The sequence below is a fragment of the Lagopus leucura genome, unplaced genomic scaffold (assembly GCF_019238085.1).
Source record: "Lagopus leucura isolate 7727_CA_CO unplaced genomic scaffold, USGS_WTPT01 Super-Scaffold_100157, whole genome shotgun sequence".
In the NCBI taxonomy this organism is placed as follows: domain Eukaryota; kingdom Metazoa; phylum Chordata; class Aves; order Galliformes; family Phasianidae; genus Lagopus; species Lagopus leucura.
Genome location: NW_024962334.1, coordinates 17,203,195 through 17,347,373, shown reverse-complemented (window position 1 = coordinate 17,347,373; position 144,179 = coordinate 17,203,195). Strand labels below are relative to the sequence as shown.

Here is a 144,179-nt window from a genome sequence, read left to right as displayed (position 1 = left end):
CGGACATTTAAGTGGCAGGAGTGCCACCTGGTGGTTAAGCACAAAAACAATTCAGGTTGTGCATATTGCCTTCAAAACTTCTGGCTGACGGGTGTCAGCTTCTGCCTTTTGTGTTAAAAAGTAATTAGAAGGATCATTTCCAACATTCACAGAATGTTGTAAGTACAAAAATACTTAAATCCGAGACATCAGTGCGACTTGCTTATCTCTTGTGCCTGGAGTGAAATCATGATACAAATGCTGCACAAATACTTTTCCCAAGGCTTCACAGACGTCACAACCTACTAAAACATACAAATTATCACCATTTTAAGTAAATTCTTAAGTGCAGTGGCCTGTAAATCAAGAAGTAGTCTTGGAACCACGGTACTTTGGAGCATATTCTTGCAACTTTCTTCTGTCCTAAAAACATTTTATTTTTGAATAAAGTGAACTGTGTGCATCTTTTATCTAGGAAATGACAGAACCCAACAAAACAAGACTTAATATTCAGAAATTGTGGTATTACAAACAGAACAGACAACCACAGCCTATTTTATGTTTGCTGCAAGAGTCAAACCACAGCATGAGAGAGAACATACGGATAAATAAGAATCCACTTTGAATTCAAGTTCATTCACACATTACTAACTGTACAGGGGTAAAAAAAAATGTTGTTTTCTTCTGTTTAATTTCACACAATGCACACAAATGCAAATCATTATGTCAGATACCCATTTGATACAGCTACCAAAGCTTTCTGCTCGCATGTTGCACTCACAAGTTATGAATACAACGGCACTTTCCTTACACTCACAGGAGTAAAAACAATTTACCAGCAGAACTGGTTCTGGACCTCATTATTTTCCCCATACTCAGTATACGCTGGGAATATGAGGGCACAAAACCAAGGAGATAGATAGCAAGTTCCATCAAAACTTCAATTCTGTACAGCACCATACAGAACCATGGAGTCCTACTGATTTCTAAATTCATCTCTCAACATTGAAATGCTCTGCCATTTCATGCTGGTATACATACACTAAACATACTGAACTTCTCTGCATAGTGTCTAAGAAATCACTGCTAGATAACTGTTCTAATTTCAGAGTAAAACTCTGTACACATCCTCCGCATATTGATTTGCAGTCAATTACGATCATAGTGCATGTCTTCTAGAGTATGTATCCCAAATAATACTAATAAAATGCTTAACCCTACTGAAAAAAAACAAAATAAAACAAAACTTATGTTGATGTCCCAGAAAATTCTTTTACAAGTTATTAAGACAGACAATTATTGCACGTGTTTCCCACAGCAGCAAGAACTTCCAGGCGGAGCAAAATGACTCTTCCCAAAATTGTCATTCCCATAATTTCCTTATGTTAAAGCAGCAACAGTTCATGATGGATTCATCAGCACTTTACCAGTTCCTTGTTTGTCAAAGGTTCTGCAATGACTTCATCACGCATGAACTGTTCCTAGAGACAGCAAGTAAAGTTTTAGTTTGTTTGGGTTTTGTTTTTCTCTTGGATCTCCTCTTCCTCAGAAAAGCATCAAATAACCATTTTGTTTTCTAGTCTGGGTATAACTGGCACAAAATTCTCTCCCCAAAGATCAAAGAATGGCTTCAGTTGGAAAGGACCCTAAAAGCCCTCCTAGTTCCAACCCTTTGCCTTAAGCAGGGTTGCCAACCACCAGATTAGGCCTCCCAGGGCCCCACCCAACCTGGCCATGCCACCTTCACAGATGGGGCATCCACAGCCTCTCTGGGCACTCTGCGCCACTGCCTCACCATCCCATGAATAACAAATTTCTCCTTGACATCTATCCCGCTTTTATTTTAATGCCATTCCCCCTCATCCTATCGCTATCAGACTGTAAACAGGAATTATTTTTTTTTAAATAAGGTTCCTTTAGGTACTTGATGACCACAATAAGGCCTCCCCACAGCTTTCTCTTCTCCAGGCTGAGCAGGCCCAGCTCCCTCAGCCCATCATCATCATAGCGAGGTGCTCCAGCCTTCTGACCATCCTCAAGACCCTCTTTCAGACTCACTCCAACAGCTCCGCGCCCTTTGCATGCTGGGACCCCCAGGCCTGGATGGAGTACTGCAGATGGAAGCTGCAGCATGCCTCATAACTAACAAAAGCTGTTTGGCCAGGTGACCGCTGCTGGAGTCACGGAGGCTGTTTTGCCTGCATTTAATCCCACAGTGACTCAAAGCCAGCACGTTCTAAAGCTCAGGAACAACAGGAGATGCGGGGGACCAGAAAAACAATTGGGACAGGAGACGGCGCCACGAAAGGAAAGGCCACCAGCTGCCTACCAGCCACGTCTCATCTTTACGAGAGGCTTTTAGAAGCCACCATCGCACCTTTCTCAGGAAATGAGAAGCCCACCCTCGGCCCGCACCCACCTGGTCATAGATGACGCGCAGAATGAGGGAGCAGCTGGGGCAGGTGGCCACGTCCTCTCCATTCTCCAGATCCTCCTGCAAGAGCCCGCCAGACACAGTCACGCACCGGCCCGCACGCCCGACGCCTAACGCCGCCTCCCCCTCATCGCCCCCCGCCGTTACCCGCGTGATGAGGAAGCGGTCCCCGCAGGGACACGGGTAGCTGTACGTCTCCGTCTCCTCATCGTACTCGAAGTCTTCGATCTCCACCTCATCGTGGAACACCGCCATGGCGCTGTCGTACGGCGGGGAACGCGCCGGAAGAGGCGGGGAGGCGCACGCGCGACGGCTTCGCGCGCGCCCCGCCTGCCACGTGACAGAGGCGCTTTCCGTCACGTGACGCGGTGCCGGTAGGGGTCGCGGCGTGAGGGGGGGGAGCGGGCGCTGCGCCTTCTGACCCATTGCCCGCGTGCGACCCCGGGCGGCTGAGGGGACGGGAGCGCGTGGTTCGTGCGCTCCTTCGCTCTGGGTCGGAGGGAAAGCGCTTCGTGGTGACGATCTATGGGATGTGGGCGGGGAGTATCTCTCACCTGGTTTGTAAAAAGGGCTCTGCGCCGCTCCGTTAAGTGTCCCCGCTTCCCCCTCGTTCCGGTCTGCAGCAGTTTGCTCTCCAGTGCGGTGCGGCTAAAGGTCCGTCTCTCCCTTCAGATGCACGGATAGGACTGAGGAACGGAGAGGCCGCGGCGGTAGATGTCACGGTGCGTTAACGCGGGGCTTCTGGCTCTCGGGGTAAGGAGAAGGAGCTCCTCTGTAGGGGAGAGGAGCAAAAGAAGCGCGCATTTCTCTGTGCAGAGCGATGGAAGAAAGGGAGGGTTTGGGGTGGGTGTTGGAGGGGGTATTTCTGTAAGGTGGGGTACGAAGAGGATAGGAAATAAAAGAGCGTCCCATCGGAAGGGGAGCCTGAAGTGCTTGCGCTCAGAGGACGGGAGAACAGGGAGCTGGGAGAGCAGGGAAGTGGGCAGATGGCGTGGGGGGCAGAGGCTGTTCCCATTGCAAAGCCGGGACTCAGGGCTGCGTGTGGCGGAGCGGAACCTGGGCTCCTTAAAGAGATTCTGGAATGCTTTAGTTGCAGCGTACTGATTGCAGGACTGGAAAGTGATTGATGATGCTGTAATCCAGGCCCAGCAGGTGCCCGCACTGGAAGCACTGCTGTGCAAGAATTAATGATTTAAGGCAGTGTCTCTTTGAATGTGTAGGACAGCAGTATTTGTTTCTTGACATGACAGCCATCAAACTGTGATTACCTTTAAAGGACTGTCAACCTGAGGAGCACAATTAAGTTAAACCAAGTACATAAAATAAACAGTCAAGTATCTTTGTATTAGATTTCAAAGTTGGGCCACGTATTTCCCAGCAGATGTCACTATGGTTGGTAGCAGTTCATTGCAGACAGGGTTTTGAAGCATGCAAAATGCTTTAAAAAAGGAAAAATCTTTGCTGTCAGTGCTTGGCTTCTGAAGTGAGGCATTGTACTTTGTGATTCATTTTGTTGTGCGATAGCTTTAGTTATAGTCACAGCTAATAGAATAAGCTGCTTGCATAAAACCATCCCCTTCATTATTTTTTTTTTTTCCTTTTAATTGGTTTAGACTTGGAAGTGTAAACCAGGAGATATAGGTGGATGTAACCAAGATACATTATCTGAAAGACTCTGGATTATGAAGTGTTCTGATAAATCTGAGTAACTCAACGATTTTGAGCATGCAGGGTTTTCAGACTGACTGTGCTGATATTGTTGAACGTGATTGCTTCATTACATTTTCTTCATTACAGTTTGTCTTGCTAACATACTGCAAGAACAGTAATAATGTTATTGTGCCTTCTATACATTCACATGAAGGAAGTACTAAGGTTTGAATAGTCTTTGTGTGCTGTAGCAAAAACTTTTTGAAGTAATTTTGCCCACCATTAGTAGAAGAGTTGTGAATAATTCCATTTTGAAAAGTTGCAAGCTGCTGTGTAATTAAATGCTAAAGAGCTATTGCAAATTATGGATAGCAAATATTTCTTGTGCTTGAAAGTGGGCACTTACAGTACTTACAGTAAATGTGTTCCATTTCTGAGCAGCCTAATTTATGAAAGCTCTGCTTCCCATTTATAAAGATTACAAATGGAACAAATCACTGAGTGACCAGCCAGTGCAGCTGTTGTGAAAGCCTCGACAGTATAGACCTGATTAGTGAAGCAAGCTGGATCATTGCCATTTAAAAGGGTTCAAAATGAATGAAAAACAAAAACAATTTGAGAATAAATTATGTGCTTTAAGAGAATGCAGGAAAAGGGATTTAAATGAAAGTAAATGATTAAGACTGCTTTGGAGAAGCAAGGGACTGCTTTTTAGAACTCATATAATAGTGTGAGATAGGTGAGGATAGTGTGACAGACAGTTATGCTGATCCATTATAGGAAAAACAAAGGCAGTAAGAAATACCTTTTGGCTTACTATAAACAGTTTCCCAAATTTGATAAATTAAGAATACTTTTGACTTGCTTTGAAAATTGTTGGTAGGTTGCTCTGAAAGTAATGCCTCAGTACAAGCTGGGGCTGTAAGGATAGAGTAGAGTAGAGTAGAGTCCTGCCAAAAAGGACCTGGGGGCATTGGTGGATGGTAAGCTGGACGTGAGCCAGCAATGTGCCCTCGCAGCTCAGAAAGCCAGCCATATCCTGGCTGCATCAAAAGCAGCGTGGTCAGCAGGGCGAGGGAGGTGATCCTGCCTCTCTGCTCTGCATCAGTGAGGCCTCGCCTGGAATACTGTGTCCAGATGTAGAGTTTTCAGTACAGAAGAGATGTGGACTTGCTGGAGCCTGTCCAGAGGAGGACCTCAGAAATGATCCATGAACACCTCTCCTATGAGGACAGACTGATAGAGCTGGGGCTGTTCAGCCTGGAGAAGAGAGGACTGGGGAAATCTGAGAGCAGCCTTTCACTATCTGAAGGGGACAATAAGAAGTGGACAGACTCTTTAGCAGGGTCTTTAGCAGGACAAGGGGAAATTGTTTCAAAATAAAGGAGAGGAGATTTAGGTTGGATGTAAGGAAGAAATTTTTTACAATAAGGGTGATGGAGCACTGGAACAGGTTGCCCAGAGAGGTGTTAGAAGTCCCATTTCTGCAGACGTTGAAAGTTAGGCTGGATGGGGCTCTGAGCAACCTCATCTAGCTGTAGGTGTTGCTGTTCATGGCAGGGGAGTGGGTCTGGATAACCTTTAATCATGAATCACCAATGTTGGAAAGGACCTCCAAGATTACAGTCCAACTGTACACCAACCACCAATATTTCTCCACTAAGCCATGTCCCTTAGTACATCTAAATACTTACTGAACACCTCCAGAAATGGTGACTCAACCACATCACTGGGCAGCATGTTCCAGTGCCTAATCACTCCGAGAAGAATTTTTTCCTAATGTCCAACCAGAATCTCCCCTGGTGCAACTTGAGGCCATTCCCTCTACTCCTAGGCAATAGATAACATGGGAGAAGCTGATCCCCACCTCACCACAACCTCTTTTCCTGCACTTGTAGGGAGCAATGAGGTCTCTCATGAGCCTCCTCCAGACTGAACAATCCCAGTTCCCTTAGCCACTCTCCTTAAGTCTTGTGCTCCAGACCCCTCACAGCTTTATTGCCCTTCTCTGAACACGCTCCAGGGCCTCCCTGTCTTTCTTGTAGTGAGGGGCCCAAAACTGAACACAGCACTTGAGGTGTTGCCTCAGCAGCGCTGAGTACACAGGGACGATCACCTCCCTGTTCCTGCTGGCAACTACTTCTGATTCAAGCCAGGATGCCATTGGCCTTCTTTGCCACCAGGGTATGCTGCTGGCTCGTATTCAGCTGAGCAATCAGCCAGCAGCTCCAGGTCTGTTTCTTCCACATAGTCTTCCCGCTGCTCTGCCCCAAGCCTGTAGCATTGCCTGAAGTTGTGGCAAAACTGCTGGACCTGGTGCTTGGTGTGGCTGAACTTCATCCCACTGGCCTCAGCCTGTGCAGATCCCTCTGTAAGGCCTTCCTATCCCCAGGCAGATCGACACTTCCTTCCAGCTTGGCGTCATCTGCAAATGTACTGAGGGTGCACTCAATTCCCTTGTCCAGGTCATCAATAAAGATGTTAAACAGGACAGGCCCCAGTACCAATCCCCAGGGAACACTGGTTGCCAGCTGGATTTAACTCCATTCACCAGCATTCTCTGCCTGGCCCCCCGGTCACTTCTTTACCCAGCCAGGAGTGTACCTGTCCAAGCCACAGGCTGCCAGCTTCTCCAGAAGAACGCTGCATGAAAAGCTGTGCTGAAATCTGAGTAGCCTTTCCCTCATCCACCACGTGGATCACTTGATCATAGAAGGTCAGGTTGGTCAGGTAGGACCTGCTTTTCATGACCCCATGTTGTCTGGGGATCCCCCAGTTGTCTCACACATGCCATGTGATCTCCCTCGAGATTTGTTCCATAACCTTCCCTGGCACCGAGGTCAGGCTGACAGGCCTGTAGTTCCCCTGATCCTCCTTACAATCCTTCTTGTAGATGGGAGTCATGCTGGCAAGCCTCCAATCCTCTGGGACCTCCAGTTGACCAGGAACACTGATAGATGGCGGAAAGCAGCTTGGCAGTCACCTTCACCAGCTCCATCAGCACCCTTGGGTGAATCTCATCTGGTCCCATGGACTTGTGACAGTCCAACTGAAACAATTCTATGATTCTATTAATTTCCATGCAAATGATAACAGATTCAAAGAGCACAATACACTACCTGATAGAGCTAAGTATCATAGTTTTGCTGCTGGTACATTCTGTCACAATCATCCAAGCTATCGGTAAGGTTAATGAACAATACCAGCCTCAGTATCAAACTCAGGGTAGTCTTGGTTACTAGCCAGCAGTCTTGCCTAGTTGTATATAAGAACAAACCATGTCGAACAGTGGGTATTTTATTTAATAAATATTAATGTGGGTTTTTCCAGGAGCTGGTGATTCTAAAGACAGCCTGCTTATCATGGCTCATGTTACCACTTACATGGGCTTTACTATTCCTCACCTACTGAGAAGTGCCTGCAGACTTTGTCCTGCTCATTCTGCGCTGGTGGTGTTGAGGCACTCTGCTTCTTGTTACTGTACAGTGAAAGGGTAAGTTATCCATCTACGAACACTTCTATTTTTTGAAGAGAATGTCATGATAACACTTTGAAATAACAAATGACAAGTTATTACATACGTGTAAATACTTTGTGATCTCCCATTTATATTGCTGCATATAATTCTGATTCAGAACTGTGCCTCCTGGTACGTCTGCTGGATTACACTGACAAATAATTGGATTAATAGAAATTCATATCAGTAAGACACAGTAGTACAGATGTCAAAAAGACAATTTGTTTGCTTCTTGTTGCAGCACGGCACAATCAAAAAGGAAAATGGATCACCTTGAGAGAACAGCAAATAATTTTCGCCAGGAGGTTAGTGGTCTGTTCTTTAGGATGTTACTAAGTTTTCTTTTTGGTGAAAAAATTGGGTAATTGTATTTGATTCACAGGCTTCAGTTTCTCTTCACATGGAGTCTCTTTCACTTTTTTCCCCCTCATTTTTTGTATTTGATGCTGTTGTAAAGTGGTGGATTTTGTGGTCAGTAGAGGGAAAGTAGTGAGGTATAAAAATTATTGTGATTCTGTTTACTTCAAGTTAGACAAGAAATTGAATAGAATTCTGGTTATGTGGACTTTGATAAGCAAACAGAGGCTTTTTCAGAGAATTGGGGCACTTTTTGATTGATTAAACCCCGTCTTTAATTCCCAGAACTTTGGGCAGTGGTGCCTAGTTTTTCTTCATTCTTTATATAGCTTTTCTCAGTGTTAAGAAATTGAAGATGACAGGCCAGTCCTGCCTTTGCCACAGAGCAGAACAAACAGTATGTGCCTCACACTATGCAGCATTAATGGTTGTGTATATTATAAAACAATATATATAGAAGAGATTTAGCACCTGTGGCATAGGTTGTCGGTGGATGAGACAAATATAGGCTCATTGTACCTGTTAGCAAAGCTACTTTGGAAACCATTTGTCTCAGAGCTGTGCTTCAGTAACTCCTGTCCAGCATTAGCACTTCCTTGGGTAGGGGCCAGCAGCCTTTCACATGGGTCTGACTGATGCTAAATTAACTCAGTACATGGACAGAGTGCCTGTAGCAACAGGTGTAGGTGCCCATTTTTGCTTCTGACATGGACAAAAGTCTTGCAGTTTTGCAGCCATGTTTTCATCTTTGATACTTCTGACAGCTTGGCTTGCTAACTTTTTCTGCCCAGAACAAACGTGGGGCAGCTTGAAAATAAAAAGAAAGGTGTTGAGAGCTCTGAGCTGGTACAGACAGCTGCATAAGGTCTGAGATCTGAAGGAAGCCATATGAATGAGGTGGAAGAACTGGGCTGAGTGGATGTCAGCAGGAAGTTCTTCATAGAGAGAGCGGTGAGGTGCTGGAACAGACAGCCCAGAGAAGCTGTGGATGTGGTGTTCAGAGCAGGTTGGATGGAGCCCTGGTCTAGTACCAGATCTGGAGGCTGGAGTCTCTGCCTGTGGCAGGGGGGTTGGAACTTGATGATCTTTGGGATCCCTTCCACCCCAAGCCGTTCAGTGATTCAGTTCTGTGAGAAATTCTCCGCATGTCAGAGGGTTGTTTCTTTTTTTAAGTGCTTGATTTATTCTTTGTTACTTTTTCCCCAACCACTTTAAAATCAGTTTATTTTAAATCCTTTGCTTGGTTTTAAATTCCACATAATCAGCAGTTGGCTTCTCCTAGTCTATATTGCCTTATTTGGCCACTGAAGTCCTTTAGAAAGATGAAAGAATCATAGGTCTGTGTTGCATTAGTGTGCATGCCAAACTGTATCTCCTGTTGAAGACTGGTAACATGAAGGACAAGAACAAGAAAAAGTGCCTGATGCTTTGAAATAAAATGGCAAGGTCCCAAATAGTGTCCTCCCGTCTCACTGCAGTTTTGCTGTGTTTTGGCCATCACACTTGTGATTTTCCAAAAATACTGTCTGAAGGTCTTTGATCACCCTGACAAATCTAACTTTCGTAGTATGCTGATTAAGGATTACATTTCCAGCTCTCTCAGATGTATTGGCCAAACAACAAATTGGGGAGTGCTCAGAAGAGTAAAGAAGGGAAGGAAAAAGATCCAAGCTTAACGTCGATTTCCTGCGCTTTAAGATTCTCCATTAAACCAACCATTTAAGTAATTAATTTGACATTTGTCTTGTTAACAGAGAAAGACTGCTTTTCCCTTTTAATAGTATCTGCTAAAGTGGAAAGGAAATGTTTGCTACTTTATTTTAAATTGGCAAACGTCCTGCTGTTTTGTGGGACAGTAGATGTGTTCAGATGCTGCTTTATGAAGAAATTAATTTCCTGCCATGTGTTTTAAATTAGAGCATAGCTTCTTAAGTTGTTTTCTTTTTTAATTTATTTGATCTTACACAAATGAGAAGTGGTGAAGTTGTGGCGAGTTACTCGTATTTCCTAATGTAGTAAGTGGCATTTGCATTTTTAAGAGTATGTGTATTGGCCTGTTTAGAAAATACATACAGCATTATTTGTAGAAGTAAAAATATAATAATTATCATCCCCTCTCCCATCATCTCCCATCATCAGGCATTTTTATCTTATCATCCATGTTGTACTGATGAGCATCAAAGTGTTTAAATTGCGTGTAATAAAGTGGGAAACTCCTCCCCATGTGATCCTGTAGCTAGATTTGCTTTTTATTTCCTTCCTGCTTTCCTCCCACCCTTCCTTCCTTCCTTCCTCCCACCCTTCCAGTACGGTTTTCCCATCCCCTCCCATCTGGTTGCCAAACAAAACTCTTGTATTAACTAGAAATGAATGCTTGTGTCACAGTTTCCTGTGTTTAGAGATCATATAAATGGTCAAATGGCTACGTGTGTAAATCAGTAACACAAGGCGTTCAATGACATGAAACTAGATACAAATCCAGAGTTCTCCCAGTGACTTCAGTAGCAGCTGAGCTTTTGCATGTTTCCTTTGTCAATTTTCACATCAGAGATTTGTTATTGTTGCTGGGAAGATAAAGGAGCATTTGCTTTGTGCAAACGTGGTGGTCTGTAAGTACAAAACCATTTCTGCATTCACTAACTGGTTCTATTCTTGTTTCTCTACCACAGTGAAAAAATGTTGGTGCTTTAGGTAGTGAAATGGTGCAGGTAATGTGAAGTGCCAGGTATCTCTCTTACAGATTCTGGAGTACTTTTGCTGCAAATACTGTTCACATCATGCAGGTATTTATTTTTCTTTTGTTAGGTAATTTCACAAGCCAAAGTGTGTGGAATCACCAGTGAATCAGAGACAGTTAAGAGACTACGTTTGGCCATCACAAATAAAGATTTTACTTTCAAAGCAGGACAGTGGTAAGACCTTATGATATATAAGAGAAAAATCATTAGCCACAGTGCACTGTAAAAAAGTGTTAATGGCTTCTGATAACTGGGTACTGAAAAATGGTAGTAATTTATATAATAGGATGTTGTTACAGGACAACGGGAAATGGCTTCAAACTAAAAGAGGACAGAGTTAAATTGGATATGAGGAAGAAGTTTTTTGCAGTGAGGGTGAGACACTGGAACAGGTTGCCCAGAGAGGTGGTGGGAGCCCTGTGTACCTGAAAACATCCAAGGCCAGGCTGGACAGAGCTCTGAGCACCCAATCTAGCTGTAGGTGTCCCAGTTCATGGCAGTGGACTTGGACTAGATGACCTCTAAGGGTACCTTCCAACTGAAACAGATCTATGACTCTAAGATATTTTATTATTCATGGCTCAGAGGAGGTGCTGTTATATGGCTAATTTTATTAAATATTCTAATGCTTATTTCTAAAGAGCAAAAGTATTTTTCTTTGGTTACTGTGTGCTACAAGACTTCTTCAATAGTATTTTAGGATGGAATACAATAGAATATTGCAGTTGGAAGGGGCCTATAAAGATCATCAAGTCCAGCTGCCTTTGAAGTACAGTGCACTTTATTCTGCAAGTTCTCTACAGTTTTTATTTACCAGTTGTTGGTTTTTTTCTTTTTACAATAGAGCAGGAACCGCTGATGATGAGGTTTTTAATATTTTCAGTTTAATTTTGTACTTAAAGCAGAATTGCCTGTTGGTTTTTTTTTTTTCCCCCTTGGAAGTTTCCTCTTTGAAAGAAAGGGGGCTGCTAAGCAAGCTTCATATAGAAATACAATCTGCAAACTTGAAAATAAAGTCTAATTGCTGAGCCTCTGAAGGAATTAGTAATTGTTTAAGCAAATGCACAGCTCTACCCCCCCCCCCCGTAGGAACACAGTGGATTTTCATGTTTGTCTTTTCTTACTAGGAAATGCTCCCACTCCATCACTTCCCCCCCCAAAGATTAATTTAAAAATATGAGTAGTTGCTTTTGCATTGGTCATTTAAAAGATTCTTAAACTTTTTCTTGGCTTAGGCCACCTGAAAGCGGTTTTACTGGAATCCAACTGTAGCTGCGAGAGTATTAACAGCATACATTACTCTTACAGTGTTAACATGCTGGCTTTTAAATTTAGAACCAGAACACAAGATGTTGATTGCAATAATTTGTGTTTGTGGAGTAATTTGCTGCAGTTTTTGCACATGTGCTGTGACTCATATTAAAATTCTTGCTTGCCCATACTCAGAAAGTTCATTTACCCTCCAAAAATGCTGTAGCAATTATCATACTGAAAGCGTTAATTATAATTACTCTTTTTCATTTTCTTTTTCTTCTGAAATGTTCTAATGCTATTGTAAGGGATACAACAACTTTTCTATATTTGCAGCTATAAACCGTGGTCATATTTTTTGATGAGTGCTACAAAATACCAGGCCACAGTTTCCTGAGTAGAAAAGGCTCATTTGTTAGAATTTGCTGCAGCAGGATGTTACAGCCAAAGATTGTCACTCATATGCATGTGTATGCATATGAAAGTGTTTTGTTTAGCCAGATTTTCCAGAATCAAAAGTGAATTTGTTTCGCAGGCATGCTGGTAGACGTTGGCCCTTATCTGACTTTAAGTAATAATGAAGACTTGTTGCTGTTATCTAATTTCTTAAAACAAGCACTGAGGTATATGTATGTCATAAATAACTTAGAAGTAGCTTTAAAGTTTTGTTTCTTATCTTCAGCAACTGCTGATAGTTATTCTTTTCTTAAATACTTGGCTTCGGTAGCCCTAAAAAGAGGAAAATGAGAAGCAACCCTAACATCTTCACTGTTCTGCCTCTTTTCGTGCCTTTTCTTTTTGTGAAGTTTTACAATGTGCTTATTTTTTTCCCCTGCAGTTCTTTTTACTTTCATCTGAGGCCTTACCCTCCTTGCACACAGCTGAGACATGCCATCAGAAATATAAACTAGTCCACAAGTTACAGTATACGATGTTCTGAAATCTCTCATCACGATGTCATTGGGAAAGAAGTGCTAACGTAAATAGAGAAGTACACTAGGCATGAAGAATTTCACCCTTATATGTCAGGGAAAACATAACTTGAATGTAAAGTGGTGTTTTACAGCATAAACCTAATTTCTTGTTCTTTTCATTGGTCTGGAGCATAAAGTAATTTTCCACCAGAGGGAGGTAAAGAGCTGCAGTAGCTTCTTGAGTCTTTGATACAGTAACTGCTGCAGCCCAAGAATCGTCCTGTCACGTCTTTGATTCCAACCCTTACAGATGCTGAGCTTTATTGTCAGAGGGGCTGCAGAAACTGAGGATAGCAAAAATACAAAGTGAAATGCCAGGTTTTTTGGATCTGTTGGTCTTCTCAGGTCTTTGCACTTGCAGTGAACTGACAACTGCACTTCTACAAGCCATCAAGTTTATTAGCCTAGACACTCGTATCACCATAGCATTGTGCACTACTCACTTCAAGGGAAAGAGAGGATAGTTTTCTTTGAAGGGTGAAGCTTTGTAGGAAGTGAGCAGGAAAGATTTGTTTTCTTCAAGTAATAAGCCAGTCAAAATGCTGATCTTTTTTTTTTTTTTTTTTTTTTTTTTTTTTAATATGGTCTCCGTGCAGAATACAGCCTTGGTGCTTAAAGAAAATATTTATGCAGTGGAGGCCAGCTACTTCATGTTACATCTCAATTAACTAATACTGAGCTGGCTTAACTACAGTTTGCATTGAGAAATCGTTACAATGTACCTGGCATTGCTTACCAGTGCAGTTGTTCCTTAAGTGGAGCAGCACAATTAATTTTAAACATTAGATTTATTTTGAAGTACATCGATTTTGTTATCTGCTATAGATAATTGATGCTTTTAAGTGTTTTGGCAACACTGAGGAGTTTAAGTGTTAGATTATATACTAACATCAAACTTCTCCTACTACTTGGAGTGTCAAAGCCTTACTTTCATGAAAATACATTGCAGTTCATGCATAGTAATGACTGGCCTTCCATACTCTCCAGTTGCTGGTGTTGCAGAAAGTTAGCTGTGTGTCTAACTGCTCATTGCCAGAAACCGAGGAATTATTTTCTTTAGCTTAAAAGAGATTGTAGTAATTTATTCCCCTTTACTGCCAACTGGAAAAAGACATCTGCCACCAGAGGGCAACGCAGTTCAATAAGTAAAACAGTTCTACTTATTCTAGTAACTATTCGCTAAGGAATTTTTTTACTCTTTTTACTTCAGATATTTCATCTTCCCAAGAAAATAAAGTGTTAATTCAAAAATATATTCCCCAATGTTAGTTTTCCAACCTTTCTTTGTTTGAGAAAAAAGGGAAATAACAAAGCGTAACACAATGGAAAGCACAGCAATGACAGCAGAGTAGCAAGACCCCAGGCTGCAGCAAGTGAGCACTTGCTCAAATGCAACAGCCATGAGCTCAGGAATAAAGGAAGGAAGCTGCTTACCTTTGGAAGGCCCCAGAAAGGCAGGGATCTCGAGAGAGGTGCCCTTGCCTCCACCACCAACCCTTCAGTGAGGTCTGGGAAGAGGTGAATCCTGGCTCCAGCCCTTCCAGTCACTCAGTCACTCTGCTTCCAGCTGAGCTCCCCTGGATTGGCCCTGCCTGCCTTCCAGGTGCTCAGTCACTGACTGAAGCTGTGACTCAACATTTCCACTCCACAAAGGCACTGAAAAGAGTGGGATTTGAACCACTCTGTTAGGCCTTATGATGTTTTATGCTGTGTTTTTACTAAGTAAATCATTTACTCAAACAGTTATAACTCTAATCTGCTGCAAAATGTTGCACCTAATGCTGAAGGCCAAAGAGATTAAAATCCTGACAGTATAGTAATGGTGATGATGTTTCTAGATGACTGTAAGTCAGTGATGTTACTCAAGATTAGGTCAATTTTTTGGAAAAGTTGTGTTCTGGAAGTGAAAATGTTTTTATACAGAACATGTAACTGAAATAAAGCCAGCAGTTTTGTTTTAGTCTTCAAGTAGTACTGTATTCCATGTTTCAATTTTTGTTTCTCACCAATTTTTAGGGTTGATTTCTTTATTCCTGGAGTACCTGTGATTGGGGGATTCTCCATGTGTTCAAGCCCCGGTCTGTTGGAGCGAGAAGGAGTGTTAGAGCTTGCAGTGAAGTACACTGATCATCCTCCTGCTCGCTGGATTCACACTGAGGTAAATGAGATAAACCACCGATTGTGCATTTAGCACATTTTTTCATTTTTGGGGTAGTGGTGTCAGTCTACTTTTTGTATCGACTATGAAGCTCCTCTTGACTTGTTCCATCATTTTTAAATGTTAAAACCTTGAAATAGAATACTGATATGGTAATTCAGTTATTCTGATCTTTAGTCTCAACTTGTGTGTGGTGGGCCTAGTGATATTGCAGTCTCTGAGGGTTCTCACACATTTCAAACTTAATGCATTGAAATCCAGAATTTCTGTAGTATTCTTTTAAGTTTCCAGTATTTTTGTAATACTGATAAAACCTAAGATTTGATTTTTTGCTACGTTAAAAGTAAGGTCTGACAATTTGGCCTCTTGCAGTGTTCATTTGGGTAGCACGCCTCGTTAGTCAGAAGAGTACTATCCACTGCTGATCGTACTTCATCGATGATCTTTCCTGTCAACTTTTGTTCCTTTCACATCCTGTTCTATCATCTGTGCACTTACTCCTTCCTGTCTGGCATTCATGCGTGGCTGCAGAATTTAAATTGATAGATTCTTTCAGGTTTACAGTAATTGACAATATCTGAAGTATCTAGCACTTGAGGCCATCCACAGTATTTCAGGGTGATATGGACTTACCTCCACTGGGACTTAAACCTTTTTGAGATGTATAGAAAGTGTAGCAGGCGTGCCAGCAGAAACACACAATACTTAAAATGCAATGCCCTGTCTTTTGGTGATGCTCTTCAGAGAGAATGAGGGCCTAACTTCATAATTCCCAGTCTCTGGAGGCTGTCTTAAGAATTCTAATGTCACATTCATTTTGCCATTGATGAATTTTCTGGTTGAATTTACAGGAACATCTTTAGTTATGAGCTGAGCTAGTTCAAACATGATGCTGTAGAAAGATCTGTCAGGTGTGTATGGACTAACCTATCTAATCAAAAGTGCATCCTTTTAACTGAGAAAAGAATTAAAACCTGGCAACCTAGAATTTAAGCAGGTTGTACGGTGAAACAAAATCTCAGTTCAAAGGTTACTTATAAAGGAAGTTGGTAAGTCTCAGAGTAAAAGATGCCATGGGAACAGTACAGATTGACTTAGTGTAACTTATTTTCAGAGGTATTCATATTTAACGTGTGGATTGTATGCTTCATTTATCTAAGGCATTTCAGATTAGACGAGATTGTTTTGGTCTAAAGCTGCTTATTTTCACTAAAGATACCACATCCTATGTCCTCCCTCTGCAGCATGAATCTGGAACACTTCTGGATTCATGCTTATTTCTAACAGTGAAATTTAGTGAGAAAGCCTGCACTTTACATTGATAATGGAGAGAGAAATTAGTTTCAGGTTATAAATGCTGACTGCCTTACACGACAGCTGAGTGGTCGTACTTCTATGCAATAATCAGGAAAGACAAGAAACCCTGTTCTCAGAGGTTGTGCTTGCTACTTTAGGAACCCCTTGATTCTGCTCAGTACCTGCTGAGGGCCTCTTTCCTTCTAGAATTGTCACATGTTCAGGCCTTTGCTTACTATACAGTCAATGATGGAAATCCTTTTGTTTCAGTTACTGTTTTACTTCGTTTTTTCCCCTCCTCCTTTTCTTTACCTGCCCTGGATATGGTCTGAATTGAGCTGTGTTTTCTGCTCCTGTTGATTTTGTTAACTTCCAGTGATGTGGGAGAACTCACCCGACTCCTTTGTATTACATTTTCAGCCTCCAACAAGCAGTACTTGGTTACCAAGAGGACAGTGACCCAGATGTTTTACTTACTGTAGTTTAGTTTTCCATATGTCCTTCCCCCTCAAAAAAAAAAAAAAAAAAAAAAAACAAAACCTCCAAACCCGCCACACTTTGTCAAGTTTCTCCTAAGAATCATTTTTTTCTGTCCCAGGAGAGAGGGAGGTTTTCACTCTATTTTTCTTCTGCAATTCCCAAGCTGCAAATGCAGAAGTGGCTCTGCAAGAAATACTCATGTGGATACTTGCTTCACTTCTGGGTGGTTTCTTATTATTTTGGAATGGGACAGAAAAATCTTGTCTGTGCAACTCATTCTGACTTCTGTGTCCTCACAGCAGGGCCTTTTCTGACATGAGTCTGTTCTTGGGTAAAACTGTGATCTTGCATGTTAACCTTGGAGTTTCACATCAAATACTGCTGTTGGAAAACATGAGTCATTCTGCTTTCAGCTCTTTTGGAGGTGGAAAGGGGGACGCGCTGTCCTGCCTTATCAGAAGACTGAAACTTCTGAAAGTAGCAACAGATCTCTAGAGAACACTGTAACAGATGACTTCAGATAACTGCATTTATTTTACAATCCCTTTGTTTTCCCTCATTGGTCAGTAAGAATAAAAACTCACAGTTCAGCACGTCTTGTGACTCTATGATGCAAGAAGAAGACTATTTCAGACTTGTTTTGAGTTTTGAAATTAAATATCTTCTTTTCCATCCTAGTGTACTCTTGACTCAGAAGTGGCTCTGCGAGTGGGAGGTGATTTCTTCTTTGATCCTCAGCCTGGTGACACTCCTGTAAAGCTAGTGCTAATAGCAGGGGGTGTTGGAATTAACCCCTTGTTTTCTATACTGCTGCATGTAGCAGATCTTCATGGATACCAAGAGAGTAAAGGAAACGGATACAAAATGGGAACAGTGAAGTTGTACTACAGTGCAAAAAATACAAATGAACTCTTATTTAAGGTAAACAATAACTAAAAAAAAAAATGAACTCTAATATTCAGCAATCAGTACATGTATCATTTTGTTGCCGGGTCACAGAGAACCCTTCTGTGTAAGATATTGTTCAGACAGGCAAAAGTTACTTTCTGCCTTAAATCCCATCTGTGTTTTCTTATTTACTTATGCACAAATTATGTGCATATGTCAAATTTCAGATGTTGCTGGACATACCTGCTTGCACTGATTTCACTGTAGGCTGACTAGCCCTGCATGGCAGCATTTTCCTATAATCTCATAAGAGCATCATGGTATATCAGACATCATATACACTGTAACACATTTGTCTGTATACGCAGTAGTAGTATGCCAATGCTGTTTACTGTAGTAGGATACCCACATAACTTCAGTACAGATTATGCTGAATTTAAAGACTAGTAAGAGCAATTATATCCGAAGGAAAAACTTTCCAAGCTTATATGGAAGCTTTGTTGATAATACATTATTGGGCACCAGGGTATGAAGGAAGAAGTTTATCAGCAGTTCTTACAAGTCACTTGAGACAGGACTTTGTAAACATTTACTTAGAAGTTTAAGATCAGTTATCACACATTCAGCCATTAAGGGCTACTGATGATGTTTTACGGTCACATTAGCACAGCTTCTGTAAAGAAGCATCCTTAATGATACAGGTTTCTCTGAAGAATTGAGAATTTCTAAGATCAAGGTGCAAGTTGATGATTATTCCAGAAACAGTATAAAGGATCCATTACCCAGAGTTCTGCCTAGAGGATTGAGGAAACAGGATTGCTGGGCTTTGTGTTGTTGGGAGACTGACACACCAGTATCTCCATGAGGAACTCCTAGGTTTTTCTGACGTTCTGGAGGACATATTCCCTGAAGCAGCAGCCTACGTATAGTGCTGTCCTTCGGCTTGTCAGCCTGCTGTACTCAGCGTGGTACTCATTTGGCATGTGCTCTGGTTTCACAGGTATATGCACTGCCTTGAAAATCTTGTTCTCTGAAATAGGAGAAGTACGCAATCTTAAGATTACAAAGTGTACCATATTAACTTGACTACTTCAAGATGCCATTTAGCTCATTTCATGTGGACTGAATGTTGTCCTTTATTGTGGCTGGGGCAGTGGGATAGATGTTTTCCCTTAGGTCTGTACTGCTCAGCCATTTGCTTTAGTTTGTACAGCAGCTTACTAGGCTGCAGAGATCCTGCTGAGCTGTTCACATTCTTCTTCGTCCTTCCTCCTGTCTGTAGCTCTAGGATACTAGAAGACATTACATGGTAGTTTATGTCCCATGAATCATACCTGCCACTTTCTGTCCTTGTCTCTGAGTCACAGAGAGGTAGGTTATAATAGGTGCTGAGAATGACCGCAGCATTATTTAAGCATGTTAAGGCCTGCCTTAACCCGCTTTGGTACACTTTCCAGGTAAGTCTTGGGACATGGGTTGTTTGGAAAGTGCTATGAAATTGTACGTGGTTCCACATGTAGGAGAAAGGAGTTTACAGTTCCATGTGAACCAGTGAAAGTGGGCTGATATTAGAGGTACTTACTAGTGGAACAGTGTACAGCAGTGCCTTATCTGCTGTTCTTTATTCTCCATCTTCTTAGGGAGTCAGAAATAGGTCTGTCTATTGAATAAAATCCATTCAACTTTTCTTTTTTTTGCTAAGTAATCCATAGCAGTCTGTTCAATGCAGTAACTAGTCTGTATGCTACACAGTGAAATGAGCGGATTTACCTGTTCACAGAACAGAAATTATTTCCACAGTACCCATGCCAGCAGTGAAAATCCCAATTAGTACAGAATCCAATCAGTAAACAAGTCCTCATTTCAGAGGACCTACAGCATCTGACTGACAGGGTTTTTGTTTGGTTGTTTTCTTTTCTTTTTAATTATGATGTGAACTGATGCTACTGGGTTTGTGGTGGTAACTATCACAGTTGTGAATTACACCATAGTTGGTTTTACTTGGAGAAGGAGGGAAAGGATCTGATATTCTTACAAGGTAAAGGAGTTGGAACTCAAAGAGTTTGTAAGAAATGGTAAACATATATTGCATGTTTTCCAAATGGAAAACAAATATGGAAATGAAAGGAAAAAGAACACAAAGTTAATGGGGGAAAAAAAAACAAACAGGAAAGGACATACGTAATTCATTCTTAGATCCAAATCTTACAAATTGCAATCTATTGTAAAACAGGAGGAAAGCACTAACAGAGCTAGTAGCATATTCAGATTCCAGGTATAGAAATTCAGCTTACTTGTGCAGATCGGCCCTTTGAAGTCAAACCCACAGAGTACTCAGTGCTGAAATGCAAAAGCTGTGGTACTCACTCATGATCACTGGTGTTCTGGGACAGTATGCAAACATCTGCTTTGATTTAATGGCTTGTGGTATAAGAAAGTATGTTTAACATTACAGAAAAATATTCTTGGTTTGATGAGTGCACTTCCTGGAAAGATCTCATGTCGTTTCCACGTTACCCAGCAGAATTCACCCATCTGTGAAGAACTTCAGCCCCACGTCACAGGTACGCGCAATGGCACTGTGCTCACTTCTCAAGTGCTAAGTCTGATTACCTCCTTGCGGAGGAAGCTGAATACTACTAGTGCTAGTGTACACTTACCTACATAAGTTAGTGTTCTTAAAGATTCAAAAGATTCAAGATGTGAGCTAAACATAAATAATTTCAGTGTGTTTATTATGCTTTGGAGAAAAGTTATACTTGTGTGGTTTTTTGCCCTTCTACTGAAGTGCTTCTGCTAAACTTCATTCTGGTATTCCCCACTGAAATCTTATTCCAGCAACTGGTATTTACTTTGCGTAAGACTGATGAAGGATGAGATGACTGTTTGCAAGAGGCGCTTCATCACATTTCCATTTCTGTTGTATTTGTCTTTGAGATAATTATCTGGCTTTTTCGTCTGAATATGGGATTTTCAGTTGTATGTTAGCCATGGTCAGTGACTAATACCCTATGCATTCCAGCTGGAAGTAGGGCTCTAAATCCCAGGAAAACAAATTGTTCTGTAAGCCTCAAAACTTACCTGTTATCCTTAACTAGGCCTGACACTTGTAGGAAATGAGCACTTGCAGTACCCCTAACTGCTCGCTCTTTTTGAAATTACATGAGTAAGTATTTCTGTTCTCATTTCCTACTTTTTTTTCCTCTTTTTTTTTCTTTTTTTTTTTTTTGTCAGAGGGAAGAATATCTGAAAAGGATCTAGAAAAACATGTGTCCAAGGATACTTTGTGGTACATTTGTGGTCCACCTCCAATGATAGAATCCATTTCCCAACTGCTGTACAACTCCGGTGTTCATAGGAACTGTGTTTTCTTTGAGAAATGGTGGTAATGAACAGAAAATAAACTGATCTTGGTGAATTCTGATGAGATAAAATGTACAGAAGATGGACTTGAATTACTTCGAAGATTTTATTAAACTCTCCTCAATCATGACAATGTTTCTTTAATTTAATGGTAATACAACTGTAACACAGTGCTGCTGCTTTTGAAAAGAAAAGAGATTTTTATATTAAAGCTGTCAACTGTTCTGGTTTGTGGATGGTTTGCCTACTTCTGGGTAGCAGCATATTTTCTTTCGAAGTGCTTGGAAAAAAAAGGCTCTCCAAACCTCACTCTTTGAAGGTGTGACTGGACTTCGGAGTACAAAGCCAACATTTTATTGCCCCACTTTGAAGAAGAACTCATCGTAGAAATGTTCAAAATAATTAGAAAGAAAGGCATGGTGAGAGAATTAGTTAATCATCAAAATAGTTCAGGTCCGTAAGTGGGTAGATTCCCAGTTTATACCTGAAGACTTCAAAAAAGGAATGCCTAAATTAATGAAAACACTAAATAATATAATATTATTTTTGAATGTTAGATATAGTCTCTTCTTTGGTGGCTTTTTTCCTTGAGTTAAATGATGGCCCTCCAGCAGGTAGCATGGCAACTTTTCTCCCTTCAGCATCCCTCCACTTTGCTTTTAGTTCGTGCTGAACCTTGCCACTCCAAACCTTTTCTATCAGTTTCAGAGATTGTAGGATACACAGCCTGTAGGTTTCTGATGCCACATCTGCATTCACCTGTGCCTACAAGCACAGTGAAACAAACTAGGCACCTCCTGGCCCCAGCTTTGAGTGCAGCATAAGAAGAGGATCAGAATGCATGGCAGTTGGTGCAGAAGTTGCAGATGACTGGCTGAAATAGTCCTGGAGGTTTTCAGCACACTGAGTGTCAGAGGGGGAACTCTGCTCTTCCTGCAGCTCAGAACAAACAGAACTTAAGAAAACAAGGCTCTATGTTCCATCCCAAAGAGGTAAGTGGTGAATTATGGATCTTAAAGATTTGTTTCAGGCTTTCAGGGGATGGCACCACATTGAGGGTCTGCCTGTAAGTCTTCATCTCCTGGCAATGGCAGCCCTGTACAGTGGGTCTGGTGCTTCTGTACTATACAACACTGCCCGCGTGGTACAACTGCTTGTCCCCCATCAGTCACTGCAGGCCCAGAGGGAACGTCGCATCACATTCTCTCTGACTGAAATGAGGGGAAAGTGCCTGAATACCCTACTGCAAGGAACAGAATGTAAATAGGACAGTGTGCTTGTCATGAACAATAAAACCAGGGGGCTTTGTCTTCATGAAGATGGTGACTGACAGGTCAGAGCTTGATGTTTGAAGGAAGCAGGGTTCTTTTCTTGGAAAAGTGCAACAAATTGGGCAATGGGTAAGTGCTGGTGCCCTAAAATAAAAACCAGACTGTGTTCCTCTGTGTTTTACAATGTAATGGTAAGAAAATTGTGGTAAGCCTTTGCATGTTGTTTTCCTTATGATCTTTAAACTACTAAGTGTATTATAAAGTGGTTTGCCATTTATTTTCCTTAATGCACATGCTTTCTTTAGCACAAATTGCATCTCTTTCACAAACCACTCCTCAGAGTTATACCAAAATACAGATGTAACAAAAGGCATTTCTAAACCCTTTGCTTCTGTAATCATCTTCGTTGCCTCTAACCTCTTTCTATCATCCCTTGTTACACTCAGACTGAGAGCTATGGAGCAAGGACACATCTCTTTAAGTGTACAGTTTCACCCACTTGTACAAGGATATTACGAACTCCCATGCTCACCACAGCAGCAAAAGATGGAAAAATGAAAAATAAGTAAAGTCACCCCACACCACTCACCTCGGTTGCTGTTAATGAGTTCTTTCTTACCTTGAGTGGTTATGCTGCCATAAGGCACAGAATACCTGAGTTCCATAATGCAGAGTGGCTGTAAATATGAACTTCCCCTAACTGCACAGCCTTTTCTTGTTGATACACAAGAATACTTTGGAAGCATCTTCTTTCTAGAATTTAATGGTCTTGTAGTGAAACTTCAGTTTCACCTTCAAGTCTCTCCTTGGATCTCACTCCACTGTAACTGAAGGCAAAAAAAGCAGGAAAGTAAATTAACCTATATAAACATAGGCTGTACAAATAATTAACTGACTGGGATGCTGTTGAAGGAAACAGAAACCAACCCCTGCTGCTCAGAAGCTGCTGAGCTGGAGAAACATTCTCTTCACACTGTCAAAGCATAGTATTTAATTTTAGGAAATATTTATTCATCTTATATGCTTGGCACCAACTAAGGGAAGATGAAAAAGTAGACCAATATTTACTTATTTTCCAAGAAACACTGGCCTGGGAGTCACCTGTGCTACAGCCTCACTAGACTGAATGTTTTTCCTCCTCCCGTGATGTTTTATCAGTTTACTGTTTGCTCATCAGGTACAACGGATACGAAGTATTCCTGTAGGATCTGCATTCATTAACTGGAAAATAGTGACTATTCAGTTATTACAGTGCTTTAGGTCGTAGAGTGCTTTTAGAGCAAATGAAAGAAAGTGCTTTGAGGGAAAAGCGTTTTCTGCAGCCCTCCAGCGTTTGGTGAGGGAGTGGTGAGCAGCAGCCACCACCCACAGCTCTGCAGCCCCGTTCTGCTGAGTCCTGTGTCAGGACAGCCTTTAACTCCAGAAGCACATCCCTGCTTCCAGTGTGGGACACGGCTCAGCTCCACAGGCGAACTGTAGTGGTGACCAGCACTCCTCGTACCTTTGTGGAATGTTTTTCAGCAAGAAATTAGCACCTGGCTCTTTTTATGCTTTTCAGTTACAGGATAATGAAAATCCTGCATGAAAATGTGATAATGCTTTATTTCTGCCCTATAATTGGCTCCCTGAGGCAAATGTACAGAGTCACGGGAACTACAAAGAGAAAGCACAGTACCAACTGCTCACTGCAGAAACTGAGGCTGATACAGGGGCCAAATTAGGAAAAAAAGAATTCATGACAGTGTTACTTTCTACACAGCTTCATTTCCATGCATATGTTAAAGCAACTCTGCGCTATTATTTCAGTGGTTTTGTTTTGCAGTGCACAGCACAAATTAAAGAAGCTCTGCAAGATGAAGTGCCAGGCACATCTTTGGTGCATTTAGCCTGTGTTACAAGTTCACATAATCTACGAGGATGCCCAAACATTCTGGACTTTCATCCCACCTTGGTTCAACCTCCCTGTCACCACCTCCTGCTGATGGTTTTAATATGAAATCTCTTTTCCATCGTTCCATCCTCTTCTTCATCCACATTCAACCTTTGTATTCCCTAGTTGGCTGAGCCAGTTCCTTTCTTCAAACTCAAACCATCTAATGATTGCCTCCTTCAGTTGACCGCTTGCCCTCAGCAGCAGGCTGCGTAACTCCTGTCAGTAACACACGTGCTCATCCTTCAGAGGCAGCTCTTGTGCCTGGCTGACACCATGAGTCTGGCTGCTCTGAGAAGGGCAGCGTTTATGGTGAGCCCAGTGGAGTGCTGTCTGCCTGTGCTGCAGTGCTTCAGTCACCAGTCAACACCTGGAACACTCCTTAACACAGCTCCTCGCTGAGGTGTGCAGCAATGCATGCTGCTGTCCCCTTCCAAGAGAGGCACAGCAAGAGCAGTTTGCATTCCCACTGGGAGATTCTGCCAGGTTCAGCTTAACACAGCAGCTCTCCACAGAGAGGAAAGAACCTGGCTTCATTCTCTTCCTTCACCTGGGGGTGACAAACTGTTGCAGAGCTGTGGCTGCTCTGAGTTCCTTCAGTTTCTCCCCACTGCTGGGATACTGCCCCTCACTGCTCAGGGAGTTAAGCCTTGGCCTGGCCATCCTCCTCTATTCAGGCTTCAAATACAGTGACGACTGATTACTTTCATTTCCTTGACCACTGTGGTCTTGCTTTTTCAAGCCTGAAGTGGCTGGTAAGGTGAGGTAGAAAACACATGCAGCAGATGCAAAGCCTTCCTGCTGTGGCCACAGGCTGCCTTTGCCAGCACTCCTCACATCTGTGTTGTGTCTGCACAGTGATGGAAGCTCACACTTCTCAAGACAGGGGCGTGGGGATGGTGAGCACACAGCTCCAGACTGCTGAACTGACTGAGAACACGTCAGAGTCCCAGGCTGGAAATAATTACATGACCATTTGAACCGTTTGCCCTTTTTAAACTGAAAAACATGTATTTCTTGTCAAGTCTTCCCAACCTTAAGCCGCTCCAGCAGCTACAGGAATGAATTTCTGTACCAGGCTTTCACTTAGAGCAGAGAGCTTCCTCACGCTCTGCCAGACTGCTGACAGACAACCAAGCAGCCCGCTCTGCAGCACTCAGCAACATGTGCTAAGGCAGTCATCAGCAGCTTCATTTCTTTACCGTGTAGAGACCCTGAGTTCCTCCTTTTGGGGACAAATAATTAGCAGCTGTGCAATTACCACAAATAGGAAACCTCCTCATGAACTTTATTTCTCTTGTTTTGTAAGCAGTTGGGATGCAAACAAGGTCAAATTGCAATCCGATAGACACTTTCTATTCAAAAGTATTTGGCAAGTTCAATCTATTGCAACATTTTTACTAGTAAAATGTTCATTAAATACCATACATTTTTAAACAAGATTAATATAAAGCTAGTCCTTAAGACAGAAACCATCAGTAGAAATATCTTATGCTAATAAAAGTTGCAAACAGCTACTTAGAACTGTCCAGAGCAGAGACCTTGTCTGTATGTGGAACAACTGAAATAACACATTTTTGAGGTTATTGGAACTTCAGCCTACTATGGAGAAACAGAGTGAAATAATTGAAAAATATCACCAGTTACTTACAGTCCTGTGGTTAACCCACCAAATTCAAAATGAATACTCTTCAGTCAGCGAAAAAAAATCCTCCCGTGCCTTGTGTGTATGAAATGGAATGGTTTCAACTTGAGTGCCATTGTCGGATAAATGAATTCGCCAAATGCTATGATTTTTCCCTTCTCTGCAGTGGTCTGCAAGCTGTGTGATTTGCAGGCACAGAAGACGCTTTTAACCATGCCAGGTGTGCATTTGATGCAGGACACAGTTCTTTCACTCTACAGCATTTTGGTTCAAAGACAGGAAAATTATTGGGCACAAACTAGTTGAGGGACAAAGCTCACAAATGGCCAACTGAGCTCTTGTTAAAAATAAAAAAAAAAAAAAAAAACAGAACAAAAAAAAACCAGGGAAGTTCAAAACATATTTCTCACCCTTCTGCCAGCTTGCTTGACCACTTCTAAACAGGGACCAAGGTGGTAAAGAAGAGAGTAACAACTACTTCCTACCTTTTAGGAACACTGAAGTTCTCGAAGAATATATTACACATGTACATTCACTTGTAAGTATTTTAACGTAGCTCCCCCAAACAAAAAATGTTGGTAGCGTAACAGAATTCTGAGAGGTATCAATCCCAAAATACCACTACTTCTTTTAAAAAGCTCTCTATTAAGGTATTTGTACTCTGTAATATCATTTAGTGACATGCGAAGGCCGCTACCCTATTTGCATCAGTTCTTTCCCACAGCATATTTTACAACAATGAGGAAGTGGTGCAAAACGACGTGAGCAGGTCAGATGGTGACATCAAATTCCAATCTTAGTGAAGAGAGCAACTGAAAGAAGCACATCTTACCTGCCTTAATTTGTCCTCTGTTTTCCCTATTTTCTGAAACCCCAGTGAACCATCAATTGGCAAAGAGAACATAAGCTTAACAGAATAGGAAATGTCATTTTATATTGAGATCATCTGCCTTACACAAATTTATCATGAGTTTTTGTTTACTCAGTATGCCTAAAGCAGGTTTATGATTTGCTTATTGCTTGAAGATCTGCAAGAGTTAATAAAATTCAGGAGAAAATGTCATTGGTAACTCTGCTGTTGGAGACAAATATAGATATGGCCGTCTTACCTAAGCTTTCAGATTTCGGCCTGCTTAAGCTCAAAAACCATTTTCATGACACTACAAGCTTAATGACAAACTAGCACATGGCACGAGAACTTCTCCAGCAAAGATACATGGACAAGAAAACATGACAATAAATTCTGACCAAGTGGAATGTTTGCCCCGCACTAGATACAAACCTACTGTGCCATGTCAGTCACAGAAAAGCTCAAGCCTGTTTTCTGTCCCTATTTTTAATTTCAATTGTACCTCTAGAAGATGGCCTTTCCTACTCTGCAGAGTGAACGGAATTTTGCCATTAGAAAGCCTAGGCCCTGTACTTACCTAAAACATCAAGATACTGGCATGCTAAGGAGCAAAGTAAGTGCAATACCAAAGAAACGCTGAACTGAGCAATGGAGTTAGTGAAGATGATGAGCAAGATCTGTTCTTTTCTCGTGGCTAATACAACAACTCACAGAACCCCTGAGCCATTGGCCTTACTCACAAGAAGGCTCCGCGTCCGCTGCTGCACCACCAATCCCCTGGCAGCCATCAGGCCCGGGTGTGCAGTCCTGCCCCGCTGCCTCCTGCTCCTCGCAGCAGTCGGGTGTGCTCTGGTCGGGACAGGTCTGCGCCTTGCTGCCACCGGTGTCACCAGCCTCAGCACTGGCAGGACACGTGCCCTCTAACACCCCGTCACGGAGGGTGCCTCTGCTGTCAGCCCCAGCCGTTTCATTCCCCAAGTCTATGACGCCATCCAGCTGCTGCTCAGGGCCAGGCCCTGATGCGGCCGACAGCTGTGCTGCTAAGTTTCTCGTGTTCTCTGTGACTTCAAATTCTGGCTTCTCTGCCGTCTGCTTCTCCCCAGAACCTAATTTAGTCTTCCTCGATTTCTTCATTGGTTTGTTGTGCACATCTTCTTTGGAGAACCTCCAGTGAAACTACAAATAAAAGACCCAGACATTAAAGCCCACCTGTAACAGTCTCAAGCCAACATCTGCTTTCCTGAGAAGAAATACTTTTTACTTAGTTTTTATTCAAAGCTAGTTTTGGTCAAAAAGACATGAGATGAAGAAACTGCATGACTAAATCAGATGGCTTCAAGATCACTGGAGCCTGCACAGGTGTATCTGTGAGACACAGACAGGAGAGAGTGACGCGCTCTGCTTCTGCTGTGTAACATGCCTGCTGGGCTCCCTTCAAGAAGACATTTCCCCACTGAGGAGCACAGCAGCCTGGCAGACAGCATGCCCTGTGTGGAAAGCACAACCAGAGAGCTGCACAAGCGCTCACAGAGGAAGCAATCATGTGGCACTACCAATTTTTTTTCCACCAGGCTAGCAGCAGAACTAACACCATACCCCAAACCCTAAATTGTACAACAGTATGAAGGCTTTGTGATGAGAGCACATGAAGCTGCCTCAATACAGCTCTCGCCACAAGACTTGCCACAGCTACCATTTCAAAAGAACTGCTTTGACCACTATTAAAAAAAAAAAAAAAAAAAGAGAGAGAACTGGCAATATCTTGAAATACTGACTGGACAGGTCTAACATACACAGGGTCTGACAACTATACCATTAATATACGTCTTCATTCATCAAAAATAAGCTGAGCATCCCAAGGAACGTCAGATCTGGTCCCACAGCAGTGCTGAGTCAACCCACAGCAGCTCCCTGAGTACATGGATGTACCACAGAAGGATCCAGGATGGTGCAGACTTGGGGACAGGCTAGCAGGCAGTTCTCACTACTTCTCGTGTGCCATAAATACAAAAGCCATTTTCTCCACCATGACCATGGCTGTGTCAAAGTCGGTTAAGACACAGAGTCGCATTCATAAATTTTTGATTTAGCTATTTATTCCTTAAGCAAAAAGTGATTCAAAACTTACTGTTTTTTTGCAGGGGAGGCTTTCCTTCCCTTCTCTAAACTGTAATGGTATTTAAATGAAAGATAACATTTCAGTTTTAGAGCTCAACTGTTCACAATTCTCACAGGCACCTGATTTTCTCTTTGATTTGCAGCAGGGCTGCACACTCACAGCTCCTTTCTAACCTGGCGCTCTCTTGGACAGAAGCAAGATCGGGGCCCTGAACACAATATAGTTTATTCTGAATTTGCAGGAGATGTATGCATGTCTACTCTGGTATATATATATTATATTTCAGAAAAAGGTACACAGCCAGTTTCTGCTGAAATGAGCACCACTTTTGTATGAAGTGAATGAACTTGATTGTCACTGACTCAATTTTGCACTGTCTTACTGAAGAGAAGTTTGACCACTTCTTGCCTGCTTCCTTTTCTGTTCAAGTTAAACTGAGCAGCACCCAGCTGGTGAGCACAGATGGGACGGACCAGCTTCCAGCACTGCAGTGTCCTTCTACCTAATCAGCAGATATCCTTCCAAGTAGCAGCCACCTACAAACACTTCAGACATGCCATATCCTAAGTTAAAAATCCCCAGCAAGTCTGTGATGTTGGATGGCAGAACGTTCAGCAGCTTCACCAAATGCTCGGTTCAGCAGCTTTGAAGTGGCTCCCAACAGCTGTTCAGAGAGGCTGAGCGAGTCTTACAGATGTCTATATGATCATAACCAATGCACCCCATTTTTCTTGGCCTTCGGTCTGAAAATGCATTAGTAATTTTTGCCCCTGAGTATGTCTGTATATTTAACATTGCCAACAAGTAAACCCTTTGTTTTGTCAACCAGACATTGTTAAATAAGTTTTTATATCCCCAGATGAAAAAAATGTAAACAAATCATTGAGTCATCTGGATGGTATGCATTTGTTATTACAGTACAAGAAATCAGTATCATACTGCTTCTCTGTTTGAAGACATACAATTGCTTACAGTCACCCACCAAAAAAATAACTGAATGTGGGCACATCACCCCAACTTTAATCACTTGAAAACAAAGAGAAGGAATAAGAAAGAAGGGCTTTGTAGCACCATCACAGAATAACTAGGCTCTGGCTTCACTAATAAGAAAGGGTAAATCCTGAACAACAGACATGCTCCCAGCAGCTTTCTCCTGCTTTGGTCAGCTTGAACTCCTTCCTGTTCTCTGCTGTATTTAAAAGGTGACTCTCACAAAGCCGGCTCCAATCCAGTGAGGGCTTTCTAGATTTGCAGTTCCCTAACACTAGCTACAATGTTCTCAGTGCTCAGCTCTACTTAGCATTTCCCATATCCTACCGTAGCTCAGCTGTGAGCACAGCAGTCCTGCTGATGACATTAGTCCAGCCAGCACCCAGCAATTGCAAAGAGTAAAACAGAATAAAAATGAGGCTGTATGAGCAACTTTCTCATCACGTGGTCTCAGGGAGATTTTCAGTACTTCACCCATCACCCTTGCTGATGCTTCCCCTACACACAGAAAGGGCAAGGCAAATTCCTACACAAGAGGAAGGTCAGCCACTTGCCCAGTGCCAGTATTTCCCCTTCAGCAGTACAGCATGACACAGCTGGGTGGGGGTTTCCACTGTTGTGCTTTTAAAAAGGGAAACGGGAATATGTATCCACATACGTACATTATTAGCTGTCAGCTGTGTTCTCAGATAATATAGCTGGATTCAGGGGGCTTTATGCTTAAATTCTAGCAGAATTTATTAACATTACAGCACTAGATAGAAACAAGGTAAGAGACAACAATGAGTACCAGTTTCTCTTTGCAGACAGTGAATGTGGGCAGAGATTTTTAGGTCACATGTGCAGGTTTATGGCAAAGCTGTAAAGAGAATTCTACACTTCTTCTGCTGCCATGAATCCAGCAGAAGAGCTCTGACATCATCTGAGCATCTCCTTTCGTTCAAACAGTTCAATTCCTTGTGTCTTGTTTCATTTACCAGGCCACTTTATGACAGAGACATTCAATAAGCCACGTTTACTTCTTTGGGAAATCAATTGCAATATTAAAATTTTGCCAACAAAAAAAAACGAAGAAACCAGGAACCTGGGTTTATTTACCTTAGATTCTTTTTTCTTTGCTTTCTGGGGCAAAGAAGGTCTCTGAAGAAATACAATTTGCTTTGTAGATAAATTCCCTTCCCTGAAAAGAAACAAATGCACACTCCTGAGAATGAATTAAATTCACATGCAGCATCACTCAAAGCAAAAATCCATCTCGGTCATTTATTTTTGCAGGTCAAAGAAGAACAAAATGAAGAATGACCTAAACATTGCTTGACCCCAGAGTCTCGAAGCATCCTGGCATTTTGGGGGAAAAATGATCAACTGATTACCCTGATAGAGACTGTTACTGTGACATGCTTTAGCTGAATGTTTTAGAATTAGAGTGTAAAAAGAAATTGTTTTGAAGAAAAAGCAAGAAATCTATGGTGCATGTGCATAGCCCTGATGGGGCTGTGTGTGCCCCACAGGTATGTAGTGAGGCAGGAAGTACAAGCAAATGTTTCTGCACTGCCATCCTGGCCTGTGTTACTGGAGTTATAAAAGGAATACAGAAAACCAGAAGAGAAAACAATATCTATATACACACCCTTAAAGAACAAGGCTTACATATCGTAATTATGATTTTCCATTTGTTCCTATATTTAAATGCACATGAAAGGCTTTAATATACCGGCACAGATGGCCTTTACTTTTTAGGCTTTTATGTGTAGGAACAGTCTTCATCTAGCTCTCTAAAGGAGCTGGGCATATTTTCTCTTTCTTCAGCTAAAAAAAAAAATTCATGACTAATTACACTGCTTTATATATAAATATATTCCTGACAAGCATAAATCCAGAATGCTCCATCTTCATGATAAGCAAGTGGGGTGACTGTTTCTTCACCACCATTAGAAAGAGCATTTTTAAGTGACATGCATTTATGTCTAAAATCTCTGAACATTAATAATAGCAAAGCAGACCCCACACAATGACTACATATGCAAACAAGGCTACCAGAGTAATGACACAATAATTGGATATGGTTCTGCTCAGCTAGACTGTGTGTACCATCAGCGTCAGACAGACAGTAATTAAGAATGAAATTAATTTGCTTCAAATGGGCAACATCTCACTCCAAATATTATCATGGGTTTTGCTTTTGCTCCAAGTGGAGCTACTAAGTGAGAGAACCAGAGCAGGCATTTATTTATTTATTTTTAACACAAAGACAGAGATGGTAATCAGAAAATACATGCAGAAACCACAGAGCCATTTTGCATTCTTTTGCCCACCAGACACATGCTTCCTGTCTAACGTGGCTTGTGGTACTCAGAAAACCCAGAGAACAGCTGCAGGAGGGTTTGCAAATGCACTGAACATGGGCAAGAAAATCTATGCTAACTGTGCAGAGAATTGCCTGTGGTGCACAGACAGTGGCTGAAAAGCAGTGCTCACCCTCCCTACCTGTTTGTCTTCACAATCGGAGTAGGAAGGACGCACGTCAGCTGCCAGCCGTACATGGCAAGGGAATTCAGCAGTGGAACATAATCTGTCTGCACTTCCACTCCCTAGGAGAGAAAAATCAGCAGTCAGCATCAGCTCTTGCAGCGTGACATTCATTTTGACTTACAGCTTTTCTGGAAGGAGGAGAGGGTTTTTGTGGTGAAGTGAATCATTCTGTATGTCCAGCTGGCCAAGGAAAACATGATGTGCAGGAATGACCACCAGTTCATCCTAACCTGTTAAATGACTTTGCTTAGAATGATAAACACCTGTGATTATGTAGTTGTTGATTTTTTATACTGCCTAAACCACCCATGCTTCAAACAATTCCAGATCTGAACAGGACAAACTCATTGCATTTTATCAAGTATCCTCTTCCAAACAAACACTGTCAACATGACAACAATGCTTTGCCCAGATTCTGCACTTATTTAGGCTGCACCAAACCAACTGAGCAGCTCTACAATGATGGATCAAGAGCAAAATGGGCAACAACAACAAAAAAACCTAAGTACAAGTCTGTTCCTTGTATTACAGAATCACAGAGATACTCATGAGTACACACTGCCTCCTTGTTTTGAATCAGAAGATCTGTGGGCAAGACCAAAAATGCCGCCTTTCAGATATACAGAAGACAGCCTTGCTAATGCTCTTTCCAATAGATGGCAAAACCTGTAATTCACACATAAAGAACTACTGGTGATTTCAACAAAGACTGCTCCAGTGTCCCATTGCCAAGACTTCCACTAACTTGAGAATAGATGGTAGAGCATATTTACTTGTTTTTCATCTTAATAAATACAAAACACAGAAATGATAACTACTAGCCTCTACAAATACAGCTGTATTCCATTGGAATAACAATCAGATGTGCCAGAAAGCTCAGACACTTAGATTGGTTTAATGTGCACACTAGTAGTTTTAATCACCAATTCTCAGCAAAATAATTTTCTCTATTTTCCTCAGGCCTGCTCCAAAAAGTCCATTTATTCTGTAATAATAGTCATCTGGTCAGAACTAATCCAAATCCTCCTGTAGTACTTCAAATTACCTTAGTGATTTCCAACTTCAACTATTCCTTTCTTCTAATGACTGTAATAAAGGTCACTTGATATCTTCATAACTGAATGACTGCCTGACTCTGCCTATTCAAATCTCATCTTGACTGCAAATAGCCCAAGAAACTCTATCACTCCTGCTTAAAAAAGAGAGTATTTGAAAATTCTGCACTAGAAAGTAGCTGTAAGAGAACACTTGGCTCATGCTGCTCTGATTTCTGTACAGAGACTTTCAGGGCCTTTTTACACACACAGCTGCTTTGCAGCACCAGCATGTATCTGGAATACACACAGAATTGCTAATTACTGATTTCCCCCAAAGCAATCAGGACTGATCCCCAGCTGGGACTGAGGGCAGTTTGGTGCCTCCCTACACTCTCTTTCTCCTCCTTGCCCTTCCCACTCTCTGTCCCCACTGTAAGATGGGCGTCTCCTGCTGCTTCCAAGTTATCAAAATAGTGTTTGCAAGAGTAATACAGAAAGGATGACATGTCCAGATGCCTTTAGCATCTAACCTCTCAAGGAAAGAGATCGATCACACACTGGGCTTCATCAGGCAGGTCAACAATGTTTTCCAAAAATGATGAAAACACAAGCACCAGGAACGAGGCCAGCACATCACCACTGCCAGCCCTCCTCCGGACACCAGGAGGGACACAAGATCTGACCAAAACATTCCCTCTCTCAAGGCATTTGTAGATGACAAACCAGAGGGAGATCACTCATGTGGAAAGCATTAGACCAGTGGGTCAGGAAACACCGGTGCAGCAGACCTTGTTTGAGTCCCAAGCAACCTCCCATGCTACAAACAGCATTCCTATTTTGAATTCATTGCCTAAGGTCAGAGAACACTGAGGAGACCTTTCTCCTTGCATAAGGACCCACACACAGACATGTCAAAAATCAACAGGATAACAGCAATGAGGAGGGACATTGGTAACACACAGAGCACAGCTTGCCTGGCTGCTGCAGAACCTGGAGTGTGAGGCTGCACTGCCCCCACTGTCACAGTGCTGTCCCCACAAGGCAAAAGGAGGCCGGGACCCATCTGACCTGTCAGAGTTAAGCACCACCTGCAGAGATGATGCTGTGCTTCTTAATCCCCAAGCAGCAGAAGCAGAAAGAGAGGATAAATCACACTCAAAAGTGTAAAGTTACCGGAAATTAGATTTAAGATTAACGTCAGTTCAACTTCAGGAAGAGAAAAAGAAAGTCTGGAAAACATAAAAGATCTGTTGAAAGAGTATTGTATCATTGTTAGAAGGTATCTATTCATTCTTGCACAGGCTGGTGCTGACAGCAGAACCTGCATGTCATAGATCACAGAATCATCAAACTATTAGGGTTGGAAAACACCACCAAGACCATCGAGTCCAACCACCAACCCAGCCCCTCCATGCCCACTAACTTTGTCCCTCAGTGCCACATCCCCACGGTTCTTGAACACCTCCAGGGACAGTGACTCTATCACCTCCCTGGGCAGCCTGTGCCAATGCACCACTCCTTCTGAGAAGAAATTCTTCCTAATATCCAACCTGAACTTTCTCTGGTACAACTTAAGGCCATCATCTCTCATCCTATCACTAGTTATCCAGGAGAAGAGGCTGACCCCCACCTTGCTACAATCTCCTTTCAGGTAACTGTCAAGAGCAATAACGTCTTCCCTGAGCCTCTTCTTCTCCAGACTAAACAATCCCAAAAGTCAGACTGGGCTTCTTCAGTTCCTTCTTCAGACCAGGAAGGGAACATACCTTAAGGGACACCTCTCCCAGATCCAACTGCTCTGAGCAAGACCTTGGTACCATTGGGCACCACACAGCTCCTCAGGGGAATAAATGCCAACAACTGGTTGTTGTAAGGCAACAGACAAGAGAAAGGACGCTCTCCTAAACCAACATGCAGAATTCACATGGGCTGCTAGCTCCCCATTTGCAAATACAGATAATAGCAGCCTTAACACCACATAAACGAAATATCCTCCCTCTCCTGAATCATCATCTGCAGTCCTATCCCAGGACTGGAAACTGACCACAAGCAGAAGCCACAGTCTTACAGGTCTTTAGGAGAGAGCACAAAGAATCAGTGTCACCTAAAATGCTTCCATAGGCAAAAACGCACCCAAATAAACAATACACCGGGGGCTGGGTACAGAGAAAAAGCAGAATTTCATATTTATTTTATATTTTATAAGCAATAACGTTATTTTAAGATTTACTTTTATTTGCAACAATGGAAATATAATTTCAATTTCTTAAGAGAAAATTTCAATGCTCTTTCTAGCTAACAGATCTGAATTTGAGAACCAATAGGAAGAGAAGGTACATGCCAGAGCTCTGGTGAACAAGAGTGTTCACATAATGTGTCTCAAACTGGGAGATGTTTCATTCAGTGTGAAGGTGGAAAATTTTAATTAACTTGTTTCCCACCCTGCTCTGGATGGTAAATCATCTCTGATCACACCTGGAGTGTCAAGAAGCCAGAGCACAGTGAGTGAGGCTTTTCCCTTGACTTACACCACATGAAAAGAATTCATTTTTTCTGTAGTTGTATTATTTGTTTTCAGTCTTTTCTTGCTTTCACAGCAGCTTCTTCTCATTAGAAAGGACTAAAAAGTATGATTAAAAAATGATAAAGATAATATCTAGGGCAAGCCACGCAAACAACTGCATTAACTGTTTTTCTTTTCTTTTCCCCCTTTACTGTGGCAATTTTAACCACAGCAAGAGAATAAACACAGCAGCTACTAAGCTCTTGTGAGACGGAAAGAAATCATTCTTTCCTGGGTTAAGTGAATGTGATTTACTCACAGGGCAGCTATGGATTGTCACTGTTTAATATTTTTTTCCAATGTGGATTGAAGAGTGGAAGACTGAAAATCCCATTAAATTAATCTTAATAAAACCTTTACAAGCAAATCCTAACAGACCACATGCTAAGGCCTACGGACAGATGGCAAAGAGGATGGAAAGTAAAAAACACAGCAGCTTTTAAGTAGGCTCAAGCTATTGTTTATGGGAGAAAACATGCAGTGTGCTCCTGCCCAGCTCCCTACACAAACACTGGAGAGAGCCCATAGAAAAGGCAGCATGCACCCTGGGCAGCAGACTACCAGCCTCCACCACTGCCAAAGTTGCAGCTTTTCCTATTTCACTGGAGGGAGAAAGAGGACGTGGTGAAGGCAACACTGGCACCTTGTGAAAAAGAGAGAAAATAAAATGAGAGAAATCAAATATATGGGCTGTCTGAGAATGACCTGGTACAAGAATGCTGCAAATGTTTGATGGCTGCAGTAATACAGAAGAAAAAGAGACCAAGCCCATGCTCTAAAGTTTGAAATGATTTGTCCATTCCTGTTTTAAACTTATTCCATAAAACACTTTCTCTTAATAATGTAACACTATCGATCCATTAAAACTATCTACTGTAAGCAAAAGAGAAGTTTCACACAAGCGCTGCAGCAAAAAAATTGCACCACGTTCCTTCAGCATTGAGCTTCTCCTAAATCTCAGCCTGTAATATAATACAGAGCCTTGTCAGCAGACATGCATGAGAAGCTTTACAGCAGAGCAGTGTGGGCAAACAGAAAAACAGAACAAGACAGCCTTTTGCTCATTATATCAGATAAATTGAACGTATTTCTTAATAAAATTTCTTATTATATGTGAATTAATGGACTGTGAAGTATTTTTGAGAATATACAAATCTGCAGCACTAAACTGGGGGAATCCTGTGAAGACAGTTTTTCCTGAGATTCAAATGTATCCATTCTCAATGTCCATACACATATATGCTGCTGAGTAGCATTCACATCCATGTCCACATACAGTGTAAAGCAAAATAATCAACAACTAAAAAGCTTCCTCTGTCTGTTAAGTCCACTTCTCTCAGTGACTTCAGTGAGGCAAACCCTACTTTCTGGTGCAAGCATAAACTGTTAAAATGTTTGAGTATTTCCAGTAATGCCTGCACCCGTAAGACAGAAGCACAGTTGAATAGCAACAGAGTTTTGCATTTATAGAAGCAGAGGACAGGTAGCAAAAGCTCGTCAAGGTGAATGTATTACATTAGAATGGAAAGGGTTCTCCTCATAGGAAGCGTGGAAACATCTTAGGAAATCTGCTGAACTTAATAAAGCATAGGGGACATGCACATGACAGCACAATTCCACATTGGCCACGGAGCAGAAGAAATAACTATTATCTAGCAATCCATCAGTACATTTTCTTACATAACTCTGGCATTTTTAGTCTCATAATTCCTGCAACATTTCCATGCTGTACCTTCAGGTGAGTGCCAATTTAACCATCTATCTACAAACTGTTCTTGGAACAACAGTAACAGCTAAACACTCTCTGAGAACTGGTATAACCCAGGGTGCCTTACCACACACAGCTAAAGCTTTTGCACACAGTTTCCCCAGTGTAACATCCTTCAGTTCTAAGTTACTCTCAGCCTGTTCCAAATAAGCTCTGTGCACTACTTTACCATTCTGAAATGAAAAATCTACTTCCAAACAAGAAGCACATCTGAAAAACAGATGCTCTATGGCAACAGGTTCAAGTCAACAAGAAAGGAGACCTCCAAAACACGCAGGGTTTCACTAACATGCAGGGTAGCACGTGCAATTGATGGCGTCCCAGCTGCTGTCTCCTGTGATACTCAAAATGCCAGGGCATCATCCTGTGGCCACCCAGCAGCTGCTCAGGGTCAAAGAGGTACATAAGCCAAGTCCTTACTGCCTGGCCAAAGGTGACCTGCTGTGAAAAAGACTTGTGCCCTTTGTGACTCTTTGCAAAGTGTAAAAAAAAAATAAATAAAAAAAAAACCAACACATCTGAAATGCTTCTTTTCAGTTTGTTCTTGAAAGTTCAGATCTGGTATTCTCTTTTTTTTTTTTTTTCTATGTTTGTTTCTATGGGTGAGTAGAGAACTAATTCTTATCTGTGATCCTGCCACAAACCGAAGCAAACCATGCCAGACAGTATGTGACTTTTTCAATATTGAGATTGTTATAAATCCTGTGCTTTTCTGCCTGCTTAATTCAAGTGTCCTTTACTCATTGGGAAGAAATGTTGGCTTTGCCAAACTTTAGTACTTCCAGCGCTACAACAAAGTATTGCTAAATTTATCAACAAAACCAAAGAAAGATTTGCCTGTGCTTTTTTAATCCTATATAAGGTACATCTATTGAGTTCAGTAGGCAAATACAGAGATATTTATGCTGCCTTTGTATCTTAGATAAAAGAAACAACAGCTACAAAAACCTGTTAAAGTTAACAGGCTCCTGAAGGTTTTGTTTAGCTTTACTTATACAGCAATGAGGGGCAAAATCCTGAAATACTCTATCCGGGCAAAAATATTTGGATGGTAAAGAGTCACTCTCAGAACTGCATTTCATACCAATCGCCATCAGCTTTTTTTCTGACCCAGCCATGCCTTTCTCCTATGGCTAAAGACAATAAAATGTAGCTTAACTGACATGACCTAAATCAAATCTACAGTCAAATCAAATCTTCATTTCCAGAGAATTTTTCCAAAGGCTTACATTAAGGCAACTTGCAACACAGGCTTAACAGAGATCATTCTTAAATCTTTTGATATGTCACACTGTAAACGGTTTATCGTGTCTACAGCAGACACTGACCCCATTCAGTTTTGCCAGGGAAATGGCAACACTGTGATGCATTTGAGATTTTAATTCATGCTAGTGTACCAAAGATACGGTAATAGCACAAAAGAAGAAAGCGATGAATCACTAGCTGAGGATTTTCAATGACAAAATATTGTAAATTAAGGACAGTATTTTCAGAATAAACAAGATTTCCAAAGAGGAACAATATAGAAATCTAAAATAAACATTGTGGCACTCAACTTGAAAGACACTACTAGCTGTTCTGTCTTGGCTAATGGCTAAGAGAAGGAGACAGATTAGAGGTGGGGAGGGCGAAATCACACAAGCTTTGATTAATCAGAGCTGCCTACCCACATTTGCCTAGGCAAGCAGAATTAAAACCATCATGTAAGTTGTAGTGCCAGATCTCAGAGACTGCTGTGGAAATAACGTGTCCTGACATTTTTAGAGTTAAAGTGATAGGAATGAGAGGAGCATTTTGTCATTAGAACTCCTCTGGTCATTCACAGAGGATGCGACAGCTCAACTTTGCTCGAGGAGAAAGAGTTAAATCACTCAGAGCTATTACATCCTGTCTGCTGCTTGGCGGGACCACATACTGTGACAGCTGCAAGCTTTACATCCTCTACAGACTGACATTTTACACACATAACCAGCGCATCACATTGTTCAGCTTGTTTTCTCTTCTAGCCTTAGCAATTAAAAAGGCAGCACATTCCCCACTAAGAGGTGTGCCAGCCCCTCTCTTTTGCCTTTATGACTAAACAGCAAAACTTTATCTTTTCATTGAGAAAGGTTCTCTAGATTTCATTTTATTACTGAGAGCATCAGTACATGCTGTATGTCTTTTTACGATGAACAGCTTTCTTTTGTTGCGGCTGGGATTCTTTTCATTTCTTTGTTTCTTATTCCTAATTGGGACACAGCACAATACATTTGCACAGTTCAGACCACACCTGAACAAGTCTATAGCTCTCCCAGACATCCCATCTGATACAAACTTTAAGTAAGGATCCATTATATACATTTATGTCACGCTGCCCATCAGTGCTTCCACTGCTGCCTTGGTATTAACGAAAAAGACAAATGGAAAAGGTTAGTCTAGGCCACAGTAAAACCTGTATCAAAAAATATGAAATTCTACATTAATGAGGCAATCCATTGCTCCAAAACTATCTCTGCGGTAACATTTTGATCTACCAATAATATTTAAAAAGCATCAGGGCATCTCCTGTCAGTACTGGACAGTCTTTCCCATTTTCTGTATCTCCCATTTTACAGTCCCATCCTCTGCCCCTTTCTTATTCCATGCTCACTGTAAATAAAGGTGGATTTCAAGGGAGTTTAACTGAGGGACAACCTGATTTTCTGGTTAGGACACTGGACAAGCACCTACAGATTCCCTTGGCTTCCAGTATTTCTTCATCATTTCATGACCTTACTTACCAATTCCTATTATCTCTCAGAAAGCATGGGGCAGGAAACAGCCAGTTACTTAAAGCTCAGGGGAACAAAAAAGTGGCCAGCACTGCTCTATCTCTATCTGGGTTCCAAACTGTCCAAGAGTTCTGCAATGCCTCATTATCCTTCAGCATGCTTTTTTCTCTACTCTATTTCTCCATTTACACATTGGTAAGTAATATATTCATTGTGTCACTAAACGAGGCTACTGACCTCAGGAGGACAGAATTGCCAGGGAATAGCCAGCACCCACATTTCAGATTACAGCAGAGAACAATCTGATCACACCAACAAGTTGTGTACACGTTACCAGCTAGTTTCTGAAGTTGCACATAGACCTACCAAATCTTACACCTGGAACTAGAGACTCTTCATGTTAGCCCTCACACAGACACGGTACGCAGCATTACAGCATCTCCTGACTCACCAGATGGCTTTCACTGGTTGATGCCTTAATCTACTGGCCAGCTGTACCTCCAGCTTGGGGGAGAAAGGCATCACTGCTAGAATTCAGGCAAACGATGTACTACCTTCCAGGGCTCTAACACTTCCAAGTGGCCATGCTAGAAGACACTCCTCTGCTGTGTCCCACTGTTCAGTTATTGCCATCACTGGTTCTCATTATCAGATGCTGTCCTCATCATAGTTTGAGGCAAACTTGTGTCCACCAAGAGCAAACTAAGAGGTGCAGAGGGCATTATGCATGACTGCATTACAATATCCTTGAGTCACAGAGAGTTTCTCGCTGGCTGTCTGAGCCGAACTGATTCAGATCAAGAGTCTACTTACTCTCAGAAAGCTATCCCCAGTGTGGCTATATGGGACAGCTCAAGCACAGCAATATCAGGGCAAGCATGCAGGATACTTGCCCTAGATATTTTATGTATTTCCTCAGCACATCATCAGGTTTAGTTTCTACTGAAAGCAATGTGTGATGCAAAGTAAGATATAGTATGTGGGGAGGATCACAGGGCTCACTTTAGAAACACATGGCTAATCTGAATAAAATGCTTCTATAGTTGCATAGATATAGAAAAGATAGAGAAAATCACAGTATCTTTTCCAGTTTCTCCTTGAACCCTAGCCTTTTTGAAACCACGGCATTCTTCAGAAATGTATTCTACCAATTTCCTTCCTGCTGTGTGATGTATGACCTGAATTACTTTTTTTTTTTTTTTTTTTTTTTTTTTCCATTTTGTACCTGGCCCTTGAGCAGTCACATTTGAAGCCTCTCAAATCTTATACTGCCAAAGAAGGCAAAAAGTTAACCCCTATTCAAGTATCTCCTATGATTTAGGAGACCTCTACCTATTCTGTTACCTGCAACTTTTCTTTTTCCCAGGCTGAAATACACACCACATAAAGTCTTCCTAATATGGAAGCTGTCTGTATGGTTGATCATCCCCATTACTATTCTCTGGACATTTTCAGTGTTAACATAACCCTATGAAAAAAGGTGCTGCCAAATCATGACTTATATAGTAGTATAAAGCAGTGTATGGTTGCTGTATCACACTCTATTCCTCTCCAAGCAGTTTTTAACATTCGGTTAACATTAATGCCTCTTGACATTTGCCTTCTTACTCAGCACTAACCTAAATGCTTTCATGAAACCTTCTGTCATTACCCCAAAACCTTGCTCCTGATTGGCAATACCACAACTTGACCCTAAAAATAAATTGTGGCTGTAAGTTTTTTTTTGTTTTTGTTTTTGTTTTTTTTAAGTCTGTAATAACTGGAATAATATCAAACGCAATACAGGCATCATTTTTATAGATGCACATGAGCACAAGAAAAGCTGCTGTTAACAACTACGTTGTTCTTCAAGAAGTCTCTTATATGCTCATTTCTTGCTACACTTTAAAGTCATCAACTAATGATCAAACTCCTAATCCTAGTCTTCTGGAATTTTAGACATTTAGTTTAGTATCAGTCTCATTTTTCCTTAATCCATGCTTCTGGCAGATGCTGTGCCCTGCTTAAGTCTTTCCTAGGATTTTCACGCCCAGTTTGCAATACATTGTAAATGAAGATGAGTTATGGCTTTTTATAGATTGTAGAATGGCTCGGGTCAGGATTGGCCTTAAGGACCGTTAAGCTCCAGCCCCCCTGCCACTGGCAGGTGCCAATCTCTGTATCCAATACAAGACCAGGCTGCCCAGGGTCCCATCCAACCTTTAATAGATATGTAACATCTATTTCTGGCAGACTAGAGCAATCAAATTATAAGAAAAGAAAAATATTCTGAACACTAAGCAATGTTTTTTTTCCCCTTTGGGATCTTTTTGCTTCTTATTGCAAAGATTTTAATCCCAGGTTTTTAAATACCTATTTGTGTACCACACCCACGCTGCTCTTCCTCCCATCTTCTCCCCCATTGAAGTAAGGAATGATTCAAAACCAGAAAAGCACCGTTCAAACACAGAGCGTGGTTAACCTGGCATTACTGCTAACACTGGCCTCTCTACCTCCATTACTTGTATGCACTGCTGAAGTAAGTACAGCAGTATGCCTGCAGTCTCGGTGTGTTTTGATTTATTAAATAAATAAAGGAAAAACATACCTTCAGTACAGTCCACTGCTCTACAACAATAGCATCATAACCCTGCATGGTTTTATTGTCTTCCACAGCAACATCTTCAAAGAGAAATACTCCATCCATTGTTCCATGCAAGGAATCTGTGGAAACACAGTGTTATGTGTAAGCTCTGTGAGAAACACCCCATGTGTAGCGAGGCATTTTAATTTAGTAATAGCCAGTTCTTTCAAGCATATTAATACCATGTGCTTGGAAACACATTTTCCTCCGAAAGTCCAACTGCAACAAATGTCTGAGACAAACATATTCAGCAGTTTCTAAAAGCAACCCTCTCCATCCACCATTATGCCAGAGTTTATCCTCAAAAAACACAGCTCTTGCATTTTGAGGTGTCAGAATAAGTTCAGTCCTTTTCACCAACCTGAAGTTGTGCACATGCCTTATGGGCTAAAGACCACGTATTATGTTGCATCAACTTTTGAAGGGTTTCTGTAAGTACAATGAATGTGTACCTATGCATTCATCTATTCAAGTCAGAACCCTATTTATGGAACAGGTATTGCAGATACGATGGTCTATGTGGACTAAGGATGCTCTGGCATATCTAAATGCTGTAAAAGAAAAAATACATTCATAACTATTTCATTAACTTATGAAGGCTTTCTGACCATCTGGTTTAGTAACTGTTCCCATTTATATTCCCAGCATGTTCAGCCTTTTTTCAGATTAAACACACTATTAAAGTTACTTCAGCAGCACCTTCCCCTTGAACTTAGCTGTATATTTTACTATCAGCAGTCTCCCCCAGAGGCAAGCATTCAGTTTTGTCAGCTCCACAACACAAGAGTGCAACTAACTGAAAAAATACCCTTCCTTGCTTAAATAAATTATGAAATAGCTGTCCATAAAATATACTACATAACAGTTCTGTACTCTTTATGAACACCAAGAACTCACACTGTCACAAGCATGCTTCTCATCCTACCCCTCAGATTTAAAGAATACACTGGCACTGTACAACCAACAATGAAGACCTTGCTCCTCCACCTGCCTAAATGCAATAGTATTTTATACAACAGTTTATTTGTATTTTTAGGGAAATTTTGCTCCTTGCACCACATAGGCCGAACCAACAGATCCCTGGACTGACTTTGCAGGCAAGCCTGCTCAGCAATTTCAGCAGGTCTTCCTACCCTCCACAGTGGATGTTGGGAGGCCAAGAAATGCTAGCAGGAAGGCATCACTGCTTCCACAGGAAAACAATCATTTTTCACAAAGACAGAGTAAAGTTTTCTTACCTCTTGCATGCACAATCTCAAACACACTTGATAAGATCTAAACTCTGTTTGCTGCTCAGAAATGCAAAGCTCACAACAAACTAAGCTACTACAGTTGAAGGCTCCTGTCTACAAATATATACAGCAAGACTGATATTTCCAGAGCATTTGCACATTCCTTTGTTACCTGCATAGTCCACTACTCTCTTCTGCTGAAGTTTCTACTAAGTCACAAATAAGCAGATGCAAAAAACTCACTGCTAATATAAAACTGGATTATTTTTTTTTCAGTTCAGTTGAGTAGCAAACTACTTAATAGCAACTTTGAGATTCTTTTAGGAGTCTCAAATAAGTAGAAAAACTCTGTCTACCTACTGACAGTCTCCACAGATTACTTTCCTGCCATTTAGACTAAGAAGAAGGAAGGAGATTACTCATCATTACAGTAAGCCGTTATTATACATTGCTCCAAGGAGGAAAAACTAGACTACAAAGCAGTAGTTCCTGTCTTCTAGATAGAGGTCTCATCTGAGTGATGTGAACACGCATTTTTGTTATGAAATAATAGAGAAAATCACTAAAGTAGCTGGTTACAAGTTAGAAAACATAGAGAGAACATGCTTGTCTCATACCATCTATCTATGATAGATGGTATGATAGTGAGTACATAGATATACCTATCTATGTACTATCATACATGATAGGTACAAGATTTCATTATTATATTTTATTCATAAGTGGTACTTGTTAGGTCCTACATTTCAAAGTGGGAACCAATTCAACTTCTGTACAGTACATCATATTCCAACACACAAACCTCCACCCAAATCCATTTTAGGATACACAGCATATAAATAGCCCTTTACTTTTCTCATGCAGGTTTCATAGAACAGCACTGAGGGCTGAAAGCAGAATCCCACGCATCACAACTATACAGAGGCATCTTAAATTTCCAAGGCAAGCCTTATACATAATCAGATTACTGCTAGTGCATTGTGAATTCTGCTGATGAATTTCACTGTCACACTGTTGGCACAACTGCAGCTTGAGCTCTGCCCACACATTTGCCAGCAAATTAGTAAGTGATCAAAACACGATCAGCATGCGTGTGTTTACACTCTCTCATAAATCATCCTTTATGTTTCATTCTGCTGTGCATTCCACTTGCACAGTTCAGAGCTTACACATATGTGAACATTATGGCACATATGTAATGTTTTAGAAACGAATAGATGAGCTTGTGAGACCCTACAGGAAGCAGATAAACTTAACTGCACCTCCTTGTTGAATGTACAATGATTAAACAATGATTATTGTTGAAGGCTACATCTAGCCCATCCTAAAACCTGTTAATTTTTTGGCAAGGAAAGAACTTGACAGAAAATGAGAAAAGCAGAAGGGGAAAACTTATGAGAGAAAGACAGCTGCTGCATACTGGTGTCTGTTCAACACAGTGATAATAGTGGAAAACTCCATAAGATAAACTGCTTGATGGTACTCATTAAGATCACCCCTTAAACATAACTGAGCCTCCGCTCTACCAGCTCTTCAACTTTCATGCCATAACTATGTCTGCCAATTCGTAGACCTTTGCAGCACATTTTTCCTTTTACAGGCTGAAAAGGGAGGTAAAGGAAAGAAATAACTGGAAGAAATAGAAAAGAATAATCAGATCATGAATTTAATCCCGTGTGAAGCATCTGGTATGCTAAGAATAAACAGGAGGCAGAATATCAGAAAGGGAGCTAAAGGCATCTTAATTTGGAGAGAAGGAACATGTAACCCATGCTACAGTGTCAGGATTAGCATGAATTTTAGGGAAACTCTCACACAGGTGTGGAAGGGCAAAGAGTTGGACAGACAAACTGAGCCTACCTGCAACACCTTTGTCCCTCAGATGTTGTAAAGTCTGCAGCAACTTAGGCAATATTCGTGTAGGATTCACATCATCTTACAGTACAGATTTACGATAGAGATGCCTACAGCTGAATTTGTTATCCAAGGCTCTCTTTTACAACTGATAGGAAAAAAAATAAAAGCATTACTTCGTACAGGACCCAATTTCATAGAATCATGGAATAAGCTGCATGGATCTGCAGTTTGGTTTCCTGCTCAAATCAGTTTCAATGCGAAGTAGAGCAGATTGCTCAGGACTTTATCCAGTTGTGTCTTGAAAATTTCCAAGCATGAAGACTGCACAACTTCACAGGCAACCTCTTACAAAGCTTGTCTATTTCTACACTGAAAACATTTTCCCTTATATCCAACCTCTCATTTCAGTTTATACACATTCTTTCTCATCCTCCTGCCCAGAGCTCAGCCAAGGGCTGATATCCATATTATTCGTAAGCTCCTTCAGTCCCAGCTGTCCCATAGGACAAGGGCTCCAGCTCCTGACAGTGATGTTCTACTAAACCAACCTCAGTTTGTAAGCATGTTCCTTGCTCCTTGTGGGGAAGTGTCCAAAACTGGACACAGTATGTCGTGTAGAGGCAGCCTTAATGAGTGTCAAATAAGGGACGATAATCGCTTTCGTTTAATTACTGGCAATACCCTCGTCAATACAGCCTCATAGGCTGTTTTCCTTCTCTATGGCTATAGCATATTGTTGATTCATGGTCAGCTTGGCACCCACCAACACTGCCAAGGCTTTTTCAACAGAGCTGCTAACCAGACAGGCAGTCTCTATCCTGCATGTGTGCAAGGATCACCACCTTCACAGAGGCAGGACATTTGTCCTCAATGAATTTCAAAAGCCTCCTGCTGGCCTGTTATTCCAGCCTGTCCAAACAGCAGCCCAACCCTGATGCACATTAACTGCACCTTGAATATGATATCATCTTCAAACTTAATAATAGCCCTCTCCCCACCTCTTCTGCATCACCAATAAAGATGTTAAAACACAACCCAGTCCAGGACAGAAGTCTGTGGTATTCTTTTTGTTAGTCCAGGTAAAGTATGACCTACAAACTACTATTCTCTAAGTGCAGCCATGTAACCAGTTTTTTTTTCACTTGTCTAGTCACCCTTCATTATAGGCTGAAAAATATTGTGGGATCCAGTGTCAAACTTCCTTCCTGAAGACACCCAGCATGACATCCAATGCTTTCCCTTCATCCACAAATCTAATCATTTTATCACAGAAGGTAGTATGTTTGGTGAAGTATGATTTACTTGTTAAATCCATGCCGACTGTTCACAACAGGTTTCCTCCATGTGTCCAGAAACATGTTTCAATAGGATTCACTCAGTGAATTTTCCAGGGGCTGAGGTGTGGCTGATCACCCTGTTGTTTCCTGGATTGTCCCTTTGGTCTTCTAGAAGATGGGTGCAACCTTTGTCTTTCTCTGATATTGGAGAACTCCTCTGATCTCCATGACCTTTCAAAGATGATTAACAGCCTCATTACCACATCAGCCAGCTCTCCCAGCATCCCTGGATGCAGACCATCTAGTCTCAGAAACTAAAGCAACCCCTGTCTTGATCTTCATCCACTCCTGCTGGTCCTCTGCCTTCTTGAATCTCAACTCAAGATATCTGGGAGAACACGCTAATGAAGACTGAGTCAAAGGAGCCACTAAGTATTTCTGCCCTTCCGAGGTCTGCTACCACATACTCCATTGCACCTACCTCTTTTATATGTCTGAAGTGAGACAAGGTGGATCACAACACAAACAATATTGGTCTAGATCTAGACCTCCACCAATTATAATGGCAGTTTTTGGTAACAACACATGCAGACACACCTGCAAGGCAGATTCCTCTGTTTATCTGGCTGAATCTTAACTAACCTACCTACAAAGATCAGCCATCCAAAGCTTAGATGGTGAACTGGCCTTTCCATTTTTCACTGCTTCTCACATAAAGTATTTTTCTCTGATTCTAATGCAGTCGTATTCCTTTTCGGCAATCTCTTGTCTAACAAGATTAATCTCCCAGAACTTAGCTTAGCCTATTAAACGGTCTTTAATAATTCCAAATATTAGTTAACCTGCAAGAAAGCAGTAGTTAAAGCAGTAAAACAAGCCATTCTGACTTAGCAGTCTTTACTCTTGAAATAACATAACTTCACTCTTTAAAAAAAAAAAAAAAAAGCCTCCAAACAAAGGTTACAATCATTGTCCCTCCTCTGAAAATGTTCTATTACCACTGCATTTTTTATTAAGGTATCCCACTGTGCACAAAAAAGCTATTATTTTCACTGGTTGTATAAATATTTGATGTAGCTCTGTTGACAAAAAGCTATTTTGATGTTCTTCCTTCTGATTTACAAGTATATGGGAAAAGATTTCTTCCCTTACCATGACAGCTCTTCTAGTGCGCAACTACTTTCACTGTGTTGTCTGAACTACAAATTCCCCTCATCTAGAAAAGTAACCTTTACGCTGCTGTTGCTCTCAAAAAGAAAACAAGATATCTGAGGCTTTATGTCACGTGATCTGAATGTTGGCCTTTGCTTCACATTTATATTCCTCTCTCCCTCTGAACCTTTTCACCTTGAGTACACACAGAGAAAATAATTCCATATGGATGATAAAAATACCAGCCATCTCTGTGGATAAGGTGAATAAAATTGGCCAAATGCATCACTGGTTCATTTCTGTCAGCAGCAGTGCAAATATAACAGAGGTAATCCATTTGGCCCTTCAAAAACCCAACTAATTTCCTCTTACAAGCAACTCATCTTTTGTTTCATTTGCTTGCTTTGTCTTAAAGTCTTGTCAATGTTTTATAGATGGTTAGCTGGCTTTATGCAAGTTTGAAAGCCCAGAAATTCACAGTCAGTAGAAAAACAAATATCAAATGTTTAAAGAACTGTAGTTCAAAATGATTGAAGACAACCAAACTTATAATTACTCTGTTAATGCATGGAAGTACAACCTTAGCTTTCAGTCTTTCTCCCTTCCTATCCGCAACTACTCTCATATTGCTGACTGAAGGCTTGTTGTAAGAAAGAAGCTGATCTCATCTGTTAGATCTTTTCCATTTTCACTGTTACTAACTTGTACCTTGCTCTACTTCTCACTGGAAGAGCGAATGGGTGAAGTCCTACGATCACTTCAGATCATTAGACAGTATCAGTTACACCTGGGTTTACAAGGAGTATTAGTAATGACAAGATACACGGTGTATCTCTCAACAGTTTATGAAGTGTAATTTGCAATTTTATTACATTTCTGCTTGTTATTTTCTGGTATGATGAGCAAAAAGAAACAGCTGCTATCAGTGAATTTTAAAATTCTTTTACATACAAATTATTAAACTGTTGGCAGAAGAAAGAAAAATTCATATATGCTAACAATCTGGAAATTTTCACTTGATTGGGCATTCCAAGGACAAGGGAGAGAAGAAGATAATAACCCTGCTTTTAAGTCTGATAAGCAAAGTAATGAATTCATACTTTAAGGCAAAGAGAAAAATCAGTTCCCAGTGCAAAGAAATTTAATATAACCAATTAAAGAAAATATGCTAATATTACCTTGATTTGGAAAAGGATTAATCAGTGAATACAGAGATCAGCTATAAAGAGCTGGACAGGCTGCATTAAAAGACTATAACAACAAGAAGCCCTGAGCCTCTTCTTTCTTCCCACCTTCCTGGGTTGTTTCATATGGACTGGTATAAGACTGAAAAATATCCATTGCTTTGCAGCATAGGAAAAATTTAGGATTTAAATCATAAATATTTAATTACAACTGGGATCACCTTATGGATGTTCTTATTAAATATTTTTCTAACAGTGTGGTTTCAGTCATGACAGTTTACCTTAACTGTACTGATGCCCTTTTAAAAACTTTAATTTAGAGCTTTTCTGACTACTAAAATTTCCTGTAACAGCAAAATGATAACAAAAATGATTATCAACTGCTCATCTTCAAGCTCTAATTTAACTTAATCCTGAATCTGTACACTTTCATATAAAACTGTCCTGTTGGTGTAGAGACTTTATTGCCATCCTCCATGCGAATTTTATCTGTGTCTGTAGGCAGTTATCTGGTACTCCTATTGTGGTATCCAAGTACATGAACTTCCCTCAGTCCTCTGTTATATAAATGAACTTTAGAAGTTTAAATAACAGAAAAATGCTGTGTTTAAAACATTTTAGAGTACACTGATAAGCAGTTTTTATTAAAGAAAACACTAAGCCTTATATAGCCAATTAGATTTGGCTCTACGAGTTCCAATTTATACACATAAAGTAATTGACTATGTTTTTAAATAAGTTAACTAGCAATTACAAGGCTTTCCAGGAAGCTGTATTATGAAAGCATTCAATCAACTGAACTTTAGACCTTCAATTTTTGCTACTTGCTGCAAAATGAAAAATCAGAATTGTCATCCCAATTGACTTTCACCACAACCAACTGTGTTTTATCACAGGCCACGGAACTCTGATTGACAGCAAAATGGGAAGATGCTCTGGAAGCAGTTGTACAGTTCTGTGGCACAAACCCATGAAATTTAGTAGCAGAGCCCAGCCTACGGATTACCACATCCTTTTGGAAAAACAAACCAAAATTAGGTGAAAGACTCATAGCACTCACAGGATTTGGGAATAAGAATTTTGATGCATACTAGTGTAGCACTGTAACACAATGGAAAGCACAGCAATGAAAGCCCTGTGCTGCAGCAAGTAAGGATATGCTCAAATGCAGCAGCCATGGACACAGAAACACGGGAAAGAATTTGCGTACCCTTGGAAGGCCTCAGGTACACATGGATCTCCAGTGAGATACCCTCACCTCCACTGCCAACTCTTAAACGAGGTATGAAGAGGTGGATCCTGGCTCCAGCCCTTCCACTCACTCAGGTGCACTGCTTGCCCCTGAGCTTCCCTGAGTTTGCCCTGCCTTCCCACCAGGTTTTCAGTCTCTCTTTCAGGCTGCTGAAAAAGCAACTAGTCACCTAATTTTCCAATAAAATTAATATGGTTATAACTTCAATATTTTTATGTTTAAGCATTTCCCTTGGTTTGTTCTCATGGTCCCTTGGTTATGTCTCTGAAATCCCTATTATGCACCATAATTCTTTTTGTGCAACAAGATTCACTTCAGAGTCACCAAGGGAGCGAGCAGTGCAGTACAGATTGGCTACAGTATTAAGCTGAATTCAGTGCTATTCACAACATGCAAAAATCTGTTTTTTAATCTTAATACCAATGTTGATCCATCACAGATTTGAAACTCATATCAACAGGATGAAACAAGAAGAGAAGGCAATTTGATAAAAATACTGCGCCATCAAGATGGAAATGTCCTCTGTAAGAACTGGGGGTAGGCACTAGTCAGATAAAACTGGCGCACTGTCATACCTTTAATTTAAGTATCCTGCTTTACTATCTTAATAATTCAATTCAGTTCACTTGGTACTGTTTATTAAGTCTATGTATTTCTGCAGTTACAGATATGTCTCTATTATGTTTATAAAATACAACTCACGATCTCAGCTTGCCTTATACAAATGCCAAAATATTTTCTGTATACTTTCATTCCACTTCACTGAAAAAGGCTGATCTAAAACAAATATTTCCCAAGATCATATTAAAGCTTGTTTAATGTCTTCTCCCAAATGTCTTCTCTTGAAAGATAATGACCTCTATTAGCGGAGAAAGGAAAATAATCACAACATAATATGCTCTCTGTAATTTCCATACCATTTACCATTCCAAGGCTGAAGATGGCGTTCACCAATGAGCCTCCTTTCCTGAAGTGATCTGTCATATGCTCCAGCCAATTTGCTTCCAAGCTGTTGACAGTCTGCCCATTCCTGGAGATCCTCATAGGGATAGTCACTGTATAATACTGGCTGCATCTCTGTGGAGTCTTGGGCTTGTTGAAGAGAGTGAAGATCTCTGTCTCTACCAGAAAGTAAAAATGAAGTAATGCAACAACCATATTATGATACTTCAGCTAAAACAATACTGTTTGCCCACAGCCTTTCACACTACACAAATGCAATACTTGGGACATGCTTTTCTTTTTATGACATTTCTGTGCTGCACAACAGAGTAAGGTCTCGAAATCCATCACAGTATTTTGATTGTTGTTACAGTATTTGTTACTAATAATGGATTCACTGTTGACGATAAAAAAATTACAGATATTCATACTTGAGTACTAATGGACAACCCTTCTACAAGTAACAAAAGCAATTAAACTCCACAAACTGCATTAAGTACTGCAGAAGTCACTAACCATTAACACACAGAACACTTTTATTTTTTCTACTGAATGCATTTTAAAAGAGGTATGACTGAGGACAGTTCAAATGCTGTTGCAAATTTAGAAGCAGCAGCATTCAATAGATCATGACCATTAAACAAAAGTATTAAATAACTTGGTTTGATAACGCAGTGGCATGGAACCAGCAAGCAGCAGATGCATCTAAAGAATGCAATGAATCATAAATACAGAGACAACGCTAGCTGGTTAGTTGATTTACTCTGGGTCTGAGCCAAGGTGAGACACAGACACAAGAGTAAAAGAATAACGAAAGCAGCACTGTTCATGGTCTCAAAAATGAGACTAGAATCTGTTCTGTATCTCTTGTCATTACAAAAAGTCACTGCTGACAGCAAAGCTGGGGTTTCACAGCTCTGAAGCTGGAAGTAAATTTAAGTGCAGATTGACTATTGACTTCCAAGAGCGAAAAAAAATCTCTTCAAATAAACATAAAAAGCAAAAACCTCTGATTAAATCTATTCAGCCAGCAAGCTCCTCATGTTTCCAAGTTATTATATTGTAATCTCAAGTATTAAAGAAAGTAATGTCACGAGAAATGTTAAGACTGCTCTCTAACAGAAATGTCCCTGAGCACAAAGTGTGTAAAATGAAAAAGATGTTAGAAAGCAGATCAGGAGCAGGCTGGCAGCACTTGAAGAAGAGACCAGGAAGTTTGCTATATAACCAAACACTTGAAAGAGTCTTAATGATCTCAGATGTGAACAATGGTTAAAACAGACCAAAAGGGAGTAATTACCACAAATCTTCTGGCAGTTTACCACTTAACTAGAAAAAACAAAATGATAATTATCCTAACTTAAAAGAGGATACGCAGAAAAATTCTACGTCCATTTTGATCCTGACTCCCAAAACAGACTCATGTTGGAGATCTTTCTGGTGTGTATGAAGACATCACACTAAAAACAGCACACCATGGAACTGGAAATCCAGAGGGGGAAGATGATTTGGATTTGACATTGGGCTGCTAAAAATGTTCATTTAAATATGTGTGGGAATCTTTCAGTGTCTGACTTGGTTTTGTAATCGTCGTTACACCGGTCCTAACCACTGTTCCAATTATTACAGCCAACAGCTTTCACCAGGCAGCCTGTCTGCTCAAGCTTGGACAAAGACACCTTCAGTTTACTTCTAAATAACAGTGCACTTGCAGTACGTGTGCCTTGTTTACAGGCAAAGTATTTTTAACAGTGTTTTGAGAGCCCTTTAATAAAGGGCGAAGTAGATGAGCATTACAAAATACTGAACAACAAAATATCACAAAAATAACACCTGAAAAGTGTTAAACCTAAATTGAACAAAATTAAGATTCCACAAATAGAAAAAAGTTTAATGCAGGGAAGAAAGAGTTTAAGAAAGATCACTTAAGATCAATTCCTATGGAACAAGCAGTGTAACATGAAAAAAAGAAACAAAAACACCTGGTACTTTCTACCTTCATGCTCTCAAGGAAGGATGCAGAATGATGCCAAAGACTGAAATACATTTTCCACAAGAGGAAAAGGGAGTGCTCTAATAATAAAAAGCCATACAAGAGTAATACAGAAATCAGCATTGTTGTACAGGCAATAGATTTGGGAAATCCTACTGTAAGTGAGCTACTTCATTTTCTGTCACAAAAAAATGCCATCTCAGAAAGTATCTGCTTCATTCACCAAGAAAGAAAAATGCACTAGAAGTAAATAGAGCAGAAAAACACTCAGAAATAAAGGATAAATATGGAAACTAAACACACTTTTTAAAATAAAACCCCTTATCTGGCAAAACTGCAGCTATAATAAAATCCTGTGCTGTTTTAGATAAATATTAAGGAAGATTTCAGGTGATCAGCCTTATATTATGCAGAAATACTAAGAACATAGTTACTTGCAACAGAAGATTACCATCATCAAAAAGATAATAGCTATGTTAACTCTCTCAAGGACAGCACACATGAAAACAGAAAGTACTGGTCTGGTTTGGGACAGAGATATCTAATTTAGAACTATAAAACTTAGAGGGCTTCTATAATGTGTGAGATTCTAGAATAACATGGAAGAAATGATTCAGCTAATAGAAATGCTTTGACCTAATCCAGATGCCTCCTTGCCCAACAAAAACTGAAAAAGCATAATGAAAAGTTATTTGAGAATGATACAATTTGATGACAAAAACCTAATTACACAGAAATGCAATGGAAACCAAGACAATAGTCCAAGTCCAAATAGTCCAAGAATGCAAAGTCATTCTCAGTCTTACATTACAAAATCCCCAAAGGGCCAAGAGTGTGTGATTGAATCTACGTAAAATATAAAGAATGGTGATAAATTAAAGTCAAGGACGGCACCAGCTCAAAGGAATGTGGACGGAATTTCCTTACATAGATTTATAACTTGTAAGGAAAGTAAGCAAAGCAGTGAGAGAAATAAGTGTACACCATATCGTCTAGGGTGTAGGCAAGCAGAGGAAATAAAGGTATTTGGAGATTTAAAACTAAAAATCTGGCAAGAATCCTTTTTTCTGATGACTTTTGATTTTCTAAGCTACTCTGGCCTATATCCTATTTTAAACAACAATTTCTGGATATACTTGATATAAATATCAAGTATTACAACAAATACAGAAATGAACAATTTCAGCAGAACAGCAGGGAAAATAAGTCTTTACACTCAGGCACAGGAACAGGCCGTAACACAGCTGTACCTAGTTATATCAGCTCTTCAGCTGCCACCTGACTTACACTCAGTCGCTGTAAACTGTGTAACTATGCTGAAATTGGGTTATGTGGTGCATTTGCTGCACCCATTCTTTGCTATCACAGAGGTAAGTTCCTCTCCTTGCCTGTACCCCTGAAGGAGCAGGAAACATAATTGGCTTTTATGTATTAGAGGTCACAGCAATACTTACTGTCAGTAAGTGGTTTTGAGCATCGTGCTGGCGTTTCATTCTCTGCAATTCCATTCTGTGTGTCTGGCGCTTCTCTCCCACCTGGGTGCTCATGTTGTTCTTCACTGCCCTTTGCAGATTTGCAATTGGGCTCCTCAGCAGCTTGTCCTTCACCCTTCCTCCCTTCCCTGGATGTGGCACATTGGTCAGCATTCCCCCCACCTGGTGCTGGAGTACTGCATCCATTAATGCCATCTATTTTCTCGCCATCCAGTGAAGCGTGATCCTCAGGGCAATTTGAAACGTTTTTATTATCTCTGGATTGCACAGAGTTGTTACTGGCAGGTGTCAGAGAGGAGCTGACAAGGCAGTTCTTTTGGGAATGGTACTGAGGTATAATTCCAACAAATTTCAAGCCTTGACTTGCTGCATCTTGAATCTACAAGTCAAAGAAGATTACATTTTAACCTTCAAGCTGTCTTAGCTAAATAGAAATACAGGAAATAACACCCTTCAAGGGAGCTATAGTATGTCATTTTGCTACATTTGTCCACTACCAGAGGAAATTGCCACGCTACATTTACATAAAAAGTTAAATTCTAGTGAAGCAGGATGAAAAGTCCCTTAAATTGTCTGCAGTAATGTGAAATTGCATGCACATGTGCGCGCGCACACACACACACAGAGGAAAGAAAATGCCCACGTATTTCTTCAAAAAGCCTTTGTCTGAACCGTTTATTCTGAATTACCAGAGGTGGTATTACTCACATGAAGTTTTAGTTTCAATCTTATGCAGTCACTCAATATTACACCTTCTGCTGTATTAGGCACGTGATTATGACATTTATGCAAGGAAAAGGTTATTAATTCTCTCTGTAATATGCACCATCATAACAACAGTTGTTGTTTTTCCTATTTTGGATTCAGACACAAATGGCAGGCTTTCACATAATGAGTACATAAAAGCAAAGTTATTTTAATACACTGCACTTGGGGAGACACAGAACTCCAAAGAATTGTTATGAGAAGAGCAAAGAAGAATGAAAACAAAGGGACTGCATTATTAATCCTTTATGTTTTAGGTGGAGGAAGAACATGAAGGAATCAGATCACAAAAGATTCAGAGAAAAAAAAAACATAGGGTGAGTCGTAGTGATAAACAGATAAAGCAGGAATTAACTAAGGAAAGCTTGAGAGGAAGCAGAAAGAGAAATCTAACGCAAAGACTCAGCACTATGGAGCCCTTTCCAAGAGATTTTAGTATCACATTCCTGGAACAGAATGGCCAGACCTGTGTGAAAATGCGTGAGGATTCATTTATCAAAATCTTTACCAGAAAAGGAAAGGTTTCCATGTACTGTGTACACTTTGTATAATATAAAGTCTAAACATGCATAAATATTTCAAAAATAAATGGGTTAGGAATGGAGAAATAATTTAATTTCCTGTGCATACCGTGTCATTCCAGGGTGTTAAATTATCTTAAGTGTTCTCTGAGGTTCAATCTATATGAACTTACATGAAGCAGTTAAGGCTTTTTTTTCCAGTAGCAAATGAAATACTGCATGTTACATGCACCTCCAGTTTGAAAGCACAAGAGATGGAACAGAATAAACAAGAATTTTTTTTTTTTTTAAGAGGAAGTTTGTTTCTGCATCTTCCCTACCCAGAATTACCTTTATTAAAATGAATCATCTACTTCCTGCTAATGTGGTACTGTTCTAAACATACAAATGTACAGATGATACCTGATCAACAACAAGAACTTCCTCTTTCAAACCAAAGTTGTACTTTCCATGTTAAATTAACTCTTAATTTTGTGATGGCAGGAACTTAACAGAGCTGTTCAGGAAGCAAAGGCAACATTCTTCACAGGTACTGGACCTGACTAATGTGAGCTGCTGCCTTAACAAAAGCTCATAGCTAAAACTGGAACAGGAGCCTCCATATAAGACTACTGCCAGCAGTATCCTGATCACATGGATGTGTGGCTACAAAAAAAGCTGGAATGTAATGGCCTTGCTCAGAAAGGTTCCTGTGAATGTCAGCAATAGATGCATTCATCATATGCTTAAGGTTCCCTAATCCCTATTGCAATTTCACAAATATTTTTCATATGGCCATTGAAAGAATTACAGATTCAGTTCATCTGTTACCACTAATCTAAACACACATCACTACATTTGTTTGGTAGGTTGCAGGGCAGCTAATTATAGAAATTTATCTTGCACACAACTCTTAAGAGTGTGAGGATAGTACATATGTAGTAACATTACTGGTCCTGGAACACTGCTTGTCAACCCACAGCAGGTTCTCCCACGCAGTGATTTGGATGAGAACAGTTTTCACAGCTATTGGAGCAACGTTACACAGTCTTTGCACACGTAAAGAGCGTGTGTTCTAAGGAATACCTGAAACTGAGGTTTTCCTTTGGAGGCTCTTGTTCTCCAAAGAGAGAGGATGAGAATTGAAAAGGGTCCAGAGGAGGGCCACAAAGATGGTCAGGGGGCTGAAGCACCTCTCCTACAAAGACAGGCTGAGGGAGCTTGGCTCGTTCAGCCTGGAGTAGAGAAAGTTGAGGGGTGACCTCATTGCAACCTCCAGCCTACAAACAGGAGGCAAGCCAATTCTTTACAAGGGAAGATAACAGCAGTACTAGGGGAAATGGTTTTAAGCTGAGAGAGGGACAATTTAGGTCGGGTATTAGGGAGAAGTTCTTTACCAAGAGAGTAGTGAGGAGCTGGAACAGGCTGCCCAGAGAGGCTGTGAATGTCCTGTCCCTGGGGGTGTTCAAGGCCTGGTTGGATGGCGTCTAATATTAGATATGGAGGTTGGAGGCCCTGCATGTGGCAGGGGGGTTGGAGTTTGATGATCCTTGAAGTCCCTTCCAACCCAAGCTATTCTATGATATTCTAAGATTTATTAATCTAATAGTTTAGCAGAAAGATTACAAAAAGAGAATGTGTCTGCACTATATAGAATACACCATCTTACTTAAACCCATGTTTCAGATTCTTCTCATTACATAAGGGAGAACCAACCACTGTTTTCCATAAAGCCAATTTAACAGGAAATGTTACATCAGCAGTGCAATGTGAGCTGCAAAGCGATGCATCAGCAGATGCAAACAGTCTTTCTTACCAACTTACCCCAAGACCATGAAGAAGCAAGCTCTCGTCATAAAGTATGAAGCCCTAACATTTTCAAACTGCAAACAAAACTGTTTTTTGCATCCTACTTAAGAGTTTCATTAGCAGAGAATTTTAGTTGTCTTCAGATCCAGAATGATTTACACCACTCACTATTCCTATCTCCTGTTACCTGTATTAGAAATATTCTAACTAGGAAAACCAAATCCCCAGACGCAGAGAAGCAGCCCAGATTCCGTACCCTGACTGGCTGTGCTCAAGAATGATGATTACTGGTGCAGCGGGGCTGTTTCTGTCAGCCACCCGCAAAGCTCTTTGCAGCTCTGCAGGCTTTCAGCCTTATCAAGTATCCCATGCTGGTACATAGAGACAACTATGTCTGCTCACGCACACCAGCCATGCGGGGAAAATACCCAGCAAAGGCTGTGTTGGCAATCAGAAAGAGGGCAAAGTGCAGGAGAAAGGAGGAGTAAAGCTGAAGTGGATGGAAAGAACACAGTGCTGCTCTGATACTCACCCAGAACACCCTCTAAGACCAGATAAATACTACAATTAATTGTTTTTATGTGCCACCTCGGAGAACAAACGGGAAAAGTGTTCACCATTCTGCAGTATATTAATAAATAAGAGGAAAAAGCAGAAGAAATGCATCTCCACCACATGCCACATAAAAGAAAGAGAAAGGTAAAAATGCCCTTACACTTAAGGGATCCATACTAATTTCAATTATTTTATTGACAGTTTTTTCCATGTTTTGTAGATGCTACACACTTGTTCTTTACATTTAGGGAAATCCCTAAAAGGGAAATTCCAACAAAACAAAACAAATTTAAAAATTCTTTTGTTCTTTCCCCAGATAGGAACAGAAACATTTTTAGCATCTCACAATGTATGGCTTGAATGGTATTAACCACAACAACAAGAACAGGTCTCCAACACAGAAGATGTTTAACCGCAGAAGCAGAACTTCACTCATTTATTTTAATTTGGGCAAAACCCCAAGAGGGTACATCTAAATCAGCCTGTAACTGGCTTCTATCAATTTGTTCTTACGCCAGTTTAAAAATAGAACCTGTTTAAAGAAGAGGTGAAATTTCATGTGTACTGAAGGCCAATGCAGCTAAAGAATTTAATATCAACCCTATAATTTGCTTGATTAGAAACCTGGCATTTTCCTTAATGGGAAAAAAAAAGGCAGATTTATCCTTTGCTATCTGTGAAATAAATATCAAATCTCCCACTAACTCCTCCAAGGATAAAAACAAGTAGTGTCAAATCCTGATGTCACTACCTTAATTGAATTTTTGCTGGGGCACTTGTGTTTAAAGTTTGCAAAGCATTACTGCTTATTTTATAACTGTCTGACCACTGATTTTGTACTGCACTTGGAGAAAAGGAACCATCAGTAGCATGAAGAATGTTATGTTGAAGCAGGAAATTTATGTCCCACTTTTCCAAATATTTCTGGTTCTTTTGAAGGCTTCCTACCTAGTTAGAAAACAGCTGATGGTCTAATGCAGAGGCCTGTAACACATTTCAGATGTTGTCTGTGTTACTTGTAGCATTATCAGCTCCAAAATAATCTATTCATAGAGAGACAGATGATGTTACTTATAAATACAGAAGCTCAAGGATGCAGATATCAGGCTGATGAGAATCATACACATTTGTCAGCTTCTGTAATCGCACACAGTGAGATTCTGTACATCTGTCCCACGGGATTTGCACACAGCAAATCAGATGCTTCCAGAAATCTCAGTCTAGTATTCCATCTACAGTAATACCCATATGGAATAATGCTACACCATTTAACAATGAGAATCTCTCTCTTTGATAAGGATTTTCAAATTGTTGATTTAATACGACAAATGCCAGGAACTTCTCTAAATTCTTGTATGCCAGGAACTGAAAGTTGTCAGCATGCATTCAGAGTAAAAGTAGTTTCACTAATGTAATCAGGACAATTCAGTTGGTAACAGTCCTAAATGGTCCCAAGACTTACATCTCCTGACGATCTGGATGAAAGCTATCTTTAAAATGCTGTCATCTGAAGAAAACGGTTCATTAATAGATTTGCTACACATTTCATGATTAGCAAAGTACTGAAAAAAAAATTACAGCTAAAAGGGGACTGCTGCTGCTACAAAAATAACAGAAATAAACTCCATTTGGAGAAAGGACAACATTCAGCAGTGGCAACGAACTGATTTTCTGATGGGCAGATGCATGTAGCTGGCTCTGCAGTGAGCTAAGAGAAAGACTGCTAATTAGTCCCACTGATGGGAAAACATATGGCCTTTGAAACAATAGTTCTGAAACAATTTAGCTCAAAGCTATCTAAAACTTTTTTAAATCAAACACGAGCCATCTTAGCTAATAAAATAAATTCTTGCCTGCCTGTTTGCTTGTTGTTTTTAAAAGAATAATGTTAGAGGCATCAGATTTTGTAATGCACTCCAGAAACAAGATCACCATGTTCTTCTACCTTCTTTTTAAGATTCAAACAAAGCCCTTTGACAACTGACACCACACCAGGGATCTTCAAGCAAAAATTATTTTGTTGTTTGAGAAGAGTACTACATACTGTATGACAGGAGCTGGAACTAGAAAAGGGTGTTTGAGACTACAGTTCTCCAACGGTGTCCTCCTTCATTACTATTTAGTAGTACATGTTTCATTACAAATACTAGTCTGTTCATTTCTGAAAACAGATGTTTAAACTTAAGACAGGCTTTTAGCTTATCTCTGACGCTTACTGTGGATCTCACAAGCTCTTTCCTGAGAATGCAGCAACACCCATCAAGTGTTCACTGCTTATTTTAAAATCAACTAGGCTTAACTAATGTTCTGAAAGAGTTTTATTTATTACTGAACAAGTCAAAACTTCTATGACTTTTTGGAGACGCACCTTGCAGTTACAAAAAAAGGGTAACTGCTAATCAAATAGCAAAGCAGCAACTGGCAATCATTTCTCTATTCTTTTGCTCCGAAATTCTGCTTCAGTATTTGCAAATTTCCAAACCACATAACCTTCCTGATGGGGATACTCTGTCACTTAAGCCTGTACTTCCTATGCATTTTTATGCTTTCCCAGTTAACACTCACCTGTTCAATTCTGAATTTGATAAAGGCAGTTCCTGTTCATGTAAATATAAGTAAATATAAATGTAGCTTACAGAAAGAAAGTATATCTGTATTCAGGCCTTCAAATTACCAATTATTTTCACTATCAATTACATCAAAATAGGTCATCAAGAACAAGACACTGGGGGGATGCTTTGAAAAGAGTAACCATAATCCCACATCACTGGGTCTTCCTTCAAACAGTGTTGCTGACACTATTTATATTAATAACGCCAATGAAAACCTTGACGAAAATTTTACCACTTAGGACCTTTAGTTAAGACTATTAGAAATAATTTCGTAGATCCAAGAGAAAATTAAGACTTCAAGAGCAAAACCCAAAGGCAATAACTGTTTTTGCAGTAAACAGTCCCTTCAACAGAAGCACTGATTTGACCCTGAGCTCTCACTGCTCAGTCTCTCATTTGTTGTAGAGCGGAACAAAGCACTGAACAGGGAAAAGAAAGCAAGCTTTGCAGTTTTACAACAACCTCATTGGGAGTAGACTCTGCAAATGAGAACTGAAAGCTACAAACAGAACAGGGGAAAATGTAATTAAGCAAGAATCTACTGCAACCTACTGTTACATTGAATAAAACAGAATCTACATTCTTAAGACAGCACTGCCAAGAGATATTAAGTTACAGCAAGCTGTATGCCTCCTGCTACCAGAGCCAAAAAAGAGACTAGAGGAACCAGTTACAATTCCTCTTCAGCTTCTGACAGTTATATGTTCCTTTCTGAGAACAACACAACTGTACTAAATGTACAGTGTAGGGAAGTGCAAGCACAACTGTTCCTTTCAGTGTGCATACCATCTCAGGAGATGACAACTCCTGAAACCATACTATCAGTTCTGTGGCCTTGTGTGCAGTGTTTCCTCTCAAATTATTGTCTTATTTTAGCATCTGCTCCTTCACTGAGCTGGCAAAGGAAGAACATTGTTGGACACAGGCTACAAAGGTTCAGTGACTACAGTACCTGCCTAAAAGCCACTGTAACATACTCGCTTGTCCCTTTCTTACCCTAGAACTCCAGAAGGAAATCATGAATTTATTCACAGTATTTAAAATGTGGAAACATAAAGAACTCTGGGATCCCTAAAAACTGTGAGATAAGAACTGTGGTATCCCAAAAACCTGGGATAGGCTGCTACAGAACAGCCATCTAAGTTCATTCAGCCCAAATGCTTGATATATACTACCAAAAAAAGTGCCTGTAAAAACAGTGTCTCAAAACCTTAATCTAGACAACTGCCATTTTCCAAATACAGTTTCAAAATGGAGACCACAACTTGCACCTGAATCTTTCAAGAGAAACTCAAAAACTAGTGTCTGAACATAAGCAAGGGAAAAAATAAAGATCTACAGTGATGGATGGTTGGACTTTGCATCTATCAATCATTTTAGCCAGATGAATGCTTGTAGAACACCAGAAGACATTCCTTTCACTTAACTGTAACCAACTTGCAGCAATGCTGGTTTAGTGCATCTCTTCCCTAAGCAATAAAAAAATCAAAAGGTTCAAGACTTTAAACATCCAGGTTTTAAATATGAAGAATTCACTCTGAAACTTACGGACTTCACATTTAATGTGCAGGGAACGCCTTCTTTTATCTTTTGAAGTGTTTCTTTTAAACCACATAGTTTCATCAAACCATCTGTTACTTGTAGCCAAAATTACCATTTGAACAATTTGCCCATATTTTATTTTAGCACAGTATAAAATATTATCGTGTTTATTATTTTAAAGTTATTTTCCCACCAGACAGAAGTGGGATCATTAAAAACATTAACTATATACATAGTTTACAACATCTATTTCTGTCTTGGTCAAGAGGACAGCTCTAAAATCTGCTGGGGGCAAGGGATTATGAAAGCACAACCACGCTCCTGGGAGAGTCCTGAAAATAGTTTTGCAATGTTCATGGAAGATACATATCAACAACACTCTTACATGGCTTCGTCAAAAGAACAGAAGTTGAAAGAAGCTTAACCAGGAACAGATGTTTCCCTTCACACCAGGCTGTTTAAAATACTGAACGTGCTATTTTTTACCATCTCTTTTTATATATACACTTACAAAATGCTAACAAAATGCACTTTAATAAATATTATCACAGCAGATCACAAATAACTGAACTACGAATGTTAGCTGCTTCGTAGCTGTATTTAAGATCCAAATACTTAAAAATTAAATGGGGGCTCCGTTTGTACTGAAAAAAAAAAAAAAAAAAGAAGAAGAAGAAAGTGCTCCAAGATGGTTTTCATTACACAGTACCAAAGAAATAACTGTATTATTGCTCTTTTTTTGACAATGAAGGTTTTGGGGAGGGATTTTTTGGTTTGTTTTAAGGATGGAACTGATTTTAAAAGAGGTTGAGATCACATGTAGGTAAGTAATACTAGGTAATAAACAGCACTCCAGAGGAGCTATTCTCTAGCCATAGAAGTATATTTGAACTGCTTGTTCATCTGAAGAACTATCCTCTGAGCAATATTAAAGATTCAATATTTTTCCCCTTCTATCTTCTACTGCCACCTGTTCTGCCTGTATCTCCCGCAGGAGATTTCTGAACAGGTCAGCTAATATACATTTACAGTAACGAGTAATGCTGAGGAGTACAATAGCCATCTAACAAACCTTGGACTTAACAAAGCAATTGGAGACTTCAGAGAAAAGATCCTTGTAAGATTGCAGCAACACAGACAAGAAGTCTGCTAACAGTCCAGTGCTCTTCAGAACACACCAGCCTTGTTCCTTGTCAGAATGCAGAGATTAAGAGATGAAGAATCAGAAATAAAGAGACAAAAATGTGAGAAACACTGGAACCAGTATTCTTCTCCATAATTATAAAGATAAGTCCAAAAAATTCTAAGGTTTGTAATTTCTGTATTCTCATTTTGCTTGCCATGCTGTTACAAGCACACAAATATCTGTAAATATATAAATATGTAACATTCTGGACAATTTTGTTCTATGACACTTCCCATTTTCCATACCTCAATCTAGTTAGACGATCAAGATATTTTTCAAACTCCAAAGTTAAGAGTTCAAAATAATTTACCACCACTTACACACACTATATGGATACGTGCCCTGTTTTGACTATATATGACAAATGTTCATTCTGATGTGAGTAAACACAGGAAATAAGTGGACAGTCAAATCTGGGTTCAATCACTCCCATGACTGGGAATATCTACTGAAAAGATTTTAAAAGCTCTTGAGAATTCACAGGCATCTTGGTATTATATTATAGGAGAAACAGCTGTCTTTTAAATAACCAAAAACTGTTTCTATCTAGCAACTTAAAAGATGCTGAAGAACGAACCCCTCTTTGACCAGTAATATGTAGATAGATATGTGTGTGTACATATATATAAATACAGGTATTCGAGTGTTCGTAACAGTATGGCAAGAAAAATGAGAGTACAAAGGTCTGCAATTTCCTATGAAAATTTGTAAAGTGGAAGATCCTTTCAATGCAATCCAACCTACTACTCACCATTATTTAGAAGCAACCTGCTTTTGTACAAGGAGGACCGGTGATGACTGTTTCAGATGTCAAATTTCAGAAAAATTAAATGGGTGGCAGTTTCTTTGCAATGCATTTTGTTGGGATATTCCTTCCTAGAGTCCCACTTAACAACTGAAGTACCATCAGATTCCTTGGCCCAGCTGCTATTGGAAAATGCACGTCTCTAGAAAATACATGTCAACAAACTTAATGGAAAAGCCATTACAGCTGCAGGGTAACCAATAATTTCCAGGGTACTTTCAAGTATGGAAGATGCTCAGAGGACCGCTTAGGAAACTGGTGTAAGTGGCAGCTCCATGCTACTAAATGAGACTGGATGCAGTGAACAGCAGTGATCAGATCTGAAAAATACAGTCTCATACAATACACTCAGAAGTATTACATGGGATTCTCAATGACCCAAAGCTAAATTGTGTTACCACTATGTAGAGACACAAAACCAACTACTCATCTGTGCGGTTTTAGGTTTGTTGGAAGAAATAGGCCTTGTTTCTAAGTTGTGTCAAGTAAGGACAGATCAGCACAGAAAGGTCATTCTCTAGTCAAAAACACACAGGGAAGATGCCTGCATTTGAATTTCAATTGAGATACAGCATTCTTAAACCATGCTCCTCCATGCTCATCACACTTCCCTAAGAAAGGATTCTGAGTCTACAGGGAAAAGAAATGTGAACTCTCCAATGAGATCAAACTAAAATAGTTTAACAAACAACACTTCCTTTTCACAGAACATAATTAACCAGGCAGCCGAGGATACAAGGATGTGCTTTCGAAAATTTAAGAAGTCAAAACCAAGAAGAAATGGTAGAGAAACTCTTCCATTTCCTAACCTTTCTTCAACACTGCAAGGATGTGGCAATATGAGCAGAAGTCCTCTGCGTGTCACAGCTCTTCTAACTCAAGATTGATGTGAAAAACAAAGGTCACGAGAAACATATTTCGCATTCATATGTGACCACATACCCAAAATAACTCTTTCCTTAGGATGTCAACCCGGCTTCTTTGTCCTTGACTTGTCTCAGCAGATGCAGGAGAAACAGCAGCAGATTTTAAAAAATTACAGAAACAGAATACACAGAAATAAAGAGCAACTAAGGAGGCAATTGAAGACTACTTCTATTTCACGAGACAAGTCAAAGTATTACAAAATATGGTATCTCAGTACCATTTCCGACTTGCAACAGCTTCTGAATGATCTGAGCCACAGAGACCTGAAGTTCAGAAGTTTAGCTTTGCTCATTAAAACACAGATGAGCGTTTTAATCTCTTGTTTTCCTGAGAGCAAAAGACGAGAGCTGATATCAATGCAGCAGCACAGCAATTTCTTCCATTGTCCAGAATTACATAACAAACACACCATGAGATTTTTTGAGCTCTTCAGGATACAGTGAGCTGCATGGCACTTCCTAACCTAGATCCACATTGGTAAGAAGGAATAAATAAGACGTGGTGTTAGAAACATGTTTTTTAGACACAGGAAGAGTGCATCCCATGCTACTTTATGTCCTCACTACTTAACTGTGTTCTCTCTTTCATGGCTCTTAGCACAGTCAGAAGCCATAGCGCTGGCAGAAATTCATGGAAAGGAGTAGAGAATTTGGAGACAAAGCGCAGAAAGTTCTCAGCAGCAGCACACAGACTTGACTGGAGAGTCTCTGGCATTTCTGAAATGTAACAGTACCGAGGCATATGGTTTCAATGAGCTAAAAGCATTCTCCAGGTTAAATAACTTCACTGTTTCTTCTTTTTTATAGTAACTTTATTATTCTTCTACATTTATAAGAGTTACAGAAGAAAAAAAAAGTTATTACTTATGATGTATTCCATTGCAAAATCATTTTGTGTTTGCTAGGAACGAGCAGGTACTATTCAATACAGCATTTTCAATGCAACAAAAGGTGAGTTGAGAGAAGTTGTTATTAAAATTGTATCCCTGTCCATATTACCATGTAAATGATACACGCTCAGTAGTGCATAATAAAATTATTTTTCTCAAAGTAACTTTTTCTAGTAAATTCATAGTTGGAGAAATTTTAGAAGACATGGGTATTATACTTGGTATCTTTTAAAAAATATAGTAATTTGCAATGCTGCACATGATTGCAAACCTGTGCTAAAAGCTCCTCTTACAAAAGGTCTGTGATCAAGGTTTGACTACTCAATTATAACACACTATTAACTTCAACTCTATTCCATAGTTTGAGAAAAATTATAGAGTTGTTCTTTTTTGAAAGCAAGCAATTGCTCTAATAGCTTTTTGCTCCTACTTTCTTTGAAGAACGTCCTTTATTTTTCACTTATTTTGTTTGTAAACATCTGTTTTATTTACCCTTAGGAGCAAGGGATGTTTTCGTTGCTCAGACAAATTAGTTAATAAGACAATTAATTCCTACTCCCAAACAAGTCCTGTTTCCCGAGTCATATTTACAAAAAAGCATTGAGACCTTCATAATGTGTTTAATCAGATATAGACACGGACACAGCACACATCTGACAGCAACAACTTCAAAGAACTTCAAATTCCTCTACATCAAATAACATCTGAGGATGAGTGACATGCTCAGCCTACAGAGAAACAGTAAGTATACATTCCAGCTATTAAAATTTAAATGATTATATCTCAAAAAGGCATCTTTATAACCCCATAATCAAATGACTCTACCAACAGAAACATCTCTATGTCTAGAAAAGCATTTTAAAGTCTCAGAACTGAATATTTATGGAAATAAGCCGACTCCTGGGTTGTCATCTTGTTTTGACATTAGCCAAGCTTTCTGAAGACTCAAATGCAAAGACTTTTCAATTGGAACGACAAAAAAATTTAGCTACCTGCTGCGATAGATACTTTGACTTAAAGAACTGAAGAGTAAAATCAAACATTCTGAAACCAATACATACGAATTACACCAGTTTTACCTAAGCATAGATGCAATAACGTAATAAACTCTGAAAATAAGATTTGGAATCAAACTTTAGAAAAGCAGAAAGTGTTCAGAAAACTTCAGTTTGCTCTGACATCAAAATCTGTAAGTATGATGATGATCAGATAGTCATACAAGCGTTATTTTAAAACCAGTTTTTACTATTCACAGCAAAAAGGAGAGACTGAACATGACTGTAGTCTGTCAAGCTGAGCCCCTTTCTGAACTCACACAGCCTGTGCTGAAGTCTATTTTACAAAACCTTCACTATTATCACTGCAAAATGGATTAAAGCTAAGAGGGAGGATGCCTACTCACTCTATTCTTATACCAGGTGGCTATGTCAACATAGTACTTACTGCTAGCTTTTATAACATGTAATAGGACACAACAGATGCTGCAAAATCTGAACCACGCACAGCAAATCTGTCTTCATAAAAATGGACAAAGCCTGCTAATTTCCAGTCTAGTAGAATATTTAATCATCAAAAGTAATTTTAAAAGAAGGAAACAAATTAGGAATTTAAGGATTATTTTCAATTTCCCAGTATATGGAAATTCATTGAAAGCAGTACAATTGAGAGTGACAAAGGGCTTTAGTTTACAAGTACCATCTCTAGCTGCAAACATTATGATACTAAAAAAACCTTAAGTAATCTGGGGGATTCTAGGAGTTAATAGGACTTCTAGCTACAGTACTACCAAATATTTTAACACTAAAATGAAAATGATGATACTGTTTCAATTTAAAATGTTTATGCCATCACAGGACTGTTTTCTACAATGTAACTTAGTTGGTATCATCTGTGACAGGTCACATTTCTGTGATACTACAAACCATTTTTTAATAATAGTGTGATCAATAATACATTCCTTAAGCATAACTGCCCTTCAAGTACTAAAAATTACAAAACACCACCAAATTCTGTTGAAGTGCTTCAATTGCACAGAATTTAAGTACACTCCTATTGTCAGACTGACACAATGAGTAGCAGTAACTATAGCACAAGGCATATTGTGTTTTGGTTTTTAAGTTTTTTTTTTGTTTTTTTTTTTTACTCACTTTCTTAATAAAATCAGGTATCTCCTTCTTGTCTGAAAGTTGGTTTACAGAGGAGCAGCACTCTACCTCCAAAATATATCCTTCACTATGGATGCCACCTTTTGGAGACCTAAGGAGACAAGAAGAAAAGCAGAATTAATTTCTCTTGTTAACACTGGATACACAGATACCTTCTTTATAAATGTTTCTCCCAAGGAGCTAACACAAAAACATCAGTTTCAGCACATTCACTCCACAGCGTTCAGCACAGTGCTGACACCTTGCAACTACAGCATCTTGCTGCTTCCTAGGGAAGAAAATCACACCAGTGACTGAGCACTGTGGAATGCCTCCTAGACTTCCGAATTTCTTAACTTATCTGGGAAACACTTTGTCAGTTTGGCATTTAAAGCCAACAGCAAGGGTGTTACACCTGGTGGCTATGTCAACATAGTATTTACTGCTAGTTTTTATAACATGTAATAGGACACAACAGATGCACAGGCAGTGCAGCTCTCAGATCTTCAGAAAGCAGGTTCCAGCACTAGGGACTGACTGACTCTCTGGGACCATCAGGGCAGCCTCAAAGATTAATGGCATCTGCATGGAAAGTGAGTTGTTTATTCCATTTTAAGTGAGAAGAGTGACAAAGAAATCTAAAAGATGTAGAAAGTGTTCTACAAACAGTAATTAAAGGACTCTCTATCTACAATCACTCTAAGTCAACATTTAAAAGCTGGGGGTAATCAAAGCAGTCTACCCTTCAGTCTTACCTAATCCTTTGTAGATGAGAAACGTAACGCTATATCTGAAATTTGTTCTCTTTCAGAAGAAGCTAACCCATAAAACAGTTCAAACCACATGGCATCTGACACTTACACTGATGAAAAATGAGTGCTGTGGAAACATGATATTGGTTGGAAGTCATCCTGAATGATATTGAGAAACAGTCAGTAGGCTTGCACTGCACAGCAGCACTACTAAAGGTCATTTTCATCTGTAGACTCCTTTACAAGGAAACTGATATGTCTGATCAATATAGAAATCTAGAGAACCAATTGCTGCATCTGCTCTTCAAGAAAACACACATAGGTATAACCATGAAAGTCAGCCTGTAATTCTTGGGATTAGTAACAAAGTAGTTATCTTAACATCCCACACTGAGCATCGACAGATGCAATCTGAAGCAAAACCCTAATTCTGGTCAGCATCCACTTGGTGTAATCGGCACAGAGGAAACAGGAAGAGAGGTTCAGAAGCCTAAATTCGACTGCTGAGGAAGCAGCACAACATCAAAACAAGGATGTCACAGGCCTGCCGTGCTTAAGAAAGCACTTCTGTGTAAAAGCCTTGTTCTGAGGACTGAGACACATCAAACACGCGGTCCAGCTCTGAAAGGTCCCTGGGGATTTCTCTGAGATGCAAAGTTACTGGGAGCAGTGAGACATGTGGGCTGCTGACTGTGACTTTGTGTTTCCCAGGCAATGCTGCAGAAATTTCCTAGAGTGTCAGAAGACATTGTAGTTTCCACTTGATCCTCCCAGCTTCAACCGTATACACTCACCTCTTTCTTCCTATCTTACCAATACATGCACAGTACAACACTATTTCATAGACTGTGAACTGTTCTGGAACACTGAAGCCCTTTCATTACTTGTTCTTCCTCTGCTTTTAAGGTTCTTGTAACTTGTGGTCCTGTTTGTTACTCAACCATGTATAATAGCATAGTATAAAAGCATACTGCAAACTACTGCAGAAGCTGGTTTAGCAGGGGGTCCCTTCCAACCCCTACAGTTCTGTGATTCTGTGTAAACACTGCTATACATGGAAGTTCTCCAAACATCTTTACATGTTTTACATAAATATTTACTGGGGAACCCAAAGGATCCCACTACTACCCCTCTTTAACAGGCGTAAAGAAATTCATTCAAGCAGAAAAGATCATTTTGATATAGAGCAAAAAGATCATTTTGTGAGGGACAGTACACAAACTACAGCAACTGTGTCTAATCTTCTAGATAAAGTCCTAGATAAACTAATCCAGTCTGTGCAGATTTTCTTTCACAGATTAATGGCTTCTCAGTAACACAAACTTTTAAGAAAACCTCCCTGCTAGACTACATAGTGGTATACTTACATTTTTTTTCCAAAAATCTCAATATGACTAATTGGAAACGTAGCCCTAATATTATCTAATCATCACTTCCAGATAGAAATCGAGTTTTCAAACAGAAGTGTGTACAAACTAAGGCTCTCTAATGTTCAAGTGTTAATGAGCTACCAAAATGCAACTTGGTATCACAAGGCAAAGTACATACAACAACAAATGGAGCAAATGCAGTTTACCAGTGTTTCAGTTTTCCTATTTTCACAAACTAGAAATGGGTTACTAGGAATGGTTAGCAAGGAACCAAGCCCTTTTCATACAAGCAATCTCATTTTTATTCGGGACTACCACCAGACCTTTACAATTGAGAGGACCAAATGTCAGCTGGGGAAACCCACGTCACTGACAGCCCCACTCCAGTTTGGTGAGAAAGCAATACCCTTAGCTCAGAGACTTTGAAACAACACAGCTCAAGTTCAAAGTTAACACAGCAAATCCTGAATGTATGTGCCGCACTATTAATGATTATTTAAAGTGAGGCCCGGGAGCAGGAAAGAATGAAACAGATCCAAAGTCACAGTCCCTCCCATTTCCACTCTTTGCCAAAATCTTTACCAAGCAACAGTTCACAGTGCTGCAAACACTGATTGAAACAAACAAAAGCTTACTATTCTAATCATTCCAAAAGTACCAGAAGCATCGCATTTTCATGTTTAAATCCACTGTCTATCTATAAAAATAAGCTCTTCTCAACTTTCAATGAGGTTTATACATGTGTAAGGTTGAGGGCAGTTCATCCTTGAAACACTCTATCTCAATTCCTCTCCTTCACCTCAGCAACTTCCTGGCCTCTCATTTCATGCAGTTTTTGGAGGACGTACTTGCAAAACTACTAGAGATGCAGACGATATCGATAAAAACATGGTGATTCTTACCATAACAGCTTAAAATGACCTGTTTATTTTTCCCCCTTTAACAAGCACTTACTGTGAAACGCACTTGCTGCTTGTAAATATTTAAGAGAACAAAAAGACAATGAATTCCTCTGCTCTAGGGCTCCTGAAAATAATTGCATGAAATACCACTGCAGTTTGCTAGGAACATTATTTTACAGAATACATGTAGCAGATCCCGCTAAAGGCCATAAAGACTTTAGGTAGCCTCACAGACATACTGTATATTACCAACAATTATTTTTCCATGCATTCAAGTAAAATACATTCATATATGCTAAAGGGGGGTCTTCGTCCATACTGGCAGCTTACAGCTTTTGAGGAAAAAAAGTAAAAGCCTTTTATTCAGTCAAAAACAAACAAACAAACCTAGAGCTATAGCTTTTTATTCAAAGGTAATAAACGGCACTGGATTTCACAGACTGCAAAAAGTTATCTTCTGAGCAAAGCCAGGTGGACAAGAACGTATTTGCAGCCTCTATATAATAAACAGTGCTTTTCATACATGAGTCACAAAGCATCTCATCAATATCATAAAAGTCTCCCATTACGCTCCTTGAATATTGTTAGCATAGCCAGACGTAAGTCGCTAAATACAGGTATGAGTAAATTCTAAGCTGATCAGAAGTTATATTTTCTCTTTCCTTTTTTAATTTAACGGGACTACTTTTTGGATCACTTTCCTCACAGAATATGAAGCAGGATCCCCAAAGTAAAAAATCTCCAAAATAAGCCAAACTATTTGTATCCTGAGCTGCATTAAAAGAGGGGCAGCCAGCAGGCAGAGGGGTGTGATCGTTCCCCTTTACTCTGCCCTCATGAGGCTGCATTTGGAGTACCACAACCAGGCCTGGGGCCCTCAGAACAAGAAGGATGTGAAGCTGTTGGAGCAGGTCCAGACGAGGATATCAGATATCAAAGATATCAGAGGGCTGAAGCATCTCCCCTACGAAGAAAGGCTCTGGAGAAAGCTCACTGTAGCCTTCCAGGACTTAAAGTGAGCTTATAAGCAGGAGGGGGATTAAGTTTTTTCATGATGTGCTAGTGATGGGAAAAGGGGTAATGGCTTTAAACTAAAAGAAGAGAGGAAATTTATGTTACATATTAGGAAGATATTCTTTAGTCAGAGTGTGATGAGGCACTGGCACAGCTGCCCAGAGAAGCTGTGGATGCCCCATCCCTGAAGGCACACAGGGCCAGGATGGAGGGGGCGCTGGGCAGCCTGAGCTGCTGGGTGGCAGCTCTGCCCATAGCAGGGGGTTTAAACTGGGTGGGCTTTTAGGTCACTTCCAAGCCAAGCCATTCTATGATTCTATAATTCAAAATAGGAATATCTATCAAGATCACAGAAGTCAGAAGATAAATCAAAAGTGAAGTCCAGATCTCCTGACTTCATTCTCAACCCTGCACTCATATCCCCTTCTTCTGAAGGAGGAATGATGTCAGTCACCTGAAAATTAACCCAGTCATCCATAACCTGGAATCTCTTCTTAATTTTGTACCACAAGAACTTAATAGGAGGTCAATATATAAAATATTTTTAAATAAAAGAAATGGTTTTACATAAAGTTCATTTCCACCTTCTCATCATAAAATATTTCTCAACAAAAAGAGAAATGCTGAAACTAGTTTAGTTTAAAAAAAGTATAAGCTTCAGCAATTTGAAAGATTTCTTTTCTTCATTTATACTTAGCAATGTCTTCCTCCTCTTTCTTTCCATCCTTCTAGGATGGAAAACTGAATCTTCCCACTATTCACTGTCTCCAAATGAACATTCAAGTTTTATTACCTTTGCTCTTCTAATTAAAAGCTTCTCAACCCAGAAAGAGACACACTGTAATACAGCGATGCTGTACCTTGGAAGCTAGGACTAACAGGAAAAGCTGGTACATAATGACCAAGACTTGTACTTGTAATATATCTTGTGAAACTTGCAAGGGAACAGAAGTGGCAGTGTGAAGGACATGGTTCCTCTGCATGCAGAAGGGAACTGTCCTGTCCACAACGAGAGAGGGAAACTACAAGTTAGTAACCATGGGGACAGATGGGGCTTTCCACTGCATTTTATACACCCTGGGCTTTTAATTGTTTTTCTTCCTTTGTAATGTATCTCATGCTTCATCTTTATTGATTTTCCAGGTTAAGGATTTTCTATCCCTGTGGATGTCCTCACTGACTACCAAAAATCTTAACCACAGGGTGGCAAATAGCTGAGAGGAATTACAGTCTACCTGGCACTATTCAGAGGGACAGTGCTTGCCGGCATGTTGGGGCTGGGGGTAGAGGGGCACCCTGAAGTGTCACTGATAAGGAACAAAATGAGGACCACAGACTTAAAAGAGTTAGGTACTGAATCCTGAACAGGACCTCTACTGCCAGTAAATAAAATAGATAAAATATCTAAGATCTTCACTTATAGTTGGAAGCTCACTGGCCAAAAAATATTTTATGATGGTTGTTTCAGTAGGCTGTCATTTCCTATACACCTGTTTGCAGTTAAGCGCCACCTCATGGTAGATAAACCATTACCAGCTGTAGAGTAGCAGTAACTTACACAGTAACTATTAAAGCTGACAATTCAGTGTCTGTTATGTACTGGATTTCCAGCCCTCTTCAGACACAATAGGAAAGTGAGGGATAGAATACCACTATGTCCTAATCTTCATGAAGTTCTTCATACCTACGAATTCAAAAACATGAAAACAGACTTGAAGCTGCACAGATACTCTACAGTGATTGTTTCTTTAACATGACGTGAGAAAAGTAAGCGATGTTTCAAGATTTCCCACTACACAGAAATAATTCCACACCGAAACAGCTTACATTCCAAAATGTAACTGCATATGTATAACAATTTGATCTACATTATGAGAAAACAGAAACACATTTAGAGGATTAACATTAGTGGCTGATATGGGTCTAATCAAGGAACGTTTGGACACTGTGTTGAGGGATATGGTTTAGAGAGAACTATTGGTAATAGGTGGATGGTTGGACTGGATAATCCTGTAGGTCTTTTCCAACCTTAGTGATCCTGTGATTCTGTGTAATTCCAGGTTATAGAACCATCAAAATTCAATTATCTGAAAGCCAAAAAGTCAATACTTAAAAATTCACAAAAATGTATGTTGCCCACCTAAAGAAACATATTATTCTTGTTTTTACAAAAAATATGTGTAGGTATATTGCATCATAACAAGCTCAACTCCAAACAGGAATTAAAACCTCCGTCTGAACTTTATCAAGTAGGTATTTTCTTGCTTACATAAGAAGTCTTATAACTGGAATACGCATTATTTGATAGTAATTAAAAAAAAAATTAATAGAATCATATAGAATTTCTGGAGAAAAGTTCAGGCATGCATGGATACAGTCTTTCTTAACACGTCCTCAACACTTAACAAGTGTTTCTAATTTTGAGAATGCTTTTGAAAGAACATTTATTTTGGGTCAATGTTAGGAGTTGTTGTAAGCAAATTTCTTTGAACTTGAAACAAATAACAGGCTTTAAAAACTCAAGCCATTGTCCCTTGAGCTAAAGGAAGATATCTGTTGACTCTTGGGTAAGAAATAAATATTGTTCTTCCAGCAAGCTGAAATCAGCCTGCTGAGAACAACACACACTGCATTAGCACACAAAATGCGTTTGATCCTAATGCTCTTGAAAGTAAGGTCAGAAGTTTGCCACAATTAGGCCTATGTCCTACCTACGAATCAAATAAATATACATACAGACACACACAGATGCACTTACATTTAAACTAATAGCTTACTGTACCAGAGTGAAGTATGTACATTTGCCAGCTCTAGAAAGCACAAGAGTGCTGGAGAAGATCAGCGTTATTTTTCTTCAGGCTGTATTCTTTTGATACACCTTAGAATGGAGATCCTGTATTTCTGCAGAAACTCTGTAGCCCATGAAGAAGATAACAGGCAAGGGTTTAGCAAAGGCCAAACAATAATGACCAACCTGACTTGTTTTGATAACAAAATGACTGGTCACTTACAGCAGTCTAGGAAAGATGTTTGGTGTTCACACTCATAATATTCACAGAATCACAGCACGGTTTTGATTGGCACTGACCTTAAAGCCCATGTGATTTTAACTTCCCCTGCCATAGGCAGGGCTGCCATCCACCAGATCAGCTGCCCAAGGTCCCATCCAACTTGGCCTTGAAAGCCTCTGGGGATTATGCACCCACAGCTTCTCCAGGCAGCCCGTGCCAGTGCCTCACCACCCTCTGAGTAACAGATTTCTGCCTAATATATAATAGAAACCTGTTTTGTTTTGTTTTTTTGTTTGTTTGTTTTTTTCAGTTTAAAGTCGTTATCCCTTTTCCAGTCACTACATTTTTTTTTTTACATTTTTACATTTTTACATTTTTACATTTGCTGACGGAGCTGCTCTCCAGCTTTCCTGCAGGCCACCTATAGTTACTGGAAGACTGCAACGAGGTCTCCCCTGAACCTGCCCTTCTCCAGTCTGAACAAGCCCAGCTCCTTCAGCCTTTCTTTGCAGGAGAGATGCTCCAGCCTCTGATAGTATTTGTGGCTTGCTCTAGAACCACTCTATCAGCTCTGTGTCCTTGTGTTGGGGGCCCTAGAGCTGAAGGCAGAACTCTAGGTAGGTTCTCATAAGAGCATTCTGGTATTTAAGTTAGGATATTACAGTCTGGAAAAAAAGATGTGGACAAACCAATTGGTTAATGGTGATGCCCTGTCCGCCAGAAACAGGTGGAGCACCACAAGAGTCTGCTGCTGGGGACCTGTCGTGTTTAACAACTTTATCAGCGACAGAAGAGGGGACAAAGAACGCTTTTGACACACCTGCAGACAACAAAGGAATGGAGATGCAGCTGGCAGGGCGCACTGCGCACTCCAAGAAAGGCTCCAAATCATCATGCATGTTTGTGATGAGTGATGTGCGCCACTGAGCATCAAACATGGCATGAAAATTTTCCACATGGAAATTGAGAAAATATCTAAGGCAATACAAAGAGGGCTTGCCAAGGAGATGCAACAGTGATGGCTCAAGGCCCAATCAAAGAAATTCTGCACAAAGTCAGAGCAAGAACTCTCTGTTTTGAGTAACAAAAATGCATGCGGAAATAAAAAATCATTTTCAGCCTAGAAGGTGTTTCTGAAACATCTAAAAATCACAAGTTTCATAGATTGTCTGAATATTTTCCAAAATATTTTCCTTGCCTCTGGAAAGCAAACGTGTAAACCCAAATGCCAGAGGACCAACCCATGCTTTGTGAAGCATCGAGCTTCAAGAGGCTCCTGCCTCTTCCTAACGTGATTATGTATTGTCACACTTCATCAGTTCTTCAGTACAACAGTTTTCCTGCCCTCATGGAAACAGAAGCTGTTCACTACAACTGCAAGGGGAGTTCAGCATTACTGGAAAAAGACAGAGAAACAGCTGGTCTTTTGGATGCAAAAAAATCAGGGTTTCCCCTTGCTCAGCTGCCCAAAACATTCAGTCAACATAATTAAGCAAACACCAAGTGTGCAGTGACTGCTGGAAATGCAAACACAGCACTGAAGAAACACCACAATTACCACCATTTTGTTTCATTCATTTGCATGTTGAAGCCATTTCAATACTCCGTATTCACATTTAAATAATTCTACCTTAATATTACTTGTTGTTTGCAGAACCCAGATTTTAAGCGATGCAAAGCAACATCTCAGAAAGCAGCATGAACAGAAATCACTTGGAATTAAATTGTGTAACAGTAGAAAAACCCTGAAAAAGTCCTGCTTTACCATTAAACTTTTGAACTCAAGTCTGTCAAATTCCTTTGCTGATAAATACAATTATTTTTGGCCCAGTGATAAAAGTTTGCATTTCATCGGGATTAATGAACATGGAGAAATTATAAAAATAGAAAAAGAATCATCAAGTGCATTAATGGAGCACCTGACACCTCATTATTTTACAGTAAAGGAGAACAGCTGCAAAGTTGTTTGAGGTAAACATAGAAGTCTGCAAAAGAATTATATTATTTAGTCTAATTCTGCATTGCAACATTTCCTTGATCACTGCTTTAGTCATTGGAGGGAAGATGTGTAAAAGAATGTGTTAAGAGATACATGAACCATGGAAACGAGGACTTCTCTAGAATCCACATTTTTTCCCGCTTCACTCTGCTGCTGTAAAATAAAGCATCTGCAAACACACAAGAATTACTCTAAGTAGACAGCTGGTGAGTCTGGAACATCAGTAGTTCTTAGCAGAAGATAATGTTGTGCATAGTACTTAGGAAGAGAAGTGCAAACATTTTAATTAACATTGAATTTTTAAACTTCACGACATCAGACAGAGGTGTCACTACAGTGAAGGGAATAATTAAAGCAGCTTTGTGCTATGGCTTTCTTGTTTAGAGGCTGATTCAGGGATTTCTTTGCGAGAAACAGACACGCTGTCAGCAATATTGATGTGCACAAGACATTTAAACTCAAGATTCCAGTGTTTAGAACTAGTGGGTTTGGGAAATAAAATGGAAAAAGGAGAAGTGTTATCTCACACCTGAAGAACTGATGATCTTTCTGTTCCTGTTCTGTTCCTCCATGACACATAAATGACATGCATGCTGTTCACCTCATTTTTGTTAGACAGGACCTTACAAATGAGCTGACCTTCCTCATTCCCTTCGCCAAGAGAAACATGCTATCACAGCTTCTCATAATACTACCATACACCCTTTTTCCTGAAATGCTTGTCTTCAAGTGTAAATCAGCGTGAATCAACTTTTCTCAAGTGTGAATCAATGTGAATCAGCAATGGGCTGCACTTCACATCTGGAGCCTTCCTTGCATTTATTTAAAAAAAAAAAAAAAAAAAAAGGTAGAAAGGAGGGCTTGAAGATTCCTCTCTGCATATTTTCTTATCAAACAACAACTCTGAGAAAATCGAGCCTGTCAGAAATTAGTACAGTAAGTAAAATAGTCAATTGCTTTTTGTTTTTAATAGTTCACTGAAATTGAGAGAGAGGAAGAAAGAAATCACATTCAAATATTCCATTACTCTACTCTCTTTGACTTCCAAACTATCTCTGACCAACTGACCTGCGTGCATAATGCAATTAGATGCTATAGAAATAAATAAAATAGATTTAAATCTATTATATTAAATAAATATGAGAGCTGTGGCATACAAGAGCTATGGTAGAGTCCTTCAGCTACTCAGCAGACTATCTTTGAGCTCAGTACCTCTAAGGAATCGAATACTTCTACATTTACTTGATCTATTTAATTGAACATGACACTTTTTGCAGTGTAGATAGTTTTGCTGTCTTGAAAAAGAAAAATCTATCCTTCTTGGTTATTTTTTTTTTTTTTTTTTAACATTTCCAAGGGACAAACATTGCTTTTCAACATTTGTGTCTTCCATAGATGTCAGAAATGTATTTCCTTAAATGTCCTCAAGCGTGAATGACTCTTATTTCCGTATTTACCATTAATGAATAGACAGCTAAAACAATGTAGTGACAAAGATACTAGTACAGACTGAACATGAAACTACTCTAGTGGCTTGCAAAGAAAGCAGCAAATGTACAACCACGTTGCAAACCTACATCGAGTGTTTTAAAACTCCAGGACAATGGCAAAATAGGAGGATCAACACTATTAAATACTTTTTTTCAGCGAATTTTAATGCATAGCATGTCTAAGCTCCTTTCTACATTTTATTCTCTAACAAATGAAGGCACTGCAAATCTCACAATAGCAGCAGCTTGTAGGCCCTGCTGCACATCATCTGCTGCAGCTAATATAGCCTCTTAATATTAGTTGCTAATATAGCAACTCAAAATGCGAGGTGACCGTATTCATTTTAAGCCATAAAACAGGCATAGAAAGTTGTAACACTGATTAAAGCAGACAGACTAGTTTAACTATTCAGTTCTACCTCTGTATACACAGAACTGATATTACTGAATCAAAAAGTACTAATGTAACAACTCCATTTACATTCCATTCAGGCAACAATAACAACCAGGTGAAAAAAACAGACCTGGGGCCTGCTGGACAACCTACAAGATAAGCATATGGTGTTGGAACCATCTGTGAAGAAATACCTGTAGTAAGACAGAAGCTACAGCCCAGAAGTTTTGCAGATGGATACGGAATTCTGAGGATGGCCCCACACCCCAGCAAAGAGCTTGTTCTGACTCCTTGGCTCCCTGTGCATGCCTGACACCACATCAGAGAGAACAGCAAGAGACCACTTTTAACTTGACATGTGAGTGTTGAATCTATGACTGTAGTTGGATTACTTACACTTCAAAATCTCACAAAAAGAATTTATCACTAATCTCACCAACAAATATCATAAGCAGACCTTCACAAATACCCAGGAGTTCAGCTGTTTTATACAAAGATAGCCTACAGATGCTTGAGACCTGATATCCTTCAGGGGCAAAAGTATCATTCATTTTTTTACCAGCAATGTAACAAGAAAGATCTTTTTTAAAAATTTTCCTATTGCCATACATTTTCCACACTCACAGTTCTTGCTGGAACTGGATAAACTCATGGTTCCAGTACAATACGTCTCTATACAGTTCATGGTCATGTGAAATCCACGGAATATCCTTCTCTCTTCATTGTGCTTGACAATTCAAAGATTCATTACATTCACACACTATGAAAGCAGTTTTTCTCATACCCTTAGCCAAACTCAGGAGTATTTAAACTACAAGTAATACCAAACTGATGTCACTTCCCCTTCTGATACTTCTCTGTTTTTTCCCACTGCACCAACTCTCTTCCGCTTTTCTCAGGCAGCTAGAAATGACAGATAAGAGAATGCAAAGAAATGAAGCGTGAACGTAAGAGGAAATCTAATTGGTTCAAGACTCTCTACTGTTTTTAATTTTGTACAGTCATTTACAGCTGTCTGTAAAGAGTGTGAAACACTGGCACCCAAGCAAGTGAGTAGGCAATTAAGATCTTGTATTCCACATTCATTCTGTGCAGATGTAAACCACTGGATATGGTACAACAGCAAGATGCTGGGCTCCCTAGCTTTAAGGCAATACATTCTTACATTCTGACTGCCAAGGACAACGCTGTTTTTCCCTGACATGTCTCAGTCCTGAAAGATGCTGAGTCCTATGACCCCATTGCAAAGTCAGGCATGCACATACTTTCATTATCTGCATCAGAGAAGGTCAGGGAAAGCGAGGCCTAATGAACAGGTAAGCCAATCTCAATATTACCCAAGTCCACTGCTCAGCCAAACATTTTATGTTTTGACTATACAACTGGAAACCCTTTAAACAACAGGATCAGGAAGACAGCTCAAAGTTCTGCATTAATAAAACTAAAAGCAAGTTGAGGCAATTAAAAGTTAGTTCAGAAGCTAATGTTGCCTGAAATACCTAACGCCTGCAAATCTGGTAATGAAACACAGAACTTCTTACTCCACAGACTGAAGTTTGACCCTCTTCATACTTCCTACGAACTGATCGCCACGCTGTAATGAACTGAATGGTGGTTTTGCTTTAAAGAGGAGCCGAAATATTTTCATTCACACAGCAGCAGAAAGACAGAGACTGGAATCAGCAAGTGGACACTGAGTTATCCCCTGGATTTCAGTAAAGGTCAATGTAAAAGGGGGGAATGGAGAATGCAATTAATGTGCAAAAACAACATAACTGCAATAACACAGCTTTTATGAATGCTCAAATAACATTAAACTGTATTTGAAATAGCAAAGTAAAAATCCTAAATCTGTGTTTAAAATATTCCCATTTTAATTTGCTTTTGAACTAGTTAGCAGTACATTCTATTGATGTTTTTAAGAATCAGATTAAAACATAAAAGAACAGAACTCCTGTTTGTTTATTCATCCTCAAACCGTGATTATGTAGAGCATTAATGCATCTTAGGACTTTGAACAAAACAAGAAAGTATCTTTTTATTCAAGCAGCTTGTGTTGATTAACAAATTAAAGGAACTTGTATTGTTTAGAGGAAAGAAAAGCCCAAAGTCTACAGATAAAATAATGCAGTAGTACTGTGGCTCTCAAATTAACTGCATTAACTGTAACCCTCTAAACACAAAATCACAAAAAAGTCTTTTACGAGCAAATATTTCTTCTGTCTTAATTATTAAAATAAAGGGTACCAACTAGACCATCCTCACAAACTGTCAGGCATAGGGTTTGTTTGTTTGCCTTTGACAACAACACATCCCAAAATATACAGCATATTTCAATTTGTTATGCCCTGAGTCTTCTGCCAAGCTGGATATGAACTGTAAACACGAAGAACATGTTAAGCCTATTCAAGCCCACAGACACTCACACACACACAGACAAAAAAAAAAATAAATAAATAAAATCAAGTTTTGCACAGTAAACTGCTATAATTTCCTGATGTAGGTCAAAACTCAGCAGGAAATCACATTGTCTATTTTTATCTCAGTTCACTGGAAGTGCTTTACCTTTCTGTTTTCTTGATAAGCACAGCCCTGAAGATTTGTTCCTGGGGAGTTTTCTCTTTTTCATCAGTTGGCTGCACGAAGGGGTGGACAGCAGCCAAGACGAAGCCCTGCTGGTATAATTCTTGCAGCTGAGCTGGAAGATCACGCAAAGAGGAAAGCTTGATTGCAGATGATCCTGGTAGCTCAGCTGGAAACAAAAAGAAATTGGTCAATAATCTTACACCAGACTATCATGTTTTTTAAAATCCAGGCTCTTCAGAGTTAAGCAAGCTTCACAATAATCTACAATATGAACACAGAACCTTTTCCTGAAGTCCATTCTGTATTTCATATTTTAAGCACACTGTTCTGGTGAAGAACTTCTATCGCTTAAGAGAGTGGTGTGATTAAAAAACCAAATTCCCTACGTGGTCTGGGAGGGAAAGGGGATAATCAATGAGGGCTGTCCATGCCAAATTGAAAAGCAACGAACTAAAGTAGACATCTACACAAAAGTTGTATTGTTTACTTGTAGATCACTGACAAAACACTGCTGAGACCGAATATCTAACAATACATCCAAAGAGTATTTTGTAGGTATACTGATAACAATACTAACAGCAATTAATACCCATAGTGATAAGAAATCTTTTCAGAACAGACAGTAAACACAGAATCTCAGGGTTTAAAACAGTATATATTAGAGATGATAATGAGTCCTATGCATGAAAATAATCCATGCCCAACGTGTTTGATGTGGAGTGTTATGCCTTCCTATGAAGCAACAGATAATGCTGACTGCTGTCAGAGATTCAATGTATAAACAGGCAGCCAGTACAGCAGTTCCCTGCATCTCCTTGGAGTCTTGTGGGTTTCCAGAGAAAATCCCATAAATCACTTAAATCAGCCTTTCACTGTCTTTTTCTCTAAATTAGTAAAACTTCACATACTCTGAAACCTTCTCTGAAAAGCTATCTTTCCTTCCTGGCCTTTGCCTTTTCGTTTCCATCTCTGTTGGGAGCTACTTATTATTTCATTTCTAACTATGCTGGAGCACAGTGTATGGTGAGGTGCAGCTTCCCCTCCCACTGGGATGGATGTCACAAGAAGCACAACAGAGGTTCCCAGCACCCTGCAAGCTTGGGCCTTCCTTTAAAAAATTTACCAGAGAATGGCTTGTATGAAAGACATCAGTGATGTAAAATAAGGTTTCATTGTTCCGCTTTTTTCATCACATTCTGTAGCTACCCGTTATGAATAATGAAAGAGGTTATAAAAGACTAATAAATATTCAAAACTTATAATACAGGGAAATAATTCAAAGTATAACAGAATGGCTGTGCTTTGTACGCCTTTTCTTCATATAAGACCACGTTCCAAAGGAGGATAACAGAATGCTTTCACCAAGGACTGTAAGACACAGAACTTCAATTTTTGCAAAACAAGAAATGGAGGCAATGTGTGTGCTGACAAACAATATGGTTCTACCTTCTATAACAGCATAAAAATCACAAGAGAAACATAAAAAGGGATACCCCATAAGAAATAATTCAACTGACTGCTACTTACCGGACCCTAGTGGAGATCAATACAGGGAAAGAAACCCAATGCCAGAAATACCTTTTCCCTCGTGATACAGAGACTCCAAAAACTCCCAAATGTGTTGCAAACAATTTAATTAATCAAAAGAACATGAAGGCCAGTACAGTTCTCTAAATGAGAGTTTTCCTTGGATACAAGTAAATGCTTAAATACTAATCAGTAATGCTAATTCTGGTAACGGTACTCCAATTTTTAACAATCATCTATGACAACTCATGTCTACCTTGCACATAAACCCAGCATCTCGACTCTTCTAAGTACGCCTTGTTAAAACTCACAGAAAGTCCACTCATTAGCATAGGAGTGTGACCACTGATCCCTGAAAGCTAACCTGAAGGGAAAGTGTGAAAATACATGTAATTGGAGCCTTGGGACACTTGATGATTACAAAAAGAAAGTAACAGAAAACAGCTGTAAGGGATCATCCAGCTTGCCCATTTTATTACCCAGAGTCAGGACTGGTCCTGGTTTAGCTATTTCTCACAGACTGTTTCCTCTGTTGTTAAAATCCTTTAGAAATGGAGCTCCATTCCACAAGCCCCAAACGCAATCTTTCAGTACATCACTCCCCTTACTGTTCAATAGGTTTTCTGAGCACTCGGTCTAAATTCCCTGCTCTGAAGTTCAGAGTTGCTATTTCCTCAGTAGAACATCACTTTTTCTATCAATATTTTACAATCTCCAGTACATATTACACCCTAATCTTTTCTTCTTTAGAGAGCATAGACCCAAATCTTTCAGTGCTTTCTGTTCCCTTATATTTTCTAAATAATTTTTATGGGTCTTCTCCTGATTATCTTCAACTACACCTGTCTTCAAATACCCAAAGCTCATGCAGTGATCCAGCACAAGCTTCATCACTGTTTTGGAGATTGGAAGAGGTTTGAATTTATTAATCAAAGCATGCCAGTTTACACCACATGAGAAAAAAATATGAGATGCCTTTCTCAACAACTAACAGTTGCCAAATGTCCCTGTCCTTAGTGAATTTCAGTTATTTTTTCCTTTCAGCTCTCAACAGCCATTCTCAGCTGTGACCCTCACAGTACATAGTGCACATCTAAGCTGCACTAACAATTATGTTGTTTGAAAAAGGACATCACACATTCCTGGAAAGCCACATTTATCCTCCAACTGTGTTCAAACTTGAATGGTAACATTTCAGTGATTTCTTCAGCTAATTCTTCTAAGGTTCAACCTACTTGAAAACATCTCATTTATAAAGGCAGTCATTGATACAGTCTTTCCTTACTTTAGCTTAAATATAGAACACTAACATTTTCATGAAGTCACCTAAAACTTCATATAAAACCTGGCCAACTTTTTGGTTTAGTTGTTAAAGAGAATTCTAATCATGTCCCTGTCAAAAGACAAATGAAAATCGAAGTTGTGCAGAATAGGGAATTGAGTAAGGTAGCAGAGCAAATAAGTGACCGAATAAAAACTTCCATAATTCCAGTACTTATAATAGATGTGAAAAGCCTCTACACTTTGCCAAAAAGTAAAGCTGAACTCATTTAGCAGCATCCATGTAGGTCTTGAAACAAAATGAACTCTAAGTTTTACATTTTGTTTCATGTTTCCTTATTTCATAGAATCATAGAAAGGTTTGGGTTGGAAGGGACCTTTAGTATCATCTAGTTCCAACCTCCCTGCTATAGGCAGGCACATCTCCCTCTAAACCAGGTTGCCCGAAGCCTCATCCAGCCTGGCCTTGAAGGCCTTCAGGGTGGGAGCATCCACAGCCTCTCTGGGCAACCTGTTCCAGTGTCTCACCACCCTCACAGTAAAGAATTTCTTCCTGATATCTAGTCTAAATCTACACTCTTACAGTTTAAAACCATTGCCCCTCCTCCTGTCACTACATGCCCATACAAACAGTCCATCCCCAGCTTTCCTTTAGGCCCCCTCCAAGTATCGGAAGGCTGCTGTGAAGTCTTGGAGCCTTCTTTTCTCCAGGCTGAAGTGCCGCAGCTCTCACAGCCTGTCCTTACAGGGGAGGTGCTCCAGACCTCTGGTCATCTCTGTGGATGATTATTTATTGTTGCACTTTGCAAACTGACCTCAAAGACTCTATTGCTTATTCTGTCTGAATCTAAAAGTGTGTGTAAGAAACATTTAAACGACAAATGCTGTGTTGTTGTGTTTTGGGTTTTTTTGTTTTTTTTTTCGTTTTTTTTTTGTTAAAGTTCAAAGAGGAAATAGAAGTACTGGCTGCTTTTGGAACTGATTATCAGCCAGATTAACTTTGTTTCCTGATCAGTAACTGAAAATACTTCTGGCAATGCTCAGATATGGACAGAAAACTACAGCTTTTTTCAATAAGAAAAGCAAGTCTGCATTACACAGTTTGCATCTATACGGTCCAAATGACTTTTCCAGGCCTTAGGACCTGCACATTCTTTGCCAATAACTGGGAAAATTTGCCCACCCCACTCACTATCCTCATCTTCCAGAGAAAACAGAAAAATCAATGAAGAGTTAGATTTGACATAAAAGTCTACAGGTTCAATCATGTATATATGTGGAGTGCTGTCTCTGCAGTTCCAAAAGGCAGAGAAAGATAATGCAATCTGACACACAGGTCATGACGGACAAAAGTAGGCTGAGAAATATGGCTGGGGAGACACGTATGGAGGAGAACTGGTTCCTCCTCCTTGTTTTAATGAGCTCCTCTTTCCATCCAGCTCTACTTGCACTGCATTACTGCGGCAACTTTAAGAAACTCTCCCAAATTATCAGTGGGAATGGGTGAGCAGCAGGAAGCACCAGTGTCACCTCCCTGAGTTCCAAGAAATCATCGTGGACTGCTGCAAGAGAGATCAGACACCTACACCAGAGCCCAATTAATCCTGCAGACAAAGAGGCCTTTGCTGTCAGGAGATGCCACACAGGTCCTAAGCCACCTTCTCTTGAAACATGCTCCCAATTCATGGTACTACGACAAAAGACTTGGGTTATTTTGTGTTATTTTCTTTTTGGGACCTTTGGCAAAGCTACCACAAGAGTAGTATTCATCCCAGGAATGATCACTTTGTTTTTTGCAGAAAGTTGCTGTGGCAACATACAAAGCTCCTCAGTATGCAGCCAACTGGACTACTGAAGGTCTTTAGACCAAAGGATCACTCATTCTGAAAGACAGAGTTAAGAAACACTGCTGTTCCCTTTAATTAAACTAAAGCATAACTGCTAAGATCTCTGACAACTGTGTGATGGTCCATCCTACAGAAGGTAGTTGCATCCTCATCAAATATTAAGAGAAAAAAACAGCTGCAACAAGCAGGCTAAATTTTCTCTATTAAACAACTTCTCTATTAAAACCATTTGGGAGATGCTATAAATCCAACATCCTCAAATAAAAAAGATATTTATGAAATGTTACAAAATACAGCATGGTTTCATCTATTACCTCATGCTTAATACAAAAAATCAACTTTATTATTTATGTACTAGCTACAATTCCTCTTTTTGAAATAGATATCCTGAGCAGAATTAGATTATTTTAGGCTGTTGTATTTGATAACCAGCAAATCTCGCTTCCTGCTATGTACCTTAATGCCAAAGCTAAAAGAAATTCTATTACTTTTTTATTTCTTTATCCTGTTTAGCAAATAGTTGAACCATAGCTATGCTATCTTAAGTGCCAAACGGCACTTCGGCATGAAGTGCCAAACTATGTCTCAAAGTGCCAAAATTAGATTTACTTAATTTCTCTTCACTGAAATGGTCAAATACAGGTCTGAGTTTCTTAGTGCTTAACCTTAATATTCTAAAGCACCCAAATCTTTCTCTTGCACTGCCTTCAAGAACTCAACAGGGGCCAGGCACTAGCATCAATGGTCCTAACCAGATGAGCACGAAAGATGAAAAGAAGACACATGCAGAATTGCACTTGTATGGTAATAGAGCCATTACCCAACAACATCCACTGATTTCCTGCAGGGTTTATAATAGATCTGGCTATTTACCTTCTGCCTTTAGTGACCGCCTCATAGAAAACAGCATTAGCTTGCTCTGTTGTGCTTCATGAATCACACCGAGGTGGCTGTAATTGCATGTCTGCTGGCAGGAAGCTAAATAGCAACAACGAATGGAGACAATAACATGGGAAGGGAGCATATCACTGACTGTGTGTACGAGTGAATGCATAAATCTGGTTTAAGACCACAAAATTTCCTGCATTTCATTCTTGCTGGAAGGTACAAGCACAGAGATAGAAAGCCCATGCTCATGACACTTAGGATGCACAAACAAACGACTGCTGCTCTGAGCTCCTCAGGGAGAGGTGGGTGGGTGACAGCACACACTTGAAGGAGGGGGTACTGTAAGACCTTTTGGAAGGGGCTGGCTTTCGTCTAACAGACTTGAAAAGATCCTCTCTGGACTATAATAAGAAAATTTCTAAAGCACTTTTCACTGCCATATTTTGCAGTTGGTTTGTGCATAATCAAAGAATTTTAGGATGTTATAAACACAAAATAAACAAGAGAGTTAGGCAAAGCAGACTATGATAACAAAAGAGAGCAAATAGAAAGCTTACCCTTATCCTGGGCTTGCTCACAAAACACCAGTAAAGGCAATCTCCAGACGAGATCCTTCCCCCCTGGTAGCCAGCTCTTAAATAGGTCTAGGAGAGGTGCAGCCAGGCTCCACCCCTTCCAGCAGCACAGTGAATTGCCTTCACCTGTGCTCCTCTGGCTGACTCATGGCTCACCTCAGGTGATCAATCAGAGATTCAGGCCGTGACTCAGCAGTTCCCATACAGTTTGAAAGAGCAGAAGGAAACCAAACTACCACCATTTCTACTATTAAAGCATGGTAAGGCCAATTTGTTACTTTGGAAAGCAGAAGGCAAACTGTTACTCGAATATTATCAAAATACTTACTGCCTGGTCCTAGAAAATAGCCTACATGGCTATTTTCATTCCATTTCCATTTGTTTGAAGTGTCAACTTCAAACAAAAAAATACAAAGATATCTAATTCCGTGTTAAAAACACTAAGGAGCTTTCTTTGACACTGCACAAATTGCATGGGACACAATGCAGTTGTGTTACTCTCATTGAACCCTAACAATTCTTTCCTCCTTGAATCCTTGAAAGTAGTTTCTTAAGAACAACAAAGATGTACCAAAGAGTCAAAGTACTCCCAATGAAAGTGAAAGCAAAACCACTAATAATAAAACTCAAATAACACAGAGCGGTAAGCAGATTTCTAGTGAGTTTTGCAAAGAGTTCCAAATAATTATTTCTAGGCTAAAGCTTATCAGACTAAAAGCCTCAAGCAGTACAACTGACATAGAAGGAATATACGATGCTTCTTACAGAGTTACACGGCTTTGATTAACTGAAACATACTCATGCTAGAATTTAATGAGTTAAAAGCTCCGCCTTATGTAGTGAAAATACTACATGCTGTATTATCATCTTTTTTCTTTTCTAATAGAGCTCCCGTGAGGAGTACAGAGGCTCCTAAACTTTGAAGAAGCATGAAACAGTCTCAATGTATTCTCATTCAGGCTGTCAAGAGATGTAAGGCACTGGCTGTTAATATTTCAGATTGCTCTTTGGTTTGCTAAATGACATTCTTTCAATTTTCAAGGCAAATACAATAAATGTCCCCACCAAAGAAAGTAACAGTGAATATGCCAGAGAAATCAGGAATTTAAATGAAGGAGGACCATTCAATAAGCTCCTGCTGTTTACTTTTAGCGAAAATGTAATAATGGAACTTAAAAATATTCAAAGGCACATGCACTGTATCTCAAGAAGGGAGAGAGAAGAAAAAGGAGAAAGACTGAAACTGCGTATACACCCTGTGAAGGTATGTATACAAATACCTTTATGTGGGCATGTAAGTGCATGGATACATACATATGTATGTGACTACACGTGTAAGTACACACACGTACATGGACATCCTCTCCTTTAGGTACATGCATTAGTCAAAGCAAGAAGTACTGAAACAGCTCAAAGATGGAATGAGATGAGACGACTTCCTCTCAGCAGTTCTGTTGTCTAATCTCATAGCATCTTTGGGTTATCTTTCGTCCAATCAAAGCTCCATTTCTGTATCCTGAAAGCATAACTATCTTAAGAACTGGCTACATCTGATGCACATGATGGGATTATACATGGAATAGTTTTATTTTTGGTGTTTAAAAAAAAAAAAAACACCATGCCCAGGCTATCACATCCACCACACAGTGTGAAAAACCACCCACGAAACAGAATCTAGTTACCTAAATAAATCAGCAGGCACTTCTTAAATGACTCACCACTTACATGTATTAGCTTGCGGGCAGACTTATGCAAAATGGGCAAAACAAAGACCACTACCCAGGTGCAAGGTTTAACAACCATGCAACATACAAAATGTAAGAAGATGAAGAAGGGGAGGTGCTACTCATTTAGATTGTGTACAGAAAAAATAACCAAATTCTATCCTCTCTTGAACTCTTTCAAGTAAATGTTAGCTATTTGTCCCTCCATCCTGTTCTGCAAAAGGGAAGGAACTGGTTCTGCTTTCTAAAGTGATACAGAGCAAACACAGAGACAGCAAAGACAGATAATTTACCTTTCACAAATCCAAGAAAATGCCAGTTACATCTAACCAAATGGAGAAAGCATTCGAAGTTATAACATTTTAATCACACATCTATATAAGCTTCCAAAGGCAAACATTACACTGAAATACAAAGGGTTAATTCTGAACTGCAGTAAGTGCCAGAACATTTATTCACATCTCTATTTCCACAAAGTGCTGGTTCCTGCACTGAAGTCTTCAAACACCAAGCTTATCTACCGATGGCAATACTTCAGCTGCCCAAGTCCAACACCGAACACCCACTGTTCCTTTTAACAGCTTAAGACATAAAATAGGACTTCCCACCACTCACACAGTGGTGCAGCAAGTTATATGCTCTCACAGCAAGCAGTCAGGAATCAAACATTTTAAAACGTAGCGAAGGAAGAGCCACCCAACAACCATGTAGTGGTTAAAAAACTTCACTGAGATCTTCTGACATCCCACAGCCAGTGGCAGCGTAACACTTGAGATCTTAAAAGATACATCTTTTTTTGTTTGAGCCTTCTCTAGCTGACTTGCTTACTATTTTTCTTTCAGCAGCAACAGCAATGAACACCAGGGAGCTTCACAGATTCGTTGCAGCCTACAAAACTTCCAATTCCCTCCCTGCTATATTTCTCTTTCCATCTATTTCTCCTTTCCTGGCATAACTCCCATCTTTTCCCCTTCTCCTCTATTTTATGTTTCACTTTGATGTTCTTTCCACATTTCTGGCGAATTTTCATTACAGATTTAACAGGATATAACAGAATTAACACCCAACTCTGCAAATTTTAAAATCAGCAAACACGAACCATAGCAAAGGAGCTGCAAAAAGCACAAATAATATCCTCGGAATAGTACAAAAGGCATGCCTTAGTAAATTCTAAATTACCTACATCTCACTAGACAAAAAAAAGTAGAATTAGCGTTTCAAAGCTTTCCAGTTTGCTGGAAATATCCTGCTGTCAATAAAACCCTGCACGTGCTGGCTCTTCAAGGAGTTAAAAAGCAGAAAGGTTATTACATCAATCTACATATTTCCATCCAAACCAACTGAGAGCAGACTTGAAATTATTGGGGTTTTTCTTAATCAAGCACAGATGAACAAAGTAGGCTGCATGCATTATATTAGGAATTTTTTCCATATTCACTAGATAATTAGTAACTATAAATCTGATTGAAGTCTAGTTTTCAAGCTGAAAAATGACAAGAGGATTTCAAAACATTTGAAGAAGAGGGGGGAGAAAGAAGTCAACAGCAGTAATTGACACTGAATATGTGCACTATGATTTGATGTACATTTTGCACAACACACTGAAAATTATGATTAAAATCAGAGATTTTAACACAGACAATAAGAGAAAACTGCCATTGAAGTGTCACATAAAGGAGGTTTTTCCCCAATTCACAAGATAATTACTGCAAATTTTAGGTACATGTTGAATAACCGGACATTGCAGAGGACACTGAGACATCTGCACTTATAAATTCAACCTTCAACACAGAGGTCCGAATGCAATGACATACCAGTAACCTTGGGGAGAATGGTTTGGATTTATCAAGATAGCTCTCACTCACCAAGCCAACCTGTGCAACAGAGAACTGATAGTCTCCAGGGAAACCAAAATCCTCCTGGCAGGTCATGGCTATATGTATTTCATACATAGCACTTCACTGCATATACACAAAAAAGTATAGATAGCTTCAAAACGCTTGAAGGCTTTATTCAAAGGTAACCTGGCGATTTCGGTTCCTTTTCACATTAAATCTCCAGTGTTTCACATGCATTTTCCCTTCTGTTGTAACAGCTATTTTCAGTCTATCCTGTAAAACCGTATTCAGAATGACGCTGTGTGCCAAGTTTGTTTGATTTTTTTAAAAGCTTGAAATGGATTTTTTCCAATCCTGTGACTAAAGACCATATATTAACCTGTTTCAGATGCTCTCAATTCTTGCTTGCATCAACTAATAACATTCTTTTGCTTCAAAAGCAACAGTACATACTAAGCACTTAATACTTTAAATTAGCATAAGTAAAGTATAGTAGTGACTTTGATCTTTTTATCTTTTTCTTGGCTTAGAATATTTGATTTTTTTTAGATAAAGAGATGACATTTCCTATTTATGTACTTTTTCGTTTGGAACAGAACATCAAGTTTAACTTTTCAGGGCTCCTTTGGTGCTTTTTTAAATCAAATCTCTTCATTTTGGTAATCTTGTAGTTTTTCCACAGAAGTCGGTTAAACTGTTTTCAGCTTTCCTGGCAAAACTAAATCAATGTCACAGCAGCTAAAGCATGCGACATGCATTGTTTAACTAAGAAAGCCGTGGTACTTGAAGGTATATTCTCAATTAGATTTTTGCCCCAGATTTGGTTATGTTGGGTAAGAAACTGCAACATGATGAAATGCAATACAAACAGGAGATAGGTGAGACATAGAAACTAAATGCAAAGAAAAAGAAGATGCCAAGTGTTTGGATTTCTTTTTTAAATACCATCCCTTAATGATGTTAAGATAAACACTTCTGTGGGCACCTCTACTCAAAAAACACAAGAGATGTTAAGACTATAAACAGAAAAAAAATGGCCCTATCTAACCCCATCCTGACACATAACCCATAGGGTTTCCCAGGAAAACCCTCAGGTTTTAAAAATGAATAAAAAGTAATTTAGGTCTGTCTTCCTTTCCAATTGTTACGCATTTTTGGGAACTCCAATGCAAAACATTCTCCAGAAAATATTTACCATTCCTCTCAGCATTCCATCCCCACACTCCTATTTTTTTCATCTAACTCTACTGAAGTTGGGAATATTCTCCCATCGGTGAAAATGTTAATACTTCTGTTAGGAACAACAGAACTTCATGGTAAGAGGCTGCTTCTGCAGCTGAGCAGGATTTAAATTTCACTGTAGATCTCATATCACCGTCACAGCAGCTGCTCCCAAGACCAACATTAACATTAGCTCCACCAGTACACACAGCTAGTTATACATCAGATGAAAATCAATTCAGAAAATAACACTTTTTGTTGAAACAAGTTTTTGCTCCCCAAATCAGTGCTATTATACAAGTCCTACATAAGCCATTCCCAATGAGAAGCACAACGAACGAAAAGCGATTCCCACTGGTGAGTCTTTTGTTCTCCAACTCCTCTACTGCTGTAGCCTCAAATATACCTTCTTTGCCAAGCATTCAGCTCACCCCACAGATTCTCTGAGCTGGAGAGAAGGCAGCACTGTTGTGGATATGAAGCCACAAGCACTGGATCCCTGGCAAGCGAGCTGTTGCTGAGGTGAATGGATGGGGCTGAGTGCTCCTCACCTTTTTTTGTCTAATGAAGGTTTCTGTCCTGTACCAGTTGGGAGCTGGAAGTAACAGAATTGTCTCTTAAAAGTCCTAGCAAGCTGGTTTTAAACTGACCTAGGAAAAACATTCAGAAACAAAGCAGAAAAACCAACCACACTACCACCTCCAAACCCTTTGAATTAAAAATAACAATAATAATAAAATCCTTCAAAAGTAAGGACCTGAAAGCAAAATCTTGCAGAAAGCACTATGGGACACTGCCTAGAACCAGCAGTGTATTTAGAAGTGATAAGGCTTTCACAGAGTAATGCAAACGACTTGCAAGCAATAGCTCACCACTGGCACCTAAACGAAGCATGTCACTGCCAAACACACCACATCACTTCAACTTGGCAAGAAGGCTTGAGAGAAAGCCAAAGAGTAGTGGAAAAGGCTGTTAAAAGTTAACAAAGCACTTCCCAAAAGTACTATTTTGTTTTTTTAAGCAAGTCTGCTAGGGCACGGGTGATGGATTTACTACAGGAAAAAGTTTTTCTTGGCAAAAATGCCTTGCTTTTTTTGCTTAGAGCAAATTTTCCTGTCACTCTCTAGAATCTGAACTCCTACTCCCTTGCTTCAGAAAAATGCGGCCTGTTTCTGTTTTATGTGAAGAATTCCCACACAGTGATACTGATAGCATGCGAATCTATTGTTTAATATGGGTCATGGGAAAATGGACACAAAATCAACTATCACTGGAATGGAACAACTAAAGTAGGATTATAGTAATTTATTTTTTATCTTGCAATAAGATAATTGTTGCAATTCTTTTGAAAAATATCAAAGCATTTCCCCCAGTGCTTATGAGAAAGCGTTTTTATCTTTATTTCAGTAAAAGTACGTTTAAAGCACTTGCTTTAACTTCAAAGCCACCAAAGAATGAGTTAATGAAGTTACTACAGCCTAACCTCAAAGTAGTAAGTGCATGCAATGGTGACGTAAAAGATGCCCTATCCAACACAGACAGGATTCTTTGGTGGTAGAAAGATGGCAATTATAAGGCATTATGAAGACAACCTAGAGATCTAAACCTTTCTTTGCACCCTGGACAGGTTCCCTTTCAGGTGGTCAGTGACACCAAAAGAAATAGTTTCACAAATCTCACTCATACAATAATAAATACAGAAGTTAATAAACAGGTCAAATCTTCAGTTCCTGATGTAAGGAAGATAAAATATATTCCAAGAGTGGCACGGTAGTAGATGAAAATCCATATTTATTTGCCAACACAGAAAACCAGAACTGCTCGCTATTGTTCTTGCTTGCCACTGCTAGCACAGACAGCACCTCAGGAACATTGCTGTGACTGTGCAGAGCGCAGTGTCTCCGTGCCATGGCCAATACCGTTTTCTCACTGTTCCTAACCCAAGGAGAGGTCATAAGTGGCCTCAAGGGGGGTCTAACTTCTAATTGTGTGCCAGCTGATGCACAAGGTGCTGTTGCTTCCATGCATTACAAGGTGTATTCTGCAAAATAGAGAATCAGTCACTTCTAGAACCTGTCAGGTCAAGAAGAGCCAGACCTGTTACTTTCTTAATAACAAAATGCCACTGGTAAAAATGGTCTCCTCACACGGCTAGGATCCTTAAATAATGACTAAGACTGATTTTAAAAAAATGCAAAGAGGTGGTCTGAGTTTCCAACAGTAGTTCTGGAAGGGTTCTGTGGAAATATCTGCTGAGGAGCGGACCAATCTTTCCCCAGAATTCACCGTAACAAAAAAAAACAAACAAACAACAACAAAGCCCACAAGAAGTGCAAAAATGCAGCTTGACAACAAAGTCTCAGAATTATAAAGTATTTCATTCTTTCTCTTTATTCAAGAGTGAACACATGGTGCAGAACAATGAAAATAATCCCACAGAATACGTACAATTTTATCTATTTGATCATTTGAAAGGCTTCATCAAGGCATTCAACCCAGCTGGAAGAACTGGGTAGAAGAAGGACTGCAGAGAAAGGCAGATGCTCCATCGGAACTGAGCGTCCCTCGGTAAATAAACAACATAAACAAAAAAAACAAAACAAAACAAAAAAATCCCCCACAATTCTGACACAGTTCCAAACTCTACGAGACAATAACATAACAAAAGAACATTTATTCTGTCACTCTTTTCGTTCTTTTGTTCTGTGAATTCAGATAAAAGTAGATGCTTTTTTTTTTCCCTTTGGCTTACTAATAATCTGTGCAATAATTGCCAGTGAATTAACCCATGCAATTTAGCACTATTTGTCAATTCTTCTACCAGTTATAATTAAGAAGTTTAGGAAAAAAATGTTCAAATAAAAGAACACCAATAAAGGGTTTAGCAACCAAGGAACTACAGCACAAGACTGATGTTTATTTATATTTCCCCAGTAACCATGTCTTGGCTTATCTCTAACTTTATCAAAATTCCATCTATTCATTTGTAAACCTCATATCACATTCTCTTTTAGATTTAAGGCCTTTTATCAATTCATTTGGAAACATATGGCATCTTTAGGACTTCTCACATCCTTGACGTCTTTAATATTTTATGTACCATGTAGCATGCGGAAGCTTCTGTATTCTCAGAAAGAGATGAACTCTTTCAACTGATGACTGAGACAGGTAATATTACTGAGATAGGTAATATTTTTGCAGTTCTTAACTCATCTGATGACTGTCAAGCCTGTCTTTAGAGCATTGATCAAGAGCCACAGCTCACAGCAAAGGCTTAATGAGATTCTCCTCTTCTTGAAAAGGACTGTTTTTCAGCAAGTCTGCAGCTAATCAGTGCAAGTCTCAAGTTGAGAGCATGATTATTGGGGGGGAAGGGGCAGGGAGAAGGAAAGGAAGGAAGCTGAGAGTCCTTTACAATTTTAACTATACAATGCTCCATTTATATGAATAAGCAGGCTTTGGGAAAAAAAAAAAACAAACAAACAAAAAAAAAAACACAGAAGGAAAGAAAAAGAAAACAATTGGCTGGAAAGCCTTAAACTTGCAGGTTTTGTACAAGACCTTACTACAATGCCAGGGTTACCATTCACCACTAAGAGCCATGTCAGTTAGATATACTGACTGAGTAAGCAGTGGACTCAGCTGAAAACTCCTGCATGCCGTCTTGCATCTGGGAAACCCCCAATACATTGCTGCTGATCTTAAGTTTATCACAGTGCAGAGTGTCACAAATACCAAGTCACTTGCAAAAGCATGACTGTAGACATTAGCCAAGAGTTTACTGGGCATACACTTATGTCACAGGAAGTAAGTTGCAATTTTATGCAGTAATTATGATACCTGGACTCTTCTCAAGTGCAGGATATCCCCATTTTGTATGACAACAGTAAGACGAAACTAAATCACTAAGACTTGTGTTAATGCTCATTCTACACGTCAAAAAAATGTAACACATGCTAGGGTTTTGCCATACCTCAGCTATTACCAGAGAAGCTTGTTTGAGAAGTAAAAACAAGACTAGCACAGTGCTCAGTAAATGCCAGTACATTTGTGTCCTTCACACAAACAATGGAAAATTTTCCAGACTGCCTCATCACTTAAACAGAAAAATGCAGAGGAGTGGGACTCGACAATCTCTTGAGGTCCATTCCAAACCCTGCAATTCTGTGATTCTATGAATGCAATCTGGAGGCTGAATCCATCTTTATCAGCTTTGTAATATTAAGAGTGTAAGACAGCAATTTTCAAACAGGACTTCACCAAGATATTACATTGGATAGATCTGACATTGCTGCAGACTGACCATGAACTGGTAAACAAAGGTTGCATGTACCTGGAACTCACTCAACAATAAACTGATGTTTACTAATGGAACTAATGTTAACTAATGGAAAAAGGTGCGTTATGGCAGGCCCAGATGAGATGTTTACTTGGCAGTACATTTGCATATTATACAGACAGAATACTTATTAGGCTACATAATACACATACATGTAGGCACCGAAAAGCAAAAGAGAAATGATGGTCTTATGCAGATAATAATTACCATGGATATTTTCTCTATACAAAGTCAAGGTAAAGAAAATGCGGGTCAGGCATTCACACAAAATCCATGGAAATGCCTAAGAAGACTAGCTTCGAGTACAATTAACACTTGAAACGCAATTATTCAAGTCTGCAAGCTACATTATTTTGCTGAGTGCAATATTCATAACCTTAATTTAAATTGTAGTCACAATTACGCTTGTTGCTAAAGCAACAATTCTACCTATTTACAGAACTCGACAAAGAAGATGAGAAATTCTGCCAATTCCATGCACAACCGAGGCAAAAGATTTAAACCATTAAATGTTTTCAGGTTATCCTACAGACAGAATACAAATCGAATGCTGAACTTCCCTAAAATTGATGCCATTTTTAGGTTTTAAAGTAACCTTTCACTGTTCAGTAATAAAACAAGTCTAATACACTCACAAGTTGTTTTTCATTACATTTTCAGATTTCAAAACAAAACAAGTTATTGTGAAAGATCCAAAAGGGGTCTGAACCCAGAAACACAAGTCGCCTTCTTCAGTACAAGACCGTGTGCATGCATACAATTCTATGGGTCTTACTCATGCAGGATCAACAGCAAGATAACAGCTGCACTCTGGGTTTCACTTGTATTAACTCAACATGAAGCGTACCTCCAGCAACAGAAGACTCTCAAAAGTGAAAACCCATGCAACATCACATCCTCTCTTGTTACTTAATCAAATGATATCTGTCCCTCCATTTTTACCATCACCCATCACCCTCAAGGTTTTGCAGTTCATCTGTTCAACTTCACCTGTCTTTTAATATTCTTTCTATATTTTATCTGCTCTACTTCCCCTTGATGCCCCCTCTTCCCCCCCCTTCCTGAACACCTTGGCACCTTTTTCACCACCCTCCATTTTACAACACAACCTTTCCTCCTGCTGTCCTTTTTTCAGAATGACACCTGTCACTCAGAAATCTAGCCAGTCCCACACAGGGCATTAAGGAAACAACACAACTTGTCAGCCTGTACCAAGGGAAGCCAAAGCTTCTCAGGGATGAGCTAACTCAGTGACATTATCTGGAGCTGCACACGTGATGAATGCCTCTAGGCACAAGAGGACTAACTGTCATGTAAAGTCCTCTTAAACTTCCTGACAGAGATTGATGCTTCTGTGACACCCATGTTCGTGAAAAGATGTTGGGTACTGACTTGCTTTTACTCCCCATTTCAGCATGTAGCACAATGTACGATGTTATCCCATCATGCCTAAATTGGGCTCTGCCGATGGGTATTCACTCCAGCTAATCTTCTGAACATGCCAGCCCACTTAAGAAAGTTCTTGTTGTAGGCTTTGGCAACACCTCTTCATTCTTCTCGAATTTGTCCAGAAGCCCTAGATCCCACTTTCCCTCCTTTGATTATTAATTATAATTATAGTACTTATTAATTATAATATTGATTATAACTTTTGAGCCCTGTTGCCCTTCTCCAACATTACTGTCAGCTGGTGGTTTTGCTCAAACTCTTTGGCTGATACATTCTTACGTAGCTGCAGGTGACCTTCCGCTCACCTCTTTCAGTGGAGGAGCCTAAGTCTACAGACTTCCCAAACTCCTGCATGTTCTATGGTGCAGCAAAAGGAACACTATGGCAGGGAGCCTGGGCTAGGGAAGTAGAAGACCATCACAAGGCTGATACAGTTTTTGGTTGCTGTATTTTCCTGAGAAAGAGGACAGAGGCAGTTTCTACGATTGAAGGATTCTGGCTATAAAGATGTTCTGGAGCAGGTACATGAGATAACGTGAGCTGAGTGCAGGCAATCTGCCAGTCAGATGACAGGACACGGCCCTGCTCTGAACAGCCAGAAGTCTAAGAGGACTGACAGTCTGCAAAGGGTAGCAGGGAATGGACAGACTCTTCCAGGGAGGGAGACATGCTACTGAGAATAGGGGAGCACTGCTCTCTTATTCTGCAGGACTTGATCTGCTTGCACTGCTTCCCACACCCTTAATTGTGTCTCCTCTCCAAGTCAGGGAAATAGGACAGATTTTTTCACTCTTCCCTTCATCTGTTCTCGTCATTTTTCAGAAGAGCAAGGCAAAAGCATATGCTACCTCACTCGTTCTTTCTCCTGCATAGTGTACTGCAGATACTTTTCAGCTATGCTTTTCCCTCATTCCCAATCACTAAACTGTGAGGTTTCCTGAGGGCCACTGAGATAGCAATCAAAGGCATTTTTAAACAGTGAGTCAGTCTCCTCCAGACACTCAGCTCTGCTGTGCATCCATGCAAAGAGAGAATGTGGAAAATGGCACGGAAAGCTTGATCTTGACTTTACCCACTACAGATGTGCCTCCCTCCTCAAACCAGTTAGCCATAGATCAATAGGTACTATAATCATGAGACTACATAGTGACAGCCATACCTTTGGCAGCAGGTTTGGACTCTAAAAGTTCCATCCAGAGTGGCAAAGTCATGGCAGCAGCTTTGAACAACAGCAAGTTCATGCCAATAAACCAGACTCAGCACAGAGAACCAACAACTAGCCTTATCAGTGCAACCTTGTGTCCCATACCCATGCCCTCCAGTGGATCAAGGGCAAAGCACACACAAGAATGAAAACCTCAAGAAAGTAAAGAACAACCCATATCTTCCTTCTGAGTCAACAGACGTAAAGGATAGCGTCAGCTCATCTGGTGCACGCTGACAAAGCTGCAGGAGGATGCCCACTGTTCCATTATCAACTCCATCTTTGGCCAGTGGGAAAAAACGTCTGGTAGCACACGTGAAAAAGCAGGAACAGAAATGAACACAGAATAGAAGTAAGAAATAAAATTAAACTGGCTTCTGCATGTGAAATCTCTTTACAAGCATCACTGGCAGAGACAATGACAAGGTGTTGTCATTTGCATGAAGAAGAGGTGGGACAAAAGGGCACCTGTCTCAGAAGAAGGGCCTTGCGGACATTTGTCAGATACCTTTCCTTGCTTTAAGGCACATGCAGTGGGATGTTCCATTTACAGGAGCAAACCATCTCTTGTCCAAAGAAAAATCCTCAAAATGCCATTAAGCATTTTAAGAAGCAACTGCCCCAGTCTGGCAGTAAACTCCTTCTGCACCACAGCTATATTAAGATATACTCAGTCAGATACTGACCAGTGCTGAGCCATGCAGACACACCAAGAAACAGCCAATGTGAAATAGCTGAACGTCCACAGTCTCTGTGACAACAGAGATTCTTTACTCTTCAGATAGGAAGATTAAAAAAATGAATGCAAACAGAAACAATCCCTCACAATCAAAATACATCTGCTCAGCATTTTCTTTTCAGTACAATTAAGAAAGGTAAAGAATAGCTGACACCAGCAATTCTTGTTTTCTCTCAAAGAGGTATCCTTCACTCAGGGTAAACAATTCCAAATCTTTCATCCGCATGAGTTTTTAGAAAAACAGCAACACTTATTTACAAAGTAAATCACAAAGAACTCTATTAAAATTAAAATATTACACAGATTCTGTATATCATGTTATATCTTGCTGACATCAAGGAATTTGCAGTAACCAAGTCATAGAGAGACTAAACAAGTTACTACAGAGATCATGCCTAATCACTTCTCTCCCATAGTAAAGCCATGAGACATTTACTATTTAAAGTTACAAGTCATTATGTGATCTCCTGTTCTAGTTAAACACAGGGGAAGTTTTGTTTCTGGGAAAAAAAGGATTAGGCCTGACTTAAAGAATTTTGTCACTTGTACAGAAACGCCTGTCTACCAGCCTTGAAGACTGCCAAATCTGGTTCCTTGGCTCTTGAGCAGCATCAGGAGATGAAAAACACATGAAGACTGGAAAAATGTGCAAAGCCAGAGGCAAAAGAAAAGACAAGGCCACTCAGAACAATCATGTGCAATTCCATAGTTGCTGCTAGGATGGAAAAGCTTTTTGGAAGTTCAGAGCTCTTTTTAAATAGATCCGCAACTATTTTTCCATTATGTGAGTAAATTACAATTAACATTCATTTACGTATGACGTATGGTATGTATCTATTGTAAGAATTCAGTAATTACATCCAGCTAGCAGAGTAGATACAATCAACAACTGCACTGTAAGAATGGAGTACTGTAGCTACCCATTTTCACATCTAAGAATGGATAAAGACTAGGAAAGTTAACACAAACACAGCTAGTTCAGCACCCATATTTTCTCCACAGTGGAACACACATGAATAGAAAACATCTTGCAGATATTCCTTCCCTCCCTCCCATTCTGCATTTGCCCACACCAACTGCCCAGCCGGATGTACAGAATCAAAGTGGAGAAAATGACCATTCCATAGCTTGGTGGAGCGGTAAGGTGATGGGATGAGATTCTATGGACGCATCTAAAGTAAATCTTCTTTTTTCTAATCACAATCTGAAAGTACTGGTCCAAAATACCTAATATGCACATTCTTCAACATATCTGAGATTTCTAATGCAATTACTATACTGTATCTAACTTCCCAGCTCACATATTTTAATACAAAATAGCAGTACCCCAGTTCAGCTGAGACTTCGAAAGACAAAGCCATACCCACAACTCCTTTTTCTATTCAAAACTAGGTGAAAGGTACAGATTTTTTGCAGGTATGTAGCTACTGAAAATAGGGGCTCAGACAATTAATTCATAAGCAAAAAGTCACTGGCATCATCTATCTGGACTTCAGTAAGGCCTTTGACATGGTCCCCCATAACTTCCTTCTCTCCAGATTGGAAAGGTACAGATTTGACAAGTAGACTGTTCAATGGATGAGGAACTGGTTACAAGATTGCACCCAGAGAGTAGTGGTCAATGGCTCAACATCCAAATGGATATGAGTGACAAGTGGTGTGCCTCAGAAGTCAGTACTGGGACCAGTGCCCTTTAACATCTTCATCAATTACATCAATAGTGAGGTTGAGTGGCCAGCAAGGCAAAGGAGGTGATCCTGCCCCTCTGCTCTCCACTGGTGAGGCCCCACCTGGAAAACTGTGTCCAGATAGGGAGTCCACAGCACAGGAGAGACATGGACCTGTTGGAGTCCCACAGAAGGACCACAGAAATGACCTAAGGGATGGAACACATCCCCCTCAAGGGCAGGCTGAGAGAGCTGGCGCTGTTCAGCCCGGAGAAGAGAAGGCTCAGGGGAACATGGGATCAGCCTTTCAGTATCTAAAGAGGGGCTACAAGAAGGGGACAGTCTTCAGCAGAGTCTCCTGTGATACGACAAGGGGAAATGTTTTCAAACTAAAGGAGGGGAGATTTAGACTGGATATAAGGAAGACAATTTTTACAGCGAGGGTGGTGTTGCACTGGAACAGGCTGCCCAGAGAGGTGGTCAATGTCCTGCCCCTGGAAACATTCAACATCAGACTGGATGGGGCTCTAAGCACCTGATCTGGCTGTTGATGTCCCTGTTCACTGCAGGGAGGTTGGACTAGATGACCTCTAAGTGTTCCTGTAAAACTCAAATGTTTCTGTGATTCCATAATATTGACCAGCTTCCTGCTCTAGATTCCATGAGAAGACTGGTTTTAAGGCTAGAGGGCTGGATTGAACACTATCTATTCCCTGTTCTGTCATAGTCATCAAACAGGGACATGGTTTAGTGGGCATGGTTGTGACAGGTCGATAGTTGGACCAGATGATCTTAGTGGTCTTTTCCAACATTAATGACTCTGTGATTCTGTGTTCTATATGCCTTTTGATAAAGCTCTTCCTACGTTGTGTTGTGGGCAGAACAGAATTAAGTACAGTCATAAAGCAAAACCTAGTAAGACTGCACAATTATATCCATATGTATTACCCATCATGATAAATGTGTACACAACACAAACAGGTGCGTATGTTTTACATACACATAACATATCTGTATCTGTACATCAGTAATCCTATACAGTCTACCATAAAGCTGAAAGTTCAATATAAATTACTGAAAGCAAACCTTTACTTAGAAACTGGAACACATCTAACGTATTTTACTTAAGGTATGGATCTTCAGTTAAAAGCAAACAATAGTAAAGAAGTTCAAGTTATTTCTAACAATTCCATAAGCAATTCCATTTATGGTGTAATTTATTACATTTATTAAACTCCTAACGTATGGAATGCTCTCTTTATGTCAAATTGCAAGTTTCCCAAGACATACCAGTAAGTTTTAAAAACTGCTACCAGCACAAACATTTCATTTTGCTGCAACTTACAGTGGCAGATCCTAAAAGGTTACATACTACAGACTGCAATTCACTTGGAATAAAATACCTGCACACTTTTAGAGAAGCCAAAAAAAATAATTTCTTCAAGTTTGCATTAATGGAGGGCACTGAAGACCAGACCAAGCAAAGTCCTTGTGCTGATTCTTTTTATCATGTTCATATTTTCAAGTACATGCAATCTGAGTTTAATGGAACCTGCACATGGACCAAGCTGAAATGAAAGGGAAGCACTAGCAGAATCTGAACTACATAGAAGTAGCTCATTGGCCTTTTTTGCTCATCATCTTACTGCTCTTAACATGCAATTCATTTCTCAAACAATGTTTTCGTCTGTGGTACACGATCTATGTGCAGTCTGGTTCAAGCTATCACATCATATTAAAAACCTAGCAACATTTTGTCTTGCTAATTTTATTTCATCACTCCTGAGGACAAAATGACGGTAACCAACCCAGGCAACTGGAAATACAAAACTGGAATGCTAATTTCATTTATGTTCCTTTGCTTACAAAATTGAAAACAGGAAATTAAATAAATTTGCCAATGGGGAAACAATTGCTTTTACTAGTCTTAAATCAAATCCAAACACCTGCAAACAGTGGGTCTTTTTTCAGAGACAGAGCTGCTTGCTCAAAGAAGGGTTTCAGGTTTTTTTGTTTTTTTTTTCTCCTGCTCTCAAATGAATGGTGAAGAGAAACAGAAAGCAGAAACAAGGCACAAATAGCTACTTAATTCAATATAAAAATTACCAATAGGAAGAGATGGTAAGCACTGATGTAAATAACAAACATTATGTTCTATAACAGATGGAAGTGCCTGCATACAAATGTAGGAAAACATACAAATTCTGTGGGAAAAATGCCTTCCCTATCCCCAATTTGCATCTTCCACTGTGTGACTCATTTTAAGATATAATTACATATTTCCCCTCAGTTGTTTTTTTAATTATTAATTTAACGATGCAAGCTACACACAACTAAAACGTAACGTTAAATTAAGAGTACGCCCACACTTGAATGCCTCTTTAACTTCTGATTCTAATACAATTATGTTTTTTTACAAATGTTCACTAACACATTGTATGCACCTTTATTAGAGAAAAAACAAAAATGAATCAAATAGAAGCCCAGCCATACCAATCATAGTAAGACCCTAACAGGTTTGGTTTTTTTTTAGTAGCAAAACTGTCCCTAAACATTACTATATAATACCCAAAAGCTTGCCAGAATGGGAAAGTTAGATACACTTTCAAATTCATATATATAAATACTATATATATGCGTAAGTATATGCATGCATATAAGAATACGTACACATATGTATAAAAATGCCTCAAGTCATAACTTTTTGGCTTGACAATACAGCCCTTGGGCAACAACCCTTAAGCAAAAAGAATAGAGTGGAAATGTTGAAATATAACTAATAACCTTATTTTTTTTCAATAATTGTCACTTTGATTTTTTTCCCCCCCGCTTGAGAAATAAATTATCAACAAGGATCAAAACCATATGCCCTTGTATTCACATTATGTCTTCAGAACTTCTCTGGGACATGTGAAGTACTGTTATTATTCATTCCGTCAGTCAAAACATCTGGATTTTAGTGGTTTTATAGCACAAATGGCTTGTTCAGAGCATAGCTTTTCCCTGTTTAAAAAAAAATTTATATCCCCATTTCATTCTCATTGTATGGCTTGTGTATGTTTCATGCCAACTTTCTTCAAAGCCAAAGACTGCCATAACTCATCAGGCCAATGAATTGCTATAGGAACCTGAAGCAAAACAAACAAATAAATAACTAAAAAATAAAAAAGATCCAATCAGGTCAGTTAAAACAGACAAGCAAAGAAAAAACCTCTACAGTAATCTGAGGAGAAGGGAAGAGATAAATGCCTCAGATTCCTCGTTTCTCTCGGAAGGTCATCATAACTGAAAAGAGGTAGGAGAAAGGAAACAAAAGACAAAGAAGAGGCAGAGGCCAGTTTCTGTACCATCTGTCAGTCCAAATGAATTTCTCTAAACTAGGTAGGTTAGGTCAGAACAGGGCAGGAGCACAGATTATTTAAACATTCCTCTTTCGAATCGAATAACAAACCAAACAATCAATGTTATCCCATTTGTTAGCATTTGCCCCCTGCACCATTTACCTCCTACTTCCAGTAAAACAGAAATGCATGGCACCTTGGAGATGTAAGGTATAAGATGATCACTAGTCACTTCTTGTTCTTTTACAGAGAGAAATGCAAAAAAACAAATTTTTGTTGCTGTTGTTTGTTTGAATTACAGGAGTGACACAATTTTTTGTATTTTTTTCCAGTAAAAGTCTGTGGAATACACACACAGATACTAATTTGTCACTTCTGGCTTTGTGGCAAAAGGTTTTACTGGAACATTAACCAAACGTTACCATCTTCTACTTCCATCAAATTCGTTGTTGTTATAAAATTCAGTTATTGTCGCTTAGCGTTTCTATCATCTCAACACATGAGAGAAGGCATCCAGTTGAGCCACTCTAAAGCAAGATTTGGCCAGTGGGGAGCTTGAGAACATTCAACGTGTGGACAGAGCCAAGCAGAGCAGGCTGTGAACAAAGCACACAGCCTCTGGGAGGGCCTGCCTGCAGCAGTGACATGCCACCATCAGGGCAGCAGGTCCTTCAACATGACCCGGGGAACAACAGAAAAGGGAATACTGGTTAGCAGACACTGCAAAGCAAACATGAGAAAAGCAGCACAGCCTCCTCGCAGCTGTAAGACGCCTTCACCAAGTGCTCCTTGCTCCTCCAGCACTCACTTGCACTGGGTGGAAATCCTAAAAGAATCACACTTGATCAAGCAATTTGTCACATCTAAGGGTTTTATTCTGACAAACCATAAAAATTATCAGGATTGTGGCACATGGTGGAGACTGCTGAGTTCTTCACAGCCTGCTTTCCTTAAAAACTTGGGAAATCTTTCTCTGGACACTCTACTTTTTAGTATATCAATCCCTTAACACTGAGAGACATCAGACTTGCAACCTTAGTTCAGACTTGCAACCAACTTCATTTTGCATGCATGTATTATTTATATGGTACTTAAATGAGATATCAAACAGTATTTTCCATTGGACATCTGTTACAGAGTACAAGGCTTGAGTCTGGAAGTGAATAAAAACATCTGATGTATTATAAAGGAGCATCCCTCCTCAAATTCCTTCAGCTGCATGGCAGAAGGTAACACATAACCAAAGACAGCAAGAGAGTTTCTGGCTAACAGCAGAGAAATGACCAGCAGGATGGTACTTTATCCCTGCTTTCAGCAGAGTGATGCTAATTAAATGAGCATGTGACAGTACCAGCTGATTTAAAGGTCCCATCTCTTCCTGGCTGTACACTCCAGAATTTGTCAGACCCTTTCATAGAACACTGATCTAAGAGAGGATAACCAAACACATCTGTACAGTCTTCTGCCAGATTCATAAAGGAGTACCACAGAGATTACAGAAGGTGAGAGAGGAGCAGCATCTCCTCACTTACAGGAACAGAAAACTCACATCCACTTCACCACTTACTGAATTGCAGTTAAAACAGACCTAAAATTCTAGAAATGATCTCTGATTTTCTGGTTACTGGATTTGAGAATGCATGCAGTTCCAAATTGTGATCAGCATCCACACTTATGTCTGGAGTCTATGAGAGCTGTTTTTAGAATATGCAAAGACACACTATGACTTGGAAAACTTCAGCTGTGTATTAGCTTCCATTTGCAAAGTGGAGATCATCACAACTTCTCCCCATTCAGATTAAATTATTGAAAGAGATACGTATATCAGAGCAGCAAACATAAGTCTCAGATAAATGAGTAACTCCCTTCAGAGCCAGATCCACTACTATGCTAAGTAAGGTTCAGAGCAACGATGCAGTAAAATATTACACAGCCAATCATAATTCAGCATGGCTTATTCTAAAAACCAACAAAGCAGAAAACTAATGGAAAAGATGATGTCAGGACATATATGCACTGAGAGAGCTAAGGTGGATTCACAGAAGACAGTGTTCACAATCCAGATATTTTTTTTTTTACCCAGCTGAGAGCAATTTGTTTTTAGAAACACCTGAATGCATGCAGGCACAGGTGAAACATTCATCATTATCTTAGGTTATTTCTGAGCAAAAATATAAAGGAACCAGCCATTTTCTCACTACTGAGAAAAACATTCTAACCCTGTGCAGTAGGACATGAGCCTTTGTACAGCTACCATGAACAGGGGAAGCTGCACAGCTGTGGGCTGTCACACTGCCCATCCCCAGAGCACACAGCCATGGGTGATACTGAGGAAACAGTGCAGAACCACAGCTCTATCTCCTCTTCTGCCCACCTGCTGGCATCTTCAGAGACCAGGGCAATGGGGATACAACATGCCAAAAAGCAAATACTCTCTAGAATGCCACAGAATTTGATAGAAGTACTTCCAGTCACAGTTTCTCTAAAACCACGTCTCCTAAAAATCTAGGGTGAGCGAGAAAAACCTACAGATGTGCTTTACAACAAACTTATCCACTTAACTGGACTTAAAAGTCTGGGTTTAATTCTTTGCTTTGTGCCTGGGGGAAGACACATGGCTGCTGCATGTGCTGGTTCCTCAGCACCCAACGACACAGACACACACCTCATGAGGAGAATGTGCACGTGAAACCTCGTGAGGCATTCACGCAGTTGTGATGAACATCACAGAAAAGCCCATACAAAATCCCCAGTATTAATTTTCACTGATTCCATCTTGGTAAAAAATGTCAAACTATCATACAACAGAAACTCAGACTGTTCAGACTCTGAAATAAAAATGAATAAATGCAGAAACAATTGAAACACAAATATGAAAAAATATATTAAACACTAATTCCTCTACAATTTGCTTCGTGCCCTCAGTAACAGCAGTGCATTCCAGTTAGTGTAGCAGCAAATGGAAGAATCAGAATGAGAGACAGGCACAAAGAAAAGCCTGCAAAAACAAATTTCTGTTCTCACACTGCCTACAAAATCATACTCCCGTCCAACCACCTACTCCACACCTCCAGCTTTCCCAGTCACAAGCCCACTTGCAACAAGTTTTGGAAAAGAACAAACACTACCCTGGGTTGAACGTGCTGACCCGCACAGTGCGAGGTGGCACACAAAACAATGTGCTAGCAACTCTTTGTCTCACACAGACAGACCTACCATCACCTCTTCCCTGGACCTGACTTGCAAAACATGAAGTAGCAGCACAGTGCAGGGCAAAGCACAGAGGCTCTACATGGCATCCAGCCAGCTGGCTGTAACAGATTTTGGTACTGTGTTGGTTTATATATAGCAAGAAGCAGGTCCCAGCCTTCTGCTCAAGCTTCAGATTTCCAAATGGTGTGAGGAGTAATCGCTTGCAGAACAGGCTAATTTTGAAGTGAAAGAGGGCACAGGCGATAGCGTGAGCAATACTGGCAGAGATGCTTGATGTCAATCAGCAAGGAAAGAAATGAAATATCTGCAGATTGTCATATGAATTAAAGCAAACTACTTCAGATCTCAAAAAAGGTAAAAATGGCATGAGACTGGACCATTATGCCTTTCACGTTCTAGATCTTCAGTGCCCCTTGTCACTCTGTTTCCACCCATGTGAGTGTACATACAGGTGTTCGTAACCACGTAAGAGTTATTTAAGGTAAGTTTGCAAAACTGAAAACACTAATTTCAACCTCTCAAAATACTCCTGAGAGAGCACAGGGAGCAGAAAAAAAAGAGCAATAAAATATGTAACATACCAGACTTGAATCACTTTACCATATGAAACTTGGATAAGATGCAAATTGAGAAAATGAAAATACATCCTTAGAGTAACAAAGGAAAAAAAACAACCAACAAAACATGGGTAAGAAGAATCTAAAATCTGAGAACCTACAAATAAATTTACGGTCAAAAAATTCACAGAAAATTCTCAGGAAGATTTCTGCATGCAAACATGACTGGAGAGAAGGCACTGACTTAAACTAAAAGACATCTTAAAAACTTAACTAACACACATACTATTCTCAACCCGTTATCGAGCAGTTAACTTGCCAGTTTGAATAGCAAAAAAAAAATCTATAGAAAAGTACAGTGTCCTTACCATCATTCAGTGTCGTGAAGTCCAAGAATCGATACTCATAACTGACATCTATCTTAGTTTCTACCTGGGGCCTCTTCAATGTTGAATAGATGTTACCAGGCCGTTTTTCATCATGCTTCTCTAGTTTGTTCAATCCACAACCCATTTCAGCAGCTCCTGATACAAACAGACAAGAAAAGGGAAAAAGAAAAATGACAAAATATACATTTGGGTTTTTAATCTTTCTGGTTTTATTCACTGCAATATAATACATTGGTGATTTCTGTTTTTAAATGCAAGCTATCTATAAAATATATGAAATAGTATAAAAATGTTCAGATAATAATTAAAATATATACCACTTATATCAAGCCCTGGGCATAATATTATTTTAATGTAGAACTGATGGCTTAATGCATGTATTTTCCATCTTCCAAATGTATGCAATCGTATACTTTGGTAGATACATTGTCTGTTACAGAAAGTGGCTAAAAAAGCAAAATTATTTGCTAGCATACAGACTAACAACAACAGTTTTTATATAAGCAGTTACTATGCAAGCATATACTATTGTCTTTCACACAAACCTTTGCAATATCGGAACGATCACTGAGATTTGTAATTCAAAAGAAAAAGCAGGTTTGCAGAGAAACCAGCACTGAGGAAACTACCTCATTTCCTTCCACCCTGTTTGTTCAGGTTAGGCACAGGAAATAATGGCTTTAGAGAAGCCTTCTTTAAAACAGAAGAGGTCCATGATGACTGAACCAAATTAGATAAATCTGGTTTTCTTTAATAGGCAGTCAGTCCAGAACACTGTACAGGACGACTCTTGACAATCATTTTGGCTACACCTTGAAGGTTTCTCAATATCCTGCTTTATTGTGGCTCATCTGAGTGTGAACAAATGGAAGAACAGCTTGGTAAAAATGTGCAGATGATTGTGGGAAACAAATCACAACCCATGCTACAGGAAGAAGCTAAATACTCTTATTCCTCTTCAACAACACTGTTGCAACCAAGGCAAAGGACCTGAAGCAGTTGGTAGTATCAGGAGATAAGACATACCAGTCAAGCATCTGGGCTTTCATCACAACCCACTGAACATCCTGTCCCTGCCTACGGAGAACTGCTGCTTCAGGGAAGGGAACAACCACCACCTCAAAAGCCTCTGTCACAAACCAGGGCTGCCTTTACCTTGGCAACAATTCATAAACCTGAAGCGGAGAAAGAAAAACCAGCTCAGGCTCCCCATCTCCAAAAGTGTACTTCTATGCACAGGTTACAGCTTCATCCCCCTAGCAGATAGCAATTTTCATCAAATTTCCAGCATAAATGCATCCAGCAATCTACGTGAGTCTCTCCATTCCCTTCACCATCCCACCAGCTCATCTACATCATTCCTCTTGTCTCTATTTGAATGCAGGTGACCATATGTTCAAAGTGAGAGCCTAATGATGCCCCTTAAAGCACCATTAATGCTTCCCTCTCTTTAATCACATCAGCATTTCTCACGGCTGAATCCCAAGCACAGTTCGCTGTCATCCTCCTGTTAGCCAAGGAACCCATTTATTCTCATTTGTATCCAACACAGCTAAGTGAAGAGCACCCAGCTCTAACAGATCTCTGCTCATTCCCCATTACTCTCTGCTCCCACCACTTGGCCATCATTTTGTCCAACTCCTCCCACACCCAGAGCTGGGATTCCTTTTGCTATTGGCAAAGCTGCCTGGCTTCGCACCATGGGCAGATTCCATACACGGCCTGCATAACAAAGTCACCAATAAAGATGTCAAAATCAGCCCGACCAATGCATCAACCCTTAAAAAATACCACAGAAAACAAGCACTCCATCAAGAGGAAGCACGAAGAACATTTTCTAGCATGACCTCTAGCACCAAGAAAAATGGATATGTCTTATCTGTTCCCAAACCTTAAATATTTTGGGATTCATCCAAAAGAAAACAACATTCCCTCGTTATTTTGGCAGAAATACTGGATCTGAAAGTTGGAAACTTGGTTTGTAAATTTAACATCAGAAAACCTCAGGACCTTCCACTGCTTCCCATATCATACTTGCCTCTATTATTTTTGACTGCTACTATTTTTTTTTTTTTTTGCAATAACAATTTATTTTATGTTAGAAAATGTTTTTTTTCCATACACACAGCAGCTTCTTTCTTTTGCTTATGCAATACAACACAAGTCTTAAACACTATTTTCATATATAAATGTATGTTGTACATTAATGTGCCTAGCAGGATACTACGAGTATCTTAATAGGCTGTAACGGACCACAGCTTTGTACCTCTTCATAAAGATGACTTCACAAGAAGTATGAAGAAGGGAAAAAAATTACAAAAGCCAAAGCACAATATATATGAGTATAAATAAATAATTATTTAGTCTTTTGCAGAGTGCAGAACTAAGCTAGCAGTAAGCATCAGCAACTCTATCAGTACAAGCAGGGGGATGTAAGGCTAGATCACAGCCCTGCTGAGAAGGACCCGGGGGTATTGGAGGATGGTCTCTCCCAACTCAGAAGACTCTGCGATACTGTGATTTCAAAGATCAGTGATGGCCCTGTAGCTCTTCCACACAGTAAGCAGACAGTACAGAATTTCGTAAGGAACAAATTCCGTTTCAGAGGTCACTAAGCAGCAGAGCCTGCAAACACCAGTTGCACAAACCCACAGGATTCCTCAGACAGACCTCTGCAGAAGGAGACCTTGGGGATGCAGTGTTTATCACAAAGAGTTTTGCATTCTTTCCTAAACTGAGGTTAAAGTGCTAGGAAATACAAGGCTGCTTGGCTGGTGCCAGCTGCAGGCACTCTGCTGCACTTCTCCACCAAATCTGTTTCAGAATACGGCCGCTTAGAAAAGCTGCCCACCTGCACGGTCCCTTGGAGGGGCTCACCAGCAGCAGCAACTGCCGCCCTCCCCCCACCCAGCTAAACATCAATTAACGTCCCTGAGGATAAATACTTCCCCACTGTTCTTTAAGTACAAAATTATATTTATGTTACTAAATCAAACAAAATATGAGGGAGGATGTTTTCATTCAAATCAAAATGGTATTTCAGTAGAAAAAATAAGTTTCACAGCATCATCATCTTTTCCACAGTAATTATGATTCAAGTGATGTAGCAGTAGAAAATAAATCTTAATAAAGTTCATACTTTGATACAGGAATCTATCAAAAAATAATAATGCAGAGATGTATAAATACTTGAAGTCTTCCAAAAGACACTGATGGTCCATGTAGGACACGCAATCCCTGAATCACCGAATTCCACTCAGTGTTATCCCACAGCCTTCCTACTGGGACAGTTTGTGTTGTCGCCTTCCAGCTCTTTCCCTTCCTCTGCAGCAATGTCATTTCTGCTCAGAGTTGTTTCATCCTGAAGTCTGAAAACATCTCTGTGGGTTTTAGGTAGAAATCTTGCTGTCAGCAAGACATCATTCCTTAATTTTCTATATTTATGTAATTGAGAAGTGCAGTACAAAACGTTTTATTATTGATGCTTTCAAAGTAATCTCAACCCACTTCAGTTCTTTTTCAACAGCTCTCTTGTTTTGCAGTCAGAGATGCTCAAAGATACTATACCACATATATTTATCCTGGCTTTCTCTACCTGCATGTGAATTCTGCATCTTTTATTCGGTATTAAAGCAAAATATGATCACTGAATAATATTCACTTTCCAGTACAGTAAATCTGAAAATGATTCTTCAGGAACACTGCAAAGCTGTCAGATATTTCTGTTCTCCAGAAGGTTAGAACCTTAGAAGACAAATTTTCTTATCATCGTTTATTTAAAAACTCATTTATCAGCCCACTAGTTCCATACTTGAAAGAAGAACCCTAAGCAATAGTAAATGTAATATCCAATGAAGAATGTTAACTGCTAAAATGGAGATTAGTTACGGGCTCTTGCAGGTACAAGTGCTGGAAAAACCAATTCCATCTGCAGACTCTTTTTTTCCCCGTGAATTAACCTTACTGTCCTGACAGTCTCTTAAACTATTCTGTGTTCAGGCACACGATAAAACTAGAACCGAAACCCAGATCAAGAAACAGATTTTTTTTAGTCAGTATCTCCTTTCCATTTTTTGCAAAATAGCAAAAGTGGAAGCTGTGATGAGTTGCAGAAACACAGCAAAGCCTATGGTCAACTAATGCTGTTTGTCTCCTGAACGGCAGCAAATGCACCCCCCTGTGGAGTCAGGGAAAGAGTGCCTTTCTTCTGCAAACCGAGGTCAGAAATTAACCTGCAGCTTGTGCATGTTAGGAGAATTCCCAGTTGGAAGCCAGGGGATGAGCTTCCTGCCACCACCTCCTCCTGGTCACTATCCTTCACCGTGTGTTTTAGGGGTAGAGTTGCTCTGGAGACTGGGAGAACAGTAAAGAAATGCCTCCAACATTGCAAATACCGACCTACCTCTGAATACTGCTTCCCAATTCAAGTTTTATTGAAATTGATACCACTTTTTGTCATGAAAAACAGTTGTCAGTCACAAGAATTTTTAGTTAGAAGGGAAAAAAAAAACAATTTCCATTTTTAAGCACCTACATGATCACATGATCCATGACAATGAGCATATCCTGAATAAAACGTAAGCATTTTTATAGCTCTTCTGGAGATCTGCCAAGTTTTCAGCTCCTCACCTCAGCACCTAATCAAAGAATCACAGAATGGCCCAGGTTGGAAGTGTCCTCAAGAATCATCAAGCTGTAACCTCCCCATTTAATACTAGACCAGGCTGCCCAGGGCCCCCATCCAACCAGGCCTTGCACACTTCCAGGGACAGGGCATCCACAACCTCTCTGGGCAGCCTGTTCCAGCACCTCACCATTCTCTTGGTGAAGAACTTCCATCGACATCCACCTAAATCTTCCCTCCCTCAACTTAAAACCATTTCCCCTTTTCCTGTTGTTATCTACCCTTTCAGAGTTGGTTCCCATCCTGTTTACAGGCTCCCTTTAAGTACTGAAAGGCTTCAATGCGGTCACCCTGCAACTTTCTTTTCTCCAAACTGAACAAGCCCAGCTCCCTCAGCCTGTCTTCATAGGGAAGGTGCTCCAGCCCCCTGATCATCTCTGTGGCCCTCCTCTGGACCCTCTCCAACAGCTCCTTGTCTTTGTTGAAGTAATTTCAGTTGTTTGGCTTTGCCTTTCCAGTTCCCCAGCCTCGTTCCAAGCAGATGAAACACACACAGCAAGTTCAGAACCACCAGAGCACAACAAGAAATACAGAACAGTGCCATGCAGCTAACAATTCATTTTCTTGCTAAGGGCTCAAGATTCTTTTTCAGGCACAAAGAGAAGAGAAAGCAACTTTCTACATGAATTTTTGACTCTCTTTGTTTTGGGGGTAGGGAACAACTAGAGCTAATTTCTTGATTTATCGTCCCCTCCTCCATACAACTCCGTAACAATTTATCTCCAAAGAATAATAATGAAAATTACACTGAGATGTAACAGAACCACATGGCTAATGGAAGCTTGAATAGATTACAAGGCTCATTAAGGGATGCTTATCAGCTAAGTATATATTGGCTAAATAGTTTATTTCAACTGTATCAACATTACGGAGTGACTGCTTATAGGGGGGATTTTGAAAGACTTCCTAAACAATTCTTTTAAATGCATGTAGCATTGCACACAGCTCTTGCGCAGTGCCTTAGAGTGCACATTCAAGTACTGTCTAATAAAAGCACAACACAGCCACCTGAAACTTAAGGTAATTTTAATATTTACATGACATAGGAATCTGAAAGAAGCACGCTGTACAGGTTACGCCACCATCAGCTTGGTTTTAAACACAATTAGTGGGAATAAGCTCGCCTGCATTACCACATTTTCAATGTTTATCGTCCAGAACTCGTGACCTCCTTTTGTAAGCCTCACCATAAATTATTAATCACTTTTTAAATACAGATCATAAGTTACTGAAATTCTTTCCACAGATTATGAAGCGCAGTATTCTTACCGGTGAGTTCAGCAGCTGGGAAACCAGACAGCTGCAGTGTATTAATAGGCTTTCTCTCCCGATTTTGGTTAAGCCCTTTCATCCTAATTCTTCCTTCCATGGGTAACACTCAGCTACCTCACAGGGATGCTAGAAGGCTTTTATAAATAATGACAGGACTTCACATTTGTTGTGCAGTAATGAGATGCACTTATTTCCTTAAACCCTCACTCCTGCAATCCTGACCTTTCCACGTTCTAAACAATAAGCACTCCACACTCAGCACAGTTCTCTTGCTGGCATGTGGTCATTTAATTCTCGCATCTTCTGCAGCCTGCAAAACACCAGTGTGTTCCATCCTCCTTCAGCCCCAAACAAACCCTGCGAGAGCCTGCAAATTATGGGTGAACCCCTTTCCTAGAAAAATTAAAGGAACGAAACAAACGACAAATAAGAGGGTAAAAATCAGGCAGAGAAGCATCAATGAAGCAGAGGATTAGAAACACCACACCTGGCAAACAGGGTGTGCAGATAAACAAAGAGAGAACAGGGCATTCAGGCAGTGCTTTGCAGATTCCCAGAACATAACCACGCTCCTGTGTTTTCCCTCTCATTCAGCATGGCATAGGCTTTGTGTGTGACATCATGAAGAGGGGAATTTCTTACCTACACATACCCCAGTTGGTCCTTTTTCATGAACATTACCATACAGTAATGCTGTAAGCACATATTCAATACGTGCCACGAAAATTTTTATCTGCAGGAAGGGAACAGCTGATTAAGTAGCCAACGTTTTCAGAGAAATTTGGAAGATTCTGAAAGACTTTATTTTGAAAATACAAAGATCAAATAGTACACACCAGTCCTATCTGTGTCTGGATGTCGCAGCTGACCAACTTTTTGCCATGTACTTACCAGCAATATCAGGATTTACACTTGCAGTTGGTAAGTAAATCTCTGCTTACAGAAAGGTTGGTGAATGAATAATCCCAGATTTGTTCTTTATGATTGATTTCATTTAAATTGAATGGCAAAGCAGCCCAAGTAAATCTGCAATTAAGGTTTTCAATTTCAAAAGGCAGATCCCAAAAACGAAGGCAACTCGTTAGGGAGATGAACAGGAATGAAAGGCTGGAGGACTTGAGCACACGGGAGGTCTGGAACATGTTTGAACTACAATGTGGGTATCTGCTGAACGTGTAACCCTAGCAAGTGGCGAGAAAATTCATACAAAGGTTTCCAGACCCAGCAAGATGAATTACCTAATAAAGAAGGAAAGGTGGAATAAGCAGAGGGCTTTCAAGGGACAGAAAGAAAGCTCAGCAAACGAAACTACAGCCTCAGAAGAAACAGCAGCATGAAGCAAGTACTGACAGGAGTTGAGCCCAGTTAGGCCAAAGGCACCAGAACTGAATGGAGGCAGAATTCAAACCCAAAGGAGGCACTGGTTCTGAAATCCAGTGCTCTTAAAGAGCTGTCACAATGCCATGTGGATTCAATTGCTAGAGTTAAACAAACGAGTGCATCGACCTCAGTACCACTTCCCTGAGAAAGAGACTATGTGAAAGCAGCAGGAAAGCATAAATTGGTCAGTTTGGCCAATTGCTTGGTGTAGCCTTGAGTCTGCTAAGCTTTAGGAAACTTAACGACAAAAACAAAACAAACTACAAATAAATACAGCACAGATTCTACAAAGTCAGAGCTGACCACCCGGACAAGTGAGGGTAGGAAAGAAAGCACATTCCTGGCACGCAGCAGTCAAGTAACACACCACAGCAGTAACAGATTTTCCCAAAGTATTATTAGGTGCGATCGCTTTTATGATGTTGTTCACAATGCAGCTCTGCATGCACTCCTTCCTCCGCTCTGGCCCTGGGCCTGCAGCCTGCAGGCACTGCTCACACACAGGGGCTGCCGCCCACCAGGACACCTTCTGAGGGAAGCACACTGCTTCATGTGTGCACGTGGGCTGGAGCAAATAGAGGTGTGAGGCAACACTGTGCTGGCTTCGGGGAGAAGCCTGAGAGCAGCAGGTTAAGGGGAGAACCACGGGCGTTCCCAAACCTATGTGCATCACCCCATGATTTTACCCAGGGATTTAATATACAGTGCCATCTTTTTCAATGCAGCAGGAGATTAAAGGGCAGCACCCACTTCAGCAAAACACTTTTAGGCAAGGTATTTCTATTCAAAGCAAAAAAGAGTTAACAGTCCCAGAAAACAAGCTGGTAACATTTTTCCTGAAGCACATTTCAGTCTGCCTCATGAAGCCAGAAGGCCACTGAGATGCCAAAAACTAGGAAACTACTCTCAAAACTTGAAGGAACCGAAAGCAACAAATGCTTGCTGCCTAGAAAACTAAAGACTGAACGGACTCGACAGAAGCATGCACAGAATGTCAGGTGCGAATAAAGCCTTCCTTTGAAGCTGAGTCCACACTTCTCTGAACCCACAGCAAACAGAGAGGAGGAACTGAAGCACACTGCAATGCTCAGAGCACAGAGTAAAGCCTCAGCAGAGCACAGTGCTGCAGAGCTGGGAGCCCCACACACGCTATCCCGAGGCAGTCAGCCACAAAGCACAGTCCTGGCAAGCTGACGTGGTAAAGAGGAGCACAGAGCCCGGTGTGAAGCTGTGCAGCACGGAAATGGCAGTGCTCACTGGCAGAAATCCCCTCATCCAACACAACTAACTTGAGGTTAAGTTAGATTCCTGAAATCGCTGTTCATTCTGTGACTGCTTCTTTTTTTTTCCTCAGGAAATAGAGAAATTAAAATACGCAAACGTGACTGCTAGAATTGCAAACAGAGTGCTACTGCCGTGATTCGATGCCCACAGCTGAAACGGATCGGATTCCTTAAGGATAACACATAAAAGCAAAAGGACAGAGGTCTCTCGTTGTACTGTGGAGATCAGCTGTGCCTTGACAGCATTAGTTATCTTTCTATTAAATCAAACAGCGTAGTTCATTTTCACGGGAATACAAACAGCAGCGGCACATGCCCGCCCTGTCAGGGGCGGTCACCTCGGTCACTTCACACCCCGTCGGGGGGGCGCTGGGACGAACCGGAGCCTGTTGGCCCTCAGACGCAGAGGCCAAACGCGGGCAGTGCTGAGCGGCACGTCGCTGCCCCTCGGTTCCCAGGTGCCGCTCACCTCAGGCGGCGGGCACGAAGCGCTCCCCTTTCCCGCCGCGCACCCACCGCGCCGGCACGCGGAGGCGATTCGGGTACGCGGCAGCTCGCGGCCAACGCCGCCCCCCGGGGGATTCCCCGCGCCGCCGCCCGACAGGACGGTGTCGGCACCGCCGCCCCACGAGGCCCAATCGGTGCTCGGCTCCGGACCGGCGCGGCCGCCGGCCCCCTCAGAGCTGGGGCTATATCGCAGAAAGCGGGACCTGTCCCGGGACACGGGAGCGACGTCCCTCCAGCCCCCCACAAGCCGCCCGCAGCCCGCTCAGAAGCGGCCGCGCCGACCGGCCCCGATTCCGCCAAACTTCAGGAGCGGAGGACCGAGAGACGAGCGGAGCCCTGGACTCCTCCGCGCCCCTACCCGACTGTCACCCTCGTCACTTCCCGCTCCCTCCAAGTTTCCCCTGTCGCGCCAGGCGGGTGCGAGGCGGTACCTGGGACAGGCAGCGGGCGAGACGCAGCCCGGCAGCGCTGAAGGATGCCCGGCGGGCGGAGACGGCCGGCCTCACTGACAGCGCTTCCTCCTCCTCCTCCTCCTCCTCCTCCTCCTCCTCCTCCTCCTCCTCCTGCGCCCGCCCGCTGTGCTCCGGGGCCGCTCCCCCTCGGCGCCGCGCCGCCTCACAGCCCCACCGCCCAGCAAAAAGTTTGTGCCGCGCGGCACGGGGAGGCGCCTTGCGGGGCCGGGAGCTCCGAGCCGAGCTCCTCTGCCTGGGGCCGCGGCCACTTCCTCTTCCTCCGAGCAGCCGGGCGAGCCCCGCGCCCTGCCGGAGCCGCGGCGAGTCGGGGGCAGCGCCTCCCGCCCACACTGCCGCCGCGCGCCCCCGCGCTGAGCCCACTGACACGAAGCGGGAGCGCTCCGCCTCCCGGCCGGGGCTAGAAACCCCTCGCACCCCCGCCTGCACCCCGCCCTGCCGTCTCCTCCCCCCCGGGCTCCACCTCGGGGCTTCCAGCCCCACACCTTCGAGGCGCCGCGACTCACCTCCTCAGCCGCTTTCACCAGCCGCAGGGGTAGTTCGGCAGGAACGGACCTCAGGACGGCTCTGGACGCGGCTTTACCGTGTCGGATCTTGGAGAAACCTCCACAGGCACAAACTGCACAACTGCTTTGGGCAGCATCTGCGTCTCAGCTCAGCTTCCCTCGTAGTGAAAAGCTGTATTTGTACCCAGTACCCGGACCCTCCGGTCAATGTGTCCATCTCCTTTCACCCTCCCTCAGTGAGGCTGGAATGCCCCGCCGCCTCTCCCCAGCCTCCATGCATACCAGGGCCTTCCTTTCCCAGAGTCAGCATGTATACCTGTTGTTTGGCAACAAGTCCATACCTAGCCTGGTTCTTGAGCCTGGTCAGCAGGCATGCCCAGGAGGTGCCATCTGCAGCCCCATGAACAAAGAGCAATTGCCTTTTCCTCTGAAGCCTCGATAAAGACAAAAAAAAAAAACAAAAACAAAAAAAAAAAAAAAACCAGCAGTGCCCTTGCTGCTGGGCTCTAGGCAGAGCAGAGGCCATTAACCACATTAACCCATTACCAGCAACTATCAGGGCCTAACCCCACAGCCAGTTTATTACCCCCCCTCTAGTTGCCCACCCAGAGAGACTACAGGATCCTAAGGACACACAAAAATAGCACAGGAGCCACCTTAGTAAAGTTGCCATAGCATCCACCACCATCCCCAGTCTACAATCCAGCCATTCAGTCACAGAAGGCAAACAGTTGGTAGGAGAGGATGACACCCTTTACATTCACATATTTCATGCATCTGGGAAGTCTGTCCTAAGAAACTCAATGATTTTTCCTCAGTTGGGATTGAAATTCTTCTGGGTTTCCCAAAATGTGTTTTTTGTTTTTGTTTTTTGGGTAGAATATTTGTCTTACTGTAGTTCTTTTTAACCTCTTCACTACAAGAAAGACACTGAGGCCCTGAAGCAGAAAGGACAACAAAGCTGTGAAGGGACTGGAGTACAAATCTTACGGGGAACTGGGATTGTTTATGCTAGAGAAGAGGAAGCTCAGGAGAGACCTTGCAGGTCTCTGCAACTGCCTGAAAGGAGGCTGCAGTGAGGTGGGAGTCGCCCTCTTCTCCCACATAATGAGAAGCAATGGCTTCAATTTATGTCAGGGGAACAGGTTGTCCTGGGAAGTGATAGAGTCACTGTCCCTGGAGGTGCTCAAGAAATGTGTAGGCATGGTACTGAGGGACATGGTTTCATTGGTGTGATGGTGATGAGTTGTCCGTTGGACTTCATGACCTTAGAGGTCTTTTTTAACCTTAATGACTGTGTGATTCAGAAGAAAGAACAACTGCTCTCAGCTCTTCTCAGCATCCTCACACAGTGCCCAGCTCATCTCAGGTCTCCATACATCAGAGTCTCCGGAGTAATTCCTGTCTTGACTTTCATTCACTGATGGTAGTTCTTCTCTTCCCTGAGACTTTATTCTCAACACCCAGTCCAGCAAAACCAAAGTAAATGAAAAAAACCCAAACTCGTTCAGCCTTTTACAGCTAACAGCTGTTGAGGGGAAGAGGAGATTCCACGAGCCTTTGTGGATGTCAAACACCATCCCTACATGCTTTGGCAACATTTCTAATATCCTTCAATGGTTTTGCCTCTACCATACTAGCTTTTTCAATGAAGTTCTGTCACACGTTGCCTGTTCAGCCAAGCTTGTCTCCCAATTCAATTGTTTTCCTGACTAAGTGGGATCCACCACTCTTGTATACAGAAAAGATTCTCTTTAAAAGCCTGCTAGCCTTCCTGTGCTTGTTCACTTTTCCGGAAGGCATAGGAGGCAGCTTTAAGAGCTCCCCAAATAGGAGAGCAAAGTTTGGTTTAAGTCCAAGGACTGTTTGTGTCTCACCATTACCCCTCCAGCCATCATGGAGATTAAGTCCTCCACATGAATTCTGTAACCTACACATGTGCTTGCTTTCCTAAAGATTTAATTGATCATCATAACCCTCTGGTCTGTAATTCTACCTAAATGTCACCCTCAGTGGTCTCTCCTTTGATGCCTACCAGTCACGCCCAGCCTGTCATCCACCTAAGAGATATACACCAGAGAGGAAAATCATCTGCCTTCATCTTTCCCTGCCTTTCCAGAAAAACTTGTACCTATCCTAAGTGTCATCTCTGTGGGCCAAGTCTGGAACTTCACTCACTGCCTTTATCATACTTCTGGCCTGTTCAGTGACTCCTGAAACACCCCTCATTAACTCTCATCTGCTTGAAACCCTTGTGTCCTAAGTGTGCTGTTACACTTCATCCACTTGAGACTCTCCCTACTGTGTAGGTGTATAAAACAAATTCAATTGCTATTTAAAAATAAATAAGCATTAGCATCTCAGCTCCTTTGTAACTACAGGTGCAAACCAGTTCCATATTTAAGCCAGGTGTTGTGAGGGATTCAATGTCTGAAAGTATTCTCTTCAGCTACAAGGGAACACGAATGTTGCCCAGAGTGGCTTTTGTCTACACTCGAGTCCTCTTAGCTATCAGCACTGGTTAAATAAGCCAACAGCCAAAAGCATATCATCAAAATAATGGATATGGGGAAATGAAGTTACTTCTTAACCAGTGCTGAACTACAAAGCAAACACCACAGCACATTTTGTGTGTTAACTTCACCTATCCCCTTTTGTGTTTTTTTTCCTTCCTCTCCTCATTCCTTTTAATTATTCGCTCAGTTTTTCCTCTTCCCTTGTCCCTCATCATTTTTCCTCCACTCATTAGTTTCTCTGGGTTTCCAACTGTGTGAGAAAGCAGCATGCATTCACACCAGGGTGCCATGTAATTGAGCTGTTTTTCTGATACTACTGTTAAAGCATATGGGGAAGGATTACTAAGTGTGTGAGGAAGAAGTGAAAGTGCAGTTTTCCCTGTATTATAAGGATATCAGGTCACAGATGGCTCCAGAACAGACATCCCAGGCACTGAACCTTGCTGACACCACAGGATTTTCTGATCGACACCTCATGGTGTGAATTGAATGGACATCTGACAACATTAGAGACTTCTGATGGTGCAAAGTCTTCTCGGAAGCAGAAAGGAACATCGACGCAAAGAAAACAACACTGGATGACCATAGATTGATGTGAAGTAGCAGTCCTGCACAGACAAAGAACATTTAAAACCAGTGATTACAGTGGGTCACAGTACAGACCTAGACACCACAACCTGTCTCTCTGCTGTCTGCTTATCAGATTCAGATACGTCTGCAAACTCAGAGCTCAGAGATACAAGGTGTTTTGACTCAGATTTCAAACTGGAATTCCTCCATCCTAGGTTAAACATGCAAACTATTAAAACTTTATTTTTTTAATGAGGACAATTCTTATGGAAATTGTTTAATAGATTTTTTTATATTCAAAATAATGCTCATGTCAAAAATTCCATTGCAAAAGCAACAAATTATTAGAATAGGGTATAACTACTGTCACCTATTTTAACTTGTCTATATTAACAGTAAAATAAAAACAATCTAAGAGCTTGATAAAAAGGCACATAAATGGAACATACTATCTAAATTGATGGTGTACACCTAAGCTGTTGTTTCTGGACTATCACTGTGAGAAACTCCAGAATTCTGACTCACACAGTTTAAAATATGCATTATTCCCATATTTTGGGATAATTGGCCTCTTTCAGAACCATTTTAGTACAGATTTGATTTAAGAGAAGATCTTGAACTTATTCGGAGCACCACATGAAATACTTCTTATAGTCACAGAGGAAACATTCTTCAAGAGAAATCTTGATTAATCAAGATTAACTTGAAAACTCCAAAATAAGCATCCTCGACATTTCATTTTAAATATATATACATGCACAAACTAGTCTAAAGCACAAGACTATTTGATAATTAAATCATAAAATTCCTGCTCTAACAGCTAACTAGAAAAAACTGTGGAAGACCCTATTGCTACCAGCAACAGTAAGATGCTGCCCCTATACAACATACTATTAGGCAACATTCGTTTATTTTAGTGAGTTAAAAATTCTTTGATGCCTTTTTATTGCTATTTCTATCCAGTGCAATTTCTCTTATAAATCCCCATACTTCACAGTACAGAACTCTATAACCAGGAGTGATCACATTTTCCATTTGCACTTTGTCATGCCAGGTGCAGCTGGGTAAAACAAGTTCAAACTAGGTGTAAAATTCTACTGCTAGGGCAAGTGAAGAATTCTGCTCTGCCAAATATCTGCACTTCCTTTGGCACAGGCAGTGATAATTACGCATTGTGAAAAGTAGCAAGAAAACGTATGTACAGTGTTTCTAGTTACACTTTTTGATAACGCTAATTCCAAGCCTTATTTGAACAACTACTTGGGAAGATCCACCAAAGTATGAGCAATTCATGTTCCAAAACCCTAATTCCAGTTACTGGTATTTGCAGTATAGGGTTGAACTCCAGCATCTCAGTTAGTCCCATCCTATGTCCTTGCTTTCACACACTAGTATGAAATACAGCTATTTTAGAAAAATATTTATTTCCACTTTGTCAAAAGGCAATACACACTCGCAACACCACATTGTACAAGATTCAGCAAAAGCTTAAATGACAAAACAATGAGGTTAACGTATCCACAACTCTGCAAAAACATATTTAATATCTACTGACATCACTATAAATAAGACTATATATGCAAGAAAAGCCAAACTTTCAGAGACAGAAGAGATGCTATGACCCATAGTGATTGTACAGGGCTGCTCTGAAAGTAATGCCTTCTATTTCATTCTATTACATTCTGTTGCAGTGAGACAGGTGGCATTAAAGGGGCAGTCTGACAAAATGGCATCCAGAAATGCACGTGAAGCAGGGTTGTGTCACTGAACTTCCCCACGTGGAAAAAAAGGCATTCATCAGCACTTGCTGAACATTTATGGAGACCAAACGGTTGATGTGAGCAGTTCCAGTGAGCGCACTGGACCAAGACCCAACCTTAACTACCAGGGAGAAATAGTAGAAGGATAATGGGAAGCTACAATGCATACTGTACAGTTTGGTTTATGCTGCAATTAGCATCTCAGAACGTGGAGTTGTTGATACAATTGCACAAGCTTTGGCGGACTCTCCAAAAGCAAGCAGTTGTACAGCTGCACAAACACCCATACATTCAGTATAAGGGACAGTGTGACACTGAACGACAATAACTTGGACAAGAAAATTAAGATGGGTCAAGGTGGTCTGCAAGTACTTTAATACTTCAGCATCCTTGGAAGTCCCTCATCTACACAGGCAATGTTGTTAAGGTGAAAGGCTGAGAAGACTCAGGAAATTTTAGGATTTGTAGCAAAGGAAAATCTAAAGAGAAATGCAGAATTTCTGGAAATTCTCTTTTAAAGACAAAACCTAATTAGTAACTATGAGAAAAAGTTTTGTACATGCTGCAAGACTGAGTTAAAAAACTCCCAGCCAAGCCTCCAGTCATTACAAATTCACCCAGGGGTGAAGACTACTGATTGCTGAATGTACTACTTGTACAGGATCTAACACAGGCTCTTAAGTATCAGTGAAAGCACCAAAAAACACTTTATGCCAGATCTAACTAGAAATAAGATGTCAGGACAAGGCTAGCCTTCAAGACATTGCTTAGGTATGAGAAGAAAAGCACATCAGCTATGTGTTAGACTTGCTCAGACTTTGAAAACTACAATCATACAGATCTAGATAGTTCCATTATAAATAGATTTAATTATGTATTAAACAGCCTTACGCTATCATCAGTCACACAGAAATGGAAATCAAACAGCGTTTGTGTAGCTTTTCATCAACACAGGGCAAATTACCAAAGCAAGTGACTAGCACTAGAACAGGATAAATATGGACGCTACACTCACTTGCTCTTCTTGCCTATCTATAATCTTATACTAGAAAATGAAAACTGTAGCTAACTCCTACTGTAATCTGTACTGTAATGCTATCTTCTATGCATTATTTTAGCCTGAGATGAAAAAGAGGTACAAAACTTACTGAAAGTTTCTAGAAATCTTATTCTGCTTGCTATGCACTCAGCAAACAGTATTTGCTCTCCAGGAAAGTTTCATCCTTGAGTTAAGTAAATTTGAAGTATATCCTTGTCATAATTAACAGGAGCAGTAAGAAAACACTGATGGCATTTGTGTGTCTGGTCACAGCAGCTGCATTTTCCCAGCTAGCTCCACCTTCTCCTTATCATTGGTTATGAAGAATAACACACTAGATGAAAGAAGAGATCATAAGATTATTTAAAATTAAGTATCACAGAAATCAAATTTGCAAATTTGAGTCTCTTTGACTTCTTAGGAAACTGAGGTTCAACCCTTTGTGTGATCTAATTTAGATGAAAGTAGAATCAAGGATTATTTGTTTCCCACTCTAGCCCAGCGCTTCTCGCAGGGGGCATACAAAGGGGACATTTGAGCCAAATACCCTCTTAGCAGCTCCTATGCTAAAAACTGCAACTGAGTTGTCTCCAAGTAATTTTAGATTTTCAAGCTGGAAATCATTCATTCCAAAATTGTTAATGGCACTATAATACAATTCAGTTCCATCCTTGACTTGCACATATGTGAAGGAACAGTCACAAATATGAATTTTATAGTTTCTGAAGCTGCACTCCGCGAGCCAAACAGGCTGTCTTGGCATGGGAGAATACATCACCTGCTGCCAAAACACAGACAGACCCCTGCCATTTAGATTAAGAGATCACTCCACTAGCTGAAACAAGATCTGCCACAAGAGCTCAGTTGAAAAACACTGAGAGTCACCTCCACCTGCATCCCATACATTTGTTACAAGAATCTTTTCACAGCTTATCTTGTCTGAACACTACCTGTGGCCTCAGCAGCGACTTCTCATTCTGTAGACAGTGGATCTTTGGGCAGTTAAACAGCATGCATACAGCGCTTCAAAGCTACCACACACAAAAATACTGAGCACTTCTAGAAAAGTTTCAACCATAAATACAGTGTTAGCTACCACCACCTTCTTTCAGGTGGTTGTGAGGGGTTTTTTGTGCAAATTTTATTTTCTATTACAGAATGGAAATTATTTTTTAAGAACATTAAGCATGGCAAAAACCTGCTGAAGAGTCCTAATGCTTCATAGCCTTATTTTTTTTTTTTAATAACATCTTTGTTGCGTGTTAATGGACTTCAGTAAAACGTTACTAGGTTTGTAGAAGCAAGGATGAAAACACAGGGTTTGTATAGCAAATAATTCCTTTTATTTACAGCTGCACTATGGTGTTGTGGCAAAATAACGCTATTATGGCCTGCCTTGCTAATTGATAAAATACACACCAAAAGGAAGGACCAAAGATGACCTCTAGCTCAGAAATCCTGGGCCCCAATCTGCTGGAAGCTGAGCACATTCTTGAGGATCTCTTGCCTTTTATTTTTCCATTTACAGATACTGTTCTGAGAATGGCCCACCACACTGACTCAAGCAAACCTTGATCTGACCAAGTGTAATATTTCCTAACTAAGATTCCAAGATTTACAAAGTACAGAAAGTCAGCAAAATAATACTTCATTTTTTGCTTCTTTAGTGGTGCTTTTCTAACAGCAAAAAAAGAAGATATTTAAATGAAAAACTCTTTTCAGAGTCTGTTTGCTGTTAGCTTCATAGTAAGTCAACATGGGATATATACTGGAAAATGCCACCCAAGAAAGCAAACATTTCAGAGAGCTCACAATTCCCTATGGATAGCAGACTTAGCAACAGAAAATGAAATAATTCAAAATTTCTGCTAAATGACTCCTTCCCTTCTTTCTAATCAACCCAGAGGGACCCAGTCCTACCAAACACATCAAGAACTGGCAGCAAACACTAAGCACTGTAGCACAGGTAAAATACACAACTGAGTTCCCATCTGCTGTCAGTTACTGGGTTCCATCTGTAAGAGCAGAGATCACGAGGAAGAATTAAGTTTAAGGAAGTGTTCCATGTTCTTATTCATTTCAAGCTTACATCCATAAGAAAAAGGAACAGAAATGAAGTCTGACGTCCATGTTCAGAATAAATGAAGATTTTCAGGTTTCACTACATGCCTTTTTTTTTTTTTTCCTCTGCAAACACTGTTTCTTATTGTAGACTGTATAATAAGACTAGATGTGCCTGGAAACACAAAGGACCACTCCAATTTTTTCTTATACTCCTTCAAAATATTGTAGAGTTCAAGCAAAGGATTTGACTCGTAAGCATTTTACAGGTTAATAGAGGAACTGAGAAGAATTACAAATACGTCAACAGGAATTTTTCAGCTACAGATATCTGTGGCTTAAGCTTACCTGCTCTACTTCCCTATGGAGTGCCCAGCTCCTGACCACACACTCAGAACCAATGTCAAATCTGTCACACCCAGTCTTCCCCCTTAATCTATCACATGGGAACTTGACAGTCACTGCTCTATGAAGTGTTCTCATTGCACTTCTTACAGCTGTGTTTTTATATGCACAAATGAGTTCTCCTACAGAAGTAACTACTACATTCTGCAATGGACAGCTTTTACTAGAGAAGGACAGGCTTAGTATTCCACAAGAAAAACATTTCTAAGTTACAGTATTTGGTAGGTTTTTGTTAGCTTAACGCCCCACCTGCTGGCTGATGACTACATTACATTGTGGCAGCTGGCAAAGAAGTCACACGCCTGTTACTGCCACCAGTCAGCTGCTGTATGCTGTCATGGCAACTGGTACAATGTAGGGAAAGGATACACAGCTGGGTCCAACAGTGTGATGATAACATATGGAAGTAAAACCTAGATGGTTTTAAAGCAGTCTAAAACACTAACATCCATCCACACAGATCACACTAAAGTATCACAAAGCACAATGCACTTAACAACTACTACAAAGACAGGGAACTCATCTACCTTTACAATTCTATATACCTCCAGCTGCACCCCAAACTCAGTCGCCATACTGGGCTCCACCACAGCCACATAAATAGTTTCTTGAAAACTGATCAGTCTCAAAGACAGGAAAGAGTAGTCAAAGTCTGTGGTGCAAAAATACTTGTCTCATTTTTGAGAGCACTGTTTGAAAGAACAGCTTTAAAGGTTGGCTTATTCTAAACGATATGCGCCACCAGTCACTTAATAAGCAAATCTCATACGGTCAGAGGAACTCTGCTTTGTGCTGACCAGGTACAGGGTCTACTCCTTTGAAAAAGCATGAATAAGAAACTTGTCAGAGGCCAATGAACCTTCCTGCCTGCCTCCCTGGATCTCATGCAAATGCAGTCAGGCGCTTGCTCAAGTCAAAATGAAACAGCAAAGTAGAGACAAGAAATGTTTCTCTAGAGGTCTTGAATATAAATGCAAGCCTAGAAAATATTCTTACCAGATGTACAAGACTTTGCTGATGTACCATTCAAAGTTTATCTGCTATTTCAATTCATCGAGGCCCCAGCACAAGCCTGGGTCTCTTGCAACTGCCTAGAAGTGCAGTAGATAAAAGCTATAGATAAATTGAGTTACAGGTAGCAATTCAGCATTCCATACTTGGGCTTCCATTATCTTGACAGAAACATTCAGCATTGTCTCAGCATTCATCACAAAGCTTCAGTCTAAACCACTGAACAGAAGAGCCCCTGCTCATCTTCTAGCAGCCTGCAATTCCTGAGCATTCTGGCCCCTTTTACCACATCCCCCACGAGCACAATGAAAGAAGGCCAATCAGCACAGAAATCACAATTTACTAGCAGACAATGCTGCACTACAGTCCTTCTGAAACACCACTGCTATTGATTTTATTGATTTTTTTCTCTTACTTTGAAAAAAATGCTTTAAAAACCTCTTAGCAGAAATCACACTTTAATTAAACTGCCACAGACCTAAAAGAGCAGAAAAATCATTTCAGTCTCTTAAGTCAATGAAGACCCATCGTAGCAGTGAGATAGGTGCTACTGTCAAGATTTATGGAAGCTACTGCAGCATTCATGTTGAACAACCACAGACTTAATTCCCTGTCAAAAATAGATGAGTCCTGTATTTACAGTAAGAATACTATCAATAAGGATCTGTTGGCACAACTTTATTTCCCCACTTAGAAGAGATTCAGTAATTAAGTTGCTTAACTCCAAGCGTAAAGATTTCTATTCTAGTGAAAGTGAAAATGACCTCAGTTAGCATTCCTAACATTTACTGCTGTAACTTTAATCGCATGGCAGTTTGCTGAATAGGAGAAATAAGGTGAATATTTATATAAAATTATATATAAGCTTATATATATATATAAGCTGAATACTTTTGTTTAAAGTGAAAGCTTTTGTTTGCTTTTAAACCTTTGGGACTGCAAGCAAGTTTGCTATTTTTCAAAATAATGGTAACAAACAACAAACTCAATAGCAAGGAAAATAAGGGGAACCATTCACAGTGTAAGGCTTTGTCTACAATACTACATATATCTTGCCCAAAGCTACTCATACTAGGAGGAAAACGAAAGAGCTGAACTGCTATCTGACTTCCCTTAACTACAGATCCATCTTTTAATACAGTATGGCGTGAGTCCTCTAATGGTTATGGGCAAATTATCTTCCATAAAAGACTTCCAGCCTACCTAAATCACAAGGCAGCTGCTCAGTGCAGCAGTTAGGATTTGCAAAGTGACAGAGCAATTCTGAGGAGGATATTCTTCCAGTCATTAGTGACTTCAGCAGAGATTTTCATCTCAGTAAGTGCACAAGAAGATGGAAGATGATTTAGTAATGCACCTCAGTAATCAAATGCATACATTAGTCAGAAACCACATAGCAATGGTAATGTGGTATGTCACAGCCATCTTTATATCCTTCCAAAAGCCACAGGCGGAAGCATGTGCCCAACCCACTCACATAGTGCCATTACTACAGGCCAAAACATTTTCAACTTCCAAGCATCATTCTTCTCCCAGGGAAAAGCATGAATAGCCTCTTAAAGGGCTGTTCTAATCCTAAATTAGCCTAAGAAGACTACCCAATGAACATTTTCTGTGTACTAAGGGTACCACACAAAATAAATGTGAGAAAAAACATTCAGTTAGGTTTGTCCTTAAGCTCGTCCCAGTCAAAACCAAGCAATATTCAAAGTATTATTCATTGAAAATTAAAATACACAGTACATAGAGTATAAGGCTTAACTTACAGCATCTTGGATGGGACAGAGGGAAAAGAAAGCAACATTCTCAATAGTTCAAACACTACTTTAAAACATATACAACCAACTTATGAAGTAACAATATAAGCAAGCAACGATGGTAACTCACAGGAACATTACAGAGCTGTCTTCTGTTACAGAATCCAACCCAGCTGAAGCAGTACAGGACAGATTGCTATGTACAACCCACCATGCAGACAAAAACCACAACCTTCTGCAGCAGATGTCTTTATTATGTATTTTGAGGCTCTGAGACCGTTATTGTTGCTTTATGCTGACAGCTCTACAACAGGGTACATACTATATAGATACATACTTCCACATTTTTAGCTCTGACATTTTACAGTAATGTATTTTTAAAATGAAAAGTCTGTATTCCTCATTACTGCACTTAATAGCCTCGCAACTGTAAACTAAAAGAACAATCCTTTCTCACCAGCTTGAGGAATGCTTTGAGTACCAAGCACATAAATTCAAAGCTTTTTCCACGTAGCGCAAACTTCTATCCTATCCTGCTAAAGCCAGAAGAGTCACAGGATTAACAAAGACCCAGAGTAACTCAGCTTGTGTCCTCCTAAAAAGAGTTCAAGCATACTTCAGTCCCCCTACACCCTCTTTTCTCCCCTTCCTCTCCAACCCAGAAGTTTAAAGTTCATCATAAACTGGAGAGCAGGAACGAAATACAGTATGAAGCAAGAACCCATCTAGATTGTGAAGCTACTCAAACTTTTTCATTGTAGAGATAATACTTAATGATCCTCTCTTTTCAATCTGAATCCTTTTAATAGATTACTTAGACTTGAAGTGGCAGACACTAGAGCTTTTAAATTACAGTACGCCTATCATGAAATACTTGTCCACTAACACCTTCCTGCAGACATCTACAGGCTACAGATGAGTGGACTTTGAGAAAATAATTGTTTCATTATGACACTCATAAGAAAGTCCTGTAAAAGGTTTACATTTTAAGGAATTAAGGAAGCATTTTTTTGTTTCCTTGTAGCATCCAAGTATCAAATAATCTTCATGTAAGACAGAACTTGGCATCTTAGTTTAACGCACAAATACCTAGAAGGAAAAAAAATATTTCCATTTTGACAGAAAATTCCTGTCTGTGCCAGACAGACTATCATTCCAACAGAGATCCAAGAATACCATCTGGCTGGCTGTGTCATTCCAAGACTAGTTCTGTCAGGTGGCAAAGCTTGCGAGAAGAGTTTGAAAAGGCCACAGAACCAAACAGCACACTAGGACATTTCACTTAAAGGACCATAAAATAATCAAGTGCCTTAGCTAAATATTAAGTAAATGCAAACACTGTTTTGCTAGCTTACCTAAACAACTAATGCAAAAAAAACAAAACTAATGCAAAAAGCTGGCTTACTAGTTACAGGAAACTTGGATGCTTTTGGATCCCACACAAAACATACTCGAATGTCCCGATTTCTGCTGGCATGGTTAATTTTCTTCTCTGCAGCTGGTATGATGCCAGGTTTTAGATCTAGGAGGAAAACGATAACACCCATGTTTTATTTATTGCTGAGCAGCGCTTACACAGAGCCCAGGACTTTCTGCTTCTCATGCCACCTTGCCAGCAAGGAAGCTTGAGGTTCACAAGAAGCCAGGAGGGGACACTGCCACACTGCTGACCTAAACAGGCCAAAGGGATGTTTCACACCACAGGGCATCATACTGAATGACACTGGGTGCAGTCGGCCGGGTGGAGGAAGTGCTGTTGAATGAGCAAGCTGGAAGTCATTTGTTTTGTGTTTCTTCCCTACTAAATTGCCCTTATCTTGACCCCCAAGTTCCTTCCCCCTCCTCTTCCCTGCCATGACTTCCTAATCCCACCGAAGGGGGGACTGAACAAACAGCTGTGTTGTGCTTGCCAGGTTAAGCCACAGAGACAAATCAGAATTTGTTTTGCTTGCACAAGTTTAAAAAAAAAAAAAAAAGCATATCCCTAAGAACCCACTATTATACCTACCAGCTCCCAATTAACATGGTCCACTCAATTTAGGAACACAGGAGGAACAAACTTGCAAGCAGCTAATTGTACACCGACTTTCAAAATGCCTTCAGCTACAGCCATCCTAAACAGATGTTTTAGCTTTCTAAACGCAACACAAAAGAGATTTACCTACTACTTTTGTGTTATGCTTATAGGGTACTTAAAACAAACATTAAAGATGTATGTTCTTAGTTATAACTTGTTACTTTCAATGGTTTATGCCACAAAATGTACAATTCCCAGATGGGAATAATTAAAAAAAAAAAAAAGTGTTTTCTATGGGTGAGAAATGGCTAACAAAAGTAGCTCAACATGATCTAATGGAAGAGAAAATAAATGGTGCTTGTAAGGCCTGAGCTATGCATTTCACTAAGCCTTCTCAGCATGCTTATAAGAACAACTCATATCTAGCACCAACCATTTCAAACATACTGAACAATCAACTTGCTCACCAGATGGTCTTAGCAGAAACACTTGGTCAAATAAACATAAAATTTGCACTTTATTTAGATATCTTGTTTTTATCTCTTCTTTTGGTGTTAAGACTCCTCAATGAAAGCTACATACAAGCATATCATGTTTTCTTATAGCACAACATAAAGAATCAAACACATCCCAAGGCAATCAAGCCAACAAGAACATTAGGCCAAAATGAATTCTGCATTTGCAAAGAAACAATTACCTTTATCAATAAACTGACATCACAGATGTAACATTACAAGTAGGCTGCTACTTAGGTACTTAAAGCTGCAAAGGAAAGGGTCCTTGTACTCAGAAAACTCCAGATTACTTGTATGTGGAGTTTAATTGTGTACGATTGAAAACCACTTACACAGCAGCGTGAAAGTATATCAAAAGAACAACACTATTAAAGCAATAGGTTGACAAAAACATGGTGACTGATAGTGCAGAAATACACTTAAGGACACAGCATCTTTAGTGATAAGGAACAGTCTGAGCCAAGACAAAAGTGAACAACTCTAAGTCAATTTATGCTGCCAGAAGATTGTTTGAGTAATTTTATGTGGAATTGCACCAATTATTGCTATCCCCCAAGCCCTCTCCCCTTCCCCTCCCCCCTGCAATTTAATAATCTCATCTTGAACACTCCTACTCCTGAGCGACAGTCCTGGCACATTTCTGTGCTGTATCTTATAGTCCATCATCCAGGTCTGTAGCAACTCAGCTCTTACTGCATGTTTCACTGACATCTACTTCTAGACATCTGAAATAGGACATGCCATTCCATTCATTCATACACACACATCTACAAAGGAGTATTTTCCTTTTTTATTTGGAGAGATAGGGTAGAACTAAGAATAAATCAGACTAGGACTCAACACACACACAAGATTGAGTGCTGTTCTCAGTTCTACTCTTTCAAAAGTGCAGGCAGGAACTAACCCAAACATGGAAGTTGTTACCCTACATAAGAATTCCAGTTACAAAAAGCTTATAGCAACAGATCTTCAATTCCTTCAATAAATACTATGCTGCATGCCTTTCTCAAAGCAGCTTAAAATTAAGAAGTATTATATTAGGATGTCACTCACACCAGGAAGGTTAAGTCAAAATAAAAAAATTTATTGTTTCAAAATACATGACTAAAATCTACATAATTATTATTAAAATATGCTTACATGTATTCTTTGATTAACACTTTGCATCACAAAGTTAGGCATATTTTAAATGCAGTATTTTCTCACAATTTTAAGATACAGGTATTGCTAAAATTAATCCAGTAAAAAAAAAAAATAATAATAATCATACTCCCCTGAGCAGCCAATGTAACTAATTACATTCTTGCATCTTAAGTTACATACAGGAATTCTAGTATTCACACAGATAAATTGTCATTAGCCAACAAAGACATTGATTATGTATCTAAAGAGAACCAGGACTTAAAAGGGGCTTCAGTTGAGTTACACCTTGACATCTTCTGTTCCACTGATTAAGAGCTCAGTTTTAAAATACTCCATCTTGGACAAGGAACTGCTTCAACTTTTGAACTGCAAGAGGTAACTGGTTGACATTAGTAACTTAAAATTGTGGTTTAGTAAGAACTAAATTTTAACATGCAACAAACTGTACCTTAAAGCTCAGAAGAAAATCCACATGTACCAAACAAACCAAGAGTGTTTTTCTTTTCCCCTTCCCCATGTAAGTTCTTTAAAATTAGCATTTCAGTTAGTTAGTCGGAAAAGCATGCAAGCTAGTAATAAAACCTGGAAGCATTTCAACTCTACAACTTCAAACTTCTCAAGCAAAAATAGCTATACTGGAACAGGTAAAACAGGAACACAAACTTCAACTTGAAGCAACTTTCTGAAAAAAGGTTACACTTTTTACTACACATGTTACTAAACTGAACTGTAAGAACATCAAAGTAATACATTTATGTACTTCAAAGTCTCTGTTGATCAAACACTTTTGAGCACTGCTCTTCCTTTTCTGAAGTGATGCGCCCTCCTCTCCTGGAATAGGAGAAAAAAAAAAAAAAACAAAAAACCATGCTTCCAGACAACAATCGCAACAAAGCAACAAAAGCATCACAAATATCTCAAGACATTCTCTGTATTACTCAGTCCTCTCTAAATCTGTCAAACACAGCTTCTCTATTCTGGCTTCACAGTACAGGTGTCTAGTTCACATCTGTCTTTTTAAAACAAAAAAAAAAGTAGCAGGCTTTTAGGTATAATGTTGAAATCCTAATATAAAAGAAGGGAATGTAATCGGGCCTCTCTGAAGACTGAATGCACAGCAAAAAACATCCCATTAATACCAGGTACTGATGACCAGGTATTGATCTAACTACACTCTATTGTAGAAATTTACTTTTTAGCTAAAGTACAGATAGACATCCACAGTGAGTACTTAAGTGGAGAAAAGACCATAACCATGTAACTCTGTTCTCTTGTTCACAAGATGCAATCTGCTTACCTTTCAGCAGATTGCTCCTGAGGGATGATTAGCTCTAAATACCCAATAGCTGACTGCTCAGCAGTTCTCATGCAGCATTCTATCAATGCGCTTAAATCCACTGAACTCAATTTCTGCAATTTTCTTTCAGTATTAACCGACTGAAAGCTAACCATTCATTCATCTCAGTGCACATACAAAAAATAAGAACTCAAGCAAGTACAGATCAATCTTTGTCTTTATGGTATCCTGTATATGAACAAAGTTATGATCAGCTGCTTTCAGAGATTTAGTTTTGCTTCCACTACATACCCTGAAGTAGTCTTCTTGTGATACAAAGCTGTTCCTCAGGCGGTTTTCAGGATTAAACAGACAAGACACTACTGTTTGTATGCTCCTGTCCACAGACTTCTGAAATAAAAGAGATGCCTCTATAATAATTCTATCAGTTGCCCTACTACTAGCAGTGAGTCTGTCACAGGGTTTACACTTCACTCAGAAGTCCTTTCAGTTTTCTTCCTGAATTTTTCCCTTTAATGTTGCTAATTGCTTTCAATGCTCCCAGTTGTCATTTACAACATAAATGTTTTTATCAGCGACAAGCCAGTACAGAGCTGCGTAAGAGGCAGACAGGAGAGCAATAGTCTTCTTTAAAGAAAGGAATTCAGGACCAACTGCTGGCCAAACAGAGATAGCTTTCCACAAAAGCAAGCAGATAAGAGAGTAATAAATTTCACCCATCTACATTTTGAGACTCATAAACCTGAGTAAGATGGGAAGTGCTACCCAATCTGCCATTTTAGTAACTGTAATTCTTCAATAATTCTTACCAGATTAAGAACATCTTGACGTGATCACATTTTACACATCCCTACACTACAGACTAAGTATTAATAGCTTCAAGAAAGCAAGATAGCCTTCTGAAATCATGCAGAAATTACAGTGGATTAAACAATGGCTGAAATGATGATTACAACCTTAATTCTAGAAAAGATGAAGAGGTCAGGAGACCTCTTCAAGCCACGTAGCCCTCACACACAAAAAACATGGGAACAGGTCTAACAGTAAAAAATGCTCTGAGAAAACTTACTTTTTGTGGACTATTACCAGACAACTGTGTGGGCTCTGGAGCAGCACATTCCGTCTGTATAAACTCTGGATCCTCACTGTAGTGATAGTTTACTGAAGTATAAACCTGCATATTTAAGACAGCGCAGTATTTTAGTAACACTACAAGAACATGCATAACTATGTTGTCACTCGTTCCCACCTACCAAGAGGCAAAGCCAGCCTTAACCTTTTGGTATAGCTTCACAGAAGGGGATAACTGTATCCTGACCTGTTTTAAAGACAGTTCTATCCCCTTCCAAAAGGAATACTTTCAAATACATGTCTTTCCTCATCACTGTAATTGCTTTTGAAAGCTAGCTCCTCAACACATCCTCCATATATAGATTTTGTTGTCAAAATTATTTAGCAAATACATTCCCTCACTAACAGAAATACAGACTTCCCTGTAATACAGAAATGCTTGAAAACAAAGCTGAGAGCACATGATTTGAACTAAGTAATAATAAAGTTTTCTTCTAATATGATCAGAGACAATACATGAATGCCAATAGCAATATATACGCGTGAAGTTTTGTTTTCTGACTCTCACCTCTCCCACATTTACCTCCCAGAGTCTATATACATCTGCTGGGAACAAGCTTGAAAGATAATAGCTCTTAAAACACTTCATAGAAATAGCACTCTAAAAATACAGCATTTGAACTGAGGAATAGGAGATGCAAGTTTTTAAGATCCAGTGCAAATCCTGCTAAAGAAATGTTGTATAATGTTCCTCTTGTGGATGTCACTTGTGTGAAGTCACAAGAAGTTATCTCCTTGGAAGCCATCAGCCACCTAGTCTGTAGCAACCTCACTAACTGCTCAGAAGAGCTCCTGAACTAAAAACATTATCTGCAGGGAAAAATATTCTGAAGATTTTTACAGGTCTGCAAAAGAACTGGAACAACCAGTAGTATTTCCACAGATCTTAAAAACACAGCTTGTGCATTAGACGTTATCCTTCCTTCAGCTTTGCATGAAGAACAAATCTTGATTCCATATTAAAATTCCAGAATTCAATAGCTACTAACAATATAAAACTGGTAGTTCTAGTTCAGTCATACAACTTCTAAACTAACACATCAGAAGGAAGGCCTGAACAACTATTTATGTCAGCAACTACAGAGTGGCATAGACTGGATTCCACACAGACCTGGTAAACCAACAGTCTGATTTTTATTTTTTTATTTATTTATTTTTTTTTTAAGTATCAAAACACTTAACTCAAAGTAAATCCTGCAGACTTACCGGAGGCATAACATAGTTTCTTTGCTCCCCAGGAATCCATTGTGGTGGAGCCTTAAACAGGAATTGAAGAATAATCAGCTTTTATCTATCCATTTCCCACACAGATAACTGCTCTTTAAGAGGCACAATATATACACACACCATACTTCACACCTGGATTTTTTCATTCTTACAGTTCTTTCTTAGTGCAGCATGGTATCTTTTTCATGTGGACCTCACAGTACTCAGCACAAAGTTTGTCCCACCACAAATTCCAATGGCCTCCTACCTTTTCTCATTCCAAATTTAACATAGCTAAAGGTTAGGAAAAGAATCAAGTGCAGTCACAGCAGCCATGCAGACAAAACATCTCACACCTTCAGTTTCCACAGTTACTAATCTACTTCATTTAGTCTGCAAGAACAAAGACAACCTACACATTTCATTACAAGCTCAAAAATGGCTACTAAGTACCTTTCTGTACATTTTTACAGCTCAAGAGAACACTTTTCTACTTTGAATATATCCCACAATTTTAAATCTGACTAGCAGTTCTGTTTATTACATAAATAGTTGATCTTGTTTACAGTGCACAAGCACAAAGTTTCCTCCCATAAGCAAAACAACACTAAATGATCATTTTGTTTGAAATGGATGTTGCCACCTTTCAATATTTTCATCAGTATCATTAATCTAGTGACATGAAACTGGTTTAACTGTTAGGTTTCCTTAAAAGGTTCTTTCTCCCTGAAAACACCCATAGCGCTGCGAGTCCCAACAACCTTACTGCTCCAACTTAAGGAATGACATACCTGATAGTTGTATGCTGGCTGATATCCTACAGGAACTTGCTGCTGTATCAATAAAGCTGGTGAACTGTATGCATACGTCTACAAAACAAAAGTTGTTTTTTTAATTCAAGTTCAAAGGAAGGTGTTATGGTATCTGCTGTGACTAGCACAAGCGACCCTACAAAGGCAGCAAAAAACAAGGATTTGCTTTGGTAGGAGATAAGAGTACCACGCCAACTTCTACTTGAAAACACTGGATTTTAAAGCCTGTGGTCTATTTCAATAAGACAATAACACAGTAAATATCTGGATGCATGACAAGCAGCAAGTCCACTGAAGAACTATTATTTAATTGAATGCTCTACCTACAAGAGTTCTTATTTTCAAAATCATAAGTGTAGCATCTTCCTGCATTTTGTTTTATAAAGAATGATTAAATTAATTTTTCAGGCCTGTTGGGAGTTTAAATACTTTTAAATTAAGACCTTTATTGGGAAATACAAGACAAAAATGAGCAGGTAAGATGAGACTGGAACCTTTATACGGATTTGAGAAGGTGTACATAGCTTACACTTTCATGAACATTGAACTACAATTCCCAAACAGCAGCACAAATAACCTTACCTGTACATACTGAGTTAGCGGGCTCACCACAGCTTGAGGCTGCACGTAGGTCTCTGTATTTTGGTTACTCCATACACTGTGGAATTGTGGTGCAGGAGGATTGAAAGCTAATGGTCTAGGCTGCACATAAGAACCTTGTTTTAAGACAAAAAAAAAAAACATTAAAACATTTTAAGGAGCATTTCATAAATATTTGAATTCAACATGCAAAAAACTTTTCAACATTTTGACTTTTAAATTCAGCTCAGTGACTTAACCATACTGCATTTTCAGCTACTGTGCTCCCAATCTTCATTCAATTTTATAATCAAAACTGTACACCCCACAAACAGCGAGGCTGTGATTTAGAGCTGACATCATGTGCAACATGCACACTACACTGAAAAAAAAAAGGACTTGCAAGAACACTGATGTTTAATTACAGAAAAACTAAACTTATCATCTCACTTCATATATACTTACACAAGTTTTGTTGTTTTCTAATTGCTGGTCCCAGTTTCAGCCTTTTACCATGGACACTGATCTGTGACTGAAAAATAAGTTACTCCATAAGTTGGAGAATAAGTAAGGTGGGTGGTCAGTTTAACTTCCAGGAAACCATAATTTATTTCCATACTACAGTATCACCAACTCACATACAGTTTCAAAGAGCCTCCATCTTCCTTCTTTTCCTTCTTTCTAAGCCTTTTACCTTTAATCTCCTGTAATGCTCTCTGTATCCATTCAGGAACTTCACAAACCTTGTATCCTTAAATTACTTTAATTAGAGACTGCCAGCCTTCATTCTGTTTTATGCACACTGTCCAAGCCAATCTCTGTTCTATTACTGCCTCCATATGCAGCCACTTTTCTTCCCCCAAATCCTCCAAAAGACCCAAGACTTCAAATCACACCAATACCAGGACTACATTAATTTTGTTTCTGACTTAATATACAAAAAGCATGCAGCAACAGCAGCAGATATTTGTTTTAGTTTCAGCTGGGACAGGGTTGCTTTCCTTCAGTGTCTAGTATGCTGCTTTGTTTTGGTTTTAGGAAAAATCTACACTGACTGAGACATACTGATGTTTCCAGCTGTTGCATGGAAACATCATGGAAACATCACTGCATCCAGTGCTGCATGGAACCATTTTAGTTTTCTCAGCTTCTCCTACTGTCCTGCCACCAGTGGCACTGCAGGGGACACAAGGAGCTGGGATGGCGCAGAATCAGGACAACTGACCTGAACTTGCTAAAGGAATATTCTGTAACATATGATATCATGTACAACAAAAGTATGAAAAGGGGAGAAATTCATCAGGCAGCCTGCCACTGCTCAGGGACCAGCTGGGCATCACCTGGTGGGTGGTGAGCATTGCTTGTGCATCACTTGTCTTTTATATACACATGTAAAGGGTAACAGTTACATATACACACACAATTATCACAACTGGTACCCATTTTTCCTTTTCCTATTCTCTTAGTTAATAGCTTTCCTCTCAAGTCACAAGCTCTACTTTGTGGTGCTTTTTTTGGGTTGGTTATTCTTTTTTTTAATTATCTACCCATAATGCTGGGGAGGAGTGCAGTGACTAAAATACAATGAGGTACTCATTAATTCATTGGGTTAAGTCACAACAATATTTAAGCACATTTACTTCAGGGCAGTTCTAGTCTTTCTTTTTTCTTTTTACTTTCCTCAGTAGGACTGTTTTCCCCTAACCACACCTACAACTTCATAGAGAAGGTTCTTCTGACAACTTGACAAAGAACTTACTTCTACTATTTTTTGAACATCCACAGTGTCCAGGAATGAAACAAATCCATACCTGAAAAGAAAAAAAATATATCATTCAACTACTACGTTTTGATTTTTTTTGGTAGCTGTTAGTTTTTTTCTTTTTAAACTAAAACAGTTAAAAGAACATTAACTGGTATTAACAGGACATTAATATATAATTCAGCATCAAAGTGCATTTGCTGCTGACAGCAAACTGGGCAAAATGAAAGGAATTAAATGCCAGATTCAATATTCTCCCATTAAAGTTACTCAAATGAGTTCTGTTGTTAATATTAGTAGCACCAAAAACCCAAAAGCTCCACTAATTATGATGCACTAAGTTCTGTACTTATTGCAAAGGCTTGAATCAAAGGAGGAACTACAGGAATAATTGCACTACTGGAGGAAGCGATCCCAAAAGAGGTTTTCAATTTATCTCAGTACCTGTTGTTTATTTAAGCCTTAATATTGGAGACAATACTCAGAGCTGTAGAGTATGTCAATTGATGGAATATGCAATTTACCAATGATCAGAACATATGCTTGCTAATCACAGATTAGAATTTACCACAAAGACCAGGCAAGGGTCATTAAGCTCAATATTTTCAGCTCATTGCCTATGAAAAAGAAACGATACTTTTTAGAATCTGCTCAGAGTAACAGAAAACAATTAGCACACCTTTAGAGGTGAAGTCTTCCTTGCAAAACACGTCTAATTTGAAAGCTGGGAGAGCCTTCCTCTGAACTCAACTGGGCAGAGTCCAAACATCTTCACTTAAGTTCTTCACTATAGATCAAAGTTCCTTCTACATACCCAATGGGAATTCTCTGTAACTTTCTACCATCTCTTAAGTTTCACTCACCACCTGAAACAGTTTGGTTGCCTCTAACTTACCCCTGAGCAATCAAAGACTGCAGCCCAACCGCCCCAATGAAAGTCTACTCCCTCTCTCAGTCACATCAGTGGTATTACACCGATGCTTAACTGCTGTGGCCATCAGAAAAAGTCAACAAGTTTCAACCTCTGAAAGAACAGTCTTCACAAGCATCCACTAAGTTTTATGCTTTGCTCCCATTGGTTAAGTGACAGTAACACTATTTTCCCTCAACAGGTACACCAACAACATAAAATCTGTCCTGTTCTCAACTGTAAGACTGAACAGATTTAAAGATCAGTCTAGTTTTACATGTTTCACTTCAATTCACCTTAACTTGAAAGGCTTAAGCATGGTAAGCGAGCAACTACTGATCAACAGACAACATTCATGTTAGGATTACATCCATATAAGCAGTAAGTAATGACATTCTGCTCACCCTTTGGAAACACCAGTTCTGTCAGTGATTATTTTCACTTCCTTCACAGTACCATACTGTTCAAAGTAACTCCGAATTTCTGCTTCATTCATCTAAAAGAAACAAAGTCTTGAACTACTTCACAGATACAGCGAACTGTTACAGCTGAGTTTAAAAAAATCTTATTTGTCAGTTTCAAAGTTCTCTTACCACAATGCATTATTTCAAGATCAGTAAAGACTCAATTAAGAAAGCCCTCCAGAAGTTAAAATTCCTATTTCTTTCCCACTAAAGCATATCATACATAGTTTAAAAACATTGAAAGCATATAAATACCCTTATATCAATTCCACCAACAAAGACAGTATTTGGCATGATTTTTCCTTCTGGTAAAACATATCCTTGGCAGGTTGTTGACAGATGGGTATTATCCTCTGAGACACTTCCACACTGGGCTTCTGTATTTGCAGACTGAAAAGGTTAAACAGGAACATCTCAGTCACATTATAATATGCTTCTAGGTAAGCCCTCATCTAGATACAGTTTGAGACCACAAATATCAATAGCATCTCTCCAGTTATATAAAGGAAGTACTTACTGCAAA

The 144,179-nt window shown here is 40.0% G+C and overlaps 4 protein-coding genes across 9 annotated transcripts in view; 1 reads left to right on the top strand and 3 right to left on the bottom strand.

The window, feature by feature from the left end:
- DPH3 (diphthamide biosynthesis 3) overlaps nucleotides 1-2,701 on the bottom strand; it is a 2,784-nt gene extending 83 nt beyond the window's left edge. Inside the window, exons 1-3 of the mRNA XM_042888680.1 lie at nucleotides 2,561-2,701; nucleotides 2,399-2,473; nucleotides 1-1,460 (exon numbers count right to left, since the gene is read on the bottom strand). The exon at nucleotides 1-1,460 is cut by the window's left edge and continues 83 nt beyond it. Coding sequence (XP_042744614.1) covers nucleotides 1,395-1,460; nucleotides 2,399-2,473; nucleotides 2,561-2,668 — 249 coding nt within the window. The 5' untranslated portion in view covers nucleotides 2,669-2,701 and the 3' untranslated portion in view covers nucleotides 1-1,394. The remainder of the gene's footprint in view (nucleotides 1,461-2,398; nucleotides 2,474-2,560) is intronic.
- A 105-nt stretch (nucleotides 2,702-2,806) lies between these two features.
- On the top strand, nucleotides 2,807-21,309 carry OXNAD1 (oxidoreductase NAD binding domain containing 1). Of its 6 annotated transcripts, none has more exons than XM_042888297.1 (9): nucleotides 2,807-3,135; nucleotides 7,394-7,556; nucleotides 7,822-7,885; nucleotides 10,743-10,849; nucleotides 14,917-15,058; nucleotides 17,513-17,549; nucleotides 17,655-17,755; nucleotides 20,178-20,286; nucleotides 20,957-21,309. In XM_042888297.1, exons 2-9 carry the CDS (start codon nucleotides 7,426-7,428, stop codon nucleotides 21,109-21,111), a joined length of 846 nt encoding a protein of 281 aa, XP_042744231.1. In that variant the 5' UTR covers nucleotides 2,807-3,135; nucleotides 7,394-7,425; the 3' UTR covers nucleotides 21,112-21,309. The 6 variants fall into 6 exon arrangements, with proteins under 6 accessions (XP_042744231.1, XP_042744227.1, XP_042744229.1 ...); XM_042888295.1 differs by having other exon boundaries at nucleotides 2,808-2,970; nucleotides 3,086-3,135; nucleotides 17,513-17,755; XM_042888294.1 differs by having other exon boundaries at nucleotides 2,808-2,998; nucleotides 3,086-3,135; nucleotides 17,513-17,755.
- Nucleotides 21,310-25,543: 4,234 nt separating this feature from the next.
- On the bottom strand, nucleotides 25,544-120,235 carry RFTN1 (raftlin, lipid raft linker 1). The gene is made up of 10 exons (XM_042888291.1): nucleotides 120,157-120,235; nucleotides 110,579-110,734; nucleotides 82,780-82,966; nucleotides 69,286-69,394; nucleotides 55,510-55,927; nucleotides 52,038-52,241; nucleotides 43,131-43,246; nucleotides 32,378-32,481; nucleotides 30,989-31,070; nucleotides 25,544-27,957 (listed from the first exon to the last, which is right to left on the bottom strand). Exons 2-10 carry the CDS (start codon nucleotides 110,721-110,723, stop codon nucleotides 27,514-27,516), a joined length of 1,809 nt encoding a protein of 602 aa, XP_042744225.1. The 5' UTR covers nucleotides 110,724-110,734; nucleotides 120,157-120,235; the 3' UTR covers nucleotides 25,544-27,513.
- A 15,257-nt stretch (nucleotides 120,236-135,492) lies between these two features.
- DAZL (deleted in azoospermia like) overlaps nucleotides 135,493-144,179 on the bottom strand; it is a 13,052-nt gene continuing 4,365 nt past the window's right edge. Inside the window, exons 2-11 of the mRNA XM_042888941.1 lie at nucleotides 143,912-144,046; nucleotides 143,597-143,688; nucleotides 142,280-142,331; nucleotides 140,986-141,052; nucleotides 140,524-140,657; nucleotides 139,921-139,998; nucleotides 139,130-139,180; nucleotides 137,862-137,966; nucleotides 137,084-137,182; nucleotides 135,493-136,326 (exon numbers count right to left, since the gene is read on the bottom strand). Of these exons, the coding sequence (XP_042744875.1) occupies nucleotides 136,273-136,326; nucleotides 137,084-137,182; nucleotides 137,862-137,966; nucleotides 139,130-139,180; nucleotides 139,921-139,998; nucleotides 140,524-140,657; nucleotides 140,986-141,052; nucleotides 142,280-142,331; nucleotides 143,597-143,688; nucleotides 143,912-144,046 (867 nt within the window). The 3' untranslated portion in view covers nucleotides 135,493-136,272. The remainder of the gene's footprint in view (nucleotides 136,327-137,083; nucleotides 137,183-137,861; nucleotides 137,967-139,129; nucleotides 139,181-139,920; nucleotides 139,999-140,523; nucleotides 140,658-140,985; nucleotides 141,053-142,279; nucleotides 142,332-143,596; nucleotides 143,689-143,911; nucleotides 144,047-144,179) is intronic.

Bases quoted from the DNA above. Each gene is read 5' to 3' on its own strand.
- OXNAD1 (XM_042888293.1), top strand. From the start codon at position 7,426: ATGGCTCATGTTACCACTTACATGGGCTTTACTATTCCTCACCTACTG. The intron at 7,557-7,821 runs GTAAGTTATCCA...TTCTTGTTGCAG, and splicing joins TGTTACTGTACAGTGAAAGG to CACGGCACAATCAAAAAGGA. The intron at 17,756-20,177 runs GTAAACAATAAC...TTAACATTACAG, and splicing joins CAAATGAACTCTTATTTAAG to AAAAATATTCTTGGTTTGAT.
- RFTN1 (XM_042888291.1), bottom strand. From the start codon at position 110,723: ATGGGTTGTGGATTGAACAAACTAGAGAAGCATGATGAAAAACGGCCT. The intron at 52,242-55,509 runs GTAAGTATTGCT...ACTTTCTGGTAG, and splicing joins CTCAAAACCACTTACTGACA to AGACAGAGATCTTCACTCTC. The intron at 31,071-32,377 runs GTAGGGAGGGTG...GTTTCTTTTCAG, and splicing joins CCGATTGTGAAGACAAACAG to GGAAGGGAATTTATCTACAA.